The sequence below is a fragment of the Mesocricetus auratus genome, unplaced genomic scaffold (assembly GCF_017639785.1).
Source record: "Mesocricetus auratus isolate SY011 unplaced genomic scaffold, BCM_Maur_2.0 Super-Scaffold_100030, whole genome shotgun sequence".
In the NCBI taxonomy this organism is placed as follows: Eukaryota; Metazoa; Chordata; class Mammalia; order Rodentia; family Cricetidae; genus Mesocricetus; species Mesocricetus auratus.
In genome coordinates this window covers 11,973,608-12,117,786 of record NW_024429211.1, presented here as the reverse complement: position 1 = coordinate 12,117,786, position 144,179 = coordinate 11,973,608, and the positions used below count along the sequence as shown (strand labels likewise).

At 41.9% G+C, this 144,179-nt stretch overlaps 1 protein-coding gene across 3 annotated transcripts; it reads left to right on the top strand.

Moving 5' to 3' along the window:
* The first annotated feature begins 62,738 nt into the window (after window positions 1-62,738).
* On the top strand, window positions 62,739-125,979 carry Ano5 (anoctamin 5). 3 transcript variants are annotated; one of them, XM_040733314.1, is made up of 22 exons: window positions 62,739-63,726; window positions 70,193-70,236; window positions 71,866-71,919; window positions 74,527-74,568; window positions 76,739-76,852; window positions 80,266-80,334; window positions 82,162-82,446; window positions 89,114-89,227; window positions 91,192-91,307; window positions 101,102-101,236; window positions 101,901-102,006; window positions 102,096-102,156; window positions 103,613-103,764; window positions 105,949-106,023; window positions 107,810-108,032; window positions 109,548-109,717; window positions 110,671-110,768; window positions 114,412-114,542; window positions 115,935-116,140; window positions 116,882-116,919; window positions 118,921-119,026; window positions 122,883-125,979. In XM_040733314.1, the coding sequence occupies exons 1-22, from the start codon at window positions 62,739-62,741 to the stop codon at window positions 123,102-123,104; spliced, it is 3,549 nt and encodes a 1,182-aa protein (XP_040589248.1). In that variant the 3' UTR covers window positions 123,105-125,979. The 3 variants fall into 3 exon arrangements, with proteins under 3 accessions (XP_040589248.1, XP_040589246.1, XP_040589247.1); XM_040733312.1 differs by having other exon boundaries at window positions 116,882-117,060; XM_040733313.1 differs by lacking the exon at window positions 74,527-74,568 and having other exon boundaries at window positions 116,882-117,060.
* Window positions 125,980-144,179: the final 18,200 nt, after the last annotated feature.

Genomic DNA, 144,179 nt, shown 5'->3' with positions numbered 1-144,179 from the left:
ATGGAAAGGATAGTGAAAGCAGACTTTGGACTTCAAAAACAGTAAGAGCCACAACACACTGGACCACAGTACCGGAAAAACACTATGATTGCTAGCCATGGGCTGTTTTCCCTGTACCTCTGCACCTGCATTCGCCAGACCGTTAAGGAACTAGCTCCATTATACCCCTCCCAGCCTTAGGAAACACAGCAAAGAGCAGTTCTCCATCCATGTGGGTATAGGACAGCAAAGCAAGCCCAGGGCTCTGCTTTGGAAGCCACCACTGCAGTAAAACCCAGTCCCACACTGATTTGAGTGATTCCTTTCCTCAGCTCAGTGCTGGCTGCTAGTCTCACCCCAATGCTCTCGGTAGACAGTAGAGTGAAACACTTGTATTTCAGTCTTCTTTACCTCCAGACACAGCCTGGGCCTGAGACATGTTCCTGAGTCTGTCCAAGCCTCTCAGACAGTGGCAGGATGGACCCAGCTTAGTAGCAACCTCAGTACCTAATGGGCCTTCTCCACCATCCTTGACTGAGCCTCTGGCAACACAGCAACACAGCACTAGAAACATCTCTATTTAGCAGGCCTGCCTGACCCCTCACTGCACAAGTGGGTGGAAGACAGATGGGCGCTACTGTGATGAGCAAGTATGTGGTGAAGAGATGGAGAGAAAATGAAGCAGAGTGCTGTGGAGAGAGGCAGGACTGGATGCAGAGCAGCCGTGAGGTCCAGGCTGATGTGAGCGGCCTACTCTGCCATCTGAGCCCATGATGGTAGCGGGATCCATGCTGCTGTTGAGGGTCATGTCTTGTGCCAAGGTCATGTGGATGACCATGGCCTGGGCTGCAGCCTGAGGCCACGACGATGTCCAAGACCTATGTTGCCTTCAGTGACCGTATTGACATGAGTGCCTGTGCTGACACCTGGTCCATGGTCCAGGTTGCTGCTAAGGGCTTGTCTGGATCCATGGTTCTACTGCAGCCAGTGCCTGTGATGTCACTAGACAGCACCAGAAAGCCCATGACCTGTGCTCCCACTGACTGTAAAGAGCAAAGATGCTACTTTTGCAAGGATGTTGATGGTTGTAGATGCACAGTTGAGAGGCAGGACATGGAAGGTTTCTGTGACAATTCATACGTGCCCAACCCCCTTCCCCTTGCCAAGAAAAAATGGTAACAGCCTAGACAGGAAACCATTGTAAAGAACTCTAAGGATGTTGAAGCTGTCTCCCCACAACTGATGGCTTCTGACTGGGGTGTAGGAATGGAATGACTCAGTTCTACTTCAGGGACAGGCCAGCGAGAGTTTGAGCAAGCTCCAGTGAGTGTATGGATAACACAAACTGAACTTTGGTTTTTTTTTGGGGGGGGGAGGGGTGATATGGGAAGTGGCATACATGGGTGAACTGGGATCTGAATGATCAGGAGGCATGATGTAAAATTTCCAAAGAATCAATGAGAGGGAGGGAGGGAGGGAGGGAGGGAGGGAGGGAGGGAGGGAGGGAGGGAGGGAGGGAGGAAGAGAAACAGAAAACTAAACAACTGCTGTATTCCCTGCACCCTGATTTATGCTGGACATTTCAAGTTCACACAGTAATTATACAGCCGTCATATCATGAGACAACTCAGAAGAATCAGGAATTCTTCTGACAGATTAAGCCAGGACAGACATTATATTTGACTTTACAGTCATGTGGATGAAGTGGCTGTGTCTTGCTGTAGATTCTTCCTGCAGCTCATTCCTTTCTGCAACAAACTTGGGATATACTTCCCACAGCTTAGCACCATCTGATCATTTATTGGGAACTATTTCCCCCCATGCAGTTGGAGTTTACTTATTATATTCCTTAGCTATATATGAGACCTGTTTCCAACTATCAGGTCCTTGTTCCCCTCTCCTAAGTAATTACAGAGATGTGCCTCCCTGCAATTGTCCTTATTGACAGACATTTGTTTAGGATCCTGGCAAAAGCATCCCATCTAAGACATCCCTAGATATCCAAGGACACAGAATTACTACACACCCAACGTTGCTGATTCATAGCTGCCTAGATGGATAGAAAAAATATGCATGCCCTGGTCTTACCTCACTGGCAGATAGAGAAGCGATAAGCTAAACTAACCCTGCATGAAACGATTCTCAAACTTCTTGTTTTATTAACTCAAGATTTTAGCTCAGAGATTTACTGGTCCCTCCAGTTTCCCGTGAGAAGATAAAAACAAAGGTAGTCAACCCATTTGCTCATCCTCCAGGAAAAGTAAACCATCCTGAAGGCCTGTTGCTGGCACTGAGGCCAGAGCACTGGAAGTCTCCAGGTGTTGTTTCTTGTGCAAATTAGACTTGGACCCTCTCCTTGACCTATAGCCCCAAGCAACTGGTGCTAAAACTTTCTCCTAACAGTTTTAGTTAATTGCTCTGTGTATAAATCTTATCTGCCTTGCTGACCCTGAGAAACTCAAGCCTTACATTGTATTGCAAAAAGAATCACTGTTACAAATGTATATATACCCATACCGCCAAGAACTGGAGAACTGGAGAGAGAAGGAAGAAGAAAAGGAGGAGGAGGAAGAAGAAGAAGAAGAAGAAGAAGAAGAAGAAGAAGAAGAAGAAGAAGAAGAAGAAGAAGAAGAAGAAGAAGAAGACGACTAAGAAGAAGAAGACGACTAAGAAGAAGACGACGAAGAAGAAGAAGAAGAAGAAGAAGAAGAAGAAGAAGAAGAAGAAGAAGAAGAAGAAGAAGAAGAAGAAGAAGAAGAAGAAGAAGAAGAAGAAGAAGAAGGGGACATGCAGAGGAACAAATGTGTGTGAGTCAATTCCTTTTTCCCCCAGACTTTAGCTCCTTTGCTTATTTGTGGAACTTTTTTTGGAACCCTGAGTGAAAATTTTAGAAGCTGACCTTCTAAAGTTTTCCACAGATTAAAAAAAAATCTTTATCTCACAGGTCAGGGAGTTGGGGTAAGACATTAAAATAAACAAATGACTTTTTCCTTGGAACTCAATGCCAGCCTTGTGAAATCCAAACGAGGAAGATACCCATGACCTCTTCCCCTATGCTAGTGAACTCGGTAGGGCCTTTGGACCCACAACCCTCACCAGGACACTGCACATATAGACATGTATTTTAAAAAGCATCACCAGTGATGGGTTCTACAGTGCTGATTCAAGAGCACTAAGTGGCATTGGATCATAGTAGCACAGGTCTTGGTCATTCACCTGTCCTTGTACTGACAGGGGTCTTTGAGAGTTGTGGGTATAAGGTACATTCCAGCAGAGGTGACCATGAGACTGTCAATCCCATTTCTTCCCCCCAAGCATTCACAGGACAACAGGACATTCATTGTGTGCTTGGGGACAAAAGAGAAGCATTATATAAGACACTAAGGCTGGTATCCATGGAGAGGCTAACTCTAGGCAGAATCGCAAAGCATTTTACTGTAGGCTGGTGGCTGCTTGGAGACTGTCCTGTGTCCAAGGGAAGGCAGGCAGAGATATCTGCCCTTTGTGACATGAGCATGAAAAGTAACAGGATTTCTTTGCATTTGCACACATACTTGTTTTGGTTACTTCTTCTCCCTACCTCCCTGTACCCTCTTTACTTACAGCCTTCCATCCCAGGATTTTCCTTTCAACTGTCATGTCACATATATATTCTACTCTGCTCTCTTACTCTTCCCACACTTCATTAAATTTCTTCTCTAAGTCTGCAGAGATGACTCAGGGATAAGGAGCATTTGCTGCCATTCCAGAGGACCCGAGATCAGTTCCTAGCATGCATGCTGAATAGTTCACAACCACCTGTAACTCCAGATCCAGGGGATCTGAACCCCACTCTTCTGGACGCCCCAATATTCTGCACTCACATGTGCACACACACACAATTGAAAATAAAAATAAATCTTTTTTAAAAGCTTATTTCTCTCCTCTAATGTATACACGCACATATATATGCATATGTGTGTACATTTATGTGTGTGAATATATATGAAGAGAGAAACAGTGTTGAATCAGTGTGTTTGTGTGACAGTCTGCATGTAATTTACCCCCATAAGATCACAGGGAGTGGCACTATTAGGATGTGTAACCTTTTGGAAGTAGGTGTAGTCTTGTTGGAGGAAGTGTGTCACTGAGGAGGCGGGCTTTCAGGTCTCCTATGTTCAAGCTAAGCCTATTTCAGTTCACTTCCTGTTGCCTGCACAAGATGTAGAACTCTCAGCTACCCCGGCAGCACCATGTATATCCCACGGTGCCATGTCCCACCATGATGATAATAGACTGAATATCTGTACCATAAGCCACCCAGATAAATGTTTTCCTTTATAAGAGTTGTCATGGTCACGGTATCTCTTCCCAGCAAAAGAAACCCTAACTAAGGCAACGTGGTAGGGAACAAATGCTATTTTTCTCTTTCTGAAAAAAAAATATATATATATATTCTGTTTTTCAGATCTTTACATTTTCCTGAAATTTTCATAATTTTATTTTTCTTAGAGCTGAGTAAAATTTGATTGTGTGTGTGTGTGTGTGTGTGTGTGTGTGTGTGTGTGTGTACCACACTTTCATAGCCTTTGTCTGTTGACGGGAATCTAGGTTGATTCAATTTCTCAGTTACTGCGAACAGTAGAGCAATAAACACTGATGTGTAGGTGGCGTTGTGGAAGATAAGGAATCTGTGGGGATATGCCCAGGAGTGGTCATACATTAGCTCTGTTTTCACTTTTTTGATAAATCTCCTGACTCAGTTCATACCTTCACCAGCAGTGAACAAGGCTTCTTCCTTACGCCCATCTCTATTAGCACTTGTCATCTGTTTGCTCGATTATTGCCATTCTGATTGGGTTAAGATAGAATCTCAAAAGACCAGGACTGAACAGATTCACTCTTGGATTATATCATAATTTCAAGGAAAGTCTAATGCCAACATAGCTTAATTGGGGGGTTATTCTTGCTGTGATGAAACACCGTAATCAAAAGCAGTTTGGCGGGGGGGAAAGGGTTTATTGCGCTCACAGTTTCATAGAACAGTTCATCAAAAGTTGAGAGGGCAGGAACTCGATCAGGGCAGGAACCTGGAGGCAGGAGCAGATGCAGAGACCATGGAGGAGGGCTTCTTACTGGCTAGCTCGTCGTGGATTGCTCAGCCTGCTTTCTTACAGAACTCTGGCTCATCAATATAGAGGTGGCCCCAGCCACCTCCCCTATCAATCACTAATTAAGAAAATCCCCTACAGACTTGTCTACAGCACGGCCTTATGGAGGCATCTTCTCAGTTGTGGCTCTCTCCTTTCTGATGACTTTAGCTTGTGTCAAGTTGACATAAAACCAGTCATCATACCATGCTTCTCAAAGCATTCCACAAAATAAAAGGAAAATAACACTACCAAAACCATGCCACAAAGTCTGTATTTTCTGACACAAAAACCAGATAAAGACACAACAAAAGTAAAGTTTGCGTGGTGTACATAGATGCTAAACATCTCCAAAAAATGACGTGCAAACTGAATTTGACAATATGCAATAAAGACTGCACATCGCGATCAAGTTGGTTTCATATCCAGGATGCAAGTTTGGTTCAACATATGTGGATCAGTAAATGTAATGCACCATTTTAACAGAGTCGAGGACAGAAATACACAATCATCTTGAAACAGCAGGCACTTGACTAATTCAACACACCTTCACAATAAAATTCCTGAAGAAGCTAGAAATGTGGAAACACATGTCCAACCTTGTCCCAAATCTGGAAAACAACTTTTTACTCTAAAATCGGGTCTACAGTTTTTTAGGGATTCAGTCTATCTTGAGGACTCCAACTGTGGGTATGGACAAACTTGGGCCTGGGGTGCCCTCTAGTGTTGAGATGACAACACGCCAAGAACAGACCCTGAATTTAAAGACTCTAAATAATAGTAGTGAAGATGCCTTCACACCCAATAATAGAAATAGGATTTTCACTATCCACAATGGAGTATTATTCAGCAATTAAACACAAAATTCACAGGTAAAAGGGTGGAGCTAGAATCAATTATCCTGAATGAGGTAACCCAAATGCAGAAAGATGAATATGGCATGTTTTCTCTTACATGTAGATGTTACCTTTTAAACTTTAGATACATGCGTTCCACTCAGAATACCCACAGACATTATTTAGTTAATATGGAACCAGGGTATGCGGGGGGGGGGGCACTTGAAGGAAGAGCAAATAGAATGTATTGGTGGCTGGTTGTTTTGGGTTTGTGGCGTTGATATTGTTTTTTGAGACAAGGTTTCCTCTGTGTATACCTCACTGTCCTGGGGCTGGCTATGTAGAACCAGCTAGCCTCGAGCCCAGATCCACCTGCCTTTGCCTGGGATGAATATAGAGTTATAGAGGGATGGGGGGGGGGACTAAAAATAAGATGTAAGTGAGGAGGGGAGGGAAGGGAGATGGAGGGAGTGTGAAGAGGGACAATTAACACTAAAGGCCATTTGAAAACAACATGTGACCTACTCCTGTAGAAGCTTCCTGAAACATGCATGTGTGAAAGGAATCTAGATGGAATCATCAAACAGTAGGAAAGTCTGTGCCCCAACTGGCATCATACACTACCAAATAAAATCCTCAGTATTAAGAATAGGTTACATCTGGTTTAGTCACTGCCCAAAGAGGTCTTGTAGACCCTGCAAACCATTATAGGCTGTTGACAATGCTATTGGTCACAAACTATGACGAGGGTAAGGCCCTACTGTTGAAGACGTCACGTAATTATGTCATAGAACATGGGAAACGTGTGCTGGTGTTCAACTGGAGACTACACGCCAGCATTCATAGCTACACAAACTACTGAAGGAGACAATTAAACCTTGGTCTCACCTAGCTGCAAACCCTATGAGTTACTGGTGCAAATAAAGGGGGAAAATATGCTTTGGGAGTGGCCAGACACTTTTTGATTAGACGTCAGGCCCACTCCATGAGATCAAAGCCATACCTGATACTGTTAATGAGGCCAAGAGCCTGAGACTACATAGATCATAGGCCCTGGAGGAAAACCTACTATGGTTACTCTGCTAAACCAGTGGTTCTCAACCTTCTTAATGTTGCATGCCTTTAATATAGTTCCTCATGTTGTTGTGACCCCCGTCGTAAAATTATTTTTGTTGCTATTAATAACTAATTCTGCTACTGTTATGAATCATAATATAGATATTTATAATCAGGGTATCTGATATACAACCCCTGTGAAAGGGTCATTTGACTCCAAAGGGGACATGACTCGCAGGTTGAGAACCACTGTGCTAGGTGAACTACTCTTTTATTTATTTATTTTGGTTTTTGTTTTTACATTCAACTGCAATTTTCCCTCCCTCCTCTCTTCCCCGCACTTTCCCCGTTCCTCCTCCTCCCTTTCTCTTCAGAGAAGGGCTGGGCTCCCATGGATATCAACCAGTCATGGTACTTCAGGTTGCAGTGAGACTAGGTACTTCCTATCCTACTAAGGCTGGTTGAGGCAATGCAGTAGGAGGAACGGGTCCCAAAAGCAGGCACCATTGTTAGGAGTCCCACAAGAACACCAGACTACACAACTGTGACATAGGTCAGTTCAATGCAGGTTCCCTAGTTGTTGGTTCAGTCTCTCTGAGTTCTTATGAGTCTACATTAGTTGATTCTGTGGGGTTGTTTTGTGTGTGTGTGTGTGTGTGTGTGTGTGTGTGTGTGTGTGTGTGATGTCCTTGACACCTCTGTCTCCTACATTCCTTCCTCTCTGTCCTTCAGCAGGATTCCCCTAGCTCAGCCGAATGTTTGGCTATGGGTCTCTGCATCTGTTTCCATCACTTGCTGAGTGAAACCTCTGTGATGACCATTGGTCTAGGCCCCAGTCTATGAATACAGCAGAATATTATCAGGAATCATTACATTGACTTTTTTCTTGCCAGTTGTGTAAAAATACTATTAATCTATACCCATACATCAATACTGCTGAATATTTGTTTTCAATCATCTTTGAAAGGAAATTATGCAGAACACAAATTATATATATATATATATACATACATACATACATACATACATACATACATACATACATCAGGATATCAGGAGACTTTCTTTAATACATGCTATGCATTTAATTCTCATCAGAGCACAGGCTAGTAATTTTATAATCACTCTTTTCCAAAGAGGGAAACAAGGGTGAAAAGGCTTTGGTGACTACATAAAAATAAAAGTGATACCACTGAACTGGGGAAAATGAGAACGAAAATAAAACTAGCCTGGGACTGGAGATTGTATTTCAGCAGTACCACAACCCTCCCTGACAGCACTACGTTTGTTTGTTTGTTTGTTTGTTTGTTTGTTTGTCTGAGACAGGGTTTCTCTGTGCAGCTTTGGAGCCTGTGCTGGAACTCACTTTGTAGACCAGGCTGGCCTTGAACTCACAGAGATCCGCCTTTCTCTGCCTCCCAAGTGCTGGGATTAAATGCATGTGCCACCATTGCCCAGCCTAAGGCACTACATTTAAAAGCCCATCATGGTTGCTGAGACCCACAGTCAAATATTGGGCTGAGCTAGGGGAATCCTGCTGGAGGATGAGGAGGAAGGGTTGTAGGAGCCAGAGGGGTCAAGGATCAACTCTATGAGCTCAGAGGGCCACACAGACACTGAACAGACTGCATGGGATTGATCTGGGCCCTCTGCATATATGTACAGTTGTGTAGTTTGCTGTTCTTGTGGAACTCCTAACAGTGGGAGCAGGGGATCTCACTGTCTGTGACTATCTTGCCAGCTTTTGGGACCATACCCCTCATACTAGGTTGCCTTGTGCAGCCTCAATATGAGGGGGAAATACCTATTCGTGTTGCAACTTGGCATGCCATGGTTTGGCTGACATCCATGGGAGGCCTGCCCTTTCCTGAATAGAAATGGAAGAAGAGTGGATGGGGTAGGAGGTGGGAGGGATGGACTGGGAGAATGTAAAAAAAAACTGAATAAAATAAAAAGCCCATCATGCTTAGTGTTTTGATTTTCTTTTTGAGGTAGGTTCTCATGAAGCTACACTCATGAAATCTCAACTATATCGTCACCTTAGCATGATCTACATGATGAGAGCAACAGTTGACAGGCCAGTACCGATGTGTGAAATTTCACAAGGTCCCACCACCAGATGAAGAGCTATAGTCAATTAATGGCTGCTGAGGGAAGGAGAACAAGTCTTCTCCAGTAACAAGCCCCCTGATAGGCTATCCAATCCCAATTGTCAGCCCTAGACACATGCACAATGCAAGTAACGGTAAATGAACTCAGTAGACTACATGTCTTCTGTCTCCTGCATATTCATATAAAGATGGATTCTAACTCAGATCTAGGCTGAGACATTGCCTCCTAAGAAAAAATGAGCTGGAGGGCTTTCTATAAAGTAGAAGTAGTTCATATCACTATTGCTATTTCTCTTCTCTCTCTCTCTCTCTCTCTCTCTCTCTCTCTCTCTCTCCTCTATTATATCTTCTCCAACTAGAAAGTAAGTAGGTGAGTAGGTGTGTGTCCTGAAAGTATTTGTTTGTTTGTTTATATTTTTGCTTCCAATCTTCAATCACTGTGTATCCTGAGGTCACAATAGTCAAGGTCATAAAGGAGCTATTTTAATCCACCAATCTTCTGTCTTGTACTAGGACACCAAGTCCTGACCTCTTGTGACCCTTGGAAGTCCCTTCTATTCTCCTTTGTCAGACATTATTCCTGGGCCAGGGCAGCTCCTCTGCCTGGAAAGGAACACTACCCACCAGCCATCCACCCACCTCCACCCCCTCCACCTTTCCTTTCCTTTCTCACTTGCCTCTGGTCTTTGCTCTCTCAGCCTCCTTGTGTCAATAAGAATAAGGCAGATAACAAATGTTTTCTACACACAGTATCGGGACTCATTATTGGACTCTACCAAGCTTCTAGAGCCCAAAGCTTTAAAGAAGCAGAAGCGTTCTCACCACACCACTTCCTGGAGAAAGACAGCTCTGTCTATCATGTGTGGGTCAAAGATTCAATGGTCACACTGAATTTTCCTTTCCCACTGCAGTGCTTATATTCAGTGAGTGTTTCCCAAGCAGTGACTACGTATACAGTGGCAAGGGCACAAAACTGAACAGAATCCAATTTCTCTCCCCAGAGATCTCACAGTCTAGCCAAGGGTGTTTCTGAAAATGAGTAAGTTACTGTGATACAAGCCTTCGCTGGTTCTGTGGGAACCTCTGCAATAGCCATTCACGATGTACATTTCACAGCTATAAGAAAAAAAATGGAGCATTCTGAACTCTCATCTCTCAAATGACAAGGTTACAAAAGACAAGCTATCCGGTGGTGGGTTAGGGGGTTCATGCCAAACAGCATGCCTGATTTTCTATTTGTGTTCCAGGCATAGAAAGATATTTTCAGCATGTTTCACACTGGCTTTCATTTCAGCGTTTGATAATAGCCCAGCCTGTGACTATGTAACTTACACCTTTAATGAACTCAAGGTGACAAAGGAGAGGAGAGACAAACTTGGAATTTATGTGTTCTATGTAATAAACAACCCCTGCTTAGTCCTTTGCCTGCTCCATTCCAGTAAAGCCTCCTGGATATGAGGAACTAATAGGTAGTAAAAAGCGTAATATTCTTAAAAGATTCTACCTTATGGAGAGTCTATAAACTATGATGGTGTTTCCTTGCTACACTTTCCGTGTGATATTGAGCTTTAAAATTATCTCATATAAATAATGACATTTACAGATAGATGATGTTTATGGGTATCAGCACTGTGCATATTTGTGTGAACTGTCAGGTTGGCACCCAAAGGACAGTCAGCACCTGAAGTACTACACTCGAGAATCCATATTCCATTGTCTTATTCCCCTTGAATATGCATAATATTTACCTGCCAATTAAATAAGGAAAAAAAAAGCCTGCGTTCCAAAGTGACTGTGGCAGTAAGCATCTATTCTAAAGCTATTCTAGTCAAAGAAGGTCATAATTGGCACAGGGGATGTTAACTTACCCCGAGTGGTGAAAGTATGTGGTGTTCAGACCTTTCTGTGGGTAAGAAAATAGTTTGTAAGTTCTAAAGCCTGTTAAGAACTAAAAATTAACGGTCTACTTAGTGCAGCTGCTCTGGGACCTTCATCTCAGGATGAGTTTTTTGCGTCTTCTCCTCCTAACAAAGCTTCTCTCACTTTATCCAGCTGCAAGGCAATCTGCAGTCCGTTTCAAAAAGAACCACTCAAGCATGGACTATATTCATTGCCTGAGATCACAGAGCGACAGACAACATTTCAAGAATGACAGTTTCCCTACCTGTTCGGTAATAAACGCTGAGGTGCATTAGTCGCTCTTCTCTTGCTGTGATAAAACACCGCCCAAAAGCCAAAAGCACGCTATACAGAAGGGAGAATTTATCTTTCTGGGTTGGGGCGGGGGTGCGGGGATGGGGGAGATGTTAAGATTCCGTCTTAGTGGGGTGGCAGCATGGCAGCAAGCCTCAGGCATGGCGGGGGCAGAAGCAGGAGATCTGCAGATCCTAACTTTCACAGCAATCAGGAAGCAGAGAGATGACCGGAAGTGGAGGCTTTAAACTCCCAAAGCCGGCCCCTCAGTGATGCACTTCCTCTAGAGAGACTTACTTCCTCTTAACCTCTCCGAACAGTGCCACCTACTGGGGAAGCAAGCGTTGAATGTCTGCGCTTACAGGCACCTTTCTCGTCCCATCTCACTAGGAGTAAGGCTGAGGGCAACAGAGTCTCCAGTGTTCGTTGCTTCCGACTTCCCAGAGTGTCCTCTGCCGCCCTCGTAACTTACATCACTTTCCAAAACTAACTTGTTTCTGGACCCATTACCTTTCTTTAGTACGTGCGGATTAACTCCAGGATAGTGGGGATAAGAACCGATACTTGCTCCACTTGCAAAGTGTTTCATGGCTTTACAAATTACCCATAATGCCCCCCCCCCGACACACACACTGGAACAAATGCTATACGAAACAGATCAAAGGAGGCCACCTTCTGCCAAAAGAACTCGAAACACAATATGAGTTATACAATGGGGAGCTGGGGATGTGGCATTTGCCTTGCAAACATGAAGGCACAAGTTTGGAGCATCAGAACCTACCTGAAAAACTAGTTGTGGTGGCAGCATGCACCTATGATCCCGGTGATGGGGAGATGAGAGATGGAGGTAGGCATATTCCAAGAAGCCTGCTTCCCAGTCAGCCTATTTCCCTGGCAAGTCACTGGACCAATGAGAGATCCCAAGTCAAACAAAAGGTAGAAGTGTCTGAGGAATGACACTCACTCTATACAGACAAAGATATGTGCAGTCCTACACACACACACACACACAATTTTTTATTATTCTTTTTTGTTGTTTTTTCTCAATATATGTTTTTATTTAAACTAGAAACACAACAGTCCCAGCTCCCTCTCCCATCCCTCCTCCCTTATCCCTCCACCTGCTCCTCCTCCATCCCCCCACGCAATCACCACATCATTCCCCAAGGAGGGTGAGGCCCTCCTTGGGGAGGGGGCGTCTCCAGAGTCTGTCATTTTATCCAGGGCAGGACCTAGGCCCTTCCCCATGTGTCCAGGCTGAGAGGGCATCCCTCCATGTGGAATGGGTTCCCAAAGTTCATTCGTACGCCATGGTAAACGCTGATCTACTACCCAAGACCCCAGAGATTTCTGAGGCCTCCTCACTGGCACTACATTCATGGAGTCTGGATCAGTGACCTGTTGGCCTCTCAGCCATCAGTCTGGGGTTCAAGAGCTCCCCCTTTTCCGGTCAGCTGTCTTTCACATGCAATTTTTTTTAAGAAAAAGAGAAGTCACAACCTATAATAAAATGTAGCACAAAGAACTAGGAATGTAGCTCAGTGACAGAGGTTTTACTTAATACACACAAGGCTCTAGATTCATTCCCCACAACAATAAAAAATAATAAAACAAAATTATCATACTCAGTTTCATAAGGGATGGGCATATAAGAAGACCCTTTTGACCCCTAGTAGTAGAAGTAGGGGCAGTCTCTGACTCCTTTGCCTGCCTTAGGGACCCTTTCCTCCTACTGAGTTGCCTCATCCAGCATTGATGTGTGAATATATTACTGGTATTATGGTAGCTAGTTTTGCCATATTGGTTTATGGCCCTGGGAGGCCTACCCTTTTCTGAGGGGAGATGAAGGGAATGAATCTGGGGAGGAGGGGAGGCTGGGGAGAGAAGGGGAGGAGATAGAAACTGCAGTTGGGATGTAATATATGAGAGAAGAACGAATTTTTTAAAATGGAGAAAAAGAAAAGAAGAGCCTTTCATTGGTCTGTTACTTATTTACATGTGTATTCTCACAAAAGTACATTTTGGGTTTAAATTTTCATAGAAAATCAGAAACATCACACGCCAAAATTAACCAGACCCCAAATCTATACATTAAAGAACTCATTAAAGTTCTTTACAGTTAGAACTGACATCTGAATGGAAGCTGTGAAGCTTCATGGGAAACGTTTGATTTTCATCGTCAAGTATATTTTATACCATTGTCTACCACCAAAATCAAAAAAAAAAAAAGAAAGGAAAACGCCATGACAGAAAGAAAAAGAATAACCTTTGCATTGTCTTTCATAAAACATCATGTGATATCTTTACTTGCAGATTTTAAAAACCACAAAAATGTTAAAGTATTTTTATAGAACATGTGTTATCTACATATTATCCAAAGGTCCTAGGCTGTACAAGTGAATCTTAACAGGAAAAAAGAAACAGGATGATCTTGTAGCACCTTGAATCTTCACAAAGCCTATCTGCTCCCAGATGACATGACTGGAGAGCTCAGAGCAGGCAGGAAGAGAAGAAGATTGCTCACTGAAAGGGTGATTTGCGTGTAATTATTACTTAGCAGGGAATTGTGCATCTCACAATTCAGTTATTGTTCTCTGCTGCCACCTCTATCTAATATAAAATAGTTGAGTTGAACACATCCAAAATTAAACAATAGGATCCTAAATAAATGTTATTTTAATGAGGACAAACATTTTTCACTTTTTGATAATCACTCAAATAGTCTGAAGGTTGAGAGGTCAATTGCAGTAAGTACCATCTCTATTGTGAGATTTAATTTGTATTGAGTGGGTAGATACCTTACAAACATGCTAGGCAAAGCACACTGCGTGCAATAACAGATTAGGCCATTGGCAAGACCAGTGTGGAACGGCACACTTGTATTCTAGGGACTGATTGTTGCACCAACATGCTGGTGCTCCAACAAACTGCGTAATCTTTAAATATTGAATAGGAAACAGGGAAGCATATAAATTTGAAACAACTGTCCAAATAAATTAAATTTTGAAACACAAAGACTCTTTCTCCCTGACATGGCATGGCTGTCACACAGCAGTGTGGTTAATTACACACACTCAGGGGCTGAGAATTCTGGCAGAGATGAGGTGTATGATCGCTAGGCCCCACACTTTGCTGAGGAGCTTTAGGTAGCAATAGTTGCTGGGCGAGAGAGAATCACTTTTTGAGAATGTGTCAACTGGTAGCTTTCCCATTCTCCACTGGATAGCCTCACAAACATGAGTTACCTATGGGAAACACTAACTGGATTTAGTGGGTTACCTCCCCACAAAAAGACCAGAAGTTGGAAGGGGGCATGTTGAGAAGGATCTAGAAACAGTTGGAGAAGGGGGAGATAGATACAGTCATATTTTATTACATAAATATATATTTCTTAGAAATAAATACTTCAGAAACATACAGATGTTTATTCAATGTAAAGTAGATTTTAATGCTTTATAATCTAGTGTTTAATCTGAATTTATATGCATAGATGGGAACAAATCTCTACCCATTAATTCTGCCATTTGTAACCAAGAGTTGAAAGACTTTGGTCCAGTAGTGTTTTTCGTTTTATTGTGTGTCCTAGTTAAATTCTAATTGATATCCCAGTTAAGTATGGGATGTCCCAGTTAAGTGTATCCCGTGGTAGTATGCATATAATTCCCTCTAGCCTAGTGTTTCTAGGCATGCATTCTGCATATATATATAATTAGAAAGAAATCTTGCACTCAAAATATAGATGATAGGTTGTTAAGAACCTCATACACACAAGGCAATATCCTGAAATTCCCTCAGCATTCTTCATTACCAGAATGAGGTAGTTGTCATAGTTACGGGATGAAGCAAAAGCTGTATTACCACAACTGCATCAGTTCTGTTGCTGTTTTATAAGCCACAGAGTAGAAAGCCTTAAATCAACAAGCATTTTAGTTCTCAGTGTTTGGAGCCAGTATCCTGGTCTGAGTGCAGTGGGGGAAGTTTTTCCTTTTAGATCTGGTCTGCAGTCACTAAACCATTGACAGTCTCATTGCAAATCAGCTAAGGCAAGGTAATCTAACATGGCTTTGTTATTTTTCTTATTTATTTAAGTAATGCTTTCTTACTTATTTTACATAGCAACTACAGTTCCCCCTTCCTCTTCTCCTTCCTACCCCCCTTCCCATCTATCCCAGCCCCCTACCACCCCTCCTCCATCTCCATTAAGAAAAGGGCAGGCCTCCCATGGGATTGAACAAAGCAAAGCACCTCAAATTGAGGCAGGACTGAGCTACTTCCCCTGCATCAAGGCTGGGCCAGGTAAAATATGGGGAAAAGATTCCTAAAAGCCAGCTAAGTGCCAGAGGCAGGTCCTGATCTCACTGCTAGGAACCTAACAAGCAGACCAAGCTCCACAACTGTCACACACATGCAGAGGGCCTAGGTTGGCCCCATGCAGGCTCCCTAAGTGCTGGTCCATGAGCTTCCACTAGCTCAGATCAACTCTCTCTTTGGATTCCCCCTGTCATGACACGCCCCCTGACTTGTACAATGCCTCTTCTCTTTCTTCAGCAAGACTTCTGGAACTCAGCCCAGAGCTTGGCTGTGGATCTCTGCATCTGCTTCCATCAGTTACTAGACAGAGTGTGTCGGATGACAAGTAGGGTAGTCACCAGTCTGATTACAGTAGATGGCCAGTTCAGGCACCCTCTCCACTATTGCTAAGAGTCTTAGCTGGAGTTCTCCTTGTGGATTCCTGGGGTTTTCTCTGGCACCAGTTTCCTCGCTAACCCCCACATCAAGACATCTCTTCTGTTCTCACCCCCCTCAGTCCTGCTTTGCTCTTATGTCTGGCCATAGGTATTTACTATCTAGGGAGTCACTCTATGTGTTCTCATTCCGCATAGAGATGTCCACGGATACTCCCATGCCAGTCTTTCTGTGAGTTCTCTCTCCTCATAGGGGCCTCTATGGGTTCTATCTATCATGGAGGCTTCTCTTTTCTCATCCCTGTGGCCTCACACAGTATTCACCAGGTTCTAAGGGGGAAAAGCCGGATGCGGTTTCTTGGGAAGTTTTAACTCATAAGTCAGATATTATTTCCAGCATGTTCTATAATTTATTGCACATTGCAAAGTTAGTTCACATACAACCTCCTATCCTGATAGCAGAAGCAGAAACTTCACATTGCAAAAAATATTGAGAATTTTTTTATTTATTAAAACTTGTGTGTGTTTTTTTTTAGTTTGCTGAATTCTAGAACTTACTATATAGTATGGTGACTCGGAAACACTGGGTGTTTGAGTAGTGTCTGCCTCCCCCTGAACTAATTCCACCACCCATTCAAGTTCTCACTCCATCTACAAGGATAAAACAAATATCAACAAATGATAATTAAAGGAATATGGGGTAGTCTTTTATGTTCCCTTATAGAATGTGTTTCATAGGACATTGAGTAGTTGTCAGATCAATGAATCATAAAAGTGAACAGCAACTTGGGGAGGTGTTTAAAGCATAAGGTTGACTTTCATACATAACCACTATGAAATACTTCTTGGTTTCCATGATACCTACCCATGCTTGTTGAATTAGCCTCTGTGTACATTAGAGTAGACATGGCAGAGAACAGGATGAGGCCTAGGAAGGCAGGTCAAATGTGAAGGGCAAAATAGAAAAAAATGATCCAGGAAGGGTGAATGATAATTATCTAGCACATACTGAGGAAGCGTAATAAATTTATCTCAGCACATTGAGTTGAAAAAAATCCTAAAATATTTCATGTGATAAGATATGAAAAACTGACATGAGTTACCAAATAAAAATTAGGTACTTAGTCATCTGATCTAACTCATGCAAATATGCATATATAACACACACCAGCCCTTGTACATAGGTTCAGAAATCTATGACAACATGCAGAAATCACGTTTAAAATGTTTTGTGCTCAGTAAATAAACCAGGTACAAGTTTTGTTTTACATGAATGACATTTTGATGGTTTTATCATGAAAATGTAATATAAATTTAATAAAAAAAGTGAGATAGTGAATTGGAAGTCCTTGAAATACAGGTCATTGGAACGATGCTGATGGTGACCTTTGCTATGTTTAAAACCTTGGAAACTCAGTTTCAATGATGTTTTTCAGATCCAGGAGGCAGTGTGGGCATAAGTGACAACACGAGCAAGTGGAAAAGGTTGAGTGACAGGAGCACTTACAGCTGTGCGGGGAGTATAAGGCTGCTGCATAATATCTGGGCACATCTGGGGAACATAAAGAGCACAGCTAGTCTTCTCATTTGCCCCTTATTCAGTGTGGGTGTCTAGCGCATGGGGTGGCACCACCAGTATCCAGAACAAATCTATATTCTGGTTTAGATCTCTCCAGAAATGCATACCTACAGATGTGTTTCTTAAATGATTCTTATTCCAGTCAACTTGACAGTGAAGAGCAACCATCACAGCTTAGTACGTAAGCAACATGCTCCTATATCCTGTGCCCTTTTTTTTTGCTTGCTGAGGTGTTTCTTCAAGTGCTTGGAGGCAGAGGATGCCAGGAACAATAATATCCAGAGATCATAGAAGAGCACCCTGTAGTTTCCAGTCTCACTCTGGATTCCCAGGCATGGAGCTTTGTACTGTGTTGCGTGCCCTTCAGCATCCTCATTCACAAGAATCATCTCAACTTTCTCATGGCCATGAGCAAAGATACCCTTAATCCCTTCTTCGTCCCTTCAGTCCCCTTGCTATGCACTTGGTAACAGCAGCGAAGAGAATGACTGACAGCAACAGACAGCACATTCTAGGAGTAGGGTCAGAAACACACAGGCCTGAAGTGAGAAAGACCCTGAAGAAGGCTGGGCCACTGGTGTGTCCATCAGGCTGTTGGTTGACCATATGGTTCGACAGAACAGTTTTAAAATGTCTTGATCCCAGTTTTTAAAGGAGAAAACATGCAAAGCACTTGAAACCATGCTTATTATACAAAAAAAAAATGGGACACAAATTCTGCTTAACATGTGTTTAAGCCTGCTATGTGTCAGCCATTGTTTGATGTGCTGTAGAAATAGCTTTGAAAAAAACAAAAATCTGTGTAATGAAAGGTTCTTTGTCCTGGCTGGTCCCACTACCCTTTCTATTCCCTAATAAACATAAAAGACTTATATTAACTATAAAACTGATGGCCGGTGTCTTGGGCTTCTTATTGGCTAACTCTGTCTTAATTATTAACCCATTTCTATTAATCTATGTATTTTCACGTGGTCTTGGCTTACCAGAGAATGCCTTATGCATCCTCTCTTCCTAGGATCACATTGCGACTGCTGTCTGCCTACACTTCCCAGGATTCTCCTCCTCTGGTAGCCCCACCTATCCTTCCTGCCTGGCCACTAGCCACACAGTGTTTTATTCATCAACCAATAAGAGAAACATATACACAAATCTGCTATCTCAACTGTTCATCTAAATAGCAAAATGGACCAAAACGAAAGGAGAAAATATAAGAAGCAGATAAATCAATAGAGAAGGTGAGGTCAAGATGAGATTGTCACTCAAAATAGGTAGAGAGGGAACAGTAACATGGAAGACAGGCAGTGTCCTATGGGTCCCTGCTTCTGTGTGTGGGTTCTGGATGCAAGACCATTTAGCACATAGTTTTTGAGAACCTGCTAGTCTATGTTATTGTGCCAAGTCCTGTATACAAAATAAATAATACAGCAAACCCTTGTTGAGGACTCAACATATGCAGGAACCATACTGAGAATACAATCAGCAGCATCCCACCTAACCTTTTTAAAAATGATCCCACGGCAGGTACTAAGGACATTAATTATCTTCACTGCTACTGGCAGCCCCTCTAGAGTTTAAACTTAGGGCTGAGACACCAGTGCAATTACCAGAGTCTTGTGTTTACTGAGAAAAAAAAGCAACCCTACTTTCTCAACAAGGTCTTCCCGATTTTACTTGACAACACTCAGCGTTGACTTTATGGTCCATTCACACAGTGTTTTTTCTCATACTGTACTAACAATAGAGGAAATCCAAATCAGTAGAACTTCTCTTGGCCAGCATTAAACATGAAGCATTAGAAATAGCATCAAAGTACCTCAGAAGTTCTCAGTTCATGCCTTCTGAATTAACACATGAATCTGACACAAAGGTTTAATTTTTATTTTAGTGATATGCACACACCTATGTGTGTGTGCATAAGAGTACAGGTGATCATGGAAGCTGGAAGAAAGCATCAGCTCCCGTGGAGCTGAAGTCACAGAAGGCTGTGAGACGCCAGACATGAGTGCTGGGAACCAAACTTAGATCCAGAAAAAAAACAGAAAGCAGTCTTTTTTTCTTATTTAAATAAGAAGCAATCTTGTTTTATATGTCAATCCCAGTTCCCTCTCCCTTCCTGCTCCCCTGCCCCCCACTGACCCTCTATCCCATCCCCTTTCTGTTCCCCAGGGAGGGTGAGGACTTTCATGGGGGAATTTTCAAAGTCTGTCATATCATTTAGAGCAGGGCCTAGCCCTGTCCCCATTTGTCTAGGCTGAGAGAGTATCCCTCTATGTGGAATGGGCTCCCAAAGTCCATTCGTACACTAGGGATAAATACTGATCCACTACCAGAGGCCCCATAGATTGCCCAGGCCTCCGAGATTCAGGTCCTATGCTGGTTTCCCAGCTATCAGTCTGGGATCCATGAGCTCCCCCTTGTTCAGGTCAGCTGTTTCTGTGGGTTTCTCTGAGCTGGTCTTGACCCCTTTACTCATCACTCCTCCCTCTCTGCAACTGGATTCCAGGAATTTAGCTCAGTGTTTAGTTGTGGATATCCCAGAAAGAAGTCTTAACTGTTGAACCAACTCTCCATCTCCAAGACTCTGATTTTAATTGGCAGTTTCGTTGTGGTACTTTACGTGCTGCAATGTGCACATTACTTTTCTTAGTGTTAAAAGAAACTTTTAATGAAGGACTGCAATGTTCTGAATTACAACACAAGCATAGAGCTTTGGAAAGCTTCTTCTAGTCTGTATGTGTCTATCACTGATGTCTGCGATTTTTGTTAGCCCAGTACTCTCTACTGAATCAGTACCCCAGCTGATTTTTGGAACACAATTGTTTGTTGTGAGAGAGTTCACTTCGAGTAAGTCTACCCTACATTTGGCACCAAGAATATAAAATTAAGTATTTATTTCATAACCTTAAAGTGTATCTGCACATGAGTACATGTGTGTGCATGTGCCTCAGGAGGTCAGAGGTAGCTATAAGGTGTCTTTCTTATTTTAAGACCAGTTCCCTAGAAAGAATGCTGGTGACATATTACATGGTTCCTTGAAAAGTCTTCCTGGGTCTAGGATCCAATCCTCATCTTCTCCATGTCAAAAATTCTCACCTATTCATTTATTCAAGGTTGATCCGATTCTGGAGGACTGACTGACACTAATCAAACTCACAAGAGATTGATTAGGGATCCAAAATCTAATTTCTTCGTGTATAATGAGAAACACTGCTGCTTAATGAACCAAAATTCTCACATCAATTGGGTAGTGTGCTCTCCTTCTGATAGGAAACTGTTCTTGGGAACTGAATTAATATGTGAAAGTTGCTGGGTAAGGAAAGGAGATGCAATTATCTTAATGAACTTATAATTAATTGCTTTCTCTTCTGGTGGTTATAGTGCTTGATTTATTTGTTCATTCCACATGTCCTCAACATCTTCCCTGAGGCTGTATTACTGCTGGGGTATATAAAAACTGTGGAAACAAATACAGAAGATAAATACAAAACAGCAGTGGTCAAGATGACCATGTGCACCAAACCTATCCCCCTGGCTTTATTATCACACAATACTGAATTTTCATAGCAAATTCCATGAGAAATTTATATTTTATTTTGCCCCTTTGGAGATGGCAATTTTTTTAAGGAGATGAAATTTAAAGAGAAACTTCGATCATACAGTTAACGGTTCCATAATTATACATTTCTCTCAAAAAAAATCACACCATTTATGTCATATAACTCAATACAGCCTTTAATTCCATAAGAAACAAGCAGGAAAGGGGAGTGGTACAGTACCTACATCGTTGCAAGATGACTGTAAGAAGTTCCTTTGGGACACATTAAGCAGAGATCTCTTCTCTACTTCACAGCCTCTCAGGTGATTGTCTCTAGGGATAATCTGATGCCTGGTTATCCGGTAAAACATGCTATTGGGATCAGCAGACTCTGAGAGAGGTGACCCCGTGTAATTTGGGTGTCTCTCCCTCCATTAGCTGAAAGTCTCAGTGCAAAGAAGGTTCCATAGAAGGTTGACTTCTCAATTGCAAGGGAGAAATCCAATATTTTCAGTTCTCACAGCCGTGGTTGCTTCATACTTGAATCTCCCATCTTCTGCCATGTAGACTTTCGAAATCTGCCCAGACTTGCAAGATCTTGCAAGCCGATCTTTCCATCTCTTTCTACCACTCACTGTCTCTCTCCCTCTTCCTCCTTCTTTCTATTTCTCTAGTAAACTCTAATGAAGATTTTTGATACTTGTCACCTTTTTATAAAAACAGAGAAATCTTAACGCTATTAGGATAACGGAATTCTGGAGTGCCAGGACATAGATAGAAGCACAGAACTGTGGGAGGCAAGATGAAAAGCCTTGCTATAATATACATAAGAATTAAACCAGCAACAAGAAAAATTTGCCTCATACAGACCCGCAGTGCTAGGCAGTTGATTCTGGTATCTCAGAAGGGAAACAACGCATAGGTAATCCATTAAATTCTTACTTGAACTCTATATGAAATATCTCTGGGCTGAAGAAATAATATCTATTATTTCTTAAAAACAAAAACAGATTTGAACACTTCCCACATCTGAGCCTATTTGTAGTGGGTCTAGAGCACTCCTTGGACAAGACAGTCAAGAACGCTTGAAGAGGATCCATGATGAATCACTGTTTATCTTTCTGCCTCCCCTCACCAATGGGACCTACAACTACAGACTTTGGCCAAGGTGGGTATGCACTGAGGAGAGAAAACACTTCATTTCCATGGATTTTTGTGCCTGGATTTATCACCATGGAGCCTCATAGTTTTCAAATGATCAATGGAGTTTTGCCTCAAGTTCACCTCACAGGAAGACCAACTGGTTCTCACAAAGACTGATTTTTACCTTTCAATTTGTTTGGGCCATGAGGTTCCGGTAGTTGGTCAAATTATTCTGTAGGTGTGCGTGTTGGGGATTGTTTTGTCTATTCATTTATATAGGTATGTCCAGCCCACTTTGGGTGGTACCATTCCCTGAGAAAGAGATCCTGGACTGTATCAGAAAGCAGCTGCCAGGCAGTGGTGGTGTACACCTTTAATCCCAGCACTCAGGAGGCAGAGGCAGGCGAAACTCTGTGAGTTCAATGTCAGTCTGATCTACGGAGCAAGTTTCAGGACAGCCAGGATTACATAGAGAAACATTGTTTCAAAAGAACAAAGGAAGGAAGGCAGGAAGGAAGGAATGTAGGAAGGAAGGAAGGAAGGAAGGAAGGAAGGAAGGAAGGAAGGAAGGAAGGGAGAAAGAGAAAGAAAAGAAAAGAAAGGGAGTTGAGCATGGGTATGTCAGCTAGCCAGGGAGAGAAGTGATCCTCTGTGGTTTCTGCTTCAAGTCCCTGCTCAAGTTCCTGCCCTGACTTCCCTCAAAGTTAAATAAACCCTGTTCTCCCCTAAGTTGCTTCCGTTCATGGTGTTTGTCACAGCAAAGGGATAACTTATCCATATTGATGAATCCCTCCTACTACCATAAGAACAAAGAATCTATCAGTGTTTACCTTTACAAATCTCCAGTTATGTGGTAGGGGAAGGAGTGTTTATGCTGCCAAATTTCACATTCAACACAGAATTCTAATAACTAATTCCACTCAGTTGATATTTCCATTTTTACTCTAACCATGGGAAATAAATGTCCTTGATTAGGAGCTTAGAAGGACAGACTGTGATAAAGCAGGCTGCTTTTGAAGATATTGCCTGTCTTAGTTCTCTTACAAGCAAGCGCAGCTCATCAGCTCAATTGATAAGTCTGTACCGAGTTTCAGGTTGAAATGTCGCAGTGGTATACAACTTACTCCTTGATTGCTCAGAAAGCTTCCTGACTTAATTTACTTCAATTTCCTCTTTTTTATATATATCACCATTCTCTTCTGAAAAGACATTTCAGACTCTTATGGCAGCATAAGAGGTGAAAATTACCGACGTCATTTTTACAAAGCACTCAGAGAAAGTATCAGGTGTTGCAATCTAAAACAGGCTATCTGGTTGCTCTTACACTCACCCGTGTGACAGCTACGGAAAGAGCCTAAAAATATTAACCAGCATGCACACACCACTTCCCAGGCAGGCATAGGACAGGAAGTAGAGTCCGGGAGCTGGCACTTGCTACTTAAACCAAACATTAGTGTAATAGAGGGTATTTGCTTGTGTCAGCAGGAGTACCATCACAAATATTGCAGACTTACATCTTTCCTTTGATAGCATTGTTCGGGGAATCAGCCACAATGTGTCAAAGACAGAAATGGATGTGTATACAAACCAAGATTTCCCAGTGCACATCCCTGTTTTAGAAAGGTGAATTGGAATGGTAAAAGCCTCAGGCAGCATGTGTTCCACCATAAATAGACCAAGAGTAACTAACAGTCACATGCTTCCTTTGGATATTGTCAGACTGCTATTACAGGGCCCAAGGCCTTGGCTACTTATCCCAGCTCTTCTAGATCTCAGATTCTGGAAGACTCAGAAGTCATTCCTTCTAGAAAGCTCTAAGTCTACAACACCCTACCAAAGGTAGACCTAATATGGAAGGCCATAGGAGACCAATCAACTTGCATATGCCTAAGGGTAGAACGACCACCTGTTTGCATAGTTATACCACCACAGTCATTTCTGCCTTCATCTCCGTAGAAAGCTAATGTTAGTTTTATTTCTGTGGGTGAACATGTGACCGCAGAGGCTGAAAGAGGGCGGCAGATCCCCTGGAGCTGCAGGCAGTTGTGAGTGGCCTGCTGTGGGTGCTAGAAACTGACCTCCAGGCAACTACAACAGCAGTACATGCTCTTAAGTACTTAGCCATCTCTCCGCCCCCTCTTTCTTTCTTAAAGGCTCTGGGCTTATTAATATATTAAATTAGCGCATTCTTCCTATAGAAAATTTGGGAACTTATAAGGGAAGAAATGGTTCAGTGTAATACCATCATTAAGGTTTTGATGTCTTTTCTCTGTATCTGATATTAGAAACAAAGATATATGACTTGCATGATAAATCATGTAAATGTGTATGTATATATACGTGTGTATACATACATATATATATATGCATGTATATATGGAGAGAGAGCGAGAGCATAAGACCTAATTTATATCAAACACATAGTAAACATGTTGCTGACCCAATTTATTTACGTATTTATTTTTGTATATTAATATATACTAATATTAGGATAGTATATTTGTTTCTTTCATACCCTTTTGCCTATTTTAGATACAAACATGATCTTTTTACAGTGTTTTGTCTGCATATACATACATGCAATATATGAGTGCAGTATCCATTGAGGCAGAAGAGGGCAATTGGATGCCCTGGAATTGGAGTTCTAATAGATGGTTAGAAACCACTGTTTTAGATGCTAGGAACTGACTGCTGGTCTTCTGGAAATCAGCCAGTGCTCTTCACCTCTAAGCCATCTCTCTGGCACAATTTCCAAATTTTGACATTACAAGTGATGTAATAAATTTAGCTCTGTAGAAAAATTATGGTTTACACCACTGGTTCCGTCTTCAATTTTGAGTTCTTTAAATGAGCTAAACTATCAGGACATTGTTTTTTTTAATTCTATAGAATCATTAGAGTTCAGAAAGTAGGGCCAGTTTTATTAAGTATTGCCAAGGATATTAAAACTCTGATCTGTTTTGCTCTAAAGCTCTAAATTGTTCAATGCCAAGGGAAATAGATAAATCAAGAGAAAAGCATTCAGCTTGTTAGTAATAAATTCTCCTAGGAGCTGGAAATATGGCACAGCAATTAAGAGCACTGGCTATTCTTCCAGAGGACTCAGGTTCAATTTCCAACAGCTTCCAATTTCATGTAACTGCAGACCCTGGGAAATCTAATGCCCTCTTTTGGCCCCTGTGGGCACTGCTTCCAGTGGTATACATCCTTATTGCGGGCAAAATAATGAATTTAATAAAAACTACCTGGTGAGGTAGGTACTATCATTTATTAAAAATAGAGGAAAAATTAAAACTCCTGGGTATCAAAATACGGGTAGCTAACAAAAGCTGCCAAAACATGTCAACCAAGTGAATAACAAATAGGCTTCTGATAATATTCCTTAGCCTGAAAACCCTAAGAATCATGGCAATCCTAAGTCACACAAACTTTTTCTCCTTACTTCAAAAATCCTGAATAAATAGTTAGACTCAACAGGCCAGGGTGTTAACTATAATTATTTCTGCTTTAACACAATCAGAGCATATACTCATCAACTTGAAACAAATCATGTAGAAATGCTGGGAAAATTGGAAATCCTGCTCAGTGGGACCCTGTGAGCTCCCCCCAGCCCCTGGGATATCACCCCCATAACAAGCCATGGCTTTGCCATGAAAATTCTGATTTGTGTGTTTGATAGCAGCTGTAGCATGGCAATAATTAGTGTAAACACATGCCAGACACTGTCTTTCAACGCTGTGTCAAGAAACTCTCTATGAAAAAGACTTCACAGAGATATAAATATATGTAGAAGGTTTTTATCAAATGATAGAATTTATTGATTAATGTTCTATGGTCATGTCTTTTATTTTAGTATTCAGGACTTTTCTCTGTCCTAAACTTTACCAAGACCAAGAGAATGTGCTCAACTGGATTTTGATAAAGTGAATTCCATCTCTGAGAAGGAGTATCTAATGTCTATCCTACATATTACAAGTAATTAAAAATACAAAAATTAATACTGACTTGAGTTTAAAAATAAATTGGACTTCTTACTGAGATACATTCTTCTCAGTACATGGACTGTAAGATTACATCCATGAATGATGTCACCTGTTATTATTGGAGAAGGGGTGCCCCCAAGACCTAATGTATAGAGACCATGATTTTCTATGCTTCTTATATTTCTACATTGCAAAGATTACATAACCACGACAAAAGAATTGTATAGCCCAAAAGTTCACAGTGACTGAGAAACTTGGTCATATTGCTAAAGATGTACTAGAGTGGGTGAATTCCTTAAATATCAGTGAAAACCTGGTTTCTTTCCCTAATTGTTTCCCATGACAGTTGATGTTAGTTTATTATGGTTTATTGATTGAGCCTGGAACAAATTTGATTTTGCTGGGGCAGGAGGGAGATGACCACATAGTACTTAGGAAAATAAACTGACTGATGACTATTGACCTACGTTCATGTTAACCTCATGCATAAGACCACCACCACAGTTATGAGCCAAATTTAAATTGAGCTTTAATTAAATATTGGCCAGGATGTTGATCTCTGACCACATCCATTCCCAGGCTCCCAGAAAATGAGAATGAGTCATATTTGTTCAGAGACTTGTGAAGGCAAACCCATAAGGCTACCGTATTTCCCATGAGGTTCAATCAAGCACAAGCATAAATCCGGACACACTTCCTTTAACCATCCTCCTCACACCCACACCCAATCAGGGACAAGCATAGATCCTGATGCATTTCCTGCCCACATACCTTCTGCCTACATGTGATCAAGCACATCCAGTGCATTTGGGTCAAACAAACTTGTTTAGGGAAATGAAAACATGTGACTTGTTACCTGCCATAAACAGCCTCCAGCATTTCAGTTACTATCTGTCCTTGTGCAAGGGACTTACAGGTTAGAGGTAATTTTGGTTTATGAATCTCTTGCAATTAAAACATAACTTGGCTCTCACATTCAGTACTGTATGAGATTGTTGGATATATGGATATGTTCCCTATTATTTAAGGCATCATTTGAACATGAGCCAGAAGATATCTCAGCCACAACCTCATATCATCAACCACACCTCTTACATGAGGGCAGGTCCAGGAGTAACATGGTCAGTATCCCTACAGAACAAGACATGTAGTCTTTCTACCATCCGAGGACACAGACAGAAGGTGACACCTGAGAATCAGAATGTCTGCCCACACCAGATGCCAAATATCTGGAACCCTGGTCTTCAATTTCCCAGCCTGTAGAACTTCAGCAATATATTTATTTTTTAAAAATGCTCACTTTATGATGTTTTACTATAGTGCCCAGAGCACTGGCTTCAGGTGGCTGACAGTCAACACCAAGGCCCAACCAAAGACAAGGGATGAAGGTATAAAGAGATAATCCTGGGTATACAAGAAGCAGAAATTGGGGAGTTTTTCCTGCTCATCTATACAGTCTTACACAGAAATTTGTGCTTACAGTCTGGCAAACCCGGTCTTTCTGTAATTGTAATTCCGTCCTCTATAAGCACACAGAATAATGCATGTAGTTGTTTTAGTAGGTATTTTTATCGGATTTTCTCCTTTGGCAGATACTAGAGAGCAAGTGTTGTAGTCTGTGCTTATTCTTTCCATGAGAGACAGGCTCTTAAAAGCTTTGCATTATGAGGAAAATCTGGTAGGTAGGAAGGTGGCTCGGAACATTCCAAGGTCGCTAAGTGCAGCTGTGAAGATGAGGACTAGGAGGCTGAAGAGATCCTCCACAATGCCATTTCCCAGACTCCATCTTACACACGAAAGTCTTGAAGAGCCACTGAGGGTCAGCATCCCAGGCTGCCCTCACTTTCCAGAGGGCGAGAGCTGCCAAGGTCCTTCAAGTTCCAAGGTTATCAAAGTTGAATTTTCTCCATGGAGCACAATGCAGACTTAGTCTCCCATTGATGTCATCTTCTTTCTGTCCATAAAAATATTTCAAAGCCTAAAAGGCAGCTCAGAGCTTGGTGTACAAAGTGTTAATCACGAGCTGGCTTAGTGAGTTAAAGACATCTATTCCCGGTGCTGCCAGAGATGAGCAGTGTGATCTTAGGGAGAAAGGTAATTAATTTTTTCCAAGTGTGTTAGCTTAGCTGAGTATTGACAAAAAAGAATATCTATGACTTTTGAGGAGGCTTTATTGAGGAAGTTTAGAAGTCTAAAAACATCATAGCAAAATTCTATCAGTTATTTCCTATTCACCATGTCAATAATCCTCACTCAGTAAATCTATGGGATCTTGAATTTCCCTCCTGTGATATAAATTCAATATACCGAATTTATAAGTCAAGACTGGATGGTGGCTCAGTAAACCTCCTGGGGCTGTCTTCTAAGAACCGAGTTTTGTGCTTCCTTCTCCCTGTACATTCCCTCGATCGGCCTTCCAGTCCCAACCTTGTGCTTGGTCTGCTCTACCAAGTATTCCCCACCTGCATCATCATCGTGCCAAAGTAGACAGGAACCAGGCAATTATTTAGTTTCCACTATGTACTAAGAAACCTGCAAATGCTTTACAAGCATTGCTATAGTGTTTGACATATTTTAAGCGTTCAGTAAACATGTAACAAACAAATGTCTTTGCGAGCGAGTTTCAAATGATTTCCCAGTAATTATTATGTCAATCGACAGCGCAAGCTGTTGCTGTTGTTTGTTTTCTGCTAATTTTTTAGCAATGAACCCAGTCTACATGTGTGTGAGAGAAGAGAGGGGGGTGGCTATCTCTGCCACATGGGTGCAGGAGCCACTGGGGGCCAGAAGAGGCCTTTGGATCCCCTGGAGTTGGCATAGTGGGGAGTTGTGCGCTTCCCAGTATGGGTGCTGGGAAACACCTTTCCTCTTAACTCTCTCTCATTTTTCTATCTTGGAAAATGGCGAAACATCTCATAAAGTGTTTGATAGGATGAAGTCAAATTTTTTTAAAAAGTTTGTTTTAATGAATGCAATTTGTACAGCTTTCTATAGCCATTTCCATTTGAGCACATACCCCAACACCATAAATTCTAGACACTGTGCAAGAGACAAGATACAGAGGTGGAACCTGAGACAGGTAGGTTGCTGTTAGAGTTATTCATATCTTGTCATTGTCATAGTGGCCATTATTATCACCACCCCCACTACCACCCAGGTCCAGAATCATAACACTGAGTTCACAAAGGCATATACCTATGTGGTCCAAGAAGCTTGAAGAAGCAGGGCAGGACAGGTCACTCCTGTGCCACATCCAACCTCTCCAAGGAGCCAGATTTCCAATGCCCTTCTCCAGAGTCCAGCCTAGTGATTCTCTCTGACTCTTCCCCTCCAGGCATCCTTCCAAGTCTGCCATATCTAGCCCAGGTCCCACATCCAGTGTCCAAGTGTAGTCTGGTCACCCACTGGCCGTATGTTTGTGTGTGTGCATCAGCACATAGTTAACCAAAACAGTCCTTGAAGGTAATGTATCTATACTATAAGCATTTGCAGTTAGTACACATACCTGCAAATAAAGACATTGGTTTCTCAGAGCAAATAAGGCATAATTACAACACAATCCATCTGAGCACGAGCATGCTGTTTACATGATAGATCATGTTCTTACAGCAATATAGCTGCTTTCCACATGTGGACAAAAGTTCAGGAGAAGAGTTCCCCTTGAATGTATGTTTCCAACTGTGCGAATGGTGATTAGTACACTATGGTGTCGTAGACAAATGGAAGCCAGGGCTGCTAGGACTGTGACAATTCAAATTGCTGACTAGACAACCACAAGTTGGTTACTGCTCTTAAGAATTGTGTGTTGTTTTGCTATTGTTGTTGTTATTGTTGTTGCTGTTTTCCCTTATGGATAAATGTTGAAAATATATTCCTATAGTTGTGAGTCACATAGTCTGTGGGTTCCCCCTGCTGGCTCTTTTATTACTAGAATCTTGAAACACTTACACTCATGTCTATTCTAGACAGAAAAGGAACATCATAAGGGAACCTGATCCTGGAGGCTTCTAGTCTCTAAGGGAAGGGTGATGTGGAGGTAGGACTAAGCCTCTTTAAGGTGGCAGGCAGTCAGACATAGCCCACTGATCCACATGTCACACACTAAATGTTTGAGGATTGGCTACTGATATTTAACGTTTCTGGTTTTACAGGAAAGAATGCTGACGATGAACGGCTATCTCCCTACGGTACAGCAGTGCTTGTACATCTTAGGTGGAGCTCACTCTCTGGCATGGACAGTCGTCAGTCCACCTGTTCAGCAACCTCATACACCGAGACCATCTTGTACATGCTTCACCTCTGGATTCCAGTGGGTGTTCGACTCTTGAGTTTCTTTTTCGAAGCATCTTCTCCAGAGGCCACTCTGGTTTATTCCATATCTCATATTACAGCTGCTTCCAAGTGCAGAGCTTTTGTGACCTGGATGCAAAAGAGAAAATGTGCCTGATGGTGGATGCTATAGGAACTCTAGTCCAGGACTTAACTGCTTATAATGACACAGCTCATGTTGCTTAACATTCAAGTATGTGAAAATGCACATGGACACTGTTCATAATACAGAGGCTAATGAAAGAAGGCACCTTGTCATGCTGCTTAGCTTTTGGAGCCATTTCTACAGCTGAAACAGGAGAGAACAGAGATTAGTATCTCGTAGAATTTATCAGACAAAGAGCAGAAGAAAAACATACTCTCTGGGAATGGGATGAAGGAATAGTTGAGGTCATTTAACTAAAGACCTCTTCATCTCATCAAGACCTGCCCACTGCAGGCTGAGTGCAGGAAACCCAAAGCTCCTTTCACACCGAGTTTCGGTAAAAAGGCAAACCCTCATTCAGTGTGTTATTATGTCCTGCTGAGAAACATGAAGCTGCAATCTGGCTCCTTGGTAACAGAGACCGCAGGCACCTGGGAGCTCACTGGGCACTGGGTACTTTTATGCTGCTTGGATATTTGGCATGAAGTAGAGCTTGTTTAAAGGGGTGGGAAATGGCTAAAAAAATGGTTAAGTAACAGTTTCTGAGAACTTTCTATAACTTTCCCTTCCAAGCTCAGCTTCTCCCCTTCATCTATCCCCCACTCTAGAAACCCCCTTTCCTACATCTTAGTGGCCCAGGCTTTCTTCTGTGACAAGATTACAGACTGCCACATGGTATAGACTTCTGCCTGGTCAGACTTCCTGGGTCTAAACCATGGCTCATGATGAGAGGTAGAGACAGAAGAATCAAGAGTTCAAAGCTACATAAGGCACTCCAGGACAACCCTCTTTGGAAAACAACACAAAATATACAACAACAAAAGCAAACTCAGCCCCTGAGCACGTGTTCAGGAAGATCCTGATGCTGGCAACACATAACTTGTAAAACATGAAAACACGCTGCTTCTCTCTGATGTCTAATATATCATAATACATCTGTGTATGTGCATGGAGGCACTGGTATGTGTTTTCCATGTATAATATTTTAAATGACAATAAACAAAAGTATGAGTCTTAAGGACAACTCAAATGTGAACAAAGCACATGCTCTGAGGATTTTCTTCTGGCGAGGATCTTGCATAGGAACCTCCTGCTTCTCCATGAAAGGCCAGTGAACTGAAACCTGAAATCCAAACCATGCAATGAATAGCTAACAGTATGGATAACCGATTGGCCTGAGCTAGCTACACAGACAGTGGGCAGCTGGTGTCAGAAGGAACAGCTGCTTAGGTCACAATTGCTTGAAAGACCACACAAGTCCCTGGGGTTTAATGCACCAAGTGTGTGTCCCACGGGGTGGGTATGTTCCAGCTGTTAAGGGATCCTTACATCTTGATATTCATGCCCCGGTCCTTTTGAACAAAGCAGAATTTATCTAAGGATATTCTATGGGATGTCACTTGGTGCTGTAAAGAGAAACAAAGGAGAGGGTTCCCATAGTTATTTAGTGTCTATAGAACAAAATAAAAGTATGGTTAAAGGGATTCTTTCAACACTTTTATTTTCTCAGTGTACAGTGTACTTCGTGAGTTTATGGAAGATGGCCACTACATTTGTTCCTAATGAGGTGAGGTGCCGTGTACTAAGGTGATTCGGAAGTGTACTGGGCCATTTTGATTACCGTGGTAGCTGAGAACCTTCCTTTGCTCTTCAAGGTCTGGCACCACGGATGATAACTTCCTTCAAGCAGTTGGAGCAACACCACCTAGCAAGAATGGCTGCCACTGCCTGTAGCCTCTCCGTGCTGTCGGAGCAGACTGACACTTCCCAGCTCTTAGGAGATAGAGGCGGGAGAATCAGTGATTAGCACTCATCTTTGGCTTCATAACGAGTTGAAGTCAGCCTGGGATGCACGGGACCATTCCTCAAAATGTCGTCTTTCTTTTCTTTGTTTTTTTTATTTTCATAACAAGGTTTCTCTGTGTACCAGCCCTTGATGTCTTGGAGCTCACTCTGTAGACCAGGCTGGCCTTGAACTCACAGAGATCCGCCTGCCTCTGCCACCTGCCTCTGCCTCCCAAAGACTGGGACTAAAAGTGTGTGCCACCAAAACCCTGTCTCAAATTGTTTTCAATTAAATTTTTTTAAAATCAAACCCATGGAGTCCTGCCTTTTTCTGAACAGAGGCAGAAGAGGAATGGATGTGGAAGGGGAGGAGGTGAGGGGGGGGGAACTGCTGCCTGGATGCAAATTAACTAAATCAATTAGATAAATGAGATGAAAAAATGTAAAGCAAAATATTAAAGCTCAAATACCCATGCAACCAGCTTTGCCATGATCTCTAGCTCTACCCTGTGAAGTTCACTCTCCACGTTTTCTCTGGGGGCTTTCCCCCATGTTTACTGCCTTGTATACCGTAGGCCAGGATCACGCAGGATGGAGTTTTTAGTGCAGTAAAAGGAGGGAAGGACAAGACGTACGAGGGCCATATTCTGTTGACCTCTTTCCCCAGTAAGAGCTGCCGTGTCCGTTACAGAGACGGCTGAGTCACCTTGGGAGAACCACTTGTACCGCTGGAGTCTCAGTTTCCTCTCTGAAATAGAATTCCTAAAAATAGCTGCCTCACTGATTGCAGGCGAACATGAGATCCTCTACTGTTGGTCCTGGCATGTTATCCAGTGCTCAGGGATGGTGGAAGCTTCTGTGGCCATTATTAGTAGTAACCAGGCAGGGATTCTAAATATCACCTCAAGACTAGCAGGAAAACTCCATTAAACTAGCTGGACACTTGGATTAGAGTCCCTTTGTGTCAGGGAGTAAATGGGCTCTCTCTATATAAAAAAAACAGTGAAATAAAGTAGAATAAAAAATCAATAAACCAGATTTAGACCCAATTACTGTTCTCTGAAAGGACAGCCTAAAAGTGTAGATGGTGTGTGTATTGGGTGGGAGGCACCAGATTCCTAAGGGCACTTGCTCTAAGTAATGCTTCTCACACCCCCTGAATTCTTAGATGTAAGAATGCAAATATTCTTTCCTTCCCGCCTTAACACAGAGGCCTGTGGAGGTTAGCTTGTAGGCTTTAACCCACTTAGATGGGAGGAAAAAAGAATTCTTCATCTCCCCTGCCTACACACAGCCTAGCCCTTCTCTTGGGTTTGGTTGCTTCTTAGGGCATTTTCAGAAGATAGGTGGTTACAGCCGCAGGAGCCACACACACCTCTTGCCTTTATGCTGAGGGAAAACACCCTTTGCCTTCCACTGCCCACGTCCACTCTGCCTGTCTCTAGGCAAGCTGCAGTCTTCCTTCTTACAGTCCTCTATGGATCTTTCTGGCTCATCACACCTAAGGTCCAGTTGACTCTCCTCTCTGTTTCCTTGAGAGACAGAGGATTTCATCTTCAGATCTTCCCAGAATGTGACGAGAAGCACGGAGATCCTGAAGGATACCAGGGAACAGCAAGCCAAGCAATTGCTCACACCTGTATTACCTACCAGATCTTCAAATGTCCTTGTTCTGCCACCACTACAAAAGCGAAGATGGGAATTAGGGAGGTGTCCAGGCCAGACAGAATTCCTCATGGCTCCATCCAGTTATCAATCTGAAGTGATCTATAATCACCGGGGCCTCTGTGCAGGAGTATATTACTGAGGTTAACTGAGGTGGGAGTTCTACACACTGTGGAGAGACCATTCATTCCCTGGGTGGGATCCTAGACTGTATTAATAAAGTTTGCTGAACACTGGTGTTCGTCTTTCCATGCGTGTGGGTCATGGGCGCTGTGGAAACAGCTGCTTCAGGCTCCTGCCACACTGACTTCTATGCCAGAGTAGAGTACACACTTGAACCAAGAGTCAAAATAAGACCTTTTTTCCCAGTGTTTCTTTTGTTGGGGGTATTTTACCAGGGCAACAGGAACCATCACTAAGATACCCATTTTGCTACAAATATGTATGTAACTCCCTGCTTTTAGTTTCTGAATTCTTAGATAGGGTTTCGAATTGGTACAGACCTCCACTCTAATAATTACAGTCTTGTCCCTGATGCATTCTTTCTAAGGCTTATCCATGCTAGATCTTCAAGACTGATGGTGACATAAACAAGTCCATCAGCAAAGTCTAGGATAAACACAGTCACTAGTAACAATAAAGTGAGAGCAGAAACAGGATCTGATCTCTAATGCCACTATGAACCTTAAGTGAAAAGTCTGACATTAATTTTAGCATGGTACCTAAGGGTTCATAAAGGTTCACTCTCACCATATGTCAAAATCATCTCTTGATCGTAACCATACAGTTTCTCCCTCCAGTAACAAATTTGTTTGTCTGTATTAGACATGGTTTCTTGGTGTAACAGTCCTGGTGTCCTAGAACTCACTTTGTAGACCAGGCTGGCCTCAAACTCCTAGAGATCTGCCTGAATCTGGCACCCCAGTCCTTAGACCACCACCCACCCAGCTTCCAGTAAATAATTTAGCCATCCCAAAATGTTATTCTCCCCGTGACACTACACACTAGATATTATTAGTAGAACAATACATTAGTTTACCTGCCTGCTTGGGTTCCAGTTGCTACGAATTTAAAATGATTTTAAGACAGAGAAACTCCCTCTGTTAAATTAAAACAGGCCTGTCCTGTTTTTGCTTAGGACTTATTTTATTCTGTTAACTTTGCATGTGGATCTGTGTGTGGATATGTGCACGTGAGTGTGGGTGCCCGATAGAAGAGGGCATTGGATTGCTTGGAATTGGAGTTACAGTCAATAATGTCACTCAATATGGGAACTGAAGGGGTCTTCAGAAGGAGCACCAAGTGCTTTAACCTCTGAGTCATCTCTCTAGCTCCAAGAAGGACTTATTAACCAAGCATGGCAATTTACTCTTTGTTCTGTCTTACTTTACATGTGTATTCAAAATGGAAAAAAAAGATTTCCAAGGAAAGTATGCTTTGAAAGCTTTGCTTTCTGGGTGACTTTTAGCTTCCAGTCATTTGTCTGACTCAGGAAATAGTCACCAAACCCGGATTTATATAGTCCCTGTTTCTGAAATGATCTCGTTTGAATGGAATTATACTGAGCTGTATACATAAGGTGGTTCTAAGAAATGTGGTTTTTTTATTAAAAATTAGACTCAGAAGACCTTATTTTCCAAATCAGTAAATTAAATATAAGTGGGTGACTGCTTGAATGTCTTTGAATACACATATATCCTCGTGGAGCTATATATGTGTAATTGCTATAAAGCACCAAGTGAAACACCACATAAAATTTAACTATATTATTAAATGGTTATTGCCAATACAATAATAATAACAAGACATACCTAGGAACACTCAGCTGTAACTATAAAGCCATAATAGGAAGCTCCAAGAGAACCATAAATTCAAAATGGAGTTCCAAGAAATAAAATTCTGATTTCATAAACACTATGAGCAAAAAAATAAATAAATAAAAGGGGGCATCAGGCAGACTCATTAGAGCCTCTAGGAGCATTCCAGTGATTTCTAAATTTGTATATGAATACAGGGAAGAGAAATTTTCAAAGTTATCCTGGACAAGACAAGTAGGCAGAGGATTGAATTTTGCCCTTTTTTGAGACAGAATCTCAATCTGCCATCCAGTCCCAAACTCACGATGTAGTCTGGCCTGGCCTTAAACTCATAGAAATCTTCTTGCCTCAGCATTCTGAATGCTGGAATGGCAGGCATGAGTCACCACACATGACTTAGATTGTAAATGATTGCACGCCACACCTAGTATCAGCAGCAGAGCAGAGGGTGCAGGTTAACTCCTCACACTAATGCTCAGCTCCACCGAGACAGGCTAAATTTGGTTTAAGGAGCAGGGTGGTAGCATCAAAGGCTTTAATGACTGATTCATCTTGCTCAAAGTAATTTCTTATTCTTGCATCTTCTGACAAAAACTGGTTTTGCAACTTGGAAAAAAAAAAAGGCAACTGGAGTAAGACGCCTGCCTTCCCCCAAACACTGGGAGATGGGGTGGTAATCTTCCTTGATAATTATCTGGCAAAGGGGTAATTTCCTTGTATTCAGGGAGGCATTCTTTGGTACACACACACACACACACACACACACACACACACACACACACAAATACCTTGTGGGACTGATGTCAGAAATGGTACATCCCGGAGTCCACAAAGCATGAGCATGACAACAGAACACGGCTAATGTCCTCAGAAAGCCTCAGACAAGTCCTCATGGGCACTGGCTCCCATCCAGCAGTTAGATTTTAGAACTGAACACACATTTTCAAGGATGGAAATTTTGACCTCATTTTGCCTCAAAAAATAAGTGCTCAGAATTTGCTCCAAACTGAGAGAGGTTTATCTGGACACCTAAGTTCTATTTTGTGTGTGTGTGTGTGTGTGTGTGTGTGTGTGTGTGTGTGTGTGTGTGACTTACATTTTGTTGCGTGGATGCCAAGACTTTCTCTGAGTGTCTGAACATGTACTTGCTTGTAGTATACAATATGTGCTTTTATCTAAATGTATGTTTTGGATAGTAAATCAGCCTTAAGTATCAAATTGCAAATAATTTTAAGTACAAGAAAAAAACCCCAGAATGATGGTGTTGAGGGATAGAATGAGGTAGAAGTAAAGACAGCGAACCCCCTCAAGGGCATTTCCTCACTTGCACTTTTCCTTACTGAATTCTCCAGGCTGGGTCCCCCCTCACTCCTCTACCATGAGGAGGATCTTGTCCTCTGGACCACTTGCATTTCTAGGAATTGTGTCATGGTAACAAGATACACTAAAATCAATAATCTGCTGTTTTCATCTCTAAAAGGTTTTGGCTCCTAAAATAAATGAATGCCTTTGGCACATTTCCTATAACAAGGACCAGCCACTGATCATCTGCATTGCAGACTCTGAGGAATTGTAACATATACTTTGTAGTTGGCTTTAAATGATGACTTATGTCATTTCTAAATGCTGAGTGGAAATATAATCAGAGAGTAGATTTATTTATGTTTCCTTTTAAATAATACAAGAACTAATACCCATAGTGCCCTGATAGTTTAAGATTTAAAATATTCATTTTACATCCAGGGATATATAGTTTAGGTTTTGTAGCGTTGGGGGTTTTTATTAAGGTAGTGGTCACAACAATTCTTACAAAATTATCACCCCAGTTTATACAGAAAGAAATGAAGCTGCTACTCATATTGCCAGAGTCTTTATCATGCAAACATCAGCAACTCTGGTAGAAATACAGCAAGCATCTAGAGTTCTAGCTTTAGGTTTCTCCATTTAGATGTATTTTCCAAGTGTGTGGAATTTCAGTCCCTTTTGGCAATGTGATTTTTTCACTGGGTGTGTTGGTCACTTCAACTTCAACATTCTGCCCTCATTGACCAATGTGTGGTGACAGCCTCAGTTTTAGGAGGCCTCTGATGTCAAAGTTCTTTATCAAAGGGGAAAGTCCTTGTACACATACAATTGCATGAAATTCAGAGATGGATGGGTATGTGTCTGAGATGTTTTCCAATTGTTTTCTTATAGAGAGTGTTTAGGATGAGTTTTGATATTTTCTCCTTCTACTATAAATCAGTTTGCCAACATGTGTGCTTTTTCTGTATATTCACAAGAAAATTTGCTTGCATTCCCTACACACACATGCCAGGGTAGCTTCAGAACCCTCAGTCACCCATCCGAGTCCACAGTCTAGTAATGAACCAGAGATCTGCTTTGATTTACTACATGGGCTAGTGTAAATACCACCAAGTCCTTTCCAAACCCCACCAAAGCTACATTGGTTTTCCTGGCGTTATTTCCTACCTGGGGACTTTCGTGAAGCACATCCAGAGGGAAGGTCATAATTAACGTTGTACTCTCGGGTGGAAGATGTACATGAAAGGCGGAGCTGAGACAGAGTCCTTCAAACAGTCCAAACCCTGTTTCTTGTTTCTATAGCCTGCCAGACTGTTATGAAACTGGGGCCCAAGACTTCAATACAGAACCTCGCTTTTAAGAATAACAGTGCCTTATCTTCGGACAGAAAAACAAAACATCTTAATGAACACGGAGTCAGGAGATCCATCGTGGGATCCTGAGCAGTCTCAAGGGTCAGATATTAGGACTCACAAAAGCCACAGGCATGCCTTGTGTGTTGGGCTCTTTCTTTCTCAGTGGTCACAATGCTGTGTGGACAAGCTTCTCCAAGGCTGCACACAGATTGCCCCAGCTTGAATTAACTGCTCTTCTCATTGCTATGAGTTAATTCACAAGTTTAGGTTACAGTCCAGTCATCATGGCGGTGAAGGCATGTAGAAGGGATGGGATGAGGCTGGTAACACTGTCTACAATACGGAAGAGATGTGTTATGCTCCACTTTCTGTGTATTTTACAACCTATTCGTTGAGAATCTCATACATGTGTATAGTATGATCTAATCTTATCCACCCTATATTCCTCACCTGCAACCCCCCAACCCTCTCCCATGTTCTCTTCTGGTTCTTTTTTTTAATAACCCATTAAATACGACTCGTGCTTCCCTTATGCAGCATGGGTTAGAGCTGTCCACCGGAGCATGAACAACCTGCAGTGAACATACATGCAGAGAAAAACTATTCTCTCTTATGCTACCAAGCAGCTGTCAGTTATGAATGAATAGCTCGTCATATAGAAGCAGGGACTCACGAGTCCTTCCTCTGTTCATGCTGTTGGATGGTTTGATTTTGTGCAGTTAACCATGGTTTCTGAGAAGTCATGAGTACACAGCCATGCCATGTCCAGAATATTGTACTCCTTAGCACTCCCTGCTCCAGTCCTTACAGTCTTTCTGTCCTGCCCCCGGGATGTTTTCTACATCTTTGGATTGGGAAGAGACTAATATATTTGTCCCATTCGGGCTGAACACTGACAGTCACTTACTCTCTTACCTTCTCCTTTATATATAATCAAGGACCCAGGCCAAAGGTGGGTCTTCCCACAGTTAAGCCTCTCTGGAAACACCTTCAGGGATATGCTCAGAAGTGTGTCTCCTAGGTGATTCCAAAGCCAGTCAAGATGACAGTGAAGACTAACCATCATAATGCTGTATGTAAAACTAAGCACTTGAACATTTTCCCATGTGTGCATATTAGACAAGGCTCTACATCTTCAAGAGGCCTTAGCCTCTTTAGTATAGTATCGCTTGTACTGTGGCTCTGACCCCTCCCTTTTGTGGCTTTTTCTAGAAGATTGTGGAAGAAATACCCTAAAAGAGAAATCTGGTTCAGTATGATTTGAAAAGCAAATAGTGTCACTTTATCCCATGAATAGTTCATGTGTCTTATAAAAACTTCCTCAAAACCTAGTCTCATTGGGCTGCTACCCTGCCACCCTGAACTTCCCACTCCAATCTCTCTTTACAGTGATTTGCTTTGGTAGATAAAGTTCTTTCTAAACGATGTCTGTCATCTGAATTCTTCCTTTTGAAGAGACACAAAGTGAGAATGATAACTCGCGCAAAAACTCTGCATGTGCGCTAAAGAACTTGGCAGATTCTAGATGCTCCTACTCTGTCAGTGGGATTATAAATCAGAAGGAATTATTCAAAATGAACATCTTTACTGAATTATGTAGCTGCCCAATCCTAGATTTAAAGATAAAATTTATGGTGCACAGATAAAGTAAGTAGAAGAGAGGAGACTTTACCGTGCAATGGATTTGTATTGCAAGGTAAGCAAGTTGCCAGAAGGCGTTAATGACCTGTAAAGAGATCTTTCCTGTGGACTACACTCTAATCTCTACATTCTGCTCAATTTCTAGGAAACAGTACCCCTGTTCTCCAGTACCTATAGCCCTCTACGGGACATAACGCCATGCACACAAGTTATAACCAGCTGTACTGGTACAGCTCTTCCTTGATAGCAGCCCCTTTTGCTTTAATCTTAGAACACTCTGGTAAGTACTTAGGTGGGAAGTCATTGCCTTTAGGTAGGAAGAATTTTAAGTAGCTGACACACATGTGGCAGGTTTTGGATTCATAAAAACCATCCTGCCACTTATGATCAGAGATTAACTGAACCACTGAATCCCTCCAAACTTACACCCCCTTCTGCGGTGGTATATTATTGTAACTATGTAAAGATGAATTACATTTATTTACATTGAAGAATAATACTTTAACTGTGTAAAGATGTGTTGCGTTTGTTTGTGCTGCACTTGTTTAATTATGTAAAGATGAGCTGCACCTTGCCTGCCTGATTGGTCTAATAAAGAGCATAAGATTTATCAGTAGAGGCCACATGAGGAATATTGCAGGGCATAAACCAAGCTGGGTGAGGGAGTCACACATCTGGGACCATCCATGCAGCAAACAAGGCTTCCCTAGATGTCACCTCCTGCTGTAGAGAGTGCCAACTTGTCATGACCACCTCGACCAGCAAGGAAGACGCGACTCAGGAATCCTTCTCACAAGCAGTTTATTTAGGACCTTGAACAAATCTTCTGACCCCAGGGAGTGCCCGCCCACAGCTTAAAAAGGCCCTTGGGCGGCCAACCCGGGTAAGCCATGTGGCGACAGCAGATAGGTCCACATACGAGGAAGCAAGCCTGATATCCAGCCTTGACCAAATAAGGAGTTGTTTATCACAGAGAGCACTTGCTATCAGGCTAGCAGAGGCGGAAGCCAGCACCATCTTAAGGGTGCGGCATTTCGCAGCTCTCTACAGTTCCCCCTTTTTTGTTTAAAATGTAACAGGCAAGAGTAGAGGTTTGATCTCTGACATAGACAGGGACATTGTATTGATTTTTGTTTGGCGTCATCTACCCAACAAACATCAGACCCGTCCGATACCCTTTTTTTTAGAGGCGGGACTCTTGGGTACCAACCTGTATGTAATTAGACATGTTTTTCTCTGGGTCATTATTAGTTGACTCAGAGTGTAGTGTTTTGTCTCGCATCCTGAGTATATTTAATTAGTTTTTAAGGTGGCTAACCATGTCTGTGGGAGACTGTCCTGTTTCAATAGCGGTAAAGGCCTGAATGATTATGGCTGTATTGTCTCTTTGTGTGACTCTAATTTTACATAGAAACCACAAGTAAACCTGGGAGACCAACATCAAGAGACCTGTTAATGCTCCTATACCCGCCCACTCCTTAAGATGGTTTATTGTAGAAGTCAGCCAGGACGATAATCCCGATGTAAAGGAAAGGTCCACTCTGGTGGAATTTACATGGACCATTGCCATCCGGAGTTCTCTCATGGTGTCTTTAAAATCAGACGTCCAATTTTGTAGCAAAAACTGAGATAATCTTTTAGACAGGTTAGCTGTATGAGTGAAATTTTGATATTTTTTGGTTACAAGAGGATGAGGCTGTAGTATCAAAAGTAGTTGATGACTCTAGAAAATAAACTAAAGTCAGAGATGGATGAACACCGTCTCAGATTAGAAGGGAATTGGGCTACAGCCCACACCAGCATTGGCCCTGAGGAATTAGAAAATGAGGATGATGGCTACGATGTGTTTAAGCCACCTGTGTCGGCTGTCTAATGTTAGTTTTTTCTTTGGCTGGTTACCTCTGGATGGTGATCCTACAACAAACTTTAATGAGAGTTTTTAAGTTCCTGAGAGGCCCCCTAAACCATTCCCTCGGAGAATCAACTCTGAACGAAAAGCAAGTAGCGGTCAGTAAGGTGGAGGTGTCACTGCTAACCCTGCTTTCATGGCCGCCTCATCACAGCTCTCGAGTGAGATTGAGCATCTCATGAGTCAGGGCTACTTCTACCAGGACATTTAGAAAGCTTTGGTCATTGCCCATAACAACATTGAAATAGCCAAAAACATCCTCTGGGAATTTGTTTTTATTTTTTTTTCTGTCCACGTAGCTACCTAGCACATCTCTTTCTGTCGTGACTTTAGAGGACCCATGAGCCAGGCCTCCATTTAAGGAGCACCCAGGAAAGTAGTGGCTTCTTTTGGGACGTCCACAGTGAGGTCCCACCTTTTTTGTGGGTATTGATCGACACCCTGGTTTTAAGATTTTAAAGCAGTAGAATGACTATGGAGTAGCTAGTGTGTTTACTGTTGTGTTGGTCTTAAGAGTGTGTTTGTAGTTTTTTAGTCCCCATTAGGAGAGGGTGGATTTTTTAAAAAATTGAAAAACACAATAGCATATAGTATCTAGACTTTTGTGTATTTTTTATATTGTTTTTTAGTCCCATGTAAAATTAAGATCTCTCCCTAACTTTTAAAAATCTTAAATTCTTAGAATGAAGCAGTTTATTTAGAGCCAAAAAATTGGGTGCAACTGAGAAGCGCCCATAGTCAAACTAACAATGTTTTTACTTTTTGGTTGTTGTTAGCCAAACTAACAATGTTTTTTTTAAGCTTCTAATGTTTTTTTTTAGCTTTTACTTTGGGTTTCCTGTTAGCCAAGTTAATAATGTTTTTAACTTTTGGTTTGCTGTTTTACGAACCATTTGTCCTGTTTTCTCTTTACCTATAGAGAGGAGTAAACCAACTGCCTTGTCCCAGTCCTTTTTTTGTCCCGCTCTTGTCGTGGTCCCTTTTTTAGTCTAAGATTTTTTGATGGCAGCAACTCGTTGAGTGCCAGAAAAATTGGGCGGGATGTGGAATTACCCATGTTTTAATAACAAACAGTGAAAAGAAAACCCAAAAAATCCTTTGTTTCACTTTTACTCCGTCCGCTTTGACGCGGCTCTACTACTTTCCCTTTTGTCCCGTCCGCTTTGACGCGGCTCTACTACTTTTGTTTTATCCCGTCCGCTTTGACGCGGCTCTACTGCTTAGCTTTCCCGTCCGCTTTGACGCGGCTCTGCTGACCGTTCTCCCCTTCTCTATGGGTGAGAACAATAATCCCGCTCTTTTCGCGGATCCCCGCCTTACCTGGGGACTTACCGGTGCACCCCCCTGACCGCCGTGAGTTCTGAATTCCCCGTACGGGCCACCAACTGCCAATTGTCATGACCACCTCGACCAGCAAGGAAGACGCGACTCAGGAATCCTTCTCACAAGCAGTTTATTTAGGACCTTGAACAAATCTTCTGACCCCAGGGAGTGCCCGCCCACAGCTTAAAAAGGCCCTTGGGCGGCCAACCCGGGGTAAGCCATGTGGCGACAGCAGATAGGTCCACATACGAGGAAGCAAGCCTGATATCCAGCCTTGACCAAATAAGGAGTTGTTTATCACAGAGAGCACTTGCTATCAGGCTAGCAGAGGCGGAAGCCAGCACCATCTTAAGGGTGCGGCATTTCGCAGCTCTCTACACCAACTTCTCCAATGTGCAGAAGCCCAGCATCTCTTCATGCTGTCACATTCGCTGTAATGTCTAACATTTAAAAATTCCCAGGAAAGCATCCACAGCCCCTGGTGAGTAGATTTTCTGTAAGTTCCATAGGATAACTTCTCACTCATTCCTAACTAACTGCTGAGACATCACAATAAGCTGCTCCATTTGCCCCACCATAGTCTCCTTCAAGAAGTGTTTCAGCCTGTGGGTGAAGATAGGCCTGTGCCTGAACCCTCTGCCTCATCCCTAGCACTGTGTGATGCTCTACCCTGTGACCTGTCACTCCTGCCCCCTTCCACACCCTCTCTACTTCTTCCTCACCAAACTCTCCTTGCCCATGTGCCCTTGATGCTTCATCATCTTTAAGTTACTTTCTAGTTGAAGTTAGCATGAGTTTGTGTCTTCTGATTGGATCCTAACTGATACCCAGATTCGAGATTGTTGAGAGTCATCAATTCTGCACTAATGGTGTGGCTGTTAGGAAAGGGGCCTTCCAGTCACACTGCTAAGCCTCCCTGGGGGACCATTGTTCAAGGACCTAGATGTCAGTAGAGCAAAGTGGAATGTCAGCCAGGCCTTTGGGAGAGGTAGAACGGTTTTCAAGGACAGACAAGCCTTCCTTCTGTATCCACTTGAAGCCCCCCATAATGAAAAGTTTTAACTTTATTCTGAAGTCCTTGAAATTGTCCCCTAACCACACCCTGCAATATTTGAGTATGGTTCTTTATATTGTCACATATGCCCAAATTTTTTATACTAATCCTACCTTTGGGGGGCTCCAAGGACCACTACTGGATCCAATAATTTACCATAAGGATTCATGTTACTTATTGAAAAGTTACTCGGTTAGTTTCAGGGAGATAAACAAAGGGAAACACTTCAGACCTTATCAAATCAGACCCACTACACATAACGTCCTTCTTGCCATTCTGTCCTGTGGAGTAAGAGACACACACTTTTGACTTTTAGGTCACAGTGTATACATGTATATATGTGCATACATGAGTGCAGACAGTGAGGAAGCTCAGATGAGATTGGTGTTCATCACCTGGACAAGATAAATTGACATACATTCATGCTCTACTGGATCCCTGACAGTCTGGCCTGCCTGGATGGTGAGGATATACCATATGACCAGAGGAAACTACCATCAACCATCTTGGTTGCATCAATTATCAAGGCACTCGGCAAAAGTAACAAGTTTTGCAAATGCTTAGGCTCAGTAATCTGGGAAAAAAGCCAGACCCTTGTCTGGACAGGCCCTATATATGCATGCATGTGTGTACATATGTGTGTATGTATATATATGTGTGTGTGTGAGTGTGTGTGTGTGAGACAGAGAGGGAGAGACAGAGAGAGACAGAGACAGAGAGACAGAGAGACAGACAGAGAGAGAGAGAGAGAGAGAGAGAGAGAGAGAGAGAGAGAGGTGGCTATGGCTATTTTTGGTTGTCAACTTGACTACACCTAGAATACTAAACCCAAATGCCAAATGTCTGGTTATACCTGTGAGGAGGTTTTCTTAATTAAACCATTTGAAATGGGAAGGCCCACCTTTAATCCAGATCTTTTGAAGTGGGAAGATCCGATTGTAATCCGGGCCACACCTTCTGCTGGCAGCCTATATAAGGACATGGAAGAAAGGAGTGTTTTCTCTTTGCCTGCCTGCTTGCTGTCTCTCTCACTAGCAAGTCCATTCCTTTACTGAAGGCCAGCTGGGGCACCCAGTCTCATGAATGCACAGCTACTGGATTCTTGAACTTTCTGTTGGGAGCTAACCTTTGTTGGACTAGCTGGACCACATCCAGAGATGTGATTCCCTCAACCAACTGGGCACATATAGATCCATATATAGATACCTTCTATCAATTCTGTTACTGTAAAGAACCCTAACACAGTGTGTTTGCATGTACATATGTATGTGTATTTATGAATGTACATACATATATCTATGTACATGTGTAATTTCTATGTATGTATATGCATATGTGTGTACATACACGCATATGTGTACACTTATGAATATATGTACATGTATATTTTATATACAGGTATGTATGTGTGTACATATGTGTTTGTCTGTTTGCTTGTTTATTGAGACAGGGTGTCACTTTGTAGCTCAAACTCACCTTTGTAGTCCAAGTGGGTCCTCCTATCTCTGCCTTCAGATGCTGGGATTGCAGGAACAAGCTACCACACTTATCCCAAATCTTTTTCTTAAATTTTTCAGTTTATTTTACATACCAACCACAGTTTTCACTCCCTCCTCTCTTCCCATTCCCTCCTCCACATCCTGTTTACCCACCCTATCCACTTGTCTTCTGTTCAGAAATGTAGTCCAAATTTTTGAATACTCAGACAACAAATATGCTGAAGAGGTAAAGTAGAGGAAACACTACTCATTTTTATATTAGAGGTCTGTTTACTACATAAGGTTAATGTTACCAATAGAATAATAGATTGCACATATAAATCAGAAGCAAGAAATATAAAGGATTGCCTCACCACTTTTGACAATTTCCTTCCTTGCTTTAGGACTCAAGGTCTCACAAAGAAACGTAAAATCTTGTTTGGAGCTGAGTCTGCCCTGTGGGATGTCCTTCCTTCCTGCTGTATAGGAGGTTTTCATTGGTGTGCACTCGGGTCTCGGAGATTAACCTTCAGAAGCGCTCCTGAGAGCTTCCACCTCTTTCAGCCCTCCCCAACTCCAGGAAGGGTCAATAGATCAACTGCCTCACTAGGTGTTGTAGTTTGTTTCATGGTCTCTTATGCCCCGTTTCTTCTGAATATTTTCAAATGTTCACCAATTATATCACTGACTATGTTTGTGTTAATGTATTCAATTATGTCAAGAACAGATCCAGAGGATTTCAAAATGTAATTATCTACGGTGAGTAGGCAAGAGGACATTGTGCTGACTATTGGGAACAAATGTAAAATATTATTTCCATGGCCTCCTTATTATTGGATTTGGCTCAACTATACTGAGTGTGTGGGAAAAGCAAATAGAATTAGAGTGACTTAGTCAAGAAAAGCAGACAGGACACCTAATACATTAGGTAACCCACCCCAATACTTTCTTGGTACTGCTGGCCCATCCTTTGGTATCTGTCTAGCTAACTGATATTCCTGTTACTTTGATCTTCTATTCCAAACTTAACCCTTTTCCTTTAAGGTCAGGCAGATGAGAAGAACACCGGCTTTGAGGAGAAAATACAAGTACTCTGTATACACCCATGCATTATCCTGAATGCAGACATACATCGTTTCCTTTACATTATCCACATTCTCACTGGCCCCATCTTGCGGCTCCCATCCTATATAAAGGCATCCCCTGCCTACCTGCATTCATTTCTATCATTACTCTTCTGGAAGACCATGCAAATGATTAACAATCTCTTTTTTCCTTTCTTTTCATACATATTGCTACATGTCCTTGGTTCATTCCATTGCTGTTTAAACATACATTAACTTTCATTTAATATAAAAATTCATCTCCCAAGGCTTCATTTCTATGTGATAACCACATAACTCCTTATGTCTCAGGCAAAGCTTAGTTGACCCCAAACACACAGCTCTCACCCCAAAGACAACAAGATCTTATTGCTGAGCCAAGTCTGGGTGGCCAAGGCCTGGATCATGGATTAAAACTGCCCAAAATACCATGCCTCACCATGAAGATTTTATCAATTAAAGAGCAAAAGAATCTATCAAGGCATTTACAAAACACATTAGTGAGAACCACAGGTCTCAGATGCTGTGTAACAAAGTTCTTAGAACTGAATGCATGTAGGTAGAGGATACGATGGCAACAGCATAGTTGGACCAGCTATGAGGTTGTGAATAGCTTTTGGGTTGGCTGAAGCTAATAAGAGTACATTTCAAAGGTTTTAATAGTCACACATAGGGGCTAGCAATGAATGACCAACAAGTGGACTAAAGACATGTGGCTTTGGATTACAACATTCTTGCTAGTTCACCAGTCACAATCACCAAGCTCTAAAAGAAAAAAAAATATTTCAGGGTGAAGGGCTCATGCCATCGCCCATATGTGGAGATCAGAGAACAATTTGTGGGAGTCAGTTCTCTCATCAAGTGGCACCCAGGAATGGAACTTGTGTCATCAGACATGGAGATACAAAGTCACTGGCAGAATGTAGACTCACTTATATTTGAAGGCAATGCTTAGTAACAACTTACAAGAAGGATCATTTTATGAATTACAATTTTGCTACTGCTGTTGAGAGAAAAGTGTGTCTTGGGGAATTAGAAGATCTCAGGTGATCCAGAGAGTCAACCTAGGGTATGATAAATGGCAAGGACCCAAATTATAGCAAGCTCTCTACTTTATCCACACTAGCCTGTGTTACAGGTTACAATCTAGGGACTGCATTGTTGTTTTATACAACATATGTCTGTATCTCTACCACTTCCACTAGACTTGGAGATACTAAGTAGCTAAGCTCAGAGTACAGATGGGAAAACTGAAGCACGTATTAAAATACGTGAAATAATCAAAAGACTCTATGATGGTAAAGGCAGAGGTTTGGAATCAGGTGGAAGAATGAAGAGTCCCACCACCTGGAGTCTGGTCACACTTCAGTCTTGGCCTCCTTTCCACCCTTCACAATCTGCTTGAGGTGAGTGTGGGCTCCCCCGCCATCCCCTGCTTGGTACTTGCTGGGTCTGATCTGCTGGAGTGGACCTACCCTAGCCAGACAGACCATGCTGAGTCTGGTCACACCTCAGTCTTGCCCACCCAAATCCCCTTCACCCTCCACTTGAGTCTTAGCATCTCTACGTCCTCTGCTTGAGTAAGGAGAACACCAGAAGAAGCTGGACCATCCAGACACTGAAGTCTTGGACCACCTATGCCACCGGGAGACTAGAGGGGAGGGAGAGACCCCATCTACACCTACTGGAAGAAGGGATGGGAAGAGGACAGTGTAAGAACACACTCAGCAACAGAAAGATCAATATGACAATGCCAGAATCTAGGGACTACACACAAGGAAGACCTGAAAATCCCAACACACATGAAGCAGAAGAGAAGTGTCTTAAAAACCATATTATGAAGATGATAGAGACCATTAAAGACAAACCAGAAAATCCCTTAAAGAAACAGAAAAAAACAAACAAAATAGATGAAATGGAGAAAAAGACATGCCAGAAAATTCAATTCAAGAAATAAACAAAACTCTCTAAGAATGCAAAGAAAGCAAAAAAAAAAACAAAAACAAAAACAAAAACAAATGAGAATGAGTGAAGGAAACAATTCAAAAATTCAAACAGTTAAAGGCTTGAAATAGAAACAATAAAGAAAAAACACAGAATGAGGGGATGCTGGGAATAGAAAAGCTGGGTAAAGATCAGGAACCAATAGAATACAAGAGATGAAAGACAGAATCTCAGGTGTTGAAGTCTTACTAGAGGAAATACAGTCATCTACAAAAGGAAATCATAAATCCAACAAATTACTAACACAAAATACCCAGGAAATATGGGACACAGTGAAAAGGCCAAACCTAATAATAATAGGTGTAGAAGAAGGTGAAGAAACCCAACTCAAAGGTTCAGAAAACATATTCAACAAAATCATATAAGAAAACTCACCCAACCTTAAGAAGGATAAGCCTGTGAAAATACAAGAAGCTTACAGAACACCAAATATAGTAAACCACAAAAAGAAGTCCCCTTGCCACATAATAATCAAAAATTGCAGAATAAAGAAAAAATGTTAAGAGCAGAAAAAGGCCAAGTAACATATAAAGTCAGACCTCTCTTAATTACATCCAGCTTCTCAATGGAAACTATGAAAGCCAGAAGGTCCTAGAGAGATGCACTATAAGTGGTAAGGGAACATGGATACCAGGACAGACCACTACACCCAGCAAAGCTCTCAATCACTATAGATGGAGAAAACAAGATATTCCATGACAAACCAGATTTAAACAATGCATAGCCCCACAAATGCAGTCCTACAGAAAGTATTGAAAGGAAAAATCCAACCCAACGAAGACAACTACACTCACAAAAAACATAGGCAATAGACAATCCCACTTTACCAAACATCAGAAGAAAAAGAGGGATATCCTCATACAGTAACACTACCAACAGCAAATGCAAAACAAACAAGAATTAACAATCAATGATCATTAGTATCCCTCAATGTCAATGGTCTTAATTTGCCTATAAAAAGACACAGGCTAGCAGAATGGATACAAAGACAGAATCCATCCTTCTGCTGCATACAAGAAACACATCTCAACATCAAAGACAGATGTTACCTCAGAGTAAAGGGTTGGGAAAAGATTTTCCAATCAAATGGACCCAAGAAACAAGCGGGGGTAGCAATCTTAACATCTAAAACAATAGACTTCAAACGAAAATCCTTCAAAAGAGATGAAGAAGGTCATTTTGTATTCATCACAGGAAAAGGTCATTAGCATGAAGTCTCAATTCTGAACCCAAATACTAAGGCACCCACGTTCATAAAAGAAACATTACTAAAACTCAAATCACACATAAAACCCCACACACTTAATAGTAGGAGACTTCAACACCCCACTATTACCACTAGACAGGACCACCAGACTGAAACTTAACAAAGAAACAAAGGAACTAACAGAAGTTATGACCCAAATGGGATTAACAAACATTTTTGAACATTCCATCCAAACACCAAAGAATATAGCTTCTTCTCAGTGCCACATGGAACATTCTCTAAAATCGACCACACACTTGGCAACATAGCAAACCTATGTTTGTATACAAAAAAAATGGAATAGCCCCCTGTATCCTATCGATCACCATGGCTTAAAGTTAGAATTCAACAACAATACAAATTGCAGAAAACCTACAAACTCATGAAAATTGAACAATTGGCAATTGCACCATTCCTGGGTCAAGGAAGAAATAAAAAAGAAATTAAAGACTTTCCAGAATTCAATGAAAATGAAGACCCAACATACCCACCCTTATGGGGCACTTTGAAAGCAGTACTAAGAGGAAAGTCCATATCACTAAGTGCCCACATGAAGAAATTAGAGAATAGTCACACTAGAGGATTAACAACACAACTGGAAGCACTAGAACAAAAAGAAGCAAACTCACTTCAGAGGAGTGGACTCTGGGAAATAGTCAAATTGAGGGCTGAAATCAATAAAGTAGAAACTAGGAAAACAATACAAAGAATCAATGAAACAAAGAGTTGGTTCTTTGAGAAAATCGACAAGATAGACAAACTTTTATTCAAACTAAACAAAATGCAGAGAGAGAAAGAGCATAGTATTTAACAAATTCAGAAATGAAAAGGGGGACATAACAATGGACACTGAGGAAATCCAAAGAATCATCAGGTCATACTTTGAAAACCTTTACTCTGCAAAATTCAAAATTTTAAAGGAAATGGACAATTGTATTGACAGATATCACTTACCAAATTTAAATCAAGAACAGATAAGCAATTTAAATAGACCTATAACCCCTAATGAAATAGAAGCAGTCATCAAAATTCTCCCAACCATAAAAAACCCAGGGTCGGATGTTTTCAGTGCAGAATTATACCAGAAATTTAAGGAAGAGCTAATACCAGTACTCTTCAAATTGTTCGACAAAATAGAAACAGAAGGGTCTTTGTCAAACTCTTTCTATGAGGCTTCAATAACCTTGATCCCCAAGCCACACAAAGACACAACTAAGACAGAGAACTTCAGATCAACATCTCTCATGAACATTGATTGAAAAAAATACTCAACAAAATACAAGCAAATCGAATCCAAGAACACATCAGAAAATTCATCCAACATTATCAAGTAGGCTTCCTCCCAGGGATGCAGAGATCATGCAACATATGAAAACCCATTAATGTAATCCACTATATAAATAAACTGAAAAAGAAAAATCACATGATCATCTTACTAGAAGCTGAAAAAGCCTTTGACCAAATCCAATACCCCTTCATGATAAAGGTCTTGGAGAGATTAGGGATAACAGGAACATACCTAAACTTAATAAGAGCTATATTCAGCAAACCAACAGCCAACATCAAACTAAATGCACAGAAACTCAACACAATTCCTTTAAAATCAGGAACAAGAAAAGTCTTTCCATACCTCTTCAATATTATACTTGAAGTTCTAGCCAGAGCCATACGACAACAAAAGGAGATCAAGGGGATACAAATTCGAAAAGAAGAGGTCAAACTTTCACTATTTGCAGATGATATGACAGTTTACTAAGTGACCCGAAAAACTCTACCAGGGAACTCCTACAGCTGATAAACACCTTCAGAAAAGTGGCAGGATACAAGATTAACTCCAAAACAATCAGTAGCCCTACTATATTTAGAAGATAAATGGGCTGAGAAGGAATTAGAGAAACATCACCCTTTACAACAGCCACAAACAACTTAAAATATCTTGGGGCAATGCTAACCAAACAAGTGAAAGACCTATATACCAGGAACTTTGTTTTTTTAAAGAAAGAAATTAAAGAGGATGCCAGAAAATGGAAAGATCTCCCATGCTCTTGGATAGGTAGGACCAATATTGTAAAAATGACAATCTTGCAAAAAGGTATCTACAGATTCAATGCAATCCCCATCAAAATCCCAACACAATTATTCACAGAACTGGAAAGAACAATACTCAACTTTATATGGAAAAACGACAAACTGTGTACAATAAAGTAACTTCTGGAGACATCACCATCCCTGACTTCAAGATCTATTATAGAGTCATACTCCTGAAAACAGCTTGGTATTGGCACAAATGTAGACAGGCAGACCAATGGTATCAAATTGACAATAGCGATATTAACCCACACATCTACAAAAACCTGATTTTTGACAAAGAAGCTAAAATTATACAATGGAAAAAAAGAAAGCATCTTCCTCAAATGGTGCTGCCATAACTGGATGCAGATATATAGAAGATTGCAGATAGATCCACATCTATTGCCATGTACAAAACATAACTCCAAATGAATCAAAGACCTCATCATAAATCCAGCACCACTGAACCTCTTAGAAGAGAAAGTGAGAGGTACCATTGAATGAATTGGTACAGGAGATCACTTCCTGAACATAACACCAGTGTCACAGACGTTGATATCGACAATTAATAAATGGGATCTCCTGAAACTGAGAAGCTTCGGTAAGGCAAAGGACAGAGTCAACAAGACAAAAAGGCAGCCCACCAAACGGGAAAAGATCTTCACCAACCCCACATCTGACAGAGTGCTGATTTCCAAAATATACAATGAACTCAAGAAGCTAGCCACCAAAACACCAAACAATTCAATCAAAAAATGGGGTACAGAACTAAATAGAGAATTCTCAGTAGAGGAGTCTAAAATGGCTGAAAGATACATAAGAGAGTGTTCAACATCCTTAGCCATCAGGGAAATGCAACTCAAAATAACTCGGAGATACCATCTTACACTGGCCAGAAAAGCTCAAATCAAAAACACCAATAACAGTCTATGCTGGAGAGGATGTGAAGAAAGAGGAACACTCCTCCATTGCTGGTGGGAGTATTAGTGACCACACCCCTTTGGAAATGGCTTCAGCTTCTCTTAATGGAGGGAGAAAGGGCTCCCTCACAAGATGAGACTTGGCTAGGTAAATTGGGCAGGAACTCCTCCGAAACAACCTGCTCATCCTGTCCAGGCTGCTGAAGGGCAGATACTAATCTGTTTGTTAGGATGTGATGTGCTCAAAGGCTTCTGCGTGGTTACTTGGTAGGCAGTGCCATGAGCACCAGGGGGTAGGGAGAACCTGCCACATGCTTCTCCACCTTTCAGTCACTTACGGGTGAAGCCACGCCCAAAGGGGTGTGGCCACTAGCAGAAATTCACTGGCAAGGAGATGCTACTACAGGGTTTAATTTTCTGACTCTGTAAATGAAAATCGTCCCCCAACCCTGTAACTGTATCCCAGCGATGCTTTTTCCTCATCTGAAAATGGGAATTTCGAGTAATTTTTAAATTCCTCCCCTGAATTCAGTGTCCTGCCAGTACTTCCATTTTTGTAACAAATTTGCAAATATTTGTACCCTAGATAAACTTTTTATAGATAAAATTCACCTGCACCCAGAAATCTTAAGGTGAAAAAAGCCCGGGGGAAAAAACTGATTGTGACTGACCCTTTGTAAACACCAGAGGGCACTAAATACTGAAGAAAATGGCAGAAATTTGGCAGAGTGTACACAAACAGACCTCACTAAAAGGGATTAAAGACAAAGTCCAGGTAAGAAAGTATAGAGCCCTCAGGAGAGTCCATCTATATAGAATATCTGTGCTGCTTCAACACAGACAGAGGGCGCATGTGGGTTGCAATCTAGATACACGAGCTACTACCCGAATGTGATGGAAATTAAACTGATAACTGAGATCTTCTCTTAAAGAGACTAAGAAATCTGAATTGTAAGTAATCATCTAACCCTTCTCCCTTTTTGCTATCTCCATGTCATCGAGCCTTGGTTGAGAAATGAGAAAAGCATCAGTACAGAACGGTAGATGCATTCCCAGAATATATATGTTGAAAATCGTTATTACTAGAACCAAGACAAATATACATTAATAGCATTGAATGCAGGTAGAATTAGATCAGGTCCACAATAAAATGAAAATTTAAAAAAAAACATGGTGTTGGTGCGAAAATATTTGCTTTACAAAGAAAATTGGTCTCTGGGGGATATTTTTTAAAAAGGATGGAAAAGGAGGAAGCCATAAAGTTAGGAGGGGTGGGGGTGGATATGGGAGGATATAGAGGGAAATTTTGGGGCTGAATATGCACAATCATATGAATGTCTCAGAGAATAAAATATTATATCAAAATAAAAATATAACCCTCTTAATCATATCTTAATATAATGCACATACGATATAGTTATAAAGATTTTCTTAAAATTTAATGAAACTAGCTGGGCATGGTGGCACACACCTTTAGTCCCAGCACTCGGGAGGTAGAGGCAGGTGGATCTCTGTGAGTTCAAGGACAGCCTGGACTACAGAGTGAGTTCCAGGACAGCCAGGGCTGTTACATAAAGATATGTTGTCTTGAAAAAGAAGAGAGAGAGACACACACAGAGAGAGAGAGAGATCTATTTTATAACTCTTCTATCTACTGACAGCTTGATTATATAAAGTAAAACAAAATTATGTATGTATAATATATATATTAAAGCAATGTGTTCTGCTTTCCTTCCTTTTATTCATCACGCTAACTATAAGGATTCAGGCATTATGCTGGCCTACCCCAGTCACCTAGGAGAATGCACTCAGGCAGCACCCTGGTCAGCCCAGGCTTTCATGAGTACTAGTCTGCACGCAGGTGCAAAGGACCCCTTTAAAAGCCTTAAGCTCTCTTTCTGCTCTTTTCCAGCTGTCTTCCCCCTCTGTCTCTCTTCGCGCTGTTCCCCTGGGGCAGACAGGACTTTTCCCGTCTCCCTCTTCTTTTCTGTCCTCCCTCTGTGTCTCTTTACCTCTGTTCTCTTTCGTTCCCCCCCCTCCCCTTTCTTTTCCTTTTTTTTTTTTTTTTTTTTTTTTTGGTTTTTCGAGGCAGGGTTTCTCTGTATTGTTCTGGAGGCTGTCCAGCCCAGCCTCGAACTCACAGAAATCCTCCTGCCTTTGCCTCCCGAGTGCTGGGATTAAAGGCGTATGCCACCAACGCCGTCCCTCCCCTTTCTAATAAAACTTCTCACTTAAACTCTCTCTCTGCCCCCCACCTCGGTCTCGCTTGGTCCTCCACCATTGCCTCTGTATTCTTCTTGTAGTGGATGGACTGAAATCCACAATCCACCAATGACACTTCTTAATTTGACCCTCTTTCCTCAGCTTTGAGCCCCGAGCAGTCACTAGGGGACATCCCCATTGTACTCTTGACACACCCTGCTAGTTTTTAGTTTTCCTTTGGGCACGGCCTCACGTGGCAGTACCTAAAATGTTCCAAGCTCATTTTGTATGTTTTTCTCCCTAGAAACTGTGGGGGCTTCCAAGTCAACATTGCAGGGTTCCCTTGCTTCCCATTTCCTATGTGGCCAGCCCCTGTGCTGAGAATGGAAAGTCTGCTTCCTGCATCATCGGCGTTTTTTCAGAATCCCAGGAGCATGACACCAACAGCTCAAGGGTCTTTCGTGACCCTGTCTGTTCTTAGAACATGGGGATTGGAGAATAATGAACAAAATTTCCTTTCTGTATGTTTAAAATCATTTGAAAAAAAAAACATTCGGTTAATACTTTTATTTTCTTCGAAGTAGTTATATTACTGATTTTTTTGTAGAAAGATAGTTATATTTAATTAAAGCTGGCTTAATAGAAAAAGCTAAATCAAAGATCTTTGTGTGCTTATTAGTGTATTTTAATGTGACCCCAAATTAGAAAAATTTCCTGTGTTGGTTTTTTACAATGCTTAAAATTTTAAGAGATTTTTGTGATAGTGTTTGTTTATTTTGTGTATATGTCTGTGTTTGTGTGGGGAAGGTGTATGCATTCTTTCATATTCCCATGTGGGTCTGAGAGCTTGAACTCAGGCCATTGGGCTTGGCAGCAAGCACCTTTACTGGCTAAGCCAACTCACTAGCCATTTTTTGAAAAACAAACAAACAAAAAGCTGTAACCCAATGTATAAAATAAATATCTATTTGTATCACTGATAAAAAAATAAATTATGGGATGAATTAATCAGAAGTAAGGGACAATTTTTCAATGTGGAAGGATTCTGAATAACTTAGGTACTTCCTTAGTCTTGAGGACGTGGAGCATGGCTGTGTATTGTGGTTTCCTTCCAAAGGGTGTGCGAAATATGGAATTAAAGCAGCTACAACCCTCACAGTATTGGGCACTAGCATTCTCTTGTTAAAATGGACAAGGGATCACCAGGCAGTGGGTGAAGCCCTTACCCTCCTCATCCACCCATATTTAAGTGAAGAGGGCCTGGAGAGGCACAGGGCATACATTTGTAGACTATTACCCTTCTTTTATTCCAAAGTGCTAAACCTAAATTGTTGGAAGACTTTCCAAATCTCAGAGATAAACACCCCTTGATGGCACCAAATAAAGGTGTGGCATGTGGAGGTGTATGATAGGCACCAGCCTGACCAAGCCAAGTTCAAACACTGGTAGGGCATTCTCCCTCTCTCCCTCCCTCCCTCCCTCCCCCCCTCCCTCCCTCCTTCCCTCCCTCCCTCCCTCCTTCCCTCCCTCCCTCCCTCCCTCCCTCCCTCTCTCCCTCTCTCCCTCTCTCCCTCCCTCCCTCCCTCCCTCCTTTCCTCACTCTCCACACCTCCCTACCATCATCGGTTATGTTTTCTCCTGCGATCTGAAGGTCTGAACATCTTTATGCTCCAGTCAAATTTACCCCCCCCCCACTATACTAGACTATGATTTTTCTAAGTATTATCTCTGAGCCACTTTTAGGGGTCTTATCTATGAAATGGGAACGGCACTAATAATAATACCGAGAGAGGTATTATTATACCTCATGCTCATTATGGAAGGAGTAAATGATGATTAAAAAAAAAAAAACCTTTGAGCTGTGCCTCCCAGAGATGCCCATGCCATCCATTCTGCCTGATGTACAAATGTTACCAAGGAAGTCTGGAGATCCTTGTTTATGGGATGACTGTGTTACCATCTAGAGCCTAGACTCTAGGGCCTTGATCGGTTTTGTTTTCCCTGCCAGCTAAAGAACAAAAGGCAGAAAAAAGTCTCCAGCCCAACAGGTAGCAGCGGAGAAACGGTGATGTTAGCAGACAGAACCAGCAGCTGAAAAAAAGGCTTTTTTATTGGAATGAGGGAAACACATCCAGCAGGCTGACAGAGAAGGCCACCCTGCACAGCCCAAAGTGGGGAGAGCAAGAGGAAGCCCAGCTCCTCCCTGAGGTCTGGGGAGTTTTAAGTCTTTGAAGGGTCTTCCTCCACTAATTACAGGTTGGTCCACTTAAAATAAAATAAAATAAAAAAGAATGGCTGGTTGGCCCACAGCTATTGCTTAAACATGTCCTAATCAGATCTTGAACTTCCTGAGCCAGTCAATCAGCATATGGGCCCTACCTGAGGGAGAAAAAGTCCACAAGGAGTGTGTTTCCAGCTGTGAGGCTTTTGTCTCAGGTTGGGAAGGTGAGTTGGCAGCCAGCCATTTTGGGAGTTCACCATCTTTGTTATCTAGCCAATGGTCCCTCTCCCTGTCTTTCTACCTACCAGGAAATCTAACTCTTCATCCCTCAGCTGGGGTGGGGATTGATTCCTATTATTACATCTGGGGTATGCTGAGGACTTTAGAGTTTGAACCTTACCTGAGCCTCTTTACACCCCCACCCTTAGAAAGACCGTCGTGTCCATTTCAAAGCTGAAGAAACTGAGGCATCATTATATTTACATCTCAATAAGGATTTTAAAGCTACTCAATGGTGCAGCCTTGAGTTAAACTCTAGCCTCACAAAAATGCCTCCCCTCCCCCTTGGTTCCTAGGGCTTTGGCACTGTCCAGTAGTTAAATAGAATCAAGGGAAATTTGTGTGGAATGGGTCAAATCAGTGAAATTTGGTTAATTTGTATTGCTCAAAGGGCCTTTAGAAATATGTTTGCAGACATTGTCAAAACTGTATGTTTTAGAACAGTTTTATTAAAGTTCAAAAAGAAAATCTCCATAGCAGCAAACTGTAAATCCTGCTTTTTAAAATTACAACAGAAAGGACCTGAGTTCAGTTCCCAGCATTCATGTCAGGTGACTCACAACCATCTGTAACTTCAGTTCCAAGAGGTCTAAAGCCCTGTCCTAGTCATTTGAGGCTCCTGCACTCATGTGTACGCACACATACATGTATACATATAAATTTTTGAAAAACCCTGAAAATAAAACATACGATGTCTTCGCTCTGGTGTAATTCTGATAGGTCTGCCTTTATATGTTACTTAGCCTTTTTCCTTCGCTGCTCTTAATAATCTTTCTTTATTCTGTATGTCCGGTGTTTTGATTATTATGTGGCAAGGGAACTTTTTTCTGGTCCAGTAACTGATGGAAGCAGAAGCAGAGATCCCCAGCCAAGAACTGAGGTAAACTCCTGGAATCCAGTTTCAGAGAGGGAGGGCATAATGAGCTAAAGGGTCAAGACCACACTGGGGAAACCCACAGAAACAGCTGACCTGAGCAAGTGGGAACTCATGGACTCCAGTCTGACAGCTGGGGAGCCAACATAGGACCAAACCAAGCCCTCTGAATGTGGGTGTCAGCTAGGCAGTCTATGGGGCCTCTGGCAGTGGAACCACGATGTATCCCTAGTGCACAAATGGATTCTGGGAGCCCGTTTCCCATGGAGGGATACTCTCTCAGCCTAGATACACAGGGGAGGGCCTAGGTCCTGCCCCAAATGATTTGACATATTTTGATGATACCTCGTGGAAGGCCTCACCCTCCCTGGGGAGTGGATGGGGGATGGGAGGGAGAGGGAATTGGGATTAATATGTAAAATAAGATGGTTTCTAATTTAAATAAAATCTATATAAAATATATGTATACTTTTTGGGGGGGAAGCAAGCAGTATGTGAGAGAAATACCATGTGACAGAGCTTGGGTGGAGGGCTATTTTATTGGGGGAAAGTGAATGGGAAAAAAGAGGAGGGGAGAGGAGAGACCAGTCTCTGGGACAGGAGTGGCAGAAGCAGGGGGGTAGGAGGGAGAAGAGAAGGAGAGACAGAGACAGACAGAGAAGCAGAGAGAAAAAGAGAAGAAAATGAGAGGTGGGCAGGGCCCTTTTAAAAGGGAACATAGTGACTGTGCACAGGTAGTGCTCTTAGCGACTGCAGCTGAAGGGCGTATCCTGTCAGAACCCCAAGGGCAGGCCATTACAGGTGCCTGAATGCTAACACTCTCCACGAGCAGCAAGAGCTCTTGACTACCAGACCGTCCACCTGACTCAGGTAAGTGAAGAACACTGAACAACCTTGCTCAGGAAGAATTGTTTTCTTCGCTTTCTGGATAGCAGAGCCGCCACTTAGAAAGGTTAAGAGAGACAAAGGCATACAGCTAAAAAGTGAATGGGCTAGTGTTTGTAATTGGCTCCACTTAGCCTTCAAGTGATTAAACCCCCATTAAATAGGGATGGGGATAGGAACAGGAATGAGGAAGCAAGGATGAATCTGGGATGGTTCCCAAATTGCCCACTGTGACTTTGAACTAGATTAAATCATTTCCAGGAAATGGTGAGGCAGGCATTTTAAGAGTAATGACCAAAAAAAAAAAAAAACAGTCTAAAGATAATTTTAAAATACTGGACAACATCAGACCTGGCTTGTTTCCACTTTAAAGAGTGACGTGAAGATGACAGCCTGTGCTGTCAGGCTCTCCTACATACTTTTCCTTTTTTTAAAGTTGTGTTGTAATCTGCACAGCTATTTATCCATTTTTCAGGCCCAGATTCCTAAATGCCTTTGTAAGAATTCCAGGCCCAGTGCCTGGAATGCGACGTGCTATAAGACATGAGAGTTAGGAAGAGTCAGACAGGAACAGAGAGAAAGTTGATAGAAGAGCGTTCTGTCTGCTGGGCGTAGTCTGGACCTCCCAAGTGCTGCTGATCGCACCAAGCTCCCCTTGATCCCACTCCCCAGGGTCAGCCTGTAACTCCAATCATGGCTATCAAAGTGTGGCAGAAGTTGTTCTTGGTTTAGTTCCTTGTCTATGAGATGGTCTGCGATCTCTTTCCTGAAACAGGTGGAGCATTCTTTTCTTGGAGTGGGGGGTTGGAACCAATGCAATGGCTAGTCTTTATTAGAGAGAAATCCCCCCCATCACATTCCGAACATTTAATGCAGAGAGGCTCAGAGAGCCAGGTGGTGAGGCACCAGTTTGTAAGGGGTTCCACAGTTTGGGCATCGCCAAGTCTCACCTTTGTGCAGCCAAATCCAGATGGCACTACAGTTGTCCTTGTCACAGATGCAGTCCACTATTTGCTTATTGGTGATGGATGGGACTAAAGTGGGATTTTGCTTGGTGACAGAAGCTGCCTTTGGAGGTAGCACACCATGTGAATCTAGTCCCTTCTCTTCTGCTGTCACGATCTCCCTTTCCAGCCCCGTGGCCTACTACTCATCAGTAGGAACACCACCTCCAGAAGCCACGGTGCCAGTTTCAACTGCCCCATGGGCAGCCAGATTGCCCACTCCACAAGTAACCTGGAGCATCGCTCCAGAGTCAGCCAGTAGAGCTTTCTCAGAAATTGTCTTTACTTTGTTTCAATTGTGACATGACAAGCTGGTTCAAGTCCCTGCTGTGTCTTCTCTGCTATGATGATGGACTAAAACCTGTAGGTTCAATGAAAGTCTTTCTCCTCTAAGTTACTTTTTGTTAGGGTATTTTGTCTTAGTAAAAGAAATGAAACCAGGAAAAACAGCAACTATATAGTATAAAGGTTAACCTTGATTGACACCGTGTCTGGATTCAGAATCACCCAGGGGACATGTCTTTAGGTGTTTCCGTGATGATGTTGCCAGAAAGATCTAAGGAAGTGTGTAAGGGGAGGTCAATGAGTAAGAACCGAATGGTTCTGTCATAATTATGATTATAGGCTGAGGTGCCCATTCAACATATCAAAGCACACATGGCCTACCAGGTTCTCTCAGCATCCCTGGGTCTTGACCTGTTTCAGAATCTGGTTCTCACACCCCACCCTCTACCCTGAACTCTCCAGACCTGAGACTGGGCTGCCCTTCCCCCAGAACACTTCCCTGTATAATTCAGACATTTCCATCTCCGTTGCCCGCCCATTTTGGACATTTGACCTCCTGGCTGCTGCAGCTAGCTCCCTGCTTCTGATTTTCTTCCATTCCTCCTCTCCCTGAATGGCCCAGCTCGGTATGGTCCTGTCCGCTCTGGACTCTCCCAGATGTCTCTGCCTCTGCCTACACTCTCCCTTTTATCCACAGTAAACTTTCTCCTCCACCATACCAAGGAGCAATCACGCCCTTCCCTTCCCTTTTTATTTCTTTTATTTTTCCATTCGAGGGCAAACATGTCTATTGCTCACCTTATGCGTATCCGCTCTTCAGATACAATTGCAAAATACATCAAAGAGAATCGCTCGAAGCCTTGAATCCTTTGGCCACGCCTGACCTATATATATTCCAGAACCTCAGTGGGAGAAAGTCTGGACTGTACACAGAACCAGATAGCTCCGTCCTGCAGCAAAATCCTAGCTATCCTGGCATCTCTAGAAGGTGACTGTCCGATTCAGAACATCGCTAGAACAGAGAAACACACAGCAGCCACGCAACCAAAGCCACACAGTTTTCATTAAGGTCGATTGTTCCTTAGTTCTCAAATCACCGCAGTCAAGCCCTAGAAGGTGACATGCTCCTGCATTGCCAGGGTGCTCGGCTCAGGTGCCTGACCGGTTCACCTTCATCCCATGTCTCACGGGTCACCCCAGCAGTAATTCTTACCTCCTAGTTACTGTTGGGGCTGTCAGTCCCAACTCAAAGCAATTTGTTCCCTGGGGATTCCTCTGCTTCACTTTCAAGGCTAACATTCTTCCTAGCCAAGGGTCTTCTGGAACCTTGGAGACGACCAGCTCATGCTCGCTCATGCCTTAAAGGGAGTGAGATGCTTTAAGGGAAGTGATCCTTTTTCTCACCCCCCGACAGAAAATAACCCCCAACTGGGAAGAAGGTGTTGCCCTAGCCGGCCTCACCTTGAGTGTAGGGTCAAGCAATCCAGAGAAACGAGGCCTACTAGTAGGCTGAGACTGCCCACCAGAGGGGATGTGAGAAGGGTTGGAGATGGTGAACTGTGGGTACCTGCCCTGAGTGGGTGGACCGGTGGAAACAGGAGGCGCTAAGTATGGAGCTGGAGGACCAAGAGGGAGACTCCCCGGAGCCTACGGGAGCTGGGGTCCCTAGGGAAGCTGGCAGGGTGGAGGGGCCAGGAGTCTCTGAAGATGTAGGTGTGGCGAGGGCCTCTGAGGAGGCAAGACAGGTAGAGAGGCCTGACGTCTCCCCGGCTGTAGACACGTTGAGGGTCCCCGAGAGGGCAGTAAGGGTGGGAAGACCTGGAGTCTCCAGGGAGGTAACCATAGTGAGGGTCTCCGACGAGGACCAGGCGGAAATCCTGGAGGAGGGACGAGAAAGGATGGAGCTGCTGAGAATCCAGGAGGCAGAAAGTTGGGAGGAGTCTGCGCTGTCCGGGGACACCAGCGAAATGGGGGTCCCTAGGAGCAAAGTGCCAGGAAAGTCGAAAGGGAAGCAGAGGAATCGCCAGCGTGAGCCGGAGGAGCAGCAGCAGGGTCAAGAATGCTTCTCGGGGCTGGCTAGCCAGCATGAGGAGCGGTACTTAGAGCCCTACATGGAGGGGACAGTGCGGCGCTATCGCTCACGGACCGTGAAGCACAAGGGCTTAGAGGCCAGTCGGCTGGGCCGCCGCCTCTGCAAGAGTCAGGGCAAGTACAGCCTGGAGAGGAAGCCCAGCCAGAGGAACCAAGCTGAATCTTTGGCTTCCGGCCGCTCGTCCTTGGCATATCGCATATCCTTGCCTCTGACTCCTCGCTCGTCCCTGGCTGCTCGCTTGTCTCTAGCTACGCAGAAGTCTACCAAGCTGTCCCTGGATCCCCGGGTGTCACACTTTTCTAGCACCCTGAAGGGGGAAAGCTCCAGCTGGATACGGGAGCCACAGCTGGAATACCGTCGGCAGACCATCCGCTTCAGCGTCTGCCCCAGGTCGCCTCGCCGCCTGTCGCAGCGGTCTGCCACCCCCTGCGTCTCGCTCATCAGTGCCTTGAACGAGCTGGCAAAGATGGGTGACCCGGACCTGCTGGAGATGGTGGAGGAGGAAGGTAGGACCCCCCAGGCCAGCGCTGAACAGGCGCGTGAACTTTCTCCGCGAGCGGTTTCTGGGGGGACGTTGGTAGCTGTGGGTCCCTGTCCCGGGGACGTTCGCTGCCCGCAGCGTGGCGAGCCCCGCGCTGCGCCGGCCAGGCGGTGGGTGGCATTTTACGCCCCTCGATGTCCCCGGATGCACCTGAGGGGCCCCGGGACTAGCTACCTGTGACTCCCTAGGATATCCGGGCACCTGTCTTGGACCCCACTGACTCCGAGTGATTGGCATGGTGTGGCGCCCTGGCCAGGGGAACCCACTCTTGGAAGGTGGGTTTTCCACGGACAGCCTGCACAGATGGTGACCCTCCTGTAAGGGGCTGACCCTGAGGTCTTCCTGTCAGCTCTTTGCAGACCCTCAGACATGTTTTGAGACTGTGATTATGGGGTGAACAGACCTTAAGGCCTATCAGCTCTTGGGAACACGTGTGTGTGTGTGTGTGTGTGTGTGTGTGTGTGTGTGTGTGTGTGTGTGTGTGTGTGTGTGTGTGATGCCTTACTTCTGCTGAGGACACTAGTCAGTTTCTACTAAGGTATATTCTATCACTTTATAATTGGTTAAGCATTATTCCTAAACATACAGTTTTCCTGCTGAAATCACCAAGCTGCAATTCTCTTAGTAATTCTGGGTTTTTGTTTGTTTGTTTTCTTTTTCACATTATTTAAATATAAAAGGTGTTCGGGTGTTGGAAGAGGGGAGGGTGAAATCTCTCACTCCGTAGCCCAGCCAGACTTCAAACTCATGGCAGAAATCCTGTTTTAGACTGCTTGTTGAGATTAAAGGCAGGGGTATTAAAAACCAAATCGTTAGAAGATACAAGTGTAGTCTTGCTATGTGGTCTTAAGGGGACCAGGAAATATTGTTATTGTCTCCCACCACATCCTTTATTTTTCTTTTTGAAACAGAATCTCGCTATGTAGACCAGGCTAGCCCCAAACACAAATTTATCTGCCTGCCTCTGCCTCCCAAGTGCTGGTATTGAAGGCTTGGGCCAACATCACACTTCTCTCTTCCCTTTTGAAAACAAATTTTTTTATTGAGACATAATCTTCATCCCATAAAATTTACCATTAAGTATTACAGTTAATGGTTTCTGTGCATTTGGAGCCATGGACTCATTTTGTATCATTTTCATCATTTCAACTGATAGCCCTCTCTGTAGCCATTCCCCATCCCTAGCCACAGGTATCTGTGCCTCTTGTCTCTGGAGATTTCCTTATCTTGGATATTTCAAGTAAGTGGAACCATGAAGCTTGTGCTCTGTTTAAACTGGCTTCTATCTCTTGATATGTTTTTGATGTTCAGTCCCATAGTGAACCATTCCTTTTATTTGACAAGTGGTATTCCGTTGCGGAGGAACACCACACCCATTTGTTTGTCAAATCCTGGACAGAAAGCCAATTTCCCCCTTTATGCTACAATGAATAACACAGCAATGAACATTCATTTGTAAGTTATTGTTTAAACATTGTTTTTCATTTTTCTTGCACCTATCACAGGAGGTCTATGGAACATATAGCCACTCTGTTTTGACTATTTTAAGACGTGGCCACAGTTTTCTAAGTGTCTACATAGTTTTTCATCCCAGGAGTGATTCCCATTTCTTCTTTAAAGGAAAAATATAAAACGAGAATACACATGGATGTGGTATTCTCTGGGCAATAAAGGAAACCATTTCGTTGCAGCCACATGTTGATGAACCACTTCAGACTTACAGGCGTGTGCAGCTTGCTGTGGTTTAGTCTCGAGGTGAACCATTTACTGGAAGGTGTGGGGTTGGCGACCCTCTGGCATGAGGACACATGCAGCTTCTGTCCCCCTAAGAAGTTTCAGAACATTCCTGAAGCTCATCTCTTTTTGTCGCAAATGCCATTGTGGTGTATGTTTCCTCATGTAATAACGGCTATCTCTCTGATTTGGACGGAGGCAGGAGAAGAGTATTTTGATGAGAAGTCTGATGTCTGCATCCTGTCCATGTGTCTGGACCTGACAGCACAACACTCAGGGGAGCAGAGACTCAGCCGCAGAGTTCCTTGAACAACTCCTGTTTCTCTAGGCATGAAATCAGAAAGCTTTGGTGTGTTGGTCTGGCTGCCCATTTGTCATAGTTGCTTTTCTATGCTGTGAGGGGACACCAAGACAATTTATAAAAGAAGACATTTATTGGGGCTTACAGTTTCAGAGGGTTATTAGAGTCCATGACCATCGTGGCAGAGAACGTGCCAGCAACAAGATATTGGAGCAAGAGCTGAGGCCTTACATCCTGAACCACAGGCATAATGCAGAGAGAGAGAGAGAGAGAGAGAGAGAGAGAGAGAGAGAGAGAGAGAGAGAGAGAGAGAGAGAGAGAGAAAGAAAGAGAGAAAGAGAGAGGAGAGAGAGAGAAATGGAATTTGTGTGATCTTTTGACACCTCAGATTTCATCCCCAGTGATAAACTTCTTCTAATGAGGCACACGTTTCAATCCCTCCCCAAACAGGTCCACATGGACCACATTCAAGTATATAACCCTACAGGAGTTATTCTTATTCAAATTACCACACCATTGCCTATGCTTCTGTGACTGCTGTTGGCAAGCTGGCACTGGAAAAAGTAGATTAAAAGTTTAGCGTTGGAAATGGAAGTTTAAAAGCTGGGTGTAAAGTCATATAATTATAGCTATCTTAAACAGCGTATCTAATAAAACCTCCTGCCCCTTAGCCAAGAGGTTACTTAAGTTCCCCTACAGATGTTAGTTATTCTCAATAGGAAGAGACTAAGAAATCTGCTGTTAGGTGATTTCAAAAGCCTGCGTGGTGGAGCTTCCTCTTCCATACCAGGACACAGTCCAAACTTGGGAACACTAATCCATCTGTGGTCGGATATTGACCGAGACACTGTTTATGGTGCTACATGGCTGAGTCTTATTTTGTGCTGCTGGTAAGCCTGTAATGTGAGATGACCTCTTGGCAAACACAGGGGCTATTTGGGGCTCTGGTTTTGCAAGAGAACGTGTTCTTCATAAGGCGCCTTCCATGGAAACTGGTCATTCGGTCTGTGCTGGCTTTCCCTTTTAGTGTGTAAATGATGATTCTCCTCAGTGGTTGGTAGCACCCTTCACATCTCTGGCTTCTTGTCTGCAGCAAGTCTCCGGTGCTGGTGGCATCTCAAAGTGACCACTTGAAGCTAGCTCCAAGTTTGACCTCCTTAGACTCCCACCCCCTTTTCTTTTTTAACATTTAAAAAACTTGTTTTTATTTTTTTAAGTGGTTTCTAAATTGGTTTATTTTATTTTACATGCATGAAAGTTTTACCTGTGTGTACGTGTAGCGCATGCATTTATGATGGCCTCAGAAACCAGAAGAAGGCATTGCGTCCCCTGGGACTGGAGTTACAGATGGTTGTAGACACCAATGGGAGTGCTGGGAATGGAGCCTGATCCTTTACAAGAGCAGTATGTGCTCTAAGCTGCAGAGCCGGCTCCCCGTCCTCTTATTCTTTTTTCTTTCCTTGTGTGTCTGCCATGTGTGTTCAGGTTCCTATGGAGGCCAGAAGAGAGCTTTGGGTTTCTTGCATCTGGACTAACAGGCATTTATGAACTTCCTGTCCTGAGTGGTGGGAACCTTGGCCCTCTAGAAGAACACTGTTTACTCTGGACCTCTGAGACCTCATTCCAGTTCCAGGCCTCTTGTTTGGTGTGTAAGTGTGCCTGAGGTGTGAACACTTGTGTGTATGAGATAGCTAGTGTTGTGTGTGTGTGTGTGTGTGTGTGTGTGTGTGTGTGTGTGTGTGTGTGTGTGTAGTATATGAGGAAAAAGATCTATCCATCTCAATACTTCTGCGCAGAAGAAGATTGAACACATAGAAAAGTACTCATGAAGTGGTTTGGGGCAAGGCTCAGGAGGAGAATGTCTCAGCTGTCATAATGTGCTGTATCGGCTGGGAGGAGCCAGAGGAGGCAGTTTACTCCAGGGAAGGAGAGCATGAGATTAGAGAGGAAAGTGTGAGGGAGGATAGCAGGGCTTATGGGAGATTACGGGGCCTTATAGCATCCTTTGTCACAGCCTTCAACCCCATCCTGTCGAGGGATGTCAGAGGAGAGTTTGAAAGCCTTTATTCCACCGGATTTTATGTTAAACAGAGCAAAGGGAGTGGGTCAAGGAGGGTTTGCTGTTTAGTCTTCACCTTCCTCTTCATAAGAAATGGAGCTGTAAGTGCTCTGTGTACCTTGTAATACAAGGGTGCGCTTTGTAGTGACTCCGGGACGGGATCCTATTTGTGTGTGGCATTGTTCTTTGGAGTAATTGGGACAATTATTTGTCCTCAAGAAAAGAAAACCTTCCTGCGTTGGTGTCCCTTGCTTCTAACTTGGGAGGTAAATATTTTTCTCTGAGAGCCTTGATTCTGACCTTTCTGTCATAAAGCGTGTTGATTATTTTTGTTCCTTTAATAAAATGCCCAACAGTGGTAGTATATGAGAAGCAGAGTAGTATTTAGCTCATGAGTTTGGAGCTGAAGGACTAACGTATGTGCAGCTTGAGGACCTTCTGGCTATGCCACCTATGGTGGTGACTGGTGTCATTGCACCACACAGAAAGACACAATGCTGGAAAGACTTGGGGTGTGTTGTACTCTTTCTCTGACAAGTTGTTCTCCTAACGAATGGCTGAGCCTCCTCTAGAATTAAAGTAGTTTCTTCTAAATGTTATGCCTGGCTGTCCCAAATTTGTGTGACTAGGCTCTTATTATCCCCTCTCAACATTGGCATGACTGGAGCCAGACTTCTGGCATGTGAAACTCTGGGAGACACACTCAAACCATATCCAAACCATAGCACAAAGGCATGTAGAAACGATCAGTCTTCGATTTCTGTCACAAATCAAATGAGCTGTTTGGGACATTGTTCAATCTTGAGCTATATATTGAGGCAGTATACACTGGTAAAGCCCTTGCCATGCGGTTTTGCATATTATACACCTTTCAAAGGACGTTTTACTTGTTTTCCTCTTTTGCATGGAAAAGTCCACACTCAGAAAATCTAAGTGATGCAGTCATTGTTGGTTAATATTCATGTGCTTAAAAGTGTTAACAGCTTAAGAGCACCTCCTGCGACCCAAAGATATGAATATAAGAATAATTGTCAGAACTTCATTTGGAAACTTGAGCCAAATAATTGATAGAACTTCGTAAAGATCAATTAGGAATATAACATATCCTGATAATAGCAACAGCATCAACAAGGATCTCCTACACACCAAGCACACACATTAGCTCATTTAATGCTCACACGCCTTACAAGATGGAGACGGCATCTTGCCATCGATGTGTCAGCTGAAGGGGGAAGCTACGGATGCTGTGCTTGCTTGCCGTGATGCATTGCCTCTCTGTGTAGCATTACCCTTCATTTGTAGCCTGAGGACCAAGTGGGAGCCTGAAAGTGCAGTCAATACTGAACCCCGTTATCCTCTATCTCACGCCTACGCTTAAGTTTAATTCCTAAGTTAGTCAACATAAGGATGATCACCTACAGCTGGCAACAAAGAATGACTGTCTCCACACACTGTAATGAAGTTATGTGGGTGCAGTTTGTCCCTGTCCCTCATAATGATTAATGGTGTTGGGCTCAGCCTGCTGAGAGTCTTTATAGACTTGCACAACCTGTGAAGGGGCATTGAGTTTTGTGCATCACTGTTGACTGTGAGATCTTTTTTCTTGGCTGTATTGTTTCTCAGATTATGAAAACCCTATGTAACTGGTAGTTTTATATTTTCTACATTTTCAGAGTTTATGCTAACTCTTCTCAGAGGAATATTTGTTGGCGATGGTCTGCAATTTTATATCATTTTTGTTTTATATCATTTCTATTGAGATATTTCTCCAAAAATACATTGTTGTATAGGAAGTTATTGACTGGAGAGATACCAAGTTGGGGTCCTCAGAGATTAAGAATCAATTCTGTATGTGACATCTGCAGAGTCAGAAACTTGCCGAGAATGGTGTCCACATGATTAAGCACCTTGCCACTATGAGGATATCTGGGCGCTTAGAGAGTAATTTTATCTGCTTAAAAAGCGATGGAACCCTGGTGAATCCAGAAAATAACAGAAACAAATTATCCCTCACACAGAGAGAGCAAATAGGTATCTGTCCTTGAGTCCACTGAATGGTCTTTCACAGGACTTGGACTCTGTTTAGTAAGTGTGTTTATCAGAGTTATGTTTGTTTCCTAGTAACCAAGATTGTATTTTCATGATAATAATTAGTTTTTAGAGACCTCCATCGGAGGCTGATTTGAACAGGTTAGCTCCTGGAATATCTTATACATATTATTTCAGTAATTTTTCCTTGAATTCTGTTGGTTTGTTGAATTCCTGTTTCTTCCTTATGAAGAGTTTTGAACAAGACTAGTGAGCATATTGGATCTTTCTTTTTCTTATTTGTTCTAGGCTTAAGAGCCAAAGAAATAGACAATGCTCTCCAAATGACTGAGGTAAGTCCAATGTCTGTGTATGAGCTTTATTCTATATAAAATATAAAAATTAAGTCAAGGTTAGCATCTCAGATGTGAAACTGCTTTAAACTGACTTTTCTACTCTTACAATGCACTGTCCTCAATCTTCTCTGTCTTGCTCATCTTTTAATGTGAGACAGATTCCACATCTCATTTACTATTTAAATTTAAAATTAAATTGTTATTTTTATCAAGAAATCTATCCTTTGTGAATAATTTGGCTGTCAACCAGTTGCTTAATTTAAGAGTCCCATAAGTTCTAAAATTCCTTTAAAATTAAGTTTAAAATGGAGAGGAGTGAGTTATTGTTGTATTGGAAAGCAGTGATAAGTTTGAATTTACTTATTTTTATGGTTTTTAAAACAGTCCTTTTGTTCTTATTAAAATGTGTGTGTGTGTGTGTGTGTGTGTGTGTGTGTGATACACAATTGTTTTCAGGTGCCTATGGAGGCCAGGAGAAGACGTAGGAGTTACAGGTGGTGCTAGGAACCAAACTCAGGTCCCCCAAATGAGCAGCTCTGAAACATCACTGCATCCCTTCATTGTTTGTTTGTAGAGGCTACCATTTCAGAACTGTCTGATGGGTTAGTTTTGTTTGATATTTTGCTACAGTTTGATGAGCAAGTGGGATTCACAAGTGTAACTTAGGTCCGCAGAAGTAGTTTGTATATGCCTGTGCTAGCACTGTCTTTGTCCTCACTAAGACAGGGAGGCTCTTGTTTCCTGAAAATTCCACTGTGTAAGTTCTACAGCACATGAGCATATCCCTGAAAGCTCCCGAAGTATTCTTAATCCGTATTTACTGTTTGTCAAAACTCATTTGTCCAGAACCAACCAGTCACAGTGAGATGTTGGGTGTGATGCTCCCAAAAGGAGATATCTTAGTGTCCTGTGTGGATATGGACTTCAGGTCGCTTCTGTTAGCTGGGACCACTCTTGCTCCCATCCCTAGCAATTCAGAAGTCAGTTCTGTGGGGTGTGAACCACTGAATAACAAGTGGATTGGAAACCCATGTCCAATAAAGCAGAAATGCTTTAATTGCAAGTGGCTTGTGTGTATCATATATACACAGGGATTTTTCTTGCATTGTGTGTTTTTTTAACAACAAAAAAAAAGAAAAACGTGTCATCTTCAAAGCTACAAATTTTTAATAATTTCAAGTCAATGTCAAGAAGCCCAAAACTTCTAGTTAGTGTTGTGTATTCCCTGTTGTTCCTGCTCATAAACCTAAAAATACTGGAGCTCCTGGTTATTTTACTGTGGGGTAGAACTTTTTAAGCATTTTTCCTGTGATAGATTGTCTCATGACTTAGCAGAGCTTCCTCTACAATGCATTCTCGATCCCTCCCATCTCTCTTTTCTTTCCAAGTGTACAAGACACACACACACATATGTGCATACATACATGTGCATGCGTGTACACATACTTGCAACTTCACATGCCATTTTGGGTGGGAAAATAGAGTTCAGGTTTCATGGTGCAGTATTTTTACAGAGAGAATCTCACTGTTCTTGCTTTGGAAACTTAAATGCTATGGTTTTTCACTCGGGATATCCTTAACGGCTCTGTATCTCCCTCTCCCTCGCCCACCTTTTGTTATTGACAGAGTCAGTGCGCCAGAGACACCAGATTCCTAGTCTTTAAAGAGCAGCAGTTATCGGTAAGCAGTGACCAGTGCCTGACTGTACAGACACAGTTGTCCTTCCGTGGCCTGACCCTTAATCTCAGATTCTTACTCGTGGTATCTGAGGTCGTATTACTTTTGGGAAAAATTATTTAAGAAAAAATTACAATTACCATTGTCACCTTTATTAAGGGAGTCTAGTTCGGTCTTATGCAGGCTCCCCATTTGTCAGACCTGAGCCAGTGATCTCTCACTAGCTTGGGTCAGCTGATTCTGTGGGGGATGGAGTGGTACCCTGGTCCTGCTTTAAGAAGATGATGGGACAGACTTAGTAGACTTCCTAACAGAGGCCTTACCCTCTCCGAGGAGCAGATGGGAGGAGAGATTGGGAGAAGAGGAGGGAGGTGGAACTGGAATTGGAATGTGAAACTAAATAAATAAAAAATCTGAAAATTAAAAAGAAAACAACAAAAAAGCAACCATCAAAATTTAGAATTGGCACATAAAGGGTAATTAAATTGGCACATAGAGGGTGTCAGATTTCACTTTAGTAAGTCCTGGTGCTACAGAGGTTCCATCAAAACCACCCTGTGTTTATGGGGAGGAGGGTCTTGGGACTTGAACCCTCAGCCTTCTTACTCCATTACAGTATACTTCACTATAAATTAAACTTAGATCCAGCTCAGAAGCTATTGAACTTTAAATTTGATTAACTGTATGCATTTTTTAAATTTTGCTGAATAAAGTAAGTAAGGGCGATGTTTGGGAAGAAAGGAAATGGAATTCAGGTGTCCTCGGTTTCCACTAATACCGTCTTTGAGGGTCATTAGTAGCCATGTCTCCTCTGCACCTCCTGGTTGAGAGAACTTGGAGTACTTTCTTGTATTGTAGAGTGCACCTCAGCTCTTTCCTGTTGTGTTTCTCATGACTCAAACTGGAGGCGGAGAAAGTAAAAAAAAAGTTACCACAATTAAGTTATGTTTTAAACTGTTTTTCCTATTGTACTGTTTGGCTTTGTGTCAACTTGGCACAAGCTACAGTCATCCAAGAGGAGGGAGCCCAAATTGAGAAAATGTCTCCTTAAGTTCTGGCTATAGGCAAGCCCATAAGGCATTTTCTTAGTGATTGATGGGGGTTGGGGAGCCCAGCCCACTGTGGGTGGTGCCCCTCTGGGTTGGTGGTCCTGGGTTGTTTAAGGTTGAGCACACCATGTGGATCAAGCCAATAAGCAGCACCCAGGCCCCTGCACCAGCTCCTCCCTTCAGGTTCCTGCCCTGTGTGAGTTCCTCCTGACTCCCTTTGATGATGAACTGTAGTCTGGGAGTAGAAGCCAAATAAAGCCTTTCAAAGTTGAAAAAAACTGTCACCAGCTTTGCATCATGCCCTGGGCACATTGTGATGCTTTAGCCTTGATTAATTGGCTTAAAGTGGGTTTGCTCAGGTTTCTTCAGTAAGGTGTTCCTTTATGTTTCTCTTCTCCTGTACTGTGTTAGTCTCTGGGTCAGGATGCAGTGTGCTAGGGGTTATGCTCAATCTTAAAAACAGCTGAGAGTAATGACTGTGTTTTACTGTCACTAACAGGGCCAAAGCTTGAATCCAGGGCCATCTAGACAAATGTTCTACTATTAAGCCATGTTTCCCTTCCCCTGAGTTCTTCTGTGGCCTTTCCCTCCTCCCCCTCTTCCTTTCCTCTGCATCAGCTCATAGATATTTATGTTATATCTGTGTTATTAACTCAGCAGTGCTTTATTTCATTGCTTTGGAGAGCTTTTTAGTGAAGTCTGTATAACTTGGACACATTCCATTATTGTGTTCTGTTTTATTTTTAGTGTTTGTTTCATTCTAGATGCTACAAGATACTGCAAGTTCATCTCATACATTTCTTGCCTTAATCCTAGAATTAATCACCACTAGAGAGCACGTGTTTTCATTACAACCAATTGTCATGAAGTGTATCAGTCAAGATCTTCTCAGACATATTCAGAGTAGGATGGTTTAAGGGATACTTGGACAGACAGACTACCTTAAGCGCTGGAGATTCTCAACATACACAGGTATAACAGCCATAGACCCAGTGCTGTCTGTGGCACTGAGGAACAGAGGGAAAAGAACTGTTCCCATAACTCAGAGGAAAAAAAATCAAGTACATAAGACCCTCTTAAATTTAAACATGGGAAGGTAAGGAGGGCTCGAGGAAAGCATTAATTTATATGACTGTTTGCCCTTTCCTTTTTATCAAATATGAGCAATGTGGGCCTTTGAGTGATAAGGGTTTGAATTTTTTTTCAAGTTTTTTTCTCATAGCACTGAAGATTTAATATAGGGCCTTCGACCTGTTAGGCACAAGCTTTAAGATGGTGCTCATTCTCCCTGGTTGATGGCAAATAATTTCCTTGGTGCCTTAAATGATACCATAGTAATTCTGGTTGTTTTAGTGTCATGGTGGTTTGGAATAATTAATGCTGGGGCTTGTTGTACTTGGAGGAAGCAAACCCTTCCTCTGAGAGAACAATAGCCTTGTACTGAGACTGGAATATCTGTGTATAGCCAGCCGCCATAGAGTAGCTTTATTCATGTATGCCTGTGTGTTGGAATTTTGAACCCCAGAGGATTTGTGCTCATTCTCCATTGGTTGCTTTACAGCCTGAGAAGCGATTCAATTTGTTCCTGAGGAGGCGTCTTATGGTAAAACAGTGCTGGCTGCTGATGCCTATGCCTGAGTGTCTATAGTAACAGCCTAGTGCTTTCTGAATTGTGGATTCAACTCCATGGATGACATGCACTCTGGGGTCTTGATCACTTATTCCCAGCTCCCGGGCAGTAGTAGCTATTCTCAATCTTTCCCATTGGATGAGCCCACTTCCTAAAAGCATACATACAACACATTTACACACAGACAGTGTAAATAGGTTCAGAGGCTCACGAACCATCAGGAATATAAATCATAGCAAGCTAAATCCTACCTGGGTGTTGCTTTGTAGTAACTGGGCATCTGTAAGGACAACTATATACATATACATATATATTATACATAATATATATAAATATGTATATATATTAAAATGTGTTCGTGTCATGTTTTCATAAAAATAAAAGCATGAAAAGTATGACTATTTTAATAGCATCCAGCTGTCTGCAACAAAATGAATGCATTTTTTTCTGCTCCATTTAGCTCTAATCAATTTTTGTTAAGAATCTGAAGACTTGGGGCTGGAGAGATTACTCAGTGTTTACTAGAACTGGCTGCTCTTCCAGAGGTCCTGGGTTTGAACCCAGCAACACATGATGACTCACAATCATCTGTAACTCCAGTCCTAAGGGAAGGGAATCCTAGGGTTAGCTTTTCCAAACAATATGAACTCTCTTAAAAACATTAATTTTTTTAAAAAGTTCTACCATGCAAAACATGGTTGTCACATAACTGGAGAAGCATGTATGTTTTTTTTTCCTGATTTTGTCCTGTAGACTAATTATATCTCTCTTGTCAGATGGCTTCCATACACTTTGGTGAATTTTATCAGATATGTTAATTTTACAATGACGTGCAGCAGTGCCAGTGATTATTTTGTTTAGTTTTTCCTATTTTAAAACTGAGTTATAGCCAACATACAGGGACTCAGTTTTTCTCAGTTTTTTTTTTTTTTTTACATTCCTTTATAAAAGGGGAAAGGCTGTGGGTTGTTTTTTTAGAGACAGGCAGATAAATCAAGCCTTTCATTTGAATCACAGTACTCCAATACGTAATCTATTCTCCATAGATATTTTTGTTTATTCGTTCATTTCCCCAGTCTTACCATCATCTCCCTTGGGAGTGTGTTCCTCCTCTACCACCGCCGCGAGGAACCCGTAGGTAAATAGAATTAACTGTGTTCACAGACCACAGATCAAGCATGAGGTTTCTGTCCTGTTTGCGGCTGAGCACGACTTATCCCTGTTGTGGGGCCTCACAGCTGGTCTGACTGACCATTGCAAAACAGCACAGGCCCTGCAGGAGATGCTCAGGAGCTGGCAGACGTACCCCATGAGAAAAAAACCCAAGGGATCCAGCTCCCACCCTCCAGTTGCAGGAAGCCACTGGGAGACTTCCCATCAGACATTGCGTGATGCTGAGCCTCTCACAAGGGGCTCTCCCTCCAAAGGACAAAGTATTATTCTTTTCATATGAATGGCGAGGAAGGAATGCAAAACCAAACGCGAAATCTCTCTTTTTCCCTTTTTCCCCTGAAATGCTCAGTATTGTTTTGTTTTTTGTTTTCCGTTTTGCTTTGCTATCACGAAAGGGAAGGAATTCACGAGCTGGATGTCATATAAAAGGTGAATGTGTAGGGTTGATTATTAAACTGAGAAAATTCATAAAACCATAAAGAAAAGATGGATTGTGGCTCACTTGAGACACTGACGACAGACATTTGTACGACTTAGCCATGGTGAGGCCACTGGCCAGCTACCGGCCTCTGATTGCGCTCTGGAGGAAGCGTGTAACGCTGCACTAGACTGAGTAGACTAGTATTTAATTAAAACCACACATTTCTGTCTGAGCATGCATTTTACTGTCAGTGTATAAGTACATTCATCTTACATTTCGGCCTAATTGCAGCGTTTTTGTGAGAGCATGTGTCTAATGTGTTTAAGCATGCAACTAATATGTTTCAGCCTTTCCTGGGTATTTAATCCTCTCTGTGGAATTTTTACGCTATAAAAGGGACCTGATTTCTGTTATGTTTTTGTCTTGACTCACCGTGTTAAGTATGGAAAAAAACTGAAGTGGGGGTCAAATTGCAGCTACTCCCCTCCGTGTTTTTGTCTTCTGAGAATAAAGAATAAAGTAAAGTCGTGTCCCTCACGTCTTCTACAGTTCCAGAGAAGTGAACAAAGCAAAGATTCCATCTTCTTCCGAGACGGAATTAGACAGATCGACTTTGTCCTTTCCTATGTGGAAGATATGAAGAAAGACTCAGAACTAAAGACCGTAAGTACTTGTCTGGGAGGGGTGGGGAAGAAAGGTGGCTATTCTATAGGCAGAACTGACTGAGTGGCCTGTCAGCTAGCATTCTCTTCCTGAATGTTTGGAGATGATGACAGCAGCGGCATCTTTCTCTTCCCGTCCTCTTCGTCTCTCGTCATCCCTTCTCCTTCTCCTACTTCTCTATGTTACCGATATCTATTTCACACACCTTGCTTTAGGTAGTGTGACCCCACAAATAGAGAATTTATCTCTGAATCTAGGACAGTGGTTCTCAACCTTCCTAACGCTGTGATCCTTTAATACAGTTGCTCATGCTACGATCCCCAACCATAGAATTATTACATTGCTGCTTTATAACTGTGAACTTGTTACTGTTGTGAATTATAATGTAAATATCTGATGTGCATGATATCTGATACGTGACCTCCAAGAGGTCAGGAGCCACAGGTTAAGAACCACTGATCTAGTGTCTCCTCTAGTGTCTACTTTTAATATGCAGTTTCACCTTCAAAGTCTAATAAAACAATAGCTTTTGTGCTGTTCTCTAAACCTGACACTACCACTTATTACTTCCTGAGTTTGCTTATTCGTTTTTCTTTACTGCCTCTAAGACCACAAGGTAGGTTCACCGGGTCAAACTTGTTTTCTTGTTCCTTGTAAGGTAGGATGAGTGCTCAGTATTTGAAATGATGACTAAGAGACTTGCTCTGCATGTGCAGAGATTTATATGCATGTACATATGTGTGCAGGTATTTATTTATATGCTGAAATGTTATGCAGATAATAACTTGAAAACTGAGTGTTATCCCCAGAATGTGAACTTTTCTTAGCCTTGTATCTTTCTGCCTTGTTCCAGAAACCATCCACTAATGCTTCTGAAATTCACAGACAGTGGTCATCTTTGTGTGTCTTTGTGTATCTTCTACGGATAATCCCTTCACACCTACCTTGAGGAGTTTTGCATCTCATAATCATCTTCCTTTTCAATGGGGACAGTGCAGGCTGAGTACCTTGTTGACTTTATTCCTCCTCTTTTATCCACCCCCAGGCCTTCCCATTATTTCTGCCACTGTCCTCTTGGCCTCGCTGTCACCCTCTCCTCCGCCACTCCTTTCGGGTGACCCACGAACACAGCACATTCACAAGTGTTTATTTGGGCATTTGTCATTTCTGTTCTTCGATGCCTTTTTACCAATGCTCTTAGTTTTTAACTTAACCACCCATTCTCCTAATGCTATCACAGCAAGTGACTGTAACTCTGTAAGTGCATTCCATTGGTCTGTTTAACCCACCTCTCAAATATATAGTGAATTTTAATTTGATTGTACCCTTTTTTTTATTACACACAGACCAGAAAAGATTCTATTATATTGCCATATTTTTTCTTTCCTTCCTTTCTTCCTTCCTTCCTTCCTTCCTTCCTTTCTTCCTTCCATCCTTCCTAACCCTAACATAGATTGAAGTATTTTTATCTTTAATCATAACAATCTAAGACTTATTTTTCCTTTTGGTGTTGATTAATTTTATAGCTATGTAAATTTATAATTACATGAGTTCATAATTGATAAAACATCACTGATACATTATAAAATATGACAAGAAAAGAATTTTAACGTAAGAAGCATGCATTTCATAAATGCATTGAGCGATGAGATACAGGGGCTTGATATTGTTTTCATCATTTATGCATGAATAAGATTATTCAAAGGGTTTAGTTTCAGTTATATTCTTTTGTTCTTACATATCTTGGCATAAAGTAAGGTGATCTGGATCAATAGGCTGGAATTACTGAACTATGGATTTCTTGAAATCCCTGAGTTTTGTGCAAGTATTAAAAAAAAACAGGTGGGTGGAAAGGTGGCTCAGTAGTTAAGAGCATTGGCTGCTATTGCAGAAACCGCTAATGTGGCTTCCAGCACATACATGGCATCTCGGTGCTATCTGTAACTCCAGTTCCAGGAGCTCCAATGGCTTCTTTCTGTTCTCTGTGGCCACTTCACATATGTGGTGCACAGACATACAGCTAGGCAAGGCACTCATATAATAAAAATAAATGAAATCTTTTAACAAGTCTAGAACAATTTCATTAATTACAAAGTATGGATGTTTAAAATGGTGCTTAATGTCCTGGCACTCACCCTTAGTTCTGCCACAGTTCTGTTGAACTCTGAGGGTAGGTGATGCTCTAAGTTACAAAAGCCCATGTCTTTGCAACTAAACATTCAGTCACTCTGCTGGTACTGGATACAGCATTTTAAATTATTCCTACTGGGTTTTTACATTTTTTATATTGTAGAAAATGTATTTAAGTAAAGACAGCTGAGGAGGGAGAAATTTCAGACATAGGCCCCTTCATATTAACATTGAAGTGGGAGGACATACTAAAGTCTAGAAACTCAAATGTAAAGGAACCTGAAGGCATGGGTGTAAAGATTTTTCACTAGACCCAGGATAAATGATAAATGGGTGTTTACTGGGGAGCACTTACACAAATAAATGTAAAGAACCGGGGGAACACTTCTCCGCCCTTCCTAACAGATCAGCTGACCCAAGAGAAAAGACTGTGAAAAAGAAGCCACGCCTCAAGCTTCCCTCTTTCCACTTCTGTCCATCTGAAGCCATACCCAAAGTGGTGTGGTCACCGTTACAGGTTCACCAATAGGAACCTATTGAGCATAGATACTCAGAACACTAGGGTGAAGACTTTCAGAGTTCAGTCTTTCTGAAAATGTTCATATTTCAATCACAATGAAGGCTGGAGGAAGCTTTGCTCATCAATGCTTTGTCTAAATTCTACAGTAATTATTATTTGCAAGCCATGATCTATAGTGAATTTTAATTTGCTTTCTCTAAGAGAAAGCCCTCTTGCTATTCAAGAGCAAAATCCATGATGTGATTACAGCCTCAAGTGGCATTGAATAATTGATGTGAGGATCTCTGGTCTTTGTAATGTTGAGTCTTTACCAACCAGGAGACTGTGTGTCTCTGTCCCCAAGGGCTTCTCATACTTTCAAATCACTCAGCGAAATTTTGTGTGTATCTTTGAATAGAGCCTTTGAATATTAAAGATTGTTCCTATTTTGTATTTTCAGAGTCTTGTCAGTTATGTTATAGGTCAAAATCAGCCCATGGTTTGAAGGATGTTTTGTAAGATATTTTTATGTACAGCCATAAAAGGTCCTAGACCCCTTCGGAAGCACAGCCTTGAGTCTGCCTAGCTCTAAATGAGCCATCACCAATGTTAGTCAGGCATGCTGGCAAACACGAAGTGTTGACCTAACACAGAAAGTTGCCCTGGCAGCACTAACAAGCACAAAGTGTTGGCCCGGCATTGCCGGCTACCACGGAGGGTCAGGTTGGCACTGACCACTAGTACAGAAGGCCTGTATCACCCTTTTCATTTACTTTTGCCACAGGAAAGAAGACGTGAGTTTGAGCTAAATCTCAGAAAAACAGGTCTGGAGTTGGAAATCGAAGACAAAATGGTAACTGTATTTGATAAATTACACAAGGATGTTATTTTAAGTGAACTTTTCTCCTATTCATGTATTTTACTGGATAGATGTTGCGTCTGGAGCAAGTACACAAATCTTTTGGCTACAGAAATGTACATGGAGACAAGAAGACCTGCGCTGTCACAAATCAGTAGTCAGTGAGGTGAAGTGTCAGTGACACGTCCTAAAAATGTGTAGGAGCATAGGAAGTGAGAGAATGGCCAGTCTGTGAAGGGCTTGTTGTGCAAGCATCAATAACCAGGTTTCGCCCACAAGGCACTTAAAAATTTGGATGTGGTAATATGTACTCATAATGTCAACAACCGTGAACAAGTGGGTCCCTGAGACATTCTGTCCATTGAGTCGATCCTCTTTGGTGAGCGCCAGGTCCCAGTGAAAGACCCTGTCTCAAAGCACAGAAATAAACAAGGCGAAAGGCTCCAAAGGAGCTACACCCAAGACTGGATTGATGGCAGCCACCCACACCTACATACTACATATGCAACATCACACACACACACACACACACACACACACACACACACACGCTTTCTCCTCAGGGTACAGAAAGGTAAAACACTTTGTTTCCATAGCTGTCTTACCTTGAAGCAGCCTGTCACGTTGTACACTGAACCTGGCTGTCCTGCAAGACAGCCCACTATTTATCCCATGTTACTCTTATCATAAATAGGTTACACTACTTCATTCTTTTAACCCCATTCACGTTCATTTGCTGTTTTTCTGGGGTTATCTTTCCAGTTGTGTTTAAAGCCCTCCTTAAGATCACATTCTATTTGTGCCTCTTCTGATATCCTATGACTTTGATTTTGTTTTCTAGTTATTATTTCTCATCAGTTTTTAACTGAACCAATAAACACGTGTAATGTAACACAATCTGTGACTTATTTTCCTATGTAGTGGATCTTCAGGTAGGCTCCATGCAGTAACTGTGTAAGAAGAGAGAAAATGTGTAACAGCATGCATATAATATAGTAATATAATACATATTGATTACCTCATATAATTATCTAAACAAAATCCTGAGCTTAAGCTGACTAAAAAATATTATAGTATCCATAAATAAATAAATAAATAAATAAATATATTCTGTGAATCAATCTAGTGCAGGATTGACTAGACACACTGAAGTATATTTTAGATGACGTTGAGCATGTTCATGATATTGTAACCATATACCTGAAGTATATTTCAAAAAAAATTCTTTCTCAATCTCCATGTGTCTCTGTGACTCTCTCTCCCTGTGATATGCACATATACACATGTATATAATGTATATATGCTTGTTTCTATGTTGGTACGTGCCTTAGTTTCTTTTCTTTTACTGTGATAAGATACCATGGCCAAAGGAACTTATAGAAAAAAAGTTTACTGGGGGCCAGCGATTTCAGATGATTAGAATATATGGTGGAGGAGCACATTGTGGAACCAGGAACAGCTGATAGATTACATCTTGATCCACAAGTAGGAGGCAGAGAGGACCTCCTACACTGGACCTGCAGCATGCTTTTGACTTCAATGCTCTTCCCCAGGGACACTCCTCCTCCAACAAAGCCACACCTCCTAATCCTTCCCAAATAGTTCCACTAACTAGGGACAAAGCACTCATATTAGCCTATGAAGGCCGTTCTCCCTCAAACCACCATAGTACACATACTAAATGTCTTAGGTGAATCTTATTTGCTAAAAAGTTTGCTTAAAAACTGATTAAATTGAAATTTTATTTTCATCATTGAAAACTTATGAAATTTGCTTTCTTTAATCTCTAACTTTCTTTCACTCTGTCTCTTTTTTATGCAGAACTCTGAAGATGGGAAAACCTTTTTTGTGAAGATCCATGCCCCATGGGAGGTCCTGGTCACCTATGCTGAAGTGCTGGGAATCAAGATGCCTATTAAGTTGAGTGACACCTCGCAGCCAAAGTACCCACCCCTGAGTTGCATGCTTGGGCCTGTGAAGCTGCCAGCCACTGTGAAGTACCCTCACCCTGAGTATTTCACTGCCCAGTTCACCAGACATCGCCAGGAGCTCTTCCTCATCGAAGACGAGGCCACTTTCTTTCCATCCTCAGCGAGAAACAGAATCGTAAGTAGTGAAGGCCTTGGGCACCCCTCTCCTCGAATAGTGCGTACAACACTGAATTTGGTGCTTGTTCAGGCTCGATGCTAGGCACACAAGGTTTTCATCTGATAGCACTGTGCAGGGCTGAAAGCCTCTTAGGCCCAGCTTTAACTTGCTAAGGCCCCTATTTCTCAAACACTGTTTAAGAGCAGGGAACTGATTGACTACAATAGTGGAAGAAGCATTATGTAAGCCCAGAACAGCCTCTCATCGACAGCCCAAGGGTTTGGGTTTTATATCTTCATTGTAGCCTGATGTCATGATCTTAAAATTGGGTCAGAGAATATTGATCACTATAATTCAATTTGAATATTTTAATTTATTTATATATGGATAGGCTTTGAGGAGCCTCAGACATTTTCTCCCCTATTAAAATCATCTTTGGGCTGGAGAGGTGGCTCAGAGGTTAAGAGCACTGGCTGCTCTTCCAGAGGTCCTGAGTTCAATTCCCAGCAACCACATGGTGGCTCTCAACCATCTAGAATGAGATCTGGTGCCCTCTTCTGTTGTGCAGGCATGCAGGCAGGCAGAACATTGTATACATAATAAATAAGTATTAAAATAATAAAATCTTCAGCCCTGCCGGCAATATTTCTTCTTCTATAATACTAGGTCTTGTAAATTGCTGACTGAAAGCCACACATACTGCTGTTCCCTTGTGCTAGGTTGAGACCACACACGTTTCTTATGTTACCCTGAGAATTAAGTGAATTGATCTGTAGAAAGCCTTGAACAGCACTTACCACACAGCAAGTGTTCAGGATTAGCTATCATTTCCATTAGTCATCTGACTTTGCATGAAAAAAAAATCTGGTCCCATTTTGGTCTTGCACTTTGTATTGTGTGTGTGTGCATGTGTGTGTGTGTGTGTGTGTGTGTGTGTGTTTTAATTTCACCATCTGACTCCTAACCACTACAGACCTGTTCCCCCTTGAGACTATACATTCCCCCTTTATAAGAAGAAAAGATGGCTCATTCCACTTTCTTCTTAGTTCATAAACAAATATTTTTATTCAAATTCACAGAGATATCATGCAAAATGTTGCTTCTAGCATTTTGGTACAATATGAATTGAATATGAATTCAGAAAAAATTTTCTTACTTTCCCCACTGGGATTAAAAGATAGAGACCAACACGTCAAATCATCATCTTTTAGGGAATGAAGAAGCCCGACTGTTGTTATCAGAGGCCCGTTGAAAAGCCATAATGCTGCCTTTTTCTAGATAAGATCACTTCTCTGGAAGCAGACATCCTGTTACTGCTATGTGCTATAATTGAAATCTAGTCAGTAACTTGTTTCCTAAATATTTGCTGGTAAGAACTGAAGTTGCTCCTCATTGGCAGAGTGCCAGCCTATTGCATAGAGAGCGCTGGATTTAGGCTTCACCCCACCTTCCAAAAAAGATGGATCAGGTGGTTGTTCAGCACAGGGAGGTTGTTCCTATTCTTACCCTCATCTTTTGTTTCATGCCGTTACTTGTGAACCTTGCCGGTGTGTTTTCTAAGTGATAAGTATGGGCTCCCTTCCTTCTGTAGTGTAGAAGCACCGCACTCTCCGTTGAGAAGGCTGATGTTGAAAGAGTCCCTTCCTTCCTGTCCCACTCAGCATTGGAATCAGTGTATGGACAAGAGATGAATAAATCACTGGAGCATCTTACTAAGACAAATGGTCATACTTGAAAGCATATCTCTAAACGCCCCAGTCATCTAGAGATTGGCCCATGGCATAGAAGTGTGCGCGCACCATCGGAGCAGAAAAAGAACAGAATTTTTGACATGAATGAAGCTGTGGATGCAGCCACCTATATGGGTGGGAAAGCTAACACGGTTAGCATGGGTTTTAAATTGAATGCTTGATTAATGCATCTGTGTGGAGGGAGAAACAGCTAGGAAATTTTGTGTAACTTTGGTCATAAGGACAGAGATGGCTCTCAGAGAACACTAAAAGAAGGGCACCAGCTTCCTATTCGTCTGTGTCTGTGATGGTCACATTCCATTGCTATAGTACGGGAATATGCCCCATGGTGGTGCTTCACAGAAAGCATGGTTTCTGAATATTGGTGGAATCCTGCCCTGAGAAACTCTACAGGCAGCATTTTCCCAACTGTACATGACTCTTTTGAATCTCTATGTGTCTGTGTGACTGTTAGAGTCTTTAGTGAGCATGACAAATAGATCTGTGTGGTACAGTGGACTTGCTGGGCCTGGTGGTTCATGCCTGGGATTCCAACCCTTCCAAGGCTGAAACAGGAAGATTATCGTGAGTTTGGGACCAGCCTGGGCCGCACAGTCAACTCTAGCCAAGCTTGAGCAGAGACCCATCTCAAAATAAATAAATAAACCCACAAAAATAATAATCATGTACACACCAAAAAAGATGGAGAGGTAGAGAATGCCGGATATATTTTGACTCTTCCCTTAACTAGCATTTCCCCCATCTCTCTGGCACTCCCTAGGATCCCTCTTCCCTGAGACAAAACACCACGGAATTTGGTCCAGGCATACAATGTCAAAGTGGCCTCTGTGTGATCAAGTCAAGGTCCCTCAGTTTGAATCAAAAGCCAGAAGTGAGAAAGCTTAATAAGAAAGGTATGTGAAACCCTGAGGATGGCCAGCAGTTAGGTCTCTTGTGCCAGACAGTCAAATTTTGGACACCAAGCAGTGGTTCTTGATGGGATTTGAAAGTCTATTGCGGTTGACAGACAGTCAATAAGACAGTCTTTCAGCCTTGTGGTTGAACATTTTGGGGTCTGGATAGAAGATCAAACCTTTAAGCCAACATTCCCTCACATCAAAACCTAATGTGGATTTAGACCCAACCCTGGATCTTGAGTCTGCAGACGTGTATGGAAGCTGCCGCAGAAGCGCTTGAACCCTGTGAAGATGCTTTCTGGAGAAGCTGTCTCCTGTACACCCAGTACAGAAGAAGCCGCAGGTGCTGGAGCTACAGCTGGCTGCCCACGGGATCTGGGTCAGGAAACTGACTGGTGAAGGTGGCTGTGCTCTTAGCAGACTCTCAGTGTAGATGGAGTAGGTTTGTATCAAACTTTTGGGGCCCTCTTGCCCCCTCAGCCTGTTGGCCACCAGATCCGGAACAGAAAGAAGCAGATTGGGTGATAGAAAGCTTTGGCAGCCCGTGAGCCCTCCAAGAGACAGATTTCAGTGAATCAGCTCAACTTTAGTCCAGTGTATAATAAGAAATATATAGGATTGGGGAGCCTGGGGACAAACCCTAATTTGCATTAAGTAGCAGGATCCTATTCACAAGGCTTGGTTCGTAGCAGCAGGGTCCTACAGCAGAGTCCCTAGCACAAGTCCTCTTAGCAGAGATCTGCACCAAACTAAAGATGACTCATGTGTTTTTAGAGACAGCTTTTAGATAAGGTCAGTCTTCCAGGCCCAGGGAACTTCTCCAGATAAGGCTAGGTAGAGAGCAGGAAGCTTTGCTGGAGGGAAGAAGCTCCATGTTGCCAAGCTAATGAAATAAGCTGCCAGGCCATGGGGAGGCTGAGACCTCTGACCAGCCAGCAGTGTCTTCCAATATGGAACCCTGTTCTCTAGGACTGCACTGTAGGAGAGGCCAGCTTCAAAGGGCAGGATGACTACTTTGCTAGGGGATCAGTTGATGACCCCAAATGGCATTCTGAAGATCCTAGTGAATTTCAGAAATGCACTAGGGCATCTCCCTCAGTGCTCTGTAAACAAAACAACAAAGACCAGATGGGCAGGGACAGAACAGCTGCCTCAAGCTGCACATGTTAACCCACGGACGGAATGAACAGGAAACCGATTCCTGTTGTTACCCCAGGAACAATACCTCCGGAAGGCTGGTCGGTCTCCCTGCAGCTCAGACTGAGAAGCATTAAGATGGCTTGTTTTCACACCTCTGACGGGACCTCCTGTGTGTTACAGGGCTACAGCTGAGAGAGACGGTGATCGTTCTGATGAACCGACAGTCTTCTGGAAATGATTTCACGATCCTAGATATCATTAAAGTATTCACAACTCATGGGCGGAGATCAAATATTAAAACCAGAAAGAACTTGCAAGGAGCGCACTCCAGTAGGAATGGATGGCTTGGAGGGCACAAGATTTCAGTAGAGGAAAACTGCAGATGCTAACCGCAGGAGGGTCAGAATTAGAAGCGGAGCCTGAAGACAGGTCTGCAGAGGCCAAGCATGGTCACCAGGAGTCTTAGGGTAAAAGCCCCAGGATCTGGGCTCTAGGAGGACTGAGCTCAGCCAACAGTCCCAGTATGATACATAGTGAGACAAACAGTGGTGAGTGCCAGAAGCTTGCCTTGTTTTATTTTTCCATGCTGAAGATTACTTTCTAGCTGAAGTTGACTTTTGGCACTGGCAACAGAAAAAAATTATCTATTTCTTCTCAAACGTACGGTCCACCAACCTGCAGCAACTACAGAAAACAATCAACTTTCCACTTTCCAGTGCAACTTTGCATGTAACTAAATCATAGTTTGTCAACCTAAAAAAAATAAAAACTTTTCCAGGGTATGCGCATCAGGAACATACATGCATGCTTTAGCAGAGCATTAGTGTATAGTACACATACCAAAGTAAACCATCAGCATAGTCATTTTGAAATAAAGATGAGAACGAGAATCAAGACAATTACATATTTGAAAAAAATAATTGTTATTTGCTACAGTTATTAAAATGGCATCAGTCTGAGGCAGATGTCACTGTGGACGGACTTTCTGTGTAAGGTGTGGTGGCCCGTCAGTCTTTTGTGACTGCATAGCAGACAGTCAAACCATGATTGCTACAGACTCTTGCTATTCTGACAGGTTTGTCTAGTTTTGGATCAACGTTCACAGAGTTGGCCTTCACAAGTTCTGTCATTGTTAAAAGTAGGGACAGCTAAAGAAGCCCCCCTACCCAGTCCTCCTGTGTCTCTCCTGGGATATGCTTGCTATAGGTACCATTCTTCCTCAGCTGACCTTAGAGATACCTGGCATCACTACCACCTTGGCTCCTGAATATCATCTTGCACGGTCACCATGGTACTCTCCAGTCCTTGACATGCTCCGCCGAGTTTGTACATTGCCAGTTCCCTACACTTAAAAGAAATAGGGCCACTGGGTGTTGGTGGCGCACGCCTTTAATCCCAGCACTCGGGAGGCAGAGGCAGGCGGATCTCTGAGTTTGAGGCCAGCCTGGTCTACAGAATGAGTTCCAGGACAGCCTCCAAAACAATACAGAGAAACCCTGTCTCAAAAAACAAAACAAAAAGAAATAGGGCCAAAACTATTGAACGCTGCAGTCTCCAACAGTGACAAGAGGCTCATTTAGGTTTTTGTTTAGACTTCTGTTTATCCCAAAGGGCAAGTCAAGAATGTCCTCAGAAAAGAAGAGGGTGATAATTAATTCCTTTTTTGTCATCAGAGTAAGTTCGGTGTTTTTGGATCTATGCTCCTGCTCACATTTCTCACAGTGCTGAGACCTTCAGTAACAAAAGCCAACATTCACATTACCTCTTCTCTCCTCCCCGCCCCTCCCCTTTCTAATAAAGCTACTCATTTAAGCTCTGTCTGCCTGGCCTGTTTGTCCCTCCACCTCGGTCACCCTCGCCCGCCACGGAATCCACCAAGGTCCCCGTGCGTTTTTCCTAACACTAAGGCTACTCAACTGATGGTGCTTCTCTGATCCTCACAGGAACCTGACAGTAGGCTATCCTGAGCCACAGTGGACAGGAACATTGGCATAGAGGCTCCCCGAACCTTCCTGTCCTCTCCCCACAAGAGAACAATCAGCCTTCTGCCTTTCCTCCAAGCTTCCATTAGCAAGACTGAATATTAAGTGTCCTCTAGATGGATGACCATTATGATGGCAATCCATAGACAGTACCCAATGTAGGCGAAGAGTCTTTTAGAGATGAAATGTGAGGGAAGAAGGCTAGGCAGTGTATCTAAAGCAGTGACAGAAGGACCAAATTCAGCAAGCTGAAGAAGTAGGCATTTGACAAGCCCTTCAAGGGCAAAGAAGAATAAGTAGGGTTGATAAAAAGTACAATCACAGGAAACACCAAAGAGAAAGCTGATAGAAGGGACTAGAACATAATAGAAGAGACACAACCAACTTGATATATTCAACAAGATAATGCCCAGCAAAGGCCGCATCTATAATCATCCGAATGATTGGCTGAAGAAATACTGCAAACAGGCTGGCTAGATAGTGGTTTGGTCTCCATTTCTCCTAGTGAACAATGGTACTTGAACGTTGGTTCTAGTAAAGAGTTACAGTGCATGAGAGTCTCAGAGGAATCTGAGACAAGAGAAGAAAACGAAATGATTCGTACACTCTAGCCCCCAGCGAGGCAACTGGGTGTTGTCAGGACCCGGGAAGGAAACATACAGCTCCCCGGTCTATGTCTCCTCACAGTCCGTGAAGAGAGGTATTCTTCCATAGTCAAAGCCTGTGTCCATTCAGGGTAGATACCGTCCACTTGCGATTTTCAAAGTGTCAAAAGGCACTCTGCCAGGTGCTGAGGTGTCTTGGTTTAGCGTGCTCAGCCCATCTTTTTTACTTCATAGATTTAACCTACTGAGGTCCTTGCATGCTCACCTGGAAGGGTTCATGCGCTGATTTCCCTCTGCTACCTACCTGGCAGGTTTACTATATTCTGTCCCGATGCCCGTTTGGAGTAGAAGAGGGGAAGAAGAAGATTGGGATCGAAAGACTGCTAAACTCCAACACTTACTTATCCGCCTACCCACTCCATGATGTGAGTACTAGCGGCCACCGTGACGCAGACCCCCGTTTCCCCTCCCGCAGTCAGAGAGAGCTTGCCTTCCTGGGAGATGGAGGAGTTCTCCTGTGTCTATCCATTTCTTTACTAACTACTTAGTTCTCCTTCACAGAGGGAAAATTCCCAGATTCCCTCCTTCCAGGCTGAGAAGTATGCTGGCTGGGCTAAAGTGCGCTCAGCACCTTTTCTTGCTGGCATTTCAAATGGGAAGTCTTCCTAATGGTCATTTGTATCTGTGCACAGTATTCTCTTTAGAAATCATTCTGGAAATATATATACATTACCAAGAAATTTCTAAAATGTCTCTTCTCATAGATTTTTGAATTTTTAAAATAGTAAATGAACTCATGTTTATCCATCAAATGTAGAACTGGTTTCCATTAACAGGGAAAGCATTTTTGCTGGCTATTATTTACACTGCCTACCATGACTCCAAGTTCAGGGATTACCTAGAAACTAAGCAGATGTCTAGCTGAGGGTGCTGAAGATGCCAGTCATCGGAAGTACTTTTTCACTAGCAACCAAAATTATTTGGGATTGATGACCCAGTGCACAAAAATGTGGAGCTTTATATGTTCCACAGAAAGTAACTGTTCCAGATGTTGAGGCCAGTTCATCAAACCTTAAAATAGCTTGGCAGCCTGGGGCTTTGGGAAAGGGTGGTGGTGTTTGCATTTGAAAGGTGAAACACATTGAGTTTCACTGTGGCTTCGTGGTAGGAATCAGGTGGCTGGAGATATCTACTCACTACTTTGAGACCATCCCTTGGATCTCATTTCCCTGCTTCAATTGCTCTGTCCTAGCCATAAAAGACTTTCATATGATGTATTTCCTGCAAGAAATTCATCCCTCAGCAAGGAGATGAAACATACTTACATTGGAACAAATCGAAGACATTTATCTCCATTTTGAGTGCTGGTTGTTTGACGGTTGCACTGCTGAAGTGATGTTTTTTTCTCTAATTTTATTTTATTGAATATAGATTTTTTTCATACAATATATTCTGATTTGATTTCCCCTCACCCAAGTCCCCCAAGGTCCTCCCTACCTCTCTTCCCATCCAAGTCCATACCCTTTCTCTCTATCATTAGAAGTGATTTTTAAAGGCCTGTAGCCAAGCTTTTCCACCTGCAACCAACCAGTCAGTACTGTGAAATATGACTTTAAGTTGATTCAACAAGGATGACTGTGATCTGCTTCTCATAGGTCGTGGCAGCGAGTTCATATAAGCATTTCCCTCTCTAACTTGAGTGTGATCCTTTAATGTACAGAAGGAGAAACTGACCACCCTCCTCCAATGCCTCCCACCCCCAAGACAGCCACAGTCTTCTGGAGAAGAATGGTGTGGGGAATTGTGTCAAGACTCTGGTAGTATAGAAAGTTCCCGGTAGATTAGCGCGCATATGCCAGGCATTCCTTGACAATCTTTCTTTAAAGGGGATTATGTTTTGAAGACGTTGGAGACTTTTGTTCACTTATCTACCTGCAGGACACTGATTCTTTTAACCTATTGCCCTGTTATAAACCCAATACCTGTCATAGTCCTGGGGTCTTTTAACCTGTACATCCAGCCTTTCAGCTCAGCCTCGCTTGTTCATTGGAAATGAAGGGCACTGCGTTGCCCATAGGAGCAGCCAGATGGCACCATTTTTAACACCTGTTTTGAAAGCAAATTATGTCCACATAATTTTTTAATGGGTTAAACAGCTGCTTGTGTAAGTGGTACTTTGTTTACTAGGCCAACTTAATACACTCCGACTGTGTGGTTTTTTTTAGATAATGTTAGCAAATGATTTCCTGTGAGTGGAATATGAATTAGAAATCCATCAATAAGAGATGGTATCGGTTTTGTCCACTGACCATCGATCCAGAGAGGCTCCCTCTCCATCATCTGTCTCTAGTTTTCTCCCCTTACACTGTCTCTCCTTGACTGTGCACAGGGCCAGTATTGGAAGCCATCAAAAACTCCTACTCACATCAATGAGAGGTACGTCCTTTGCCAGAACTGGGCTCGGTTTTCCTACTTTTACAAGGAACAACCTTTAGATTTGATTCGGTAAGTTCATTCAGCCTTGTGACCATTAAAAGCCAATAAGGGGATCTTGGTTTACAATTCTAATGGAGACTGTGTTCACTGACTTTTTTACTCACTGTGTCCCCCAGCCCCTGTCTTTAGTATTCATTGTTCGTTTGGAAGATGGCAGTTGTTGCCTCAGTCTGTGAAAAGAAGGATGCAGCATGGCTGTTAGGGGTCAGGACCTAGCATTTAGCTAGGATGCCATCAGCCTAATTCCTGCCTTGTACAAGCAGGACACGCGGTACTGAAATGCGGTATGGTTTGTCATTAACATGGACATGATGCTTTATTTTCCTTTGAAAATGTGATGTGATTTGTCTACATTTTAGTTTGTGTGCATACACTAATTTTGTTTTATTTCCCAAGCAGAAAAATTTAGAATACAGGAGAAACTGGCCTGTGAATGTTAATCTCAGAGATCTGTTAAGTTCTTGGTTCTATAATCTCAATTTTCTAAACATGCATGCAATCAGTGCACAATGGATAATAAAATCAAAGAATATATGCAGATGTTTTTAATTATTCGTATAACTTTTCTGTGTATTTGAAATTGTTTCCAAATGAGAACTATAATTTAAAAAGTGAGCTCAGAAATAGATTCATAAAAAACAATTACTTGATTTTCAGCAAAGGTGACTTAGAAGCCCATGTATGAAAAGGAAGTTGTGAGAGTAAATGAAACTGGCCCAGGTGGATGAGCATGTACAGAATGTGTACCTGGGCCATTTCCTATTCAAAAATATAAGCATAAATTAAATTAATAACTATCAGAGCTAACACTACCAAAATAAACAAAAATAAGGGTATAGAAGAGAAGAATTTCTATGTCCTGAATGGAGCCTGAGCTTCTCAGGTCAGACAGAACACACACTGTAAGGAGTGTGTTTGATTAAAGACGTAGTACAGCATGAAAAATGTGTACAATAAACATATCCATAAAATACATTTATCTAAAAGAGTAGGAAAGACTTAGGTGATAATGTAGAAATTGACAAAAGGGTCTAACAAATGCTTTACCATAGAATTTTGATTATGGATGACAGCAGCCCACCAGGAAATCCACAGGGAAATAGAAGCAATGTCATTGAGGGGACACTGTTCTCCTATGAGCGAAATCAAAATCAAAGACCTCACAAGAAGAAGCTATTACAGTACCAGGATGGCAGCCTTTTGAAATCCTAGACACCCTTGGTGGGACTGCATGGCCAAACACTTTGTTATCTTCTTGTGAAGTTAAATGTGTTCTTTCTGAATGATCCAACAGTTACACCCAAAAGTGTTTAACCAGAAAAAAAATGAAGCATCTGTCCACAGAGACATCATCATTTGAATATTCAAGGCAACTTAGCTGGTAATAAAGAGAGACTTGGAACAATGAGATATATAAGAACTAAGTGACAATTTCATGCAGAAGAGAAAATTAATGTATGAAACACCAGGTAAGAAACTTGTAAGCACTGTACCGAAGGACAAAGAAGACAGCAGAAAGCTACATGCTCCGTGTTGCTATTAAAACCATTCTTCTTGGAAGAGCAGAACCACACTGGTGACGCAAGAGAGGCCTAGAAGTGGGTCTCTGGGGAGACACAAGGTCGTAAGTGCAGAGCCTTTCTGAGCCAGTGGCGGAGCTCTGGGTGTGACTGGGGTTGTGCTTACACAAGGGCCTACGTTTGACACTTGCTCAGTAACTGGACTTCATAGATCATTTTTTTTTCTGGGATTTAATGCTTTAATTTAGGTGTAATTCTGATTTAATTATCTTTTTTTTTATTTTCCAGTTTAAATTTAGATAAGAAACAAGGTTGCTTCACAAGTCAGTTCCAAGTCCCTCTCCCTTTCCCTCCCCTCCTCACATGCTCTCCCCCCAACCCTCCCCCCCCCGTTATCCCCTCATTTCCCCAGGGAGGGTGAGGCCCTCCATGGGGGTGTCCATAGTCTGTCATTTCATATAGGGCAGGGCCTAGACCCTTCCCCAAGAGTTCAGGGTGAGAGTGTACCTCACATTGTTCTATGGGAGTCCAAAGTCCTTATGTATACTCGGGATGGGTACTGATCTGCTGCCCAAGGCTCAATAGATTACCTAGGCCTCCTCACTGACACCCAGATTCAGGGGGTCTTGATCAGTCCCATGCTGGATTCCCAGGCTGATGCCTGGGATTCAAGAGTTAACCTTTGTCTGGTCAGCTGTTTCTGGGGGGTTAAACCAGCCCAGTCTTAATCCCTTTGATCATCAGTCCTCCCTCTCTGTCATTGGATTTCTTGAGTTCAGCTCAGTACTTAACCAAGGGAGTCTGCCTCTTCTTTGATTAGCCACTAAATGAAGTTTCTGTTTCCCAGACTCTCTGGCCATAGGATTGTAGGCTGGCACTCCCCAGATCTATGTCTAAAATCCATATATGAGAGAGTACATGCCATGTTTCTCTTTTTGTGACTGGGTTACCTCACTCAGGATGGTTTCTTCTAGTGTCATCCATTTACCTGCGAATCTCATGATTCCATTACTTTTTTCTGCTGAATAGTACTCCATTGTGTAGATGTACCACATTTTCTCTATCCACTCTTCGGTTGAGGGACATCTAGGTTGCTTCCAAGTTCTGGCTATTACAAATAATACTGCTATGAACATAGTGGAACAGACATCTTTGTTGTATGAATGGGCATCTTTTGGATATATGCCTAAGAGTGGAGTTGCTGGGTCTTGTGGTAGGTTTATTCCCATTTTTCTGAGGAATCTCCACACTGATTTCCAAAGTGGCTGAACCAGTTGGCACTCCCACCAGCAATGGAGGAGTGTCCCCCTTTCACCACATCCTCTCCAGCATAAATTGTCATTGGTGTTTTTGATTTTAGCCATTCTGACAGGAGTGAGATGGTATCTCAGAGTTGTTTTGATTTGCATTTCCCGGATGGCTAAGGATGTTGAGCACTTTCTCAAGTGCCTCTCAGCCATTTTAGACTCCTCTATTGAAAACTCTCTATTTAGTTCTGCAGCCCACTTTTTAATTGGGTCCTTTGATGTTTTGGAGACTTGCTTCTTGAGTTCTTTGTAAATTTTGGAGATCAACCCTCTGTCAGATGTGGGATTAGTGAATATTTTTCCCATTCTGTGGGGTGCCTTTTTGTCTTGCTGACTGTGTCCTTTGCCTTACAGAAGCTTCTCAGTTTCAGGAGGTCCCATTTATTAATTGATGATCTCACTGTCTGTGCTACTGGTGTTATGTTCAGGAAGCTGTCTCCTGTACCAATTCGTTCAAGGGTACCACCCACTTTCTCTTCTAAGAGGTTCAGTGTGGCTGGATTTATATTGAGATCTTTGATCCATTTGGACTTAAGTTTTGTGCATGGCGATAGACATGGATCGATCCGCATTCTTCTACATGCCAGTCTCCAGTTATGCCAGCACCATTTGTTGAAGATGCTTTCTTTATTCCATTGTGTATTTTTAGCTTCTTTGTCAAAGATCAGATGTTCGTACGTGTGTGGGTTAATACCCGGGTTTTCAATTCGATTCCATTGGTCTACCTGTCTATTTTTGTGCCAATACCAAGCTGTTTTCAGGACTATAGCTCTATAATAGCGCTTGAGGTCAGGAATGGTGATGCCTCCAGACGTTGCCTTGTTGAACAGGGTTTGTTTTGGCTATCCTGGGTCTTTTGTTTTCCCATACAAAATTGATTATTGTTCTTTCAAGGTCTGTGAAGAATTGTGCTGGGATTTTAATGGGGATTGCATTGAATCTGTAGATTGCTTTTGGCAGGATTGCCATTTTTACTACTTCATAGGTCATTTTAAAAACCAAAGGACGCCAGGCGGTGGTGGTGCACGCCTTTAATCCCAGCACTCGGAAGGCAGAGGCAGGAGGATCTCCGTGAGTTCGAGGCCAGACTGGACCGACAGCTGATGAGGGAAGTCCTGTGATTATGTCAATAAAGCACTGTTGGGCCAATAGGAATCTAGATAGGTGGGACTAGGAGTCCAGGAGGACTCTGGGAAGGAGAAACACAGAGTCAAGATGTAACGCCATGGGGTAGGAAGCCAGGAAGTATTCTCCGGTAAGAGAAATACTTAGATTAACAATTATGGGGTAATTACTTAAGTCAGAGCTAGCCAGTAAGACACAAGCAAGGCCAACAGCTTCATAATTAATATAGCCTCCTGTGTGTTTACTTGGGACTGATGCGGCTCTAGAACCAGGCTGGTGGGAAGGCTTCTCTCAAGGAAAAAGCTTCTCTTTACAGACAGCCTCCAAAACAATACAGAGAAACCCTGTCTCGTAAAACCAAAAAAAAAAAAAAAAAAAAAAAAACCAAAGGACATGAACTTTTTGTGAAACATGCTGGGAGGGACACGGAGTCTAGAGGGAGAAGACAGGGGTTGCATTGATCATATGCCATTATGTTAATGCATGAAATTATCAAGAATAAAGTAAAGACAAAATTTTAACTTTTAAAAATGAAATCATGTACTTATCATATCTACAAATTATATAAATATGTATCCAGAGAAAGCATTTTATTGCATACACGTTATGTTACTACATAATTGTTTGACTGGAAATTATAAAAAGAAAGACACTCTTCTTAGGAGAAAAGAACTAAAATAGAGAAAGATGCTGGCACGTGAACACTAAACACAGAGATGGAACAAGAAGGAAGCCAAAGGCATAAGAGGGTTGTTAAGAATGGGCCTGCAAATACTGAGGATCTTCAAGACACTGCTATCAGGGGAAAGAATCAGCCATGAGTTCTGTGGTAGTTTGAATGAAAACGGCCCCCAAAGGCACACAGGGAATGGCACAGTTAGGAGGGGAGGTGTGGCCCTGTTGGAGTAGGTGTGGCCCTGTTGGAGTGGGCGTGGCCCTGTTGGAGTGGGCGTGGCCCTGTTGGAGTGGGCGTGGCCCTGTTGGAGTGGGCGTGGCCCTGTTGGAGTGGGCGTGGCCCTGTTGGAGTAGGCGTGGCCCTGTTGGAGTAGGTGTGGCCCTGTTGGAGTAGGTGTGGCCTTGTTGGTGGAAGTGTGTCTCTAGGAGTGGGCTTAGAGATTTCAAACGCTCAAGACAGGCCCAGTGTCTCTCTCTTCCTGTTGCCTGCTAGGATGAAGAACCCTCAGCTCCCTGTTCATCACCAGGTCTGCTTGTTTGCCATCAACGCCTCCCACCATGATGACAACGACTACATCTCCCAATGCAATCAAGCCCTAGTTAAGTTCTTTCTTTGTAAGAGTTGTCATGGTCATGGTGTTTCTTCACAGCAATAAAAACCCTGACTAAGGCAGTTAGAAAGCCGTCTTTAGGGCAGAACTTGTGGGAACTCGTGGATGACTGGGTATGGAGATAGGTCAAATAGAGAGGATTCAGATACATAGTCCTCTTCTCTCAGATGCCACACAACCCGTGTGAACTCTGTACCGTGTCGTGTCCAAGTATTTGTAAATTTGTTTCTGCAATTGGCAGTGATAATTTCTTAGCATTCTAAGAAAACTGCTAATACCAGGACTGCTGTCACAGGTGATTTCATCTACAGCTACAGGTGCTCTGTCAGCAATTTTCCTTCCTTCCCGGTTTCATGGCTTCTTGTAGCTTCTCTTTAATATGCCTGCCGTTCTTGTCTCGACACTTAATTAAAATGGGTAACCTCTGCATGCTAAATAACTTAGAATAAATGGATCGGCAATGCCTCTTAACGGTATGTCCGTACTACCATGGCAGTGGGGTATCTGATCCTCAGATGCCAATCAACTTACACTCAAAGGAGTTATTTTAGGATATTGACTTTTTGTTCATTGATTCCTCAAGGCTTTATTCCAATCAGTTCTACCATAATTTTTCATGTAATTTCATCATGGACGTAATAAGTAGACCCCCGAAGACATGACTACCGAACCTTCTCTGCCTATAGAGGGTATGTAGATGGTATGTTAGGGGTCTGGGATGTAAAATGAACATCTTAAGATATACCATATACATGCCAGTTTTATAAAAATACTTGGAAGAAAGGAATGTTTGTGTATTTGAGTCTTTTAAATATTTCTTGTATTGTTAGATTTTTGCCACAAATAATGAAAACTTAATGTTTAAATGGTATTATCTGTATTTTTACTATAGTACAAATGATGTGCCTTTTGCTTTCAATGCCCTCAAAATAAAAGGTTTAGTTGGACCAGCCCTGGTGGCTGAGGTCTATGAACTCAAGGGGCTAAAGAGGAGTTCACCAAGTCAAGGCCTGCCTGAGGGACAGACTGACTCAGAGCCAGTCTGGGTGTGGTCCTGAGTCAAGACAATAGCTGAAACGAGAGCTGCTGCTCTTTCAGGGGATGCAAGTTGAGTCTTAATCCTCACATCTGAGTGGATACCGGAAACAACCTCCTGTAACGTCAGATAAGGGAATCCAATGCCTGCTCCCGGCCTCTGTGAGCATTACACGCTGTGCACGCACACAGAGACACGTCCACACACATGATTAGAACCGAGCCTGAAAACCACAGAGGACAGCAATAGAGCCGTGAGCGTGGGCAGGGGGTGCAACGTCAGGATGGAGGCTAGAAAAGAGGGTTGAAATAATCAGGACGCGCGTCATGCGTGTGTGCGTGGGGTTGTCAAGGGACAAACAGGGGAACAAAAGGGACGGAAGTAAGACGAGGGCTATGGCCGCAGCCTGCGACACTTGCTTGGTATGCAAATTGCACATGCACACAGTTGTAGTTGTTAGCCTGTGCCTTCAAGTATATTCATCTAGTCCACAGTTTAGTGAAAAACACTTCCTATGCTTCCTCTTTTTATAAACAATAAATTCTCATTTCCTAAATGAGGTCATTTAGGAAATGGCCCAGCAATTTCCTGCGTTGAGAGGATTTTAATAATAATTATAAGCCTACAGACTTTCTAGGGTTTTTTTTTTTTTGTTTGCTTGTTTGTTTTTACGAGACAGGGTTTCTCTGTATTGTTTTGGAGGCTATCGGTCCAGCCCGGCCTCGAACTCACAGAGATCCGCCTGCCTCTGCCTCCCGAGTGCTGGGATTAAAGGCATGCGCCACCACCGCCCGGCTTCTAGGTTTTTAATATGAAGGAATATTATTCTTGAAATTTGGAAGTGGTCATTTTAAACTAAGCCCAAAAGCTGTCAGAGTAACCAAGCGTGACCTGCTTTGAATAAAGGCTCACTCACTGAGAGGGAACCCATGTTCAACACTGCCTAAGTGACCAAGAGTCTGAGACCAGATAGGTCATAAACCAAGGGAAAGCTAAATACTGCTTTTCTGTTAAAGGAAGATAGCAATAAAATGATTCCTAACGATGTTCCGCTGTACTCATAGATCAGCGTCTTACTCAGCCATCACTAGAGAAGCTTCCTTCTGCAATAGGTTGGAACAAATAGAGAAACTCACAACCGCACTACGCGAGAGACCTTGAAGCACTCAGTCCTAAATGGGATGTCTGCATCAAATCCCTTTTCTCGGGGCTCGGGGAACTCTGTGGAGAAGACAAACAGCCTATTAAGAGCCAGAGGGTGTGGAGGACAACAAACAAGAACTTCTAAACACAGAAAGACCAATCCATATATGAATTCCCAGAGACTCTGGAAGCCTACAGAGGGCCTGTACAGGGCTGCCCCAGATATGGTCCAAGTGTTGAGAGGGGGCACAAGCCCGCCCCCTCTAACCTAAAAGTTATAGCCAATTGATAACTACTCACGAAGAAAAAGTAGTTTTCTCCAATAGATTCACAGGGTACACAAACCATCCTTAAGGACCGCATGTGGTCAATCAACAGTAAGTGGTCAACACAAAATGAGCTCTACGGATTTTGGGGAGGATTTTTAGTCTCACGGTGTTTTGACAGCATTTTTTTATTGTTAATTTATTTACTTTTACTGCACAGGTCTTTTGCTTATATCTTATGGTTTCTGATTTTGTTTGTATGAGTTTTCTGTGTGTGTGTCAGTGTCTGTGTTCCTAGTGCTTTTTCTTTTTCTTTTCTTTTCTTTTTTTTTTTTTTTTTTTTTTTTTTTTTGGTTTTTCGAGACAGGGTTTCTCTGTATTGTTTTGGAGGCTGTCCTGGAACTTGCTCGGTAGACCAGACTTGTTCTCGAACTCACAGAGATCCACCTGCCTCTGCCTCCTTAGTGCTGGGATTAAAGGCGTGCGTCACCAACGCCTGGCTCCTAGTGCTTTTTCTTTGGCACTTTTTGTTTCTGTTTGTTTTCTCTTATTCTGGTTTGTTTGTTTTTATTTTATCTTATTGTTGTTTATATGCCTGTTTGTGTTATAATGAGAGAGAGAAAGAAAAGGTGTGTATTTGGGAGGTGGGGAGGATCTGGAAGGAGTTGGGGGAGGAGAATTATAACCAAAACATAGTACATGGAAAAAAATCTATTTCCAATAAAAGGAAAAAGAAATCCACAAAAGGAAAAACAAACAAAAATCTAGTTTTCAAGACATCCAGTTTCCTCATGGATTCCTGAGTATTTTTGTGCCTGTGGTGGGTACGCTCACTGTACTTCCTAAAATGGATTCTGTAAGCTTTGGTACAGCAGAAAGAAAGCAAATAGACTATATTAAAAAATACTTAGTACTTAAATATAGTGCAGGCGTTCATTGCAATTCCAGCATGGGAGAGGCTGAAGTAGGGGTGTGGCTGAGAATCCAAGGCTAGCCTAGACTAAAGAGTGAGACTATCTCCAAAAGGAAAGACAGGAAGAAAAAGATTAGCATCTTTTTGGTGATCTTGGCATTGCACAGTATTATAGAAATTGCTTTATTCTTTAAGTAAATCTCTGAGAGATGCAGGGTCATTCACATTTACTGTGGGGAAGTGTCAATAGCAGATTGCTTAGGGACTGTGACAAACAGCGATGTGGAAAAAAATAAAAGCATGCCGGGCGGTGGTGGCGCACACCTTTAATCCCAGCACTCAGGAGGCAGAGGCAGGCGGATCTCTGTGAGTTCGAGGCCGGGCTGGACCGACAGCCTCCAAAACAATACAGAGAAACCCTGTCTCGTAAAACCAAAAAAAAATAATAATAATAATAATAAAAATAAAAGCAAGCCTGCAGAAATGTTTATCAGCATTGAAAGGAAACTGCAGTACACACAGACAGACACCTATTTAATTAGAAAGGTTTCAAAAAGCTGAAGAATTAATGCAGGGTATGAGGAATCTATTTAAAATCTGCTTCAAATGGTCTCTGCGGGAGGTGACATTTATGGCCCCTCTTGCTCACTCACTATCTGTCGTTCTCAAATTAGTAAAGTCTGGGACCCTCGGAGCAGTGAAATCTGTGGGAAGGTCATGAACCTGGTGATGAGTTCTCTGAGGCAGAGAGGGCTGTCCGCTGGTCTCTGGGGGGCCGGCTCAGCTAAACCTGGCTGTGAGTACAAGCAGGTATTCCGAGCAAGACTCTGTAAGCTTCTCCAGTCCGTGAAGCGAGGGACGCAGTCACACCAGGACGCCATCAGAGCACCCACTTCAGCTGGAGAAAGAAGCAAGACAGTTGTTCAGGCAGATTACGTCTGCCACTTTACAGGTCACATTTCTTCATTTAGTAATTTATTATACGTTTGTTTAATATTTAACAGCTTACTTAAAACACAAGGAGAGTTTAAAATTCGTGAGTTCTCAGTATGGTAATATTTAACATTTAAATGTTATCCTCGTGGCTTCCTCCTTCCACGGGCTGTTACTTTTCATCTCTACAACCATAAACTCTGCTGCCCGAGTGGAGTCGGTGCACCCGTCCCACAGTTTTCTTCCAGCCTCTGACCTTGACTCTCTTTCACAGGAATTACTATGGAGAAAAAATCGGAATCTATTTTGTATTTCTTGGGTATTACACAGAAATGCTGCTGGTTGCGGCTCTGGTTGGCTTAGCCTGCTTCTTCTATGGCTTGTTGTCGATGGAAAATAATCAAACTAGGTGAGCACAGGAGACTGGTACAAATCGACACTGCCGTGGTCTAGGCTTCGGCAGCCTTCTTATTTTCCCATTTACCTCCAAATGTGTCCTTGTTGGTAGCAGGCAGTGTTTTCAAAGCAGATTCACAAGTAATGTCTCTGCTTGCCGGGGCTTTGTGGAAACTGCCTTTTTGTTGTCCTTAGGTTTTAATTTCATTTATCCTAACTGCATTTATTCTTTCCTGTGTTTGAGAATTTCATAACGCATACATTGTGTTTTGAGCAAATCAACCCCTGCCCCCCTCCACTGTCCTTCCCGGTTTCCTGCGTTCACTTTAAAAGCCAAGTCCACTTGGTGTTGCCCTAGTGTGCGTGCACGGAGGACTATGTCCTGGAGCATGTGGTCTCGCCCTCAGTTGCCCAGTACCAGCCATCAGCTGTCAACAGCCCTGCCACTAGGGGTAGGACCTCATGACCCCTCGTTCCCCATCCTACGTGTTGTCCATCTGAATCCTGCTCCGGTTCTCTACATCAGACCTTTTAAAAATGTAGTCTAAGGAGTCTGTTCTGTAGACACTTTTGCTTTGTCCCCACTTTTGTTGCGAGTGGGCACTCATTAAGCAGTCTGGTGACAGCTGCTTAGATTGTCCTCTCCAAACTGCTTTTTATCCGACGTCTCTGGGTAGCACTGAAATCTGTGACCCTAACATCGGAGGTCAGATGATCATGTGTCCACTTTGTGATGAGGTGTGCGATTACTGGAGACTGAACACCACGTGCTTGCATTCAAAGGTAAGTGTGCTGTACGGCGGGATGGAGCTTCCTTCCTGTGGCGACGTGTTTCACATTAAGTGGCTTTTATGATGGTGTTGCTTTTACAGTTCTCCCATCTGTTTGATAATGAGTCAACCGTGTTCTTTGCGATCTTCATGGGGATCTGGGGTGAGTACAAATCCTTCTCCAGCTTAATTTCATAGTATTGTAACTGTTCATGAATTTAACACATTTTGTCTAATCTGCTGTGTAATTTGGGTAACTGACTGTTTTCCTTTTACCACTGGAAATAGCTCTGTAATAAACTTTTCTAAGATAGGATCTCCTAAAGTGAAGGCTGCTTTGAGCTTTCAGTGTAGCTGAGGATGACTTTGATCCTCCTGCCTCTGCCTCCTAAATTCTGGCATTACTACAGTGCACCATGACACAGAGTCTATGTGCTGCTGGGGTTGGAACTCAGGAACTCAGGGACTCATGCATTCTAGGCCATCACTTTACCATTGAGCTATATCCCCAGCTCCTGGAACAAATATCTTTATGTACTTACACATAAACGTTCTAAGAATAATACTTAGCATGTGAATTTATGGGGAAGATTTGTATTCACAACTTAAAAGCTTTACTGTATACTTACATGGCTTACATAAAATTGGACTTTTACACACATTCTCACCTTAGTTTTTAACACTAAAGATGCAGCTTGATGGATTGGGTATCATCTCCTTACACTTCTGATTTGCAGTTATTTGATCACAAGTATTTCTGATATCTGATATTGGATATCCTTTGCCACTGGAAGCATTTTTTAAAAGATTTGTTTATTTCTTATACACACAGATATATATACATATATGTATGTATATACACACACATACATACATACATATATATACATATATATGCATATATATATATACTGCATCAACTTTAACTTTATGCCAGAATAGGACATCAGATCCCACTATAGATTGCTATCAGCCACCATGTGGTTGCTGGCAATTGAACTCATATATTTAAGATATTTCTAAACTCATCAAATACTGATAATAAAATTTATACCAGTTGTTAGTGTTTGGCTAATGTCAAGATAAAATATTATAACAGTATTTGAATGAGGAAGCAGTGTGGATGATCTGGAAATGTATAGCTTTAACTACTTAGAAATTATTTGAATTTCTGTAATGAATAATTTGTTATTACTTAGTGTCACATCGACAGTAGTCCCTGATAGAAAACACCATCAGAAACGGTCAGCATTTCCAACTGACGACATGGGAAATGCTTTGCAAACAAAACAATTAGAAGCAGAATTGAAAGTTTCCTTTTTAAGATGATTTTTATTATTTTCAATTGCATGTGCATACACACACACACATACATGTGCATGCCTAGGTGCAGAGTGGGTGCCCAATGAGGCAAGACAGCCTTGCATCTCCTGGAGCTGGACTTGAAGGTTGTTGTGGAGCCCTGAGGTGGGAATGCTGGGGCCTGAACTCAGATCCTCTGTCAGAGCAGCAGGCCCCTTAACCTGTAAGCCACCCCTCCGGCCCCGAGGGCTGCTCTCTGGAAGCTTTTGTTTGTCTAGCTGCTGATGGCTCCACCCGGATTTTTTCTTCTACCGCAGTCACGCTGTTTCTGGAGTTCTGGAAACAGCGACAAGCCAGGCTTGAGTATGAGTGGGACCTCGTGGACTTTGAAGAAGAACAGCAGCAGCTCCAGCTGCGGCCTGAGTTTGAAGCCATGTGTAAACGGAAGAAGATGAATCCTGTGACGAAGGTACAGTAGACATGGATTAGGAGCTTGCCTCAGGCAACCCTCTGCTGTCGGCTGCCCTGGAATAGTCACGTTTCGTCAATATGCAAGTTAGTCGATAGAATTCCTGTTTTTTTCTCATGTACACATAGTCATATATATGAAACAATTTCAAACATATTTACAAATAGAAAGCTATAGCTTAGCCCCTGGGTGGACCTGCTACTCAACACAGCATTTTCTCGTATGTGTCCACACACCCCCCTGCTACTAGATTACTTTTAAAGCAAATCCAACGCATCAGAATATGAAATATGTAATTTTACTACTAGACGAGAAAAAGTGAAATAGAAGTTAGTGTGTGTGGAAATGAGCTAATGTGTTAAACTTAAACAGTAGTTGTGTTAAGATGGTGGATTTAAGAGTGAAGTTTTATTTGACTGGATTTCTCTTTCCACGGTGCCCTTACATTGATTGTTGGCGGGCAGTTCACGCCACTGGAAGTGAGAAGACTCTAAGTTTTCAAATCTTTATCCATCGAGCTGTCTGTGTGTTCTTGACTAAGGCATCGACTTCCTGAAACCTCCCTATTCTCATTTGAAAGTGGAATATGCTTTTCCTTCAGAGGGCAGAATGTTAGCCTCATAGGCTGGGAGCTGCTATGTGCTCTGAGAAAGAGTTTGTTCCACTTCAAGGTCCCTGTCTTCTGTAGAATCCTGTCCTGTCTTGAAGGCACCATTGCCGTACAACTCCCAAGATTCTTTTCACAGTTTAGGAAATATCATAAAAATGTGCAGCACGCGTGTAACACCTACTTAATCTGGATGTTGTTGTGATAAAATACCATTGGCAAAAGTAACCTATAGAAGAGAGAGCTTAGTTTTTCCTTAGGTTACAAAGGGAACATCCATAAAGTCAGGAAAGGAAATGATCCACAGCAGGAATCTAAGAATCACACTCGTCTACACACAGGAAGTGCACACATGGCGGGAGGGGGGGGGCGGCTACCCTTTAGATGCTAAAAGACCTCTCATGGTGACATACTTCCTCCTTCAAGGCTACACCCCCTAAAGGTCCCATAACTCCCCTAAACCGTGCCAGCAGCTGGAGAATAAGTGTTCAAATGCTTGAGCCTATGGGAGACATTTCTTTCTTAAGCCAGAAGAGACATTGGATATAATAACAACATGATATGTATTTCTTTGTTTGTTCCTATTTCATAGTAGAAAAAGACAACAAAGGCATGCCACTTGGTTTCACCAACATAAAGGACGGGCTGGGCTGAGTGTCTGCATTTGGGCTTATTGGCAAGAAGTGTGGATAGATTCTTCATGATTCCTTCATTATGTTTAGCTCTAACAGACTCAAAGCGACAAGATAGGAATTTTTCATTCCTGGTAGTAGATTTTATTGTTTAAGCAGAACTCTCACATGTGGGTCTGCATCAATGGTACATGCGTGTGAATACATACATACACACACAATGGGCACTAACACACAATAGCACACACACATTGGGTGCACACAGGGTCGGTGCAAAGGACCCTAAGTGCACACATGTGTGCACAGCCTACATATCCATAGAGCTCTTTAGAAGGTTTCTCAGCCCAGGGAATGTTCTGTAACTCTTCGTCCAATTTGAAAATCCTTAGTTGTGGAATTTTACATTTGGCATAATTCTGTGGTTTGCATATTTCCTTACAGCTATTCCTTACTTTATAGCAACCTTTGTAAATAAAAATCCATGTTTGACTGTAGCTCAGAATGTCAGTGGATCCAATTAATATCTTGCATATTAAGGGCTGTGAAGACTGGGGGAGAAGGGCCTGGCCTGATGAGTTTTGGGTAATAACACAGGGAACTTCGTAAGTTGTGAAACAAGTAGCAAACATTTCAATGGAATTAAATTGTACCTCAACACACATCAGTGGTGAGGTTTGAACACTGTCTCTGTGAGACCCTGAGGCCACTGTAACCCAACACTTAGGAAGCAGGCTGCCTCCATCAAGTCTCTCAGCTCATATGGAATGTCACTTTGGGGTTTGATGGCCTTCTCTTCAAGGGAAAGAGATCCATCCCATGGGCTATGTAATGAGAGAGCCCTTTGTGAGGGCTCTACATTCAGCGTACTCCTTAATTGTTCTACTGCCATTTGGATTCCCACCTGGGAGCACGTAGTGTGACTTTGTTATCTCTCCAACATTGCAGGAGATGGAGCCACATATGCCTCTGTGCCATCGCATCCCTTGGTACTTTGTGTCAGGGACCACAGTGACCTTTGGGGTAAGCACCATTTTGGAATCTTTTACCGTTTCTTTAGAACACAGTCCTCTATGAACCACAGTGTCTCCATAGCTCTGTCTGCATCCGCTCTTGGATCATCCCTGTGATGCCCCATTCTTCCCACCTCGACTACACCTCTTATACAAAGCATGCCATAATTTACATAGATTTTTGTGGGGGGAAGAGTTCAGATTTCACAGCCTGTTCCTGTCTGTCTCGTTGACTGATACCTTGAAACCAAAGCAAAGCGTGATATACATCTTCATTGTAGTCTCTGGTTAATGTCGGCATCGTTCATTTTCCTAAAGTATCTGTGCATGTGACCAAGAATTAAACACCCTTTTTTCTTGTTGAAATAAACAGAATAAAACCCGAGGAAGACAAATCTGTGGAGGGGAGTTGGTTTCTCTCAATATCTATAGCTAATGCCTTTATTCCCACCATGATTCTTTCCCTTTCGTTTCCTTTCAAAATTGGTGTACTTGTCACAGCTGACTTTTAATTTTTGGAAGAGGGTGTTAGCCTCAGAGAGAATATCATATTGAGGTAGAAACAATTTAAATATTTTAGACTGTAGTTTAACTTCTCCTGTGTGTGTGTGTATACTGTACAGTTTTAACACTTCTTATTAAAATATTTGTATATCTTTAAAGAGTTAGTTGAGATATTTTTCCTTAGCTTTCATAACAACTTTTAGAAGAAGAAAACAAATAGAAGGGGGAACAAATAACCAACTTGGGATCAATTCTGAGCAATGAACTTGGAAGCAGAATTGTTGTTCTCTTTTCATTTTCTACTTCTCAGTCAATTTGCTTCCTCAACTTTAAAGTTTTCCAGTCATTGAGTGATATAGAGACACAGTGCTTGGCCATATACAATGTATACAAAATTGATGTGGGAACTACATAACTAGAGCCTTGATCATGTTTTGACATTATTTTTCCTCAAGGGGGATTCATTCATGGCTACATAGTCTCTGGTTCAGGATTATTTTTATTTTCTTTAGAACATTAAAAATTAATCCATATTGATAGAGATAAGATAGATAGATAGATAGATAGATAGATAGATAGATAGATAGATAGATGAAGGGTTCATAGACAATAGACAGACAGACAGGCATCAAGACAGATAGACAGACAGAAGATAAATGATAGATGATAAACTTATCTCAAGAGCAACATCAAAACATACCAAACCGGAGGTATGATCCAGAAATATGACTGTCATCTGTAAACACTGATAAACTGAATTACAAGTTGAATGCAGCAGTCCCCTCTCACATTGCTATGGTAAAACAGCTGGCCGGAATCAACTGAAGGGAAAGGCAGTTTAGTTTGGCTCACAATTCAAGGACACAGTTCGTCATGGCCGAGAACGCATGGCGATGGGAGGTTGAGGGAGCTTGTCACATTGCTTTCAGAATCACAAAGAAATGAGAGACAAATGCCAGCCAGTACTAATTCCAGATTCCAGGCCCATGGAGTGGTGTCACTCCCAGTTAAGATGGGTCCCCTGTCTCAATTGACATACTCTAGGTAACTCATTCACAGACGTTGTCTCCTGTTGAGTTGACCATGTCTCTTATCACAGAGGATGATGGCTTTTTCCTACTGCATGCGTAACCCATAGCCACCAAATGATTTCTCTTTAAGCCTTCTTGCTCTCTTGTGGTAGCTTATCTGATGGCTCTACGGTAAGAGGGGTTGCTTTGCCTAGGCAGCTGCTGAGCAATGTAACCGAATGGGCAAACAGCACCTCCAGTGGCTCTCGGTTTTCCCCTCAGATGGCTCTCCTCCTCAGCAGCATGGTGTCCGTTATTGTGTATCGCCTGTCAGTCTTTGCCACTTTTGCCAGCTTCATGGAGAGTGAGGCCACCCTGCAGAATGTAAAGAGCTTCTTCACCCCCCAGCTGGCCACCAATCTCTCTGGATCATGTCTGAACTGCATCGTCATCTTGATCTTGAACTTTTTTTATGAGAAGATATCTGCCTGGATTACAAAAATGGGTAAGCTGGCCAAATTATGAGAGTGATGTAAACAAAGGTTTCAGACAACACTGCTCATCCATCTTCGGACCCCCCCACCACCACTCACAGGGAATTGGCATCTGAAGAGCACAATTTTTCAGGCTGCTTTGTTCTCTGAATAGATCCACACTTGATTTTGATGAATTCCTTAAGATCCACACTCAGTCATTTCACAATGGAGGGAAAGCCTCTAAAAAGACTCCAGGACTCCTTGGGCCACTTTGAGGGCTCTTATCTCAGCATCCCCAAGGCACTAAAACCATGGGATGATCTGGTTTTACATGTTATGTTTCTGGAAGGTATTTGTTTCTGGAAATCATTCTGAGTTAGAAAAAAAATAACAGAAACAAACCGCTCCAGTTCCTCCTGAACATGGTGCCTCTCTGTCTAGACGGCATCTGTTACAACCTAGATTATGTTCTTGCTTAAGTTTTCAAATCTTTCCTGAAATGGAAAGTGGTAGGACCATGGGTAACACAAGGGCCTGAGCAAGTAATACTGCTAAGAGCACATGTGCTTCTGTTGCTATCTTGGACACGTTAGAGATAGACAAGGCTATCCCCTTAGCTAGCAGTCAAGGGCATCCCCTCTCATGGCTCCACACAGAGCTAGGCACCAGGCAAGCACTGCTTCGGAACAGCCCTTGTATCATCTTCAAATCTTGAGTTCTCATTCAAGTCTACTTTTTGGGGGGACAAGAGTGAATGAATCCAGCAGATAGAGTCTCTGAAAGACACCATCAAGTCATGGCTTTCTTCAGTGAAAACTATCCCTGAGCTCCTCTCTGAGATGTTTTTAATAAATTTAACCTAGCTTCACCAAAATGGAAGTTTTGTGTGTTCTTAGACTATTTTGTTCTACTCCTGAAAGTGTCATGGGAATGTCTAGGTCAGGTGTCCTACTAGGAAATTGCCCATTCATGAAAGAAAGCGTGTTCCCTTACTCTTTGCACTCCTCACAATGCTCCACCTGGCTTTGAAGAGAAGTTAATACTTTCTTATCTTTAGAACTTGTTAAATTACAAACCATGACTGCATTTTAAATCAGGAAAGAGAAAGCACGTATTATCTCTGCCAGCATTTGTAGGCACAGTTTAGTTCAAGAGAAGACAAGCACAATGGAATTAGAAACCATCTTAGCCCTTGGCACAAGCTTAGCTGGTTTACACCAACTTGACAATGGGCGAAGGAGAGAGAAGTAAGATGGGATTTTTGTGTTGTCTAACAGTGATGGCGAGGGGCACTTCCCATCTTGGGATTCAAGCTCCACATTCAGACTCTCTTACACATAGAGAAATCCCATCATTGGAATGTAGTGACTGCTTCCTAGACTCGCCCAGCCGTGGGATCAAGACAACATGACCAATAGGAAGCCAGCACAAGCACACAGCTCCTCAACATTGGTCACCTGAGGTCTTGAAATGGCATGCCTAGGTAGCCACTTGTAAGTACAGCTTTCAGGGAAAGAGCGTTTACCCTTGGTTTCTATTGGCAGAGATCCCTCGAACTTACCAGGAGTATGAGAGCAGCCTCACTCTGAAGATGTTTCTCTTCCAGTTTGTGAATTATTACTCAGCCTGCTTTTACGTGGCCTTCTTTAAAGGGAAGTTTGTGGGCTACCCTGGGAAGTACACATACATATTTAACTTATGGAGAAGTGAAGAGGTAAGGATTCCCTTCCAGCTCAGATCTATGTTCCCAGATAATTAAGACATGCCTTTCTCCCTTAGCACTAGCTCAGACATTGTCAAGGAGTAGAAGTCCAGACATTGGCTCCCCCCTCTGATCAGTCTTATCGTTTGTTAGATCTTCTAGTTTCCTGTGAGCAAGAATTTTTATGGGGCCTGTCTTGTTGTTTCCTGTTGCTATGATAAAATACCCTGGAAAATGCAACTTACAGGAGAAAGGACTTACTTCCTCTCAAGCATATAGTACGTCATGGCAGGAAAGTCAAGGAGCAGGAACTTGAGGCAGCTGTTTATATGGCATCCACAGTCAGGAATCAGAGAGCGATGTCTGCCTGTGGATGCTCAACCCCTTTCTCCACTTACACAGTCCAGGATCCCATCTAGGGAATGGTGCCACCCACCTTGGGCAGGTTTTCCCACTTCAATTACTCTAATAGGAACGGTCCTCCATATACGTGTGCACAGGCTCATTACCCATATGATTGTACTACATTCTAACAGGATGATAATTAACACTAACCATCAAAGAGCCTATGGCCTGGCAGTAAAATATAGAGTAAGGGGAGCAGAGCTTTTATTGTTGAAAGCATCCTGTAAAGGGTAAGGAGTCACGAAAGGGCTCTTCCATGGCCTGTTAGACATGACCAATGGTTTTCAAACTGATCACATGAAAATTATACCACCTTTTAGTCCTAGCCCAGACATCAGGATTCATAATCTAAGACTCAGAAGTCTGTATTTCCATTGCAGTCCACAAATGGGTGTGATGGTGCTACCCAGGTACGAGTGCAACTGAATGGCTCCTGAATCCCATCATTGCCTCTCCCGACCATATTGTAACCCTTAGTATACCTTTCTGATATTCTAGATGGTGCAAAATTCTGTTTCTCCTCCTCTATCTCTGTTTTCTCCTCTCTTGTCTCTGAACAGTGTGATCCTGCAGGTTGTCTGGTAGAACTGACAACCCAGCTAACCATCATCATGATTGGGAAACAGCTTTTTGGAAACATCCATGAAGCCTGTCAACCGTACGTATGCCTTACACTTTGCATGTTTGATTTAAATAGCAATGTAAGAAGCTGGGTGTGTATATATATATATATATATATATACATATATATACATATATATATTACTGCCGTTGTATCTTTGTCAAAAAATGTCTACGCAAACAGGACCAATTTATGTTTGACAAACAGGCCTCTGGTAATAGAGGCTTTTGTTGTATTTATTTAATTGCATGGCCATCCAAGTTTTACTTCCAGGCCAGGCAGTGTCACATGCCTTTAATCACAGCACTTGGGAGGCAGAGACAGGCAGATCCCTGAGTTCAAGGTCAGCCTAGTCTACAAAGTGAGTTCCAGGATAGCCCTGCTACACAGAGAAAGCTTGTCTCAAAAACAAACAATAATAACAACAAAGCTTTTCTTTCTTAGTTTTATTTTCAACTGACAAATAACTCTTATGTATACTCACTTGAATGTACATATTTACTGACCACAATGTGATGTTTCAGTTCAGACTTTTTTGTGTGTTTTTGAGATAGGGTATCCCCATGTAGCTCTGGCTGGTCTGGAACTCATATGACTTACAGAGATCCGTCAGCCTCTGCTTCCTGCAGTGTTGGGATTAAAAGCATGAGCCTCACACCTGTACTGCTTTTAACTGAATTATTTCCGCTGTTGAGTGCAGTTGTAAAGGGAGTTAATAAATTAGATCCTCCGGTAGGATAACATTTGTGTTAATTCTTTGAGAATTTCATGCACGCGTATGCTGTACTTGAATCCCACTCAGTGCCCTCTTCCTCCTAACCTCTCCATCCACTCCTCTCCATCTCCCCATTACTTCCCACTTTCTGGTCTTTCACTTTCTTTTGCTGTGGTCCACGGAGTTCAGTTCACACTGTGTATGTACACACGGCTGCACAGCCACCCACGGAGGCTGGTCAACCTACGAGGGGCCACAGCTTTAAAGAAAGCGGACTCTCCCTCTCCCAGAAGCCATCAGCTTTCAATAGCTACTCATCCCATTGGTGGGGGGCTCGCCACCCCCTGCCGCCAAAAGAACCCACACTTCTCTGTGCTGGAATGTCGAGCGTCTCATTCTTGCATGCATGTCCGTGAGTACAGCGGCCCTGTCGCGTTTGGAAGACACGGTGTCTCCCTCGCCCAGTGCTTCTAACCTCTGGTGCTTACATTCGTTCTGTCCCCTCTTCTGAGACAGTGCCTGAGCTTTGGGACGTCACATATAATTGTTACTGTTACTAAAAGTTGAACCTTTTGGTTTTTGTTTTTTAATCCTTGTGTTATGTTGTGTAGTTGTAGAAATGTTAGAGAATTTAGGTCATTTGATGAGGGAGGGATTGCTCCCTCATCCAAAAGGACAATAATGAACATATTATATATTTTATATATAACATGAAATATATACATATGTATATATTCACGCACAAACTAAAATACCAGCTTACATCACACACAGAGGAACATTTCCATCAATGAGAACAGAAAGGATAAAAAAAGCCTCAGTGGGCATGGGAGGAAGGGAGGGAAAGGGAGAGGGACCTGGGATTGACATGTGAAGCAACCTTGCTTCTAATTTAAATTTAAATTTAAAAAGAAAAAGGAAAAAAGAAGAGGAAAAAAAGCCTCAGCTTGTGTTGGGGGTTGGCACTCTGTAAGAAACAGTATGAATATGAAGCCAGGGGCTGGGTTTATTTCCTATTCATTATATAAAGTTGGAAGCATATTAACGGAGAGAAATAGTGGGTTTCTGGATTGGGAGGTACAACATAGAAACACTGTCCATTACCCGACACATGCACATACTTTTATTTCAGTGAATACATGGGTGTGTTTGTCTGCACAGATGTTATGGGAGGTCAAGCAACTAGAGAATAAAGACAGAGGAGTTGCTCCACTCGATTTTAAACGATAAAACTTCACTAATGACGATAATACGGGATTGGAGACAGACTGGTGCTATAGATAATGGAGGGAAATGAAGACGTCCAAATCTGTGATCTATACAAACATGGCTAGTTTATCTTTGGCCTGGCTGGAAAAAAAAAAAACAACAACCCCCCCTCACCAAAACAGTAAGCTTGCATTTTAGGAAATGGGCGAAAAAAATCAGACATCCATACACAAAAATATAAAACTTGGGACCAACGTCAGTTATTCAAAAATAGCTCCAAATAGATCACAGGTAACAAAGCTCTCGCGAGTGGAGCAGAGGTGATAGAAACAGAAAGCCTGCAGTCCCCAAGGGAAGGCGCTCACTGAAGAAAGGCTGGGGTTCAAAAGCGCCCCACCCCACCCCTGTCTGCCTGCCCTCCCATCTCTTTTGATTTTTTGTTCTCTTTGTGTTTCCATTTGGATCTAAGCTATATGTAAATGATTCTTCTAGTCAGTCCACCATTGCTGCAGCTGCCCGTCTATCTGCTGATCTGTTTGCATTTATAAACTCTGTCTTTTGGGGGGGAGGGACTTGTTCTTCACTTGCCTAGTTCATTGGCGTGAAAGGAGAGCTCTCTGGCTGTGTGTGACTCCTTTGCAGCCGTGGGCGTGTCCATGTAGTCGGATGCCTCCCCTACGTGGCAACTTCTCTTATTTGCAGTAACGCTTCAAAACCTTTAGCTACCGACTCTTCTTTGTTTTCTTCTTCTTTGAGTACATGTGCAGAGAATATGTTGTCCTACCACAAATCTTATCTTTTTCTTTTTTAATAATCTCATGCCTTGATTGAGCGGAGGCATCTCCATGTTTCCATTTGCACTGCAGGATAAAAAGATGCATTCTTAGAGTCACCACGAGGGGGTGCTAGGCCACCACCTCTCTATTCTGAATCCCAAACCTCCCTGCAGAATCACTCTGGTTGGGAGGCACTGCTTTAAATGCATAAAAATGCGGACTTTGAAAGTCAGACCGAGCATCCTGATATTATTTGATCTCCAATCTTTGGTAGATTCTGGTTTCTTTTTTTCAGAAGTCTATGAATGTGTTTGTTTGTTTTTTCTTCCACAGACACATTCTGTTTTATAACCTCAGTGCTTTGAATTTCATTTATTTATTTTTACTCATGCTATTCACTTGAATATGATCATGCACTTTCTCACTTCAGTTTTGATTCCAAGTGTCTTTACACCAGTGAGGAATCTACCTCTATCGTGTATGCTTCACCCAGCCTGAGCTAACTCAATTCCATGGCTGATTATCTCTTAGAAGTAGATTCAGAAGGGATTTTATACCAGATGCTATTGTGTTTGACATTAAATATACCAGCACATCTATTATATTAGATGATTTGCTAGCCAAAAATAAAACAATTATTCCTTGTCTCAATTCAGCCCTACCATAATCTACCTTATATGGTACGGAAATTGGCTGGCCAGTGGTTTGTAGCATTATTGCATTTACTTAGATAAGCCTCTGCTTTTCCTCGCAAGTATATTTTCTGTTATACTCGGCTTCTCAATTCTACAAGTGTCTTCTGAGCATTGCAGAGTACGGGCATTGTCCATTGCCCTGACCACTGCATGCTCTATCAACCTGCCTGGCTCCTAGTGTGCTAGACTAAGGTGCTTAGCCTCTCTTTCTGACAGTTTCCAGACTTGGCTTACTGGCTTTCTTACTTCTTTCTTCAAGTGTCAACCTTTATCGTTTCTAACAGCTTAATTTTTAATTGGTGGAGACGCCGAAGATCCCGAACCAACTCTGAGAAATTATACAGTCGCTGGGAGCAAGATAATGACCTTCAGGTTTTTGGACAACTTGGGCTGTTCTACGAGTACTTGGAAACAGGTAATTTCCAATCATGATTTCCGAGGCAGCAATAACAGTAATAAAATGGATAGCTTTCGTCTCTTGCAATTCTCTCTGTTTCATATATAGCAGATGTTTGAATTACCGAATGAGAGCAATGGATAAACGGATGGATAGGTGATGGGTACATTTAGACAGATGGCATGGATAGATGATGATAGATATATGAATAGTGGCAGATGGGTTGGTGGATGGATAGGTGGGTTATTCATGTGTAGATGCATGGTGGATAGGTAGATGGATGGATAGGCATATAAATGAATAGACACACATATGGAGGAAAGAAAGATAGATGAATGTATTGACGTATGAATAGTAGGTGAATGTACATACAGACGGCAGGAATATGTGTAGAGGGATAGCAGAGGGATAGGAGAATATATATGGATGTATACTGGTGGACGATAGATGAATGGATGGATGGATGGTGGTCAGATAGATGGATAGATGGATAGATGGAGAAAAAGGTTTAGTTTTCCTTCATCCCAGTTACTGAACAGAGAAGAAACACTGAGGTGAGATGTTAGAGAACCAGTCCTCAGGCTGTTTGTTTGATCTGCCAAGGGCATTTCTGCTCACCAATATCCCCTGCTTTAGTGGAACTATAGGGGGCAGTCTATGCGCTTAGTATCAAAATGCTGGTGTAACAAAGGGGATGATGTGAAAACTACTAAGTGATTAATATTTATTAGGCATGCTATATATTTTATATCAAAATCTGCCAATGTGATAAAAACATTTTTATGCTTCAAGATAAACCAGTGTTACCCTAGTTTACTTTATACTGTACGGCATTAGTTGGGTAATACTGTGCACATTGCTGTATAGAGAGATGGGGATTCTTGTTTCATACAGCTCAGTATGCAATTAGGTAGTTCTTGCTTTATAGGGTGATGATGGCGTGGTGTCTTTTCTCACTGTGGGCATTATGAATAACTGTATATACACAGACAGGGAAGGATAGTGCTGACACAGAGATGTGAAATACCATTTACACCAAAATTAGCTTCTGTGTCATGAGAGCCAACCAAGACTTAGTTTATATTGAAAACTGTGACAGATGCTCCCAGTCATGAGATAATGATGCAGTGTGCCCATTGGCTGACTGTGTTTGTCTTTGGTGTTGAAGATGCTGAAATTCAATAGATTAATTAGTGTTTCAGATGAAGATCTGAGACTCCCACCTTGAAACCCGGGTTGCCTCTCCCTCAGAGTAATTATAGGTCCCTTAGGAAGAGCGCAGAATGGATCAGTGTTGCTTGTGTGCTTCATAACGAGGCAGGTGAAAGGAGGAGAGGGTACAAGCGGCAGGGGCGATGTGGAATGGCCCTTTGTGGCCCCGGTAATGGTGAGTGACCTGTGTCTCCCCAGTCATCCAGTTTGGGTTTGTCACGCTGTTTGTGGCCTCCTTCCCTTTGGCGCCCCTGTTCGCTCTCATAAACAACATTATGGAGATCCGAGTGGACGCCTGGAAGCTGACAACTCAGTACAGGAGGCCTGTGGCTGCCAAAGCCCACTCCATAGGTGTCTGGCAGGACATTCTCTATGGGATGGCCATCGTGTCTGTTGCAAGTAATGTAAGTGCCCCTGTCCATGGGAGGGCTTTGCCTCTTTTTGTTTGTTTGTTTGTTTGTTTCTGTTGGGGTGGCTCAACCCTATTCCTCACCAGTTTCATCAGAGTGATGACTTGTAAGGACAAGCAAACCCAAAACTTTATTTTTTGAGCAAGAACAATAGAAAGGAAATAGTATTTTATCATTGGAATTTCATGATGTTGTTTTACAGACTGTGCTAATCTAGGCAGAAAATCGGTGACAGTGTAACAGGTTTGAACAACAGTATCAAAGATTGATTATACACAAATATATGTTATATGAAGTACATAAGCTTACTTATTTCTACTTACAAAATGATTTTAAGAACTAAATTTCACAAACACTAATATTTTAGCCTTCATTTCCATCTAAAATTATGTTTCATCAACTGAAGCTTTTACTGAGATCATCAGAAGGAGATTTGACAGCATAATATTGTGATTTACTTTAGAGAGTTTTATGGAAAGGACACTTGGCTGAAATTGTAGAGTTTAAACACAGTGGCAACATGAAAACGGGTGGTGTGCAGCACAGTTCCAGAAAACTCCACGGCTGGTAACACTCTTTAAACCTAAGCATGTGACTTCAGCCACCAAAGGAAAGCTCAGAGACGCAACGTGTGAACGGAAGCAATAAAAACATGGAAGTGGGTTTGGTTTGCCTGCACGTCAGACTTCTGACTCTGGGCTGGGCTCATCATCCTTCTCTCCCTTTGTCCATCAGGCTTTCATTGTCGCGTTCACATCTGACATCATCCCACGGTTAGTTTACTTCTATGCCTACTCAAAGAATTCCACGGAGCCTCTGAGTGGATATGTCAATAACAGCCTGTCAGTGTTCCTGATAGCTGACTTCCCCAACCACACAGCGCCCTTGGGGAAGAGAGACTTCACCACTTGCAGGTCTCCTTCTGTCTTGGTTTTAGCACTGTACTTTTAATGTCTTTCTTAAATTATCATTTCCCTAATGCTTGTCTTACAGTGTAGAAGGTTTACTTGAGACAACTCATTTCCCCGGTTGATGCCATGCCTCATTTCTAGAGTTTGTATGTTGTATGGCATTACAGACTATCCAAAGGAAGGAATTGTGAGTGGGGGTCATGTTGTTCCTAAATAGTTTCTTGGTTTTGAATTCTTTTTGAAAATGTTGCTCACTAACTGGGACAAACTCCCTGGACTTGAGCCATAACATCCCTCAGTCTGTGTGGTAAATTAAGTCAATTATCCCATTCATCCTCAGAAACCATACCCAGAAATAGAGAAATAGCAATGTAACGATGGGACCAGTTCATCAGCCATCATTCATTTCAGTTTAAAGGTTTTCTTCAGTATAGAATGTATGAGTGGGACTTGTGAAATGTTATTACCACACTCAGTGCAGCATAATCTGTGGGAACCTTCATACCATAGAATATGAAAACAGTAGTCAGTAAGTAGGTGGATAGATAATAGAGATACTATAGATAGATCACTGATGGAGATAGGCAGGTGGATGGGTGGATGGATGGATGGGTAGATAGATGGGTAGATACATACATACATACATATATACATGATATATATATATATATATAGATGGTATAAATAGATGACAGAGATAGATGATAAAGATGGATTGATAGAAATATACAGATAATAGACAAAAACAGTAAAGATAGATGTGGATATATATATATATAGAAGGATGATAGAGATATATGATAAAGATAGATTGATAAATGATAGAGATAAATGGGTAAATGGTATTGATATTTATTAAAGATATGTATTCCTAGGTAGATAAATAGATTGATAGGTAGAGATAATCTATGATAGATAATACATATAGATAGTAGTTCATAAGTAGATAGTAGATAACAGACAGACTGATAAACATACGTACACATATGTACACACACAGCCTTTAATCTTTAACCTCACACTAACTTCTCCCTTGAGGATTCCAGCATAGAGCAAGAAAACCATTTCTGGACAATAAGACAAAAACACTGATCTGTGGCACATTTGCATGCAAAGGAATCATGGCAGAGTATGTAAAACTGAGATCTCTGTGTCGGATTTCTTGGTTTAACCACTTTCTAAAAGCTGGGATGAATTTCTGAAGAACATCCATCTAGTGAGTTTGTAGAAAGGAATAATATGAAAGTCTGAGCACAAGAAGAGTCCAGAAAGCGAACATTGACTTGTCAGTATATCTAAAAGGAAGCAGTCTCTGCAAAACAGAAGTGGTCCACATAGCAAGTTGGATGGATCAGATGGGAGGAGGTCTTCAATGAAATGCCATGGACGCTTGGTCTCTCATGGAGAAATTCCGCTAGACCAAGGAAGTTTCTCTGGTTTATCTCCTATTAGGGAGATAATATGGATAAGTAGCCCAAGCCTGGAGCTGTGAGTACAGAAATAGGTTTAACATTATCAGTTACTTTCCTGTGACATGGCTTTGTACTCAGTTTCCTAAGGGAAATAATAAAAGTTTACTCAAGTTCTCTTTATTCAACTCATCACAAATATCTATCATCTATCTGTCATATGTGTGGATCATATATCTACCTACCTATTCATCTATCACACATTATTTATCTCTCATCTATATTCATGCCTATCTGTTTATCTACCTATCATCCATCATCTATCATCTGTGTCTATCATAGATCATCTATGTCTCCATCTGCCTACCTGTCCATCATCTATCATATCTATTGGCCATAGATCTGTCTTTATGCCTACTTATGTTCATTGTTGTTCCTTCTGTTTGTTTTGTAGGTACAGAGATTACAGGAACCCTCCCGATCATGAGAACAAGTATGTCCATAACATGCAGTTCTGGCATGTCCTTGCTGCCAAGATGACCTTCATCATAGTAATGGAAGTAAGCTGACCAGGACTCTTCCCCATGTCTTTCGTCTCCCCCAGCCCTTTTGCCATTCCCCTAAGCAGCTGCTTCTAAACACACCTGTCATTGGGAGGTCAGATTCCTCTCCTTTCTTTTGAAGGAATCATTTGTCCTCATAAGTTGCAACTTCTCTAAGGTGCCTCGTAGCAGTAAGCAGGGCATCAGTCTCATAAGTTGCAACGTCTCCTTGGGAGCTTGTTACTCATTTACAATTGGTAAAAACACCTTGGCAACAGAAAAGGAAAGGCAATGCATGGCAAGGTCAGGAAGGTTGATTTGTAGAACTCCTGTTCCAAAGACTGTGCTCCAGAACACCCTCACCAACTAGCCTCACTTTTTACCTCTTACAAAAGAAACTCATATTCATCAAAATATGTCATCAGCTGGAGGCTGATGCACAGTTAGCTTCTGTGCATCAGTCCTAAACCTCCATCCTGTCCACTGCAGGACACTCCTTCCATGTGCAGTATTTGGAGAGAAAGTTCACAAGAAAATATAACTCCCACAGAGGAAGAATTGATGAATCCATTAAATAGGAACAGAGAAAACAATAAGATGGGGGTCTCCCTGTGGGTAAGCCCAAGTACAACACAGGTGCCACCTGAGCACGCACTGTTCAATCGGGGTTTCTTGGACTAATTATTGCGATCCAGGCAGTGCATGGGTGTTTAAAACCAAATAGTTCTCTGTAGCTAACATAGGCAAGCCTTACACATATCTTGCTAGCTTCAAATCCTGATCTCAGGAGGCAAATACTATCAACTTTGAAACAATATCCAAACAGACTTAGATTTTTAGTGTTTAGCTGTAATTGTTGACCTCCTACAATGACATGTCACACACAGGTGCATACTTGACGCTGTCTCCATTTATATACCATCATCTTCCTCCTATTCCTCAAGATAATTATAACGTATGCATGTATATGTATACTTGATTTATTGAGTCCCATAATTCCTCTCCTGAAGTACAAAATCTCAAAAAGCAATTGTTTGGTGAGTTAGTAGCCATGTGTCCTTGACCTGATACTGTTTGAGTTAATCAGTAGCCTTCTTCATCCCCTTTGGAGTGACTGTTGGCCAAAATCGCTACAGAATTGCCAAAGGAACACTTCATAACCTGCTGGTACTTGTTTTACATGCTAAATAATAGAGTTGTTGATGTTTAATCACTCTCAGCACTGAAATGGTGTATTCCTCAAGGTTTCACCTAGAAGTTTAGTCAAGGTTCATTCATATACTATGACTTTGTAAATATTAGTAACGTTTGTTTCATGAAACACGCTGCAAAAACTTTTCTTTGCTTAGGGTTATGCTCTTCCAACTCCTGCTCTTTCTTACCTCTCTCTCCCCTTCTTCCCCTCCACTCCCTCAGATTTTAATTCTTTTAAAATTTATTTCACATTTCCCACAACAGGTCTAGATCACTCTTTGAGCATTGCCCTGGGGTTTACTACCTAATTTTGAGGTTCATCATTCAGGAACACTCTGAAGAGAAATTATAGGTGATTTGCTTTTGAAACCTTGAATACTGAAAAATTACCAACAAATATGGTAATCATTTGGTCCGAAATTAAAAGTCTGAAGCCGTTGTCATTAGTTTTTTTTTAACCTTAGTTTAGGTAATCTTTAAAAACATTTAAGACATTGCTCCATTTCTGTCCTGCTTCTAATGCTGTTATAAAGGACAGGGTCATGCAGTCTTCTTCGTTAATGACCTTAAGATGAACAAATGTTGAGTGTTCCCTCACCAGCTCTGCCAGTCTGAAACCTCACAAGCAAGCAAGGTATTTGCAACTGGATAGCACAGTTGTTCCAAATGCTCACTGGGGCCCCTAATTCTGAAATCACACCCTTAAGTTCGGGGGAAGGGCAAAAACGGCCTGCCTCTGTGACTTCCTTTTCAAACGTCCCCGTCCCCTTCCTCTGTTGTTTCTCTTCTATAATGTCTGTCCTGCTCCAAACTTCAGGGATCTTATTTTCTCACTTGTAAAGAGCTCGAGTCATACTTTTGCTCTCTTCATTAGCTTTTTTCCTCTTGGTTCCAGTTTGTTTTGCTCTTTCTCTTTCTTGTTAGACATTTTGCTGCGTAGTAGACAGTATTGTATGTTCAAGAATCAGGGGGTTAAAGAGATAAGGTTATAAGCTTAAGGTACAAAGGTGTGAGCCCACCTCTCGTTAGAAATACACAAAAGTTCAGTCTGCAGTTCCCTATTTCAGATGGGTTGGTGCAGAAAAGAGTTTCAGTATAAAGCAGCACTGGGTTTTGTTTCTGTTTGCTTTGTTTTTAATAGAGGGGTCTGGCAAGTTGTCTCAGTGGGTAAGGGTGCTTGCCTTCAATCCTAACAATTCAAGTTGGATTTCCAGAACCCATATGATAGAATGAGAGAACTAGTTTCCCTAAGTTCCCTCAATGCATCATTCACATACCCACATAAATTAATCAACAACTAATTTTAGAACTATAAGGAAAATCACCCAAGAAATACATTAAAGCACACCCAAGAGCATGGTGTCAGCGTCTCCAGATTCTGTCAGTGTTTATTAAGATGTCCTTCTTATATTTATTTAACTTAGTTTGTATGTGTGTGTGTGTGTGTGTGTGTGTGTGTGTGTGTGTTTTGCCTTCATGTATGTATAACGCGTTAATGCAGTGCTCACATAGGTCAGAAGATGGTGTCAGATTCCTTGAAGCCAAGGGTTACATTTGTTAGCTACTCTGTACTAGGAATTGAACCCAGGTCCTTTGGAAGAGCAGCTGGTGCTCTTAACCTCTGACTCACAACCCAGCCCCCTATTAGGATGTCTTAACATATATTTTAAGTACACAAGTAAAAAGAAAGAAAGACACCCAGTGAAAGAAGAAGATCCTACCTAAGTAGGTATGGGCTCCACATGGGAGACACAACTGAGCGTTTGGCATTAACCACAATGGTAATCCCAGCAGCTCTGAGGTTCACTCTCCACAACTTACTAAGAAACTTTTTTCTTTACTTTTGGTACCTGAGATTTTTAGAGAACAGTTCTGAAGGAGGTACGTTAGGTGGGATTAGGAGCCACTAGGAATGTGAAAGGGTTTCCTGCTGAGACCCCTAACTGTATGTTCACAACTGAAAAGGGAAAGAAGGCTTTAGTGTTGATGATCATGTGGGGCTCTGTTCTCAGGGCCTTCTTTCCCTCCCTGGGTCCCCAGTTTTGCTCTCTCTTTCCCGTCCACATTCAGTATTCTGAAATTCACATTTTTGAAATGTTGCTTTCAGTATGTTCCCCACCTCCAGTCAAAGCCCCAGTGCCCACAGCTTTCTGCTACAGAAATAAAAACTCCTCACATAGTTCCTAAACGTCCTACAGCTTCTTGTAGAAATGCCAAACTGATGCTCTTGTTTTCAATTCTACACTACACTACCATCCTCAGAAGGCCTGGCTGCCTTCATTCCTGAAAACATTCCAAGAATCTAAAACAAGGTGGCCAGTCTGCTTTAAGTTTCAATTTCACACTAAATCTCCAATTACGTGTTCCTCATCTAAGAAAATTAGGACTATTTTAGAGATGTTTTTACCAGATTCTTAGGGCAGGCTTTCCTGATGCCCACGTTCCATTTCTCTAGTTGCTTATTTAAATACATGTCTAATTAATTTGATTGTATGTGTGAAAATTATAGGATGCACACACGTGCAGATGCACACGCACGCGCACTCTCATAGCAGCGTACTTGATTCCACTTAGGGCTTCCTGTGTTCGACAGAGTTTGTTAGATGCTCGAGATGACCTCTAAGGACTCCTTGCTGAATTCCTGATGCTCCTAACATTGTTTCCTTTATGGCTCTTTCAGCACATTGTGTTTCTGTTTAAATTTTTATTGGCCTGGATGATACCAGATGTTCCAAAGGACGTCGTAGAGAAAATCAAACGAGAAAAGCTAATGACTGTCAAAATTATTCATGACTTCGAGCTCAACAAGTTGAAAGAAAACTTGGATTTTGAATATGGGAACATCATTAGGAGTGACCTAGAGGAAGACAGCAGATCCCTGAGGGACAAAACCATCATCTAATCCGCACAGAAGGCGAGAAGCTCTGTGCCTCTCTCTGTCCACTGTTGCCTCCGGGTTTCTGACTGGATGCTAGAATCCATATATCCATTTGTTTTTCTTTCTTTCCTTTATTTTTAACTCCAAGTCTTTATGCATATTGATAGAGGCTGGCATCAGAAGAGAACACAGGCGGGAACCATCCACTGGGCTGTCCCAGGGTGTGACTTGCGGGGTCCTGTAAACAGTTGCAGGAGGTGCTGGTGGATTCAGAATCTGGGAAATCATGGAGTGTTGCTACTTAGAGTGAAACCCTGGCCTGGGGGATGCTCTGTGACTTCCCAGGGCAACTGCACATCTCTACTGTCTCCTGTTGAGTGTCCCCCATCTCCCTCCCAACAAGAAACGGGTCATATCAAAAAGAGCTAGCAAAGAGACCCACCATTTCATAGAACATCTGCCATTGTAAAACTTACAAATGAAAAGACAATGTCAGATGTCTTGAGAAATTTCACCTATTGACAAATGCTGGTTAAAAATTACAGCAGGAGTGTGCTCTTGACAATGCAGGTGAAAGTTGGCTTCTGACAGAATACCAGATAGCCTTTCCTGGTAAAGGTAGGATCAAATTTTCCTTGAGACTAAAAGATGTTTCATCAGAGAATCAGAGACTTTTAAAGGTAGCATTTCTATTTTGTTGACTAACTTCAACCCCATGGTGTCAGGTGACTGCAAGTTTCCAAGTGAAAGTACTATGTGGAGCCAATGTGTCTACTTAGAAACTAAAGAATGCAAGACAGTGCATAGGCATTAACTTATTCAATGATAAAGTGAACTTTTACATTTTCTGAAATGCTGATTTTTGCATCATGAAGCCTTTTCGAGCTCTAGAAACTTGTATAAGTTGGGCACAAACCGTTTACAGAATGTGATCTCTTTGCTCTAAAGAAACTCCAAACCTTGTAATAAGTTTACAATCTTTTCATGGGCTACATCACCCCTACAATGCCCAGTGCCTTCTTTCTATCTATGCCTTTAACACATGAGAAATTGTCTAGGTGATTGTTAATTTGATATGGTAGAATATTTCAGACGTCAGTCTTAGAGAAACTGTCAGTGTTGTGAGCACAGAGTTTATCACCAAAAATAATCAACCAAGCGAGAAGGTGAAAATTCGGTGGAAGAAAAAAGTATATCTGTTGAAGTATCCCATCCACATTTATCCGATGTGGATATATAGCAATTCTTGTCATTGGTTCAGTTAATACAATATCACATATGTACCCATATGTAACCTATCACTAGAGTGGGAGATATGGTCTAACTGTAGAGTACTCAAATCTTTAGGTTTAAATAGAATTCAGCTACAAAAATATTTTTAAATCATATACATATAAAGAAACTTGATCACAAGATTTTTAAAAGCAGTGTTCTCTTAAAATAACAGAGTCCTACAGCATAGCTGATATTACAGTATTAACTAACTACTGATAGATACTAAGTATCTAAAATTAGGGATTATGGATTTTATAAAAATGACAGAAGAGTTAGCACATCACATTATTGGCAATATTGATTTGTTACATAGTAGGTAGATTACATGTTTGGGTCACTGAAACTGATTTCATAATTGAAAGATAGTTTCCTATGTGGAGATGGTGAACTTAAGAAAACCTGTCCTTTAGGGCATGATCAAGCCACAGCTGTGGTTCTTGTAAACTGTCAGATTATGCTGTCACCACGGTGCTCTTCACACGTAGCTCTCATTGTCTTCTTCACGGTGCTAATTTTTTTAAAATGGGCGAGGGAATTACAGTTTTTTTGGAAATACACTTCAGTTTTGTGACTTTAGAGTATTATGGAGCTAGACTGCCAGATAAGGACAGAGCTGACTTGAAAAGCTGCCATTACACTGCAGGTTCAAAACCAACTCAAGCTCTGAGTGTCTAAAGTAATTGAAGAAATTAACAAAACTGGAATTTCTTCTATGACAAGTGCTTCTTAGTATTTACCGGTGTTTTCACTTCATCTCTGCCTTGTAATTTTCCACTGAGCACTTTCCTCTTGTTTCATGTTTTACCCTGAGATGCTAGAGTCACCTTCTGGAAGGCCCGTTAGCTAAAATCAAGTGGAGTTTGTTTAGGAAGACTTGCCTCATTTCACCAGCACACTGGTTGCTGTGAGAACACTGAACTAAAAGCAACTGACCACAGTGTGGCTGTGATGATGTTTTTATTCTTTAGTCAAACAAGTAGTTTACTATTTTTCACTGATATTCCAGGGAACATTTGGGATCTTATGTGAAAATAAGATCTCTAGGTGCCAAAGACCCAAACCGCACAACTCGTTTCAAAGATCCTTTGCAATCATCATCTCCATTGTTTGTTTTCACACAGAAAGCAAAACACTTCAAATGACTGACATTAAGTGAAAGATGTCTTAATTGTGCAGCGTTTCTGGACGACTGGGTTTCACCCTTTTGTTGTTGTTGTTAAGCGGAAAGAGACAGCTGCTTCCTCTGGATTCTTTGGGGTACGGCTGGGGGTAGGAAGATGCAAATCTCTTCTAAGTGCTAATTGCTAAGGGTGAGAGAATATATCTGGAGAAACTTCAGGTTGACAGTTATTGTGCTTGCAAAGTGTGTTTGTAGGGTCAGGTACTGTGAACAATCATTGACCCTGCTCTCCAGTAATAATAATACTGGTCATTCAAAACTATAACCTATTGCTTTGGAGAAACCTCTCATAGTTATTATGTAATTGAATGATGCCATGAAGGAAAACATTGCATTGCCAGGCTTTGGACTCTGCCACAAAGAATCAATAGAACTATCGTGTTACTGTTCTTGCAATTTTAATCTACTTTTCTGTGTAGTAATTAAAGTATGTCAGTTATTTCAGCATTATGTAAAATTAATGACAATGTTTAAAACATAATGTATACTATGGTGTAATCTGTGTGAGATGCAGTTGCCCATTCCTCTAAATACGTCATTGGATACAGGATACAACTCTCCTGATAAAAGATGCTGTGGCCTGAGGTTAACTCAGAGTATACAAGCCTGAGGGTTCAGTTCTCATGGTGGGAAAGTTATGATGGCAGAGCACAAGGCAGCTGGTTACACTGCATCCACAATCAGGGGGCATAGATACTGGTTATCAGTTCACTCCTTTTTATTCAGCTGTGAACTCCAGCCTATAGTAGATGCCACCCTATTCAAGGAAGGCATCTTCCCTTCCAGGTAAACTTGTATAGAAATACCTCACAGAAAAACCCAGAAGTGTGTTTCTAGTAATGATTCTACACCCAGCCAAATTGACAGGATTAGCCACATCTCAGACCTCATAGATAAAGACTTCCTAGACAAACAAGCCTACTTACCTGGAACAGACTATAGACCAAATGCTGCCCAAAGCTTATTAAGGCTATTGACCACTCAAACAACATGTTTAGAAAACTAGATGTAGTTTGTTTCCATAAGGTGTTCTCTGTGATTTAAAATTAACAGTTTTTTCACTCACATTCTAAACATTCTAAACATCTGATCATATACAATTTCAAAAACCACACATAATAAGCTTCAAAGCACTAAAATCTAATGGTTCGAATCTCTTTGTCTATAGCAAAGACAAAATAGTAAAATTTATCCAAGAAAAATTAAACAAGTCTTGGAATACTTATGAGTCAGAAAGTAATGAAAACTCATATGATATTTTAAATTATGTATTTCCAAAAGTATTTCATAAGTTAATATTTATGAGACAAATTATTTTAATCTGGTGGGTCATTTTAATGGAAAATGTACTGCTATTTTAAAAGCATAGAAAAGCCATGGTTAGCATCCTAGAAACAGAATAAAACAATACAATGGAAAAGATACTGAAAGTAAGGAAAGCCAAGAGAAAAGGACACGGAGTCACTCCCCATCCTGGCAGCTTCCTGGAGTTCTGTCTTTACGAATCAGCAGTGACAGACCTCAGGTCCATCAATAATAGACTGGATTTACCCAGACTGTTGTAACCATGAAAAAAGGTAGATAAAAACAGACTTAATGATTCACTGTATTGTGTTATCTAAGGGTATCTTCATGCAGGTATATATTACACGTTGAGCACATTCTTGCCCCCCCAAAAACATTGTAAAAATATATTCTTTTATTTGTTTATACTTCATGAATTAATAAAATATGCGGTTTGTGAGAAAGAAAATAATCAACCCTAAATATGTAGAACCAGTAACTGTGAGAAGAAAGACAAGTGGAGGGAAATAAGCCCACTGTGTGGTGGATTTTCCTTGAGAAGAACTCGTGACTCCTAAGAGGAAAAGCAATGGACGAAAGAAAGCCACGCTTACCTGAGCTCCCAACAGATTTAGGGTGTGTTTGGAAGAAAAATGTAAGTATAGGATCCACTAAGGATCACATGTCATCATGAAATTCCTGATCCATCTCTGAAGACATGAAGTGTAAAGACCCAGAGAGACGGGAAATAAGAGGATGGAAAAAAACAAGCGAAATAGGAAAATAAGTAAAGTCAATCCCTGTAGAGAGAAGCTTTTTCCTTGCCAGCCACTTTGGTTTTTTCCCCACCAGTCGCCTGGGCTCTGCTGTGTTGTAGTCCCCAAATAACACACAAGACGCTGTATTAATTATGAAGCTGTTGGCCTTGCTTGTTTCTTACTGGCTAGCTCTGACTTAAGTAATTACCCCATAATTGTTAATCTAAGTATGTCTCTTACCGGACGGACATCTTACTTCCCTGGGAGGCTACATGATGACTCCCTGTTTTTCTCCTACCCAGAGTCCTCCTAGACTCCTAGTCCCACCTATCTTGCTTCCCTATTGGACAACAGTGCTTTATTAACATATACACAGGACTTCCCCATCATCTCCAATTTTCTGTCTAAATAAAAAGAAAGGTTTTAACTTTAACATAGTCAAATTATATATAACAGAACAGTTATCAAGTAAGAACACAGTTACAATATTTTGTCTATCAACATTTAGCAAGATTTAAAGAAAATATCATCTATCCCATCCTTGTGAGTCCAAAGTCCTATATGTGGCTTATCTTTTATCATAACTAAAAAAACTATGATTATAACTATCTGCCTTCAGCTCTATCAAAGACCACAGAAGGATAATAGATAAACACTAGGATTGACAGAGACATCTTGCTACCTGAACAGTCACCTGAAGTTCCTCTGTAATGTTGGGGCATACATCTTCAGCCCATAGGCCACAGTGTGTCTGGAAGACTTCTCAGCAAGGCAGGAAATTTCAAAGTGTCCATCTGCATTAGCAGTCTGTCAGTCATTTTTCTGTGTCCTGCAGAAAGTCTCATAGACTCTTCCATGAAGCAGGAGCCCTGAAGGACTATTTGAGTTCAGCAGTCACATTCCTGTGGGTCCTGCATGTCCAGTTTATACAGCATTAGTCAAGCAGTCCAGGCAAGAGCAGTTTCTTGCCCAAATGGCTAATCTTGCCATGTTGAAAGTAAACTCCATAACTGGTTTCTTCGATGCCCATTTTCCTCTCAGATGTAATTGGTGCTGCCAGGAGCAGACATTTCTCATTGTCAAGAAAAATCCTAAACAATTTTAAATGCCATTTTTGAAGGTCTTTGAAAGGTTTGAAGACTATCTATCTCAAATATATTTCTGTATATGTAGAAAATCTAACTTACCTAACTATAAGTTCTAACTATTATAAGTAACTATCTGTAGACTGTATTTAATTATGCATTACATTTTAAAAGATTAGTATAAACACAATACTTGATCAAGAGGAGAAATATACACATCACAATGACCTTGAATTTGTATCAATAAATGAGAAATCATACCCATACCATAATTCCCCTTTTTACCATTAAAAAGAGATTGGCTGTGGTCATTAGCCAATTATAAACAACCCCATTCAAATGAAAACAGATTTATAAACAATGTGGGGATTCAGATGTCGCTCATTCCAAACTGCTTCGTGCTGGAAGGGGGCGCTGTTCACACCATGGGGATCATGACACAATTCGGAAACCTGTATAAGTCCTTATTTTCGTGGTCTGTAAAGCTGTATCATCTTAGCTGTTTTAGATGTTGAATCACTTGGGCCATTGCTTCCGGGGGTCTTGGTTCATCAAACCACAGAAGCCTGGAAGGAATCCTCAGCTTTTCATTTTCTGTAGAATCATAAACAAAAACTTTTCCAAAGTAACATATCCTTATACTTAAATTTTGAAATCAAGGCATTTTCAAAAGATATAAGTTGAATTAATTCAGCAGCATTTATAATCAAGTGTACTTTAGTAGTTGTTCCTTCCTTAGCAATCAAAAAACTGAAAAACACAATAGCATACAGTATCCAGACTTTTTGTGTATTTTCCATCTTTACGTAGCTTATTTATTTATCTATTATTATTACTCTATTTCTTTTACTTTTATTTCTTTATTTATTTCTCTGAGACAGGATTTCTCTGGAAATCCTCCTGCCTCTGCCTCTGCCTCTGCAGCAAATCCTACCGGCTTGTGCCACCACAGCCGGCTTCTCTATTTACTACTACGATGTTTCTTTTTCTCTCTCAATCTTACGTATATTTTTAAACACACTGTAAACGTTTAGAGGTTTTTCTTTATCCAAGTCTGACTTTACTGTAAATCTTTATGTTTTTCTGGTCACCTGTCTTATCTGTTAAAGCCATGGCTGTTTAAACTGCAGTTTTTCCAAGATGGCGGGCATAAGCGTGATTCCAGCTCATTGCCTCAGTCTTTGCTGACATCCAGCAAAAGCTGCCAGCTTAGAGATGTGGCCACTGCCACTTCCAGCTGTATATACACACTTTTCAATTGTTAGCAGAGCCTCTTTAAAGAACCTTTCTTTCTTTCTTTTTTTTTTTTTTTTTTTGGTTGTGGTTTTTTGGTTTTTTTTGTTTGTTTTTTATGCTGAGTCAGGAAGATTCCCTTAAGCAAGCCGTGTGAGCCTTTGCTTGTTGCTAGCAAAACAGAGCCCACCTGAGAAAATGATGCCACCAAGAACCCATGCTTTTCTCCGTTCTTTTGTTTCTAAAATTCTTTTAAAGCTTTTGTCGTTCTACATAGAAATTCAATGATCCCACAGGACTTCTCCATCAAATCCCTATTCATATCATGCAAAGACAGGTATGAGGCAAGATGTAATGCAGAAAATTGGTATTCTGATATTAAAATGATCATCATAAGAATGTAACTGGAGGCTGGAGTGATGGCTCAGCGTTTAAGAGCACCAGTTGCTCTTCCAGAGGTCATAAGTTCCCAGCAACCACATGATGGCTCTCTAGTGGAATCTGATGCCTTCTTCTAGCATAAAGTTGTACATGCACCCATATACATAAAATAAATCTTTTTAAGAAAAACAATGAACAGTTTCAAATATGTGTCCAGCTAATAAAAACAGGCAGAAAGTCTATGAAAGAGATCCTTACAGAGTTAAATTGTAGGATTAGTGAACCCAGAGTTGACACAAGCTGTTAACTTGCTCTCAATGAGTGACAGAACACGTGGGGAGACGCAAAATCCAAGCAACGCCATCTATCTCCTTGACAGCTGACATGGCATCTGATAGTGGCAGGGCAGACATTCCTTCCAAGCCTTTGTAGGTTATTATTCAAAAGGGAATGCATCCTGGACCACAAGACAGACAAAATTAACCTCAAAAGACTGGTCAATCCAGAGTATATGTCTCACTGTAGCAAATTAAAGCATCTTTAACAAATGGTGCTGGCATAACTGGAGGCTGGCATGTAGAAGAATGCGGATCGATCCATGTCTATCGCCATGCACAAAACTTAAGTTCAAATGGATCACAGACCTCAACAACAATCCATCCACACTGAACTTCTCAGAAGAGAAAGTGGGTGGTACTCTTGAACGACTTGGTACAGGAGACTGCTTCAACATAGCACCAGTAGCACAGACAGTGAGATCAACAATTAATAAATGGGACCTCCTGAAACTGAGAAGCTTCTGTAAGGCAAAGGACACAGTCAGCAAGACAAAAAGGCAGTCCACAAAATGGAAAAAAATATTCACTAACTCCACATCTGACAGAGGGCTGATCTCCAAAATTTACAAAGAACTCAAGATTTAAGTCTCCAAAACTCCAAAGGATAATATTAAAAAGTGGGCTACAGAACTAAATAGAGACTTCTCCATAGAGGAGTCTAAAATGGCTGAGAGGCACTTAAGAAAGTGTTCAACATCCTTAGCCATCCGGGAAATGCAAATCAAAACAACTCTGAGATACCATCTCACTCCTGTCAGAATGGCTAAAATCAAAAGCACCAATGACAATTTATGCTGGAGAGGTTGTGGTGAAAGGAGAACACTCCTCCATTGCTGGTGGGAGTGCCAACTGGTTCAGCCACTTTGGAAATCAGTATGGAGATTCCTCAGAAAAATGGGAATAGACCTACCACAAGACCCAGCAACTCCACTCTTAGTCATATATCCAAAAGATGCCCATTCATACAAAAAGGATATTTGTTCCACTATGTTCATAGCAGCATTATTTGTAATAGCCAGAACTTGGAAGCAACCTAGATGCCCCTCAACTGAAGAGTGGATAGAGAAAATGTGGTACATTTACACACAATGGAGTACTATTCAGCATAAAAAAAAACCAATGGAATCCTGAAATTTGCAGGCAAATGGATGGCACTAGAAGAAACCATCCTGAGTGAGGTAACCCAGTCACAAAAAGATAAACATGGCATGTGGCATGTACTCTCTCATATATGGATTTTAGACATAGATCTGGGGAGTGTCAGCCTACAATCCCATGGCCAGAGAGTCTGGGAAATAGAACCTTCATTCAGTGGCTGATGGAAGCAGAGGCAGACTCCCACAGCTAAACAATGAGCTGAACTCAAGAAATCCAATGACAGAGAGGGAGGACTGATGAGCAAAGGGGTTGAGACTGAGCTGGTTTAACCCCCAGAAACAGCTGACCTGACAAGGGTTAGCTCTTGAATCCCAGAGTGATGGCTGGGAATCCAGCATGGGACTGATCAAGACCCCCTGAATATGGGTGTCAGTGAGGAGGCCTAGGTAATCTATAGAGCCTTGGGTAGTAGATCAGTATTTATCCTGGTTATACAAATGGACTTTGGACTCCCATCCAACAATGTGAGATGCACTCTCACCCTGGACTCTTGGGTGAGGGTCTAGGCCCTGCCCTGGATGAAATGACAGACTATGGACACCACCTGAGGAAATGAGGAGATATTGGAGGGGTTGGTGGGAGGGCGCAGGAGGAGGGGAGGAAAAGGGAGACAGACTTGGAATTGACATGTGAAGCAACCTTGTTGCTAATTTAAATTTTAAAAAAACATACAAAAAGAGGAAGAAAACAGAGACTCGGAAATGTTTGGAAATGAAACAGGCAAGACAGTTTTCAGTGACATATGGATAAGAAGAAACCATAATGTGTTAGAGATTATCCCAAACAGATGGGGAGTCACACTGAAGTGTGGGTGGAAAATAAATAAATGCAGACTTAACAGAAATACACAATGATTATAGTCCTTACATTATTAGGAAAGGAAGCTATGAAAACTAATTAGGCTATTTTTTGGACATAAATAGGTGGGAATTAGCTAAATAAATTCAAAGAATGAGGAAATTGATTTTTAAATCAGTGAACTAAAGAAAACTTCTGAAAATCAATAGTACAAATTCTGATTGTTTGAAATAATTAAAATTGTGAGCAAGGAAGAGCAATAACAAGCTGCCCAGATCAGGAGAAGGAGGACTGGATAAAAAAACAAAAACAAAAACAAAAACAAAAAACATTGACTTCTTTAAAACTAGTAAAAGGGAGCCAGTCCAGCTTCAGGTGAGATTGGGTCTCCGGCAGGGACCGCCCACCCATCACCCATCCCCCTTGATCATCTGGGCGGCTCCTGGCATCCAGAAGACCTGCCCACACAGGAAAGACATCAGCCCCTCCAAGACCCCAACCCCATCGAGTCCAGCTTCAGGAAAGACATCAGCCATTCCAAGACCCCAACCCCAGCGAGTACAGCTTCAGGAAAGACATCAGCCCTTCCAAGACCCCAACCCCAGCGAGTCCAGCTTCAGGAAAGACATCAGCCCTTCCAAGACCCCAACCCCAGCAAGTACAGCTTCAGGAGACCTGCCCACACAGCAAAGAAGTCAACAATTCCAAGACCCCAACCCCAGTGAGACCAGCTTCAGGAAAGACATCAGCCCTACCAGGACCCAAACTCCGTGTCAGCATCCCCAGCTTCAGCTGCAGGAAGGAAGGAGACCAGTGGAGATGGAAAGACCCCACCAGCACCCACTGAAAGAAGAGATGGGAAGAAGACAGAATAAGAGATCACTCAGCAATAGAAACACCAACATGACCCCACCAGAATCCAGGGATCCAACACCAGAAAGACCCGAAAAGCACTACATAGACAAAGAAGAGGAGACAGACCTTAAAAATTATTTCATGAAGATGATGGAGACCCTCAAAGAAGAAACGAGGAAATCCCTTAAAGAAATAGAAGAAAAAACAAACAAAAAAAAATCCATGAAATGGGGGAAAAATTCAAGAAATAAACAAATCTCTCAAAGAATCTAAAGAGCACCAAGAAAGAACAACCAAAAAAATGAAGGAAACAACTCAAACAGTTGAAGGATTGAAAGCTGAAATAGAAACGATAAAGAAAACACAGAATGAAGGGATGCTGGAAATAGAAAAGCTGGGTAAACGATGAGGAACTACAGATGCAAGTATCACCAATAGAATACAAGAGATAGAAGAGAGAATCTCAGGTGTTGAAGACTCATTAGAGGATATAGAGTCGTCAACCAAAGAAAATCTCAAAACCAACGAATCCTTAACACAAAATATCCAGGAAATATGGGACACCGTGAAGAAGCCAAACCTGAGAATAATAGGTATAGAAGAAGGTGAAGAACTTCAACTTAAAGGTACAGAAAACATATTCAACAAAATCATAGAAGAAAACTTCCCTAACCTAAAGAAAGATATGCCTATGAAAGTATAAGAATCTTACAGAACACCAAATAGGCTCGACCAGAAAAAGAAGTCACCTCGCCATATAATAATCAAAACATCAAACCTACAGAGTAAAGAGAAAATATTAAGAGCAGCTAAAGAAAAAGGCCAAGTAACATACAAAGGCAGACCTATCCGAATTACACCTGACTTCTCAATGGAAACGATGAAAGCCAGAAGATCCTGGACAGATGTCCTACAAACGCTAAGGGAACAAGGATGCCAGCCCAGACTACTATATCCAGCAAAGCTCTCAATTACCATAGATGGAGAAAACAAAATATTCCATGACAAAGCCAGATTTAAACAATACGTATCCATGAATCCAGCTCTTCAGAAAATGCTAGAAGGAAAACCTAGAGCCAAGGAAGAAAACTACATTCACAAAGACACTGGCAATATATAATCACACTTTACAAAACACCAAAAGAAAAAGGGAGGAGAAACTACACAAAATAACTTCACTAACAATAAATCAAGCACAAACAAGGATCACCAATCAATGGTCATTAATATCCCTTAATGTCAACGGCCTCAACTTGCCTATAAAAAGACATAGACTAGCAGAATGGATACGAAGACAGAACCCTTCCTTCTGCTGCATACAAGAAACACATCTCAACATCAAAGACAGACGTTATCTCAGAGCAAAGGGTTGGGAAAAGATCTTCCAATCAAACGGTCCCAAGGAACAAGCGGGTGTAGCAATCCTAATATCTAACAAATTAGACTTCAAATTAAAATCAATCAAAAGAGATGAAGAAGGACACTTCATATTCATCAAAGGAAAAACACATCAAGACGAAGTCTCAATTTTAAACATCAACGCCCCAAATACAAAGGCACCTACATTCGTGAAAGAAACATTACTAAAGCTCAAAATGCACATAAAATCTCACACACTAATAGTAGGAAACTTCAACACTCTGCTCTCACCACTAAACAGGACCTCCAGACAGAAACTTAACAAAGAAACAAAAGAACTAATAGAAGTTATGACCCAACTGGATTTAACAGACATCTATAGAACATTCCACCCAAATACAAAGGGATATACCTTCTTTTCGGCACCACATGGAACCTTCTCTAAAATTGACCACATAATAGGAAACATTGCTAATCTCCACAGATACAAAAAAAATGGAATAACCCCCTGCATCTTATCAGACCACCATGCATTAACATTAGAATTCAACAATAACACAAATCGCAGAAACCCTACAAACTCATGGACATTGAACAATGCACAATTGCACCATCCCTGGGTAAAGGAACAAATAAAAAAAGAAATTAAAGACTTCCTCGACTTCAGTGAGAATGAAGACACAATATACACAAACTTATGGGACACTTTGAAAGCAGTGCTGAGAGGAAAGTTTATAGCACTAAGTGCCCACATGAAAAAACTGGTGAACAGTCATACTAGAGAATTAATAGCACAGCTGAATGTTCTAGAACAAAAAGAAGCAAACTCCCCCAGGAGGAACAGACGCCAGGAAATAATAAAATTGAGGGCTGAAACCAATCAAATAGAAACCAGAAAAGTACTGAGAAGAATCAATGAAACAAAGAGTTGGTTCTTTGAGAAAATCAACAAAATAGATAAACCTCTGTCCAAACTAACCAAAAGACAGAGGGAGAGCATGCTAATTAACAAAATCAGGGATGAAAAAGGGGACATAACAACAGACTCCGAGGAAATCCAGAGAATCATCAGGGCATACTTTGAAAATCTGTACTCCACAAAATTTGAAAATTTAAAGGAAATGGACAATTTCCTGGATAGATATCATTTGCCAAAACTAAATCAAGAACAGATAAACAATCTAAACAGACCTATAACCCCTAATGAAATAGAAGCAGTCATGAAAAGTCTCCCAAACAAAAAAAGCCCAGGCCCAGATGGCTTCAGTGCAGAATTCTACCAGAAATTGAAAGAAGAGCTAATTCCAATACTCCTCAAAGTATTCTACACAATAGAAGCAGGAGGCTCACTGCCAAACTCTTTCTACGAGGCTACAATTACCTTGATACCCAAGCCACACAAAGACACAACTAAGAAAGAGAACTATAGACCAATTTCCCTCATGAACATTGATGCAAAAATACTCAATATAATACTCGCAAACCGGATTCAAGAACACATCAGAAAAATCATCCACCATGATCAAGTAGGCTTCATCCCAGGAATGCAGATATGGTTCAACATTAGAAAATCTATCAATGTAATCCACCATATTAACAATCTGCGAAAGAAAAACCACATGATCATCTCACTAGATGCTGAAAAAGCCTTTGACAAAATCCAGCACCCCTTCATGATAAAGGTCCTAGAGAGATCAGGGATAACAGGAACGTACCTGAATATAATAAAAGCAATATACAGTAAACCAACAGCTAACATCAAACTAAATGGAGAGAAACTCAAAGCAATTCCTCTAAAATCAGGAACAAGACAAGGCTGTCCACTCTCTCCATATCTCTTCACTATTGTACTTGAAGTTCTAGCTACAGCAATAATACAACAAAAGGAGATAAAGGGGATACAAATAGGAAAAGAAGAAGTCAAACTTTCACTATTTGCAGATGATATGATAGTTTACATAAGTGACCCAAAAAACTCCACAAGGTTACTCCTAGAGCTGATAAACACCTTCAGCAATGTGGCAGGATACAAGGTAAACTCAAAAAAAATCAGTGGCCCTATTATATACAGATGATGAAGTGACTGAGAAAGAAATCAGAGAAACATCACCCTTTACAATAGCCAAAAACAGCATCAAATATCTGGGGATAATGTTAACCAAGGAAATTAAAGACCTGTATATCAAGAACTTTGTGTCTTTAAAGAAAGAAATCAAAGAAGATACCAGAAAATGGAAAGATCTCCCATGCTCTTTGATTGGTAGGATCAACATAATAAAAATGGCAATCTTGCCAAAAGCAGTCTACAGATTCAATGCAATCCCTATCAAAATTCCATCACAATTCTTCAAGGAACTGGAAAGAACATTAATCAACTTTATATGGAAAAACAAAAGGCCCAGGATACCTAAAACATCCCTATACAATAAAGGAACTTCAGGAGGCATCACCATACCTGACTTCAAGCTCTATTATAGAGCTATAGTCCTGAAAACAGCTTGGTATTGGCACAAAAGTAGGCAGGTAGACCAATGGAACCGAATCGAAAGCTCTAATTTTAACCCACACACCTATGAACACTTGATTTTTGACAAAGAAGCTAAAACTACAATGGAAAAAAGAAAGCATCTTCAACAAATGGTGCTGGCATAGCTGGGTACTGGTATGCAGAAGACTGCAGATAGATCCATGTTGATCGCCTTGTACAAAACTTAAGTCCAAATGGATCAAAGATCTCAACATAAATCCAGTCACACTGAAACTTTTGGAAGAGAAAGTGGGAGATACTCTTCAACGAGTTGGTACAGGAGACCACTTCCTAAACATAACACCAGTGGTACAGGCACTGAGATCGACAATTAACAAATGGGACCTTCTGAAACTAAAAAGCTTCTATAAGGCAAAGGACACAGTCAAAAAGACAAAAAGGCAGGCCACAGAATGGGAAAAGATATCCACTAACCCTACATCTGATAGAGGGCTAATCTCCAAAATTTACAAAGAACTCAAGAAACAAGTCTGCAAAACACCAAAGGATCCAATTAAAAGGTGGGGTACAGAGCTAAATAGAGAATTCTCAGTAGAGGAGGCTAAAATGGCCAAGAGACACTTAAGAAAGTGCTCAACATCCTTAGCCATCAGGGAAATGCAAATAAAATCAACTCTGAGATACCATCTTACTCCTGTCAGAATGGCTAAAATCACAAACACCAATTGACAATTTATGCTGGAGAGGATGTGGAGAGAGAGGAACACTCCTCCACTGCTGGTGGGAGTGCCGACTCATACAGCCTCTTTGGAAATCAGTATGGAGATTCCTCAGGAAAATGGGAATTAATCTACCACTAGACCCAGCAATTCCACTCTTAGGCATATATCCAAATGAGGCAAGTTCATACAACAAGGGCATCTGCTCCACTATGTTCATAGCAGCATTATTTGTAATAGCCAGAACCTGGAAGCAACCTAGATGCCCCTCAACTGAAGAGTGGATAGAGAAAATGTGGTACATTTACACAATGGAGTATTACTCAGCAGAAAAAAACAATGGAATCTTGAAATTCGCAGGTAAATGGATAGCACTGGCAGAAACCATCCTGAGTGAGGTAACCCAGTCTCAAAAAGACAAACATGGTATGTACTCACTCATATATGGATTTTAGACATGGATCAGGATAGTGCCAGTCTGCACTTCCACTGATAGAGAGTCTGGGAAACAGGAAAGAACCTAAAAGATATGCATATATGCATAGTACCCAAGAGAAAAGGATTGAGACAAGATCCTCTGAATGGATGGGGAACACGGCGAGGGGTGGGGGGGTGGGACCTGGGAAGAAGAGAGGGGTGAAGAGGAAGAGAGTTGGTCATGGGGGAACAGGAAGTTGAGGGGGTGGGGGTAGAATAGGGGGAAGAGGGAATCATAGGATAGAATACAGATCAGGCACCAGAGCGACCTCGAGTGATCTAAAGGGATAACACCAACTGGCAAGCTAAGCAATAGTGGAGAGACCACCTCGAATGCCCATTCCTGATAATGAACTTGATGTCTATAACCATCCGGGAGCCTTCATCCTGTGACTGATGGAAGCAGAGGCAAACACACAATTAATCACTGAACTGAACCCAAGGAACCCAGTGACAGAGAGAGAGGAGTGATGAGCAAATTGGCAAAGAATGGGCTGTCAAAACCAGCAGAGACAGCTGATCTGAACAGGGGAGTGCTCTTGGACCCCAGACCGACAGTGGGGAGGCCAGCATGGGACTGATCTGGACCCCCCAAATGTGAGTGTCAGCGAGAAGGCCTGGGCAACCTATGGGGCCCTGAGCTGTGGATCAGTGTCTATCCCTGGTATACAAACACAGTCTTCGTGTGCCTATAGCACAAAGAGGGATGCTCTCTCAGCCTGGACTCTTAGGGGAGTGCCTGGACCCTACCCCGAGTAAAATGACAGACTCTAGATATCCCCTATGTGGAAGGATTTGGCAATAGGGTGGGAGGGTGGGGGGGGAAGGGGAGTGCGGGAGGAGGGGAGGGAGAGGGAACATGTAAAACAAGCTATTTAAAATTAAAATAAAAAATGATTTAAAAAAACTAGTAAAAGGGCTGAGAAAGAAATCAGAGAAACATCACCCTTTACAATTGCTACAAACAACGTAAAATACCTTGGGATAACGCTAAGCAAACAAGTGAAAGAACTGTATCGTAAGAACTTTGAATCTTTAAAGAAAAAAATTAAAGAAGCCCTCAGAAAATGGAAAGATCTCCCATGCTCTTGGATAGGTAGGATCAATGTAGTAAAAAAGGCAATACTGCCAAAAGCAATCTACAGATTCAATGCAATCCCCATTAAAATCCCAGCACAATTCTTCACAGACCTTGAAAGAACAATAATCAATTTTGTATGGAAAAACAAAAGCCCAGGATAGCCAAAACAACCCTGTTCAACAAGGCAACGTCTGGAGGCATCACCATCCCTGACCTCAAGCTCTATTATAGAGCTATAGTCCTGAAAACAGCTTGGTATTGGCACAAAAATAGACAGGTAGACCAATGGAATCGAATTGAAAACCCGGATATTAACCCACACATGTATGAACATCTGATCTTTGACAAAGAAGCTAAAAATATGCAATGGAATAAAGAAAGCATCTTCAACAAATGGTGCTGGCATAACTGGAGGCTGGCATGTAGAAGAATGCGGATTGATCCATGTTTATCGCCATGCACAAAACTTAAGTCCAAATGGATCAAAGACCTCAACATAAATCCAGCCACACTGAAGCTCTTAGAAGAGAAAGTACGTGGTACCCTTGAACGAATTGGTACAGGAGACAGCTTCCTGAACATAACACCAGTGGCACAGACAGTGAGATCAACAATTAATTAATGGGACCTCCTGAAACTGAGAAGCTTCTGTAAGGCAAAGGACACAGTCAGCAAGACAAAAAGGCAGTCCACAAAATGGGAAAAAATAGTCACTAATCACACATCTGACAGAGGATTGATCTCCAAAATTTACAAAGAACTCAAGATTTAAGTCTCCAAAACACCAAAGGATCCAATTAAAAAGTGGGCTACAGAACTAAATAGAGAATTTTCAATAGAGGTGTCTAAAATGGCTGAGAGGCACTTGAGAAAGTGTTCAACATCCTTAGCCATCCGGGAAATGCAAATCAAAACAACTCTGAGATACCATCTCACTCCTGTCAGAATGGCTAAAATCAAAAACACCAACAACAATTTATGCTTGAGAGGATGTGGTGAAAGGGCAACACTCCTCCATTGCTGGTGGGAGTGCCAACTGGTTCAGCCACTTTGGAAATCAGTATGGAGATTCCTCAGAAAAATGGGAATAGACCTACCACAAGACCCAGCAACTCCACTATTAGGCATATATCCAAAAGATGCCCATTCATACAACAAGTATGTCTGTTCCACTATGTTCATAGCAGCATTATTTGTAATAGCCAGAACCTGGAAGCAACCTAGATGCCCCTCAACCGAAGAGTGGATGGAGAAAATGTGGTATATTTACACAATGGAGTACTATTCAGCATTAAAAAAAAAAACAATGGAATCCTGAAATTTGCAGGCAAATGGATGGCACTAGAAGAAACCATCCTGAGTGAGGTAACCCAGTCACAAAAAGATAAACATGGCATGTGGCATGTACTCTCTCATATATGGATTTTAGACATAGATCTGGGGAGTGCCAGCCTACAATCCCATGGCCAGAGGGTCTGGGAAATAGAACCTTCATTCAGTGGCTGATGGAAGCAGAGGCAGACTCCCATGGCTAAGCACTGAGCTGAACTCAAGAAAGCTAGTAACAGAGAGAGAGGACTGATGAGCAAAGGGGTTGAGACTGAGCTGGTTTAACCCCGAGAAACAGCTGACCAGACAAGGGTTAAGTCTTGAATCCCAGGCATTAGCCTGGGAATCCAGCATGGGACTGATCCAGACTCCCTGAATGTGGGTGTCAGTGAGGAGGCCTAGGGAATCTATTGAGCCTTGGGCAGCAGATCAGTACCCATCCCGAGTATACACAGGGACTTTGTACTCCCATCCAACAATGTGAGATGCACTCTCACCCTGAACTCTTGGGGGAGGGTCTAGGCCCTGCCCTGCATGAAATGACAGACTATGGACACCCCCATGGAGGGCCTCACCCTCCCTGGGGAAATGAGGTGATAATGGGGGAGTTGTGGGGAGGGCAAAGGAGGAGGGGAGGGAAAGGGAGAGGGACCTGGAACTGACTTGTGAAGCAACCTTGTTTCTAATTTAAAATTAAACTTAAAAATAAATAGTAATAAAAAACTAGAACATTCTCTTCAACAATTTACAACCTGAGAACATGGAAATGCATACCACAAGTAAGGATGGCATTTCCTAAAGAGAAGACTCATCTAGATTAAACAAGGAAGTACTATAAATCAAATCTTAAAAGATGATCAGCATAACTGTAAAATTAGGCAAAGGACATAGCAGCATTTCATAAATAACACTAATAAAATTGGCTGAAAAAGCATGGAAAAGCTACCTACATCATTAGACATGAGATGCATTCAGACTTAGAATGAAAAGCACTGAGAGACAGTCCAAGCTCATCTCTGTTGCTGTGATTAAAATACTCTGAACAGAAACAAATTTGGCTATAATGCGTTTATTTTGACGACAGTCTCAGAGACACAGTGTCCATTGTGACAAGAAGGCATTGCATAGCTGTGCAAGATGAGAATATTTGTTGATTGTTTTGAACAAAGCTGGCGTGAGCCGTTCTCAGCCTGTCTCCATATCCCCCATATCAGCATTACCATTTATGGAATAGTGGAAATAAAGCCAGGAAACCTACAGTAAAGACGAGGTAGGGGATCAGAGAAGGCGGCTGGGAGGGTGGCCAATCTGGCAGAAAGATGGGAGGGTGGGGATTGTCTCTGTGCTCAGATGACTTCCTGTGGGAGCTAGAACTAAAATGGACAAAAACCCTGATTTTTTGAGGGAGTTCCATGGCATGCCCACTACCTGTGACAATTGCTTTGCTAAGGGAGCCAAAACCCAAGAGTAGAAAAGAGTGTTTCATCCAAGGGAGCACCCTGGCCTCAGGCCCAGCAGTGCGACATTGGTGAATTGGGAGTAGTAGGTTTGAAGACGTGAGTCTAGGAGCAGGAAGAGATTAGAACACTCAGTGGAGATGGAACCTAACAAGGATGGAGAGACGGTGGTAGAGACACAGCATGAGGGGTCAGCGCCCAAGAAAAGCAATTGGTGCGTCCCTACAAAGGGGGGCTTGGAGCGAGAAGCAGGGCGAAAGCGGAAGAAGACGGAGTACCATAACGTTAGCATGGAGTCCGGGTGGCAGGAAGAGGGTGCCCATCTGATGCCATATAAAGATGAAGGTCGGTAGTTTAGGACTTGTATGTGTGGCCATAGCGGTGGGAGCCTGGATAGTAGACGTAGGAGGCTCACACAAATACACACACTGTAGCCTCAAAAGCCAAATGTTGAAAGCCACCCGGCATCCGTATGGGTGTGGCTAGTTTAGAAGGAGGGGGTCCTATGAAGGAAGACGTCTGGGGAGGGAAGAGTCCATGTGTAAGGTTGGTCAGACATGTAAAGACACTGCGAGTAACTGTTGGAGGATGGAGAAGCTACTGAAACTGCAGGGATAAAGCCAGAGAAAGTGCCATCACATTTGGATGAAAGTGGGAATAACACAATTCACAGTGTAACTATGTGTATGCACACAGATCCATGCAAGGATGTGTATGAACTCACAGGGAGCAGGGCTGGAGCACACAGTATCTACATCGATCCTGGGCCGTCTCGCTATGCCACGATGCATGAAAATTCTCAAAAGTTTAAAGGCAGAAGGTAAAAAAAAATGCAGAGACATCTTGAAAATAAATAATCTCTCAATAAAATTGTGGGTGAACACGGAACATGTCTAGATGAAAGTACAAAAGTAACTGCGATACTTAAGGAGATGTCCTGGACCAAAATGCACTAAAGAAATTTGATAAGTACTTTGTGTGATTATGATCTGATGGAATAAAGGCTAAGGGTCAAATGCAGTCTGAGGACTAAATAGAAACTGGGTGCCATGTCAAATACCTGCCAGTAAGGGTTGTAATTTGTGTAAAGCCATGACATTTTTTTTTAGAGGAAACACACACTGAAATTTTTCAAAGGAGCAATAAATAGTAGGTGGGCCTGATGAAGAACCTGCCTGTATCTTACTGACTCCAGAGGCTGAGACCAACACATCTTCCTGACTCTATCTCTTCTTGTACTGCCTACGTATTTCAAAATACCATATTATAGTTGATAAATATATACAATTTTTATTTCGTGAATAAAGTAAGAAGGGGAAAACCTAATAAGAACTTACTTAAGAGTGATGAATGGAGCAATTTTAAAGATCTGAAAATGTGTGTATCTGATGAGCATTTAAGTGCTTAATCTTATGTTTTTTATTTTAAATTTTCATTTACTTTATACATACATATGTTTTCTCTGCATGTTTGTCTGTGCAGCGAGTGTATGCAATGCCCATGGGTGCCAGAAAAGGGCCTCTACCAACACACTTACTAAACATCTGAACACATTCAGAAGAAGAATTGCTTCACATTATTAAAATCTGATTCAAAGCTACAAGTAGGTATACGTTCATTTCGGTGTTTTATTTTCAACTCTGTATTTTAAGATTGTCAAATAAAAGTTGGTTAAGAAGGTTTCTAATTTTCTTTCCTATTCAACATATTTATTATGAACAGAGGAAAAGGAAACTACTAGAAGAGTAAGGTGGTGGTGATGCATGCCTTAATCAGCACCTGGAGGCAGAGGCAGGGGCATCTCTGTGAGTTCAAGGCCAGCCAGGTCTACAGAGCTAATTCTA

What these genes read in the sequence shown, in the direction of transcription:
- Ano5 (XM_040733312.1), top strand. Translation starts at nt 62,739, where the DNA reads ATGGAGCTGGAGGACCAAGAGGGAGACTCCCCGGAGCCTACGGGAGCT. An exon ending in ATGGAAAATAATCAAACTAG is followed by an intron (nt 101,237 to 101,900) that starts GTGAGCACAGGA and finishes GTCTCTGGGTAG; the next exon opens with CACTGAAATCTGTGACCCTA. An exon ending in ATCCATGAAGCCTGTCAACC is followed by an intron (nt 110,769 to 114,411) that starts GTACGTATGCCT and finishes CGTTTCTAACAG; the next exon opens with CTTAATTTTTAATTGGTGGA.